At 43.5% G+C, this 136,442-nt stretch overlaps 6 protein-coding genes, 2 long non-coding RNA genes and 1 pseudogene across 19 annotated transcripts; 4 read left to right on the forward strand and 5 right to left on the reverse strand.

Moving 5' to 3' along the window:
• Positions 1–236: 236 nt before the first annotated feature.
• LOC128415216 (uncharacterized) lies at positions 237–2,720 on the reverse strand. The gene is made up of 2 exons (XR_008330893.1): positions 2,087–2,720; positions 237–1,064 (listed from the first exon to the last, which is right to left on the reverse strand). It is a non-coding gene; the product is annotated as an uncharacterized LOC128415216 (long non-coding RNA).
• Positions 2,721–14,454: 11,734 nt separating this feature from the next.
• MYOC (myocilin) lies at positions 14,455–25,205 on the reverse strand. The gene is made up of 3 exons (XM_053391158.1): positions 23,592–25,205; positions 21,451–21,579; positions 14,455–16,408 (listed from the first exon to the last, which is right to left on the reverse strand). The coding sequence occupies exons 1-3, from the start codon at positions 24,151–24,153 to the stop codon at positions 15,624–15,626; spliced, it is 1,476 nt and encodes a 491-aa protein (XP_053247133.1). The 5' UTR covers positions 24,154–25,205; the 3' UTR covers positions 14,455–15,623.
• A 5,552-nt stretch (positions 25,206–30,757) lies between these two features.
• On the reverse strand, positions 30,758–56,813 carry VAMP4 (vesicle associated membrane protein 4). 3 transcript variants are annotated; one of them, XM_053391161.1, is made up of 8 exons: positions 56,632–56,808; positions 53,697–53,903; positions 48,629–48,675; positions 47,988–48,038; positions 39,212–39,312; positions 36,737–36,816; positions 35,529–35,580; positions 32,334–32,472 (listed from the first exon to the last, which is right to left on the reverse strand). In XM_053391161.1, the coding sequence occupies exons 2-8, from the start codon at positions 53,760–53,762 to the stop codon at positions 32,444–32,446; spliced, it is 426 nt and encodes a 141-aa protein (XP_053247136.1). In that variant the 5' UTR covers positions 53,763–53,903; positions 56,632–56,808; the 3' UTR covers positions 32,334–32,443. The 3 variants fall into 3 exon arrangements, with proteins under 3 accessions (XP_053247135.1, XP_053247134.1, XP_053247136.1); XM_053391160.1 differs by lacking the exon at positions 36,737–36,816 and having other exon boundaries at positions 30,758–32,472; positions 53,697–53,823; positions 56,632–56,813; XM_053391159.1 differs by lacking the exon at positions 36,737–36,816 and having other exon boundaries at positions 30,758–32,472; positions 56,632–56,813.
• Positions 42,242–42,671, forward strand: LOC128415215 (NADH dehydrogenase [ubiquinone] iron-sulfur protein 6, mitochondrial-like). The gene has a single exon (XM_053391162.1). The coding sequence runs from the start codon at positions 42,266–42,268 to the stop codon at positions 42,665–42,667; it is 402 nt and encodes a 133-aa protein (XP_053247137.1). The 5' UTR covers positions 42,242–42,265; the 3' UTR covers positions 42,668–42,671.
• Positions 56,814–69,867: 13,054 nt separating the features above from the next.
• On the reverse strand, positions 69,868–83,445 carry ITPA (inosine triphosphatase). Its single transcript, XM_053391172.1, has 8 exons — positions 83,204–83,445; positions 79,058–79,115; positions 78,912–78,976; positions 76,099–76,172; positions 74,846–74,877; positions 73,407–73,522; positions 71,159–71,235; positions 69,868–70,106 (listed from the first exon to the last, which is right to left on the reverse strand). The coding sequence occupies exons 1-8, from the start codon at positions 83,420–83,422 to the stop codon at positions 69,983–69,985; spliced, it is 765 nt and encodes a 254-aa protein (XP_053247147.1). The 5' UTR covers positions 83,423–83,445; the 3' UTR covers positions 69,868–69,982.
• A 27-nt stretch (positions 83,446–83,472) lies between these two features.
• Positions 83,473–91,965, forward strand: METTL13 (methyltransferase 13, eEF1A lysine and N-terminal methyltransferase). Of its 9 annotated transcripts, none has more exons than XM_053391163.1 (8): positions 83,473–83,660; positions 84,460–85,213; positions 85,830–86,029; positions 86,599–86,860; positions 87,961–88,137; positions 88,917–89,153; positions 90,419–90,550; positions 91,297–91,965. In XM_053391163.1, the coding sequence occupies exons 1-8, from the start codon at positions 83,499–83,501 to the stop codon at positions 91,569–91,571; spliced, it is 2,199 nt and encodes a 732-aa protein (XP_053247138.1). In that variant the 5' UTR covers positions 83,473–83,498; the 3' UTR covers positions 91,572–91,965. The 9 variants fall into 9 exon arrangements, with proteins under 9 accessions (XP_053247138.1, XP_053247139.1, XP_053247140.1 ...); XM_053391164.1 differs by having other exon boundaries at positions 88,941–89,153; XM_053391165.1 differs by having other exon boundaries at positions 86,599–86,794.
• Positions 91,966–101,350: 9,385 nt separating this feature from the next.
• On the reverse strand, positions 101,351–101,471 carry LOC128416773 (uncharacterized; annotated as a pseudogene).
• A 1,825-nt stretch (positions 101,472–103,296) lies between these two features.
• On the forward strand, positions 103,297–120,327 carry UAP1 (UDP-N-acetylglucosamine pyrophosphorylase 1). 2 transcript variants are annotated; one of them, XM_053391173.1, is made up of 11 exons: positions 103,297–103,374; positions 105,105–105,399; positions 107,497–107,701; positions 108,528–108,703; positions 110,122–110,294; positions 110,782–110,975; positions 112,518–112,661; positions 113,411–113,599; positions 115,568–115,615; positions 118,035–118,101; positions 119,771–120,327. In XM_053391173.1, the coding sequence occupies exons 2-11, from the start codon at positions 105,108–105,110 to the stop codon at positions 119,846–119,848; spliced, it is 1,566 nt and encodes a 521-aa protein (XP_053247148.1). In that variant the 5' UTR covers positions 103,297–103,374; positions 105,105–105,107; the 3' UTR covers positions 119,849–120,327. The 2 variants fall into 2 exon arrangements, with proteins under 2 accessions (XP_053247148.1, XP_053247149.1); XM_053391174.1 differs by lacking the exon at positions 115,568–115,615.
• Positions 120,328–130,417: 10,090 nt separating this feature from the next.
• On the forward strand, positions 130,418–130,869 carry LOC128415074 (uncharacterized). Its single transcript, XR_008330847.1, has 2 exons — positions 130,418–130,522; positions 130,558–130,869. It is a non-coding gene; the product is annotated as an uncharacterized LOC128415074 (long non-coding RNA).
• Positions 130,870–136,442: the final 5,573 nt, after the last annotated feature.

Here is a 136,442-nt window from a genome sequence, read left to right on the forward strand (position 1 = left end):
CACTAAATTGATTTGCAGTTACTCGAGAGTACTGTAGAATAGCTAGATCAGCAAATTTATCCATGATAAATGCTGTAAGAAATTTCTATTGCAAGTCAAGCTCACCCACCTATATTGTAAGAGGAGGTGCATTCTGCAGTGATGTTGCTCAGACATACAAAGCAAAAGAGAGGCATGACAAAAGCCAAGGTCACAGGAAGAGAGAGGAAGGAAATATGAAAAGACCAAGAAAGAGATCTAATGCAATGACCATTAATTTATGATGCCCTGGAAAGGCCAGCCCTGTTCAAACTTGGCACACATTCCTATTACCCAGAAAAGGCAAGGTAGCTGTCTGGAATAGCAGGTGTGGGAGTCCGGTCAATTTGGGCTAGCTGTTCCACATGAGGTGGGGAACCTTGTTCCCTTGGATACACAGCAACAAGAACTGGTGGCACATTATTAGAGAATCGGTGACCACCTTCATTTTGCAAATAGCTCGAGGAAACAGGTGATGAGTAAATGATATAATGCATTGGAAGAGAAGGAGCACAGCATCCATGTTGGCATGTGGGGTTCAGACTTCTTGTATCAAGGGAGTAGACAGCGCAGCTTCCAGGTGTCGGTTGATGCTCTGCTAGATCAGTTGCTTTGCACACAGGGTCTTTGGAGTGCGCAGCCCAGCTGCCTACAAGAGGTGGTGTGCCACTCCCATCTATCCGGCATGAAAGCCACAATGGGGGAGAACAGAGACATCTTTCAGGACAGGTGATGTTTCGACTTCTTCGTGCACAGGCTGGAGAGCTTGGGTTAATGAGGCTCTGGTCATTGGTGGAAAATACCCAGTTGTCTGAGAGCTGCTGCATGCAGCCCTGTCTGAGACAGCATGGAAGACTTTGGCGAAACGTTGCAGAGTGGCATTGGCATCTGCAGGGTTGTTCCCCTGGCTCAGGAGGGGATGAGTTGTGGACATTTCTGGGGGAAGCAGGAGAGGCATCTGAAAAGCAGGGACTTAATGGAGCCATGCAAAAACATCTCACATCCATCCCTCTGTGCTGCTGGGTGATAGTCAATTGATGCCTGACCTGTGGAGTGGGAAACGAGTCATTCAAGCGGCTGGAACTTGAGCTTAGCTGCTTTGCCAAAACACAAGTGTTGCTTGAGTTAGGCCAGTGCCAAGGCACCCTGCCCAGTTTGGCGTACTGAACAGTCACATGCTAGTTTTTATAGCAATTTCTATAGATTTTGTGTGTATATAGTAATTATCTTATTGGAAGATAATTTACAAATACTCTATAATACAAATACAAATACTCTAGTCAATTCACTTTACAGGCTGGGTACTAACTAAAATTTGGCCAAGCTAGCCCGGGATTTGAACCCCTGTTTCATCAGTGCAAGAGCCTGTCCTCTGCTGTGCCACACTGTCTCTCCTAAGTCTACCTAAGTAAACCTGCACTGCGTGGCCCCTGCTTCTAGAGACCTGCCATGGCTTTGACTCTCAGGGTGATTTTGACCATTTCAGGGCATCCCACATCTGCAGCCTCCTCTCACAGTATAGGCATATCTGCCTGTTAAATGAAGTTTAGAACCTAAAATGGATTATTATGATTACTGTAAATAAAAACATGCTTAACTACTGTAAGTAGAAAACACCTGCTCCAAAGACAGCAAATCAGAGTAGGATACAGTTCTCACATCTGCCTTTCTGCTTAGGATGTCTGTCATTCCAGGCACAGTACAAACACATCCTTGTATTCAGAACCCTCCCTGGATTTGTCCCTTGCCCCTTTCTCGACACCCTCTCATCCAAAACAATTTATCCAGCGCCATCCTGAGACATCTGCAAGGATCTTTTGTCTCTTGTGCCTAGAAGTCCCCTTGTTCGCTTCCTTCAAATCCCTCTTCAAAACTTGTTTCCATGGGGCCTTTGGTCAAGCACATTGCACACACAGAGAGAGAGAAACTAAACAGAAGGCTGCGTGACTGAACCAGCTTTGCAACACCCCCCCCAAAAAAAGGCCAACGACTTTAGTGTTCGGATTTTCACTTTTTGAAATATGGCACCTCTAAAACAAATGCACTTGCAAATTGACCCCCAACTCACTGCAGTGTCAAAATTCTGTCACAGGTGGACTGTTGTTGGGTGCCCTTTAAATCCACCATCACATCACGTCGCTGTAGTTCAGATGTTAAATTCTATTAACCTCAGCAGAGATGCTTCAGAGCAGGCCTGGTGGCCATCCTGATCCATTATGTGTGGATTTGTCATCAGCCTTTCAATCTGATTGGATAAGTAGGAGTCCTTGATGATGTCACGCTTGTGTAATAAGCCCTCTTAGTTTTTATGAAGGCGTTGCCAGGTTAATTCCATCAGAACAAAGCATATTAATGCTCTCTTGCTATAGGTATTCAAGAAAGGAGTGTCAGATATCCTAGGGCAGTGAGATGCTGAGATTCAGAAGAGCCTAGGAGCAAATAGGTGCTGCCAGGCAGATCAGGGATTGGAGGCGAGTGGTAAACACATGGTGTGGGCAGATGAGTGGAAGGACAAATGGCAAAAACTCTCATCACCCCTAGTAGCAAGGAGCTGCTTCTTTCAAAACCTGTGATGTGGCACAAAGAAGACAACATTCCTGTCCTCATAGGGACACTTAGTTAAGTCAAATGCAGGACAGCAGCACAGTAACTGCCAGAGTATCAAGAGAGTGGCAAGAGCAGGCTTTAGAGTGCACACTGTTGACATAGAATCATAGAATCATAGAGTTGGAAGAGACCACAAGGGCCATCGAGTCCAACCCCCTGCCAAGCAGGAAACACCATCAGAGCACTCCTGACATATGGTTGTCAAGCCTCTGCTTAAAGACCTCCAAAGAAGGAGACTCCACCACACTCCTTGGCAGCAAATTCCACTGTCAAACAGCTCTTACTGTCAGGAAGTTCTTCCTAATGTTTAGGTGGAATCTTCTTTCTTGTAGTTTGGATCCATTGCTCCGTGTCCGCTTCTCTGGAGCAGCAGAAAACAACCTTTCTCCCTCCTCTATGTGACATCCTTTTATATATTTGAACATGGCTATCATATCACCCCTTAACCTCCTCTTCTCCAGGCTAAACATGCCCAGCTCCCTTAGCCGTTCCTCATAAGGCATCGTTTCCAGGCCTTTGACCATTTTGGTTGCCCTCCTCTGGACACGTTCCAGTTTGTCAGTGTCCTTCTTGAACTGTGGTGCCCAGAACTGGACACAGTACTCCAGGTGAGGTCTGACCAGAGCAGAATACAGTGGCACTATTACTTCCCTTGATCTAGATGCTATACTCCTATTGATGCAGCCCAGAATTGCATTGGCTTTTTTAGCTGCCGCGTCACACTGTTGGCTCATGTCAAGTTTGTGGTCAACCAAGACTCCTAGATCCTTTTCACATGTACTGCTCTCAAGCCAGGTGTCACCCATCTTGTATTTGTGCCTCTCATTTTTTTTTGCCCAAGTGCAATACTTTACATTTCTCCCTGTTAAAATTCATCTTCTTTGTTTTGGCCCAGTTCTCTAATCTGTCAAGGTCGTTTTGAAGTGTGATCCTGTCCTCTGGGGTGTTAGCCACCCCTCCCAGTTTGGTGTCATCTGCAAATTTGATCAGGATGCCCTTGAGTCCATCATCCAAGTCGTTGATAAAGATGTTGAATAAGACCGGGCCCAAGACAGAACCCTGTGGCACCCCACTAGTCACTCTTCTCCAGGATGAAGAGGAACCATTGATGAGCACCCTTTGGGTTCGGTCAGTCAGCCAGTTACAAATCCACTGAGTGGTAGCATAGTCATGACCGCATTTTACCAGCTTCTTTACAAGAATATCATGGGGCACCTTGTCAAATGCCTTGCTGAAATCAAGGTAGGCTACATCCACTGCGTTCCCTTCATCTACCAGGCTTGCAATTCTGTCAAAAAACGAGATCAGGTTAGTCTGACATGACTTATTTTTCAGAAATCCATGCTGACTATTGGTGATCACAGCATTCCTTTCTAGGTGCTCACAGACTGTTTGCTTAATGATCTGCTCCAGAATCTTCCCTGGTATTGATGTCAGACTGACTGGGCGGTAATTATTTGGGTCCTCTCTTTTCCCCTTTTTGAAAATAGGGACAACATTTGCCCTCCTCCAGTCTGCCGGGACTTCGCCTGTTCTCCAGGAATTCTCAAAGATGACTGCCAGTGGTTCTGAGATCACATCTGCCAGTTCTTTTAATACTCTTGGATGCAGTTCAATACATCTAGACTTGAATACATCTAGACTAGCCAAGTATTCTTGTACTATCTCCTTAGTTATTTTGGGCTGTGTTTCCTCTGCTGAATCATTTGCTCCAAATTCTTCAGGTCGGACATTGTTTTCTTTATCGGAGAAGACTGAGGCAAAGAAGGCATTGAGGAGTTCAGCCCTTTCTGTGTCCCCTGTTTGCATTTCACCATCTTCTCCTCTGAGTGACCCCACTGTTTCTTTGTTCTTTTGCTACGAACATACCCATAAAAGCCTTTTTTGTTGCTTTTAACCTCTCTAGCAAGCCTGAGTTCATTCTGTGCTTTAGCTTTTCTGACTTTGTGTCTACACGTGCTGGCTATTTGTTTGAATTCCTCTTTGGTGGTTTCCCCCCTTTTCCATTTTTTGTACACATCCTTTTTTAATCTTAACTCAGTTAAAAGTTCTTTAGATAGCCACCCTGGCTTCTTTAGGCACCTTCCATGTTTCCGTCTCATTGGTATTGCCTGAAGTTGTGCTTTTACTATCTCCCTCTTAACAAACTCCCAGCCATCATGAACTCCCTTTCCTTTTAGTATTACTGTCCATGGGATCTCACCCAGCACTTCCCTAAGTTTTATGAAGTCGGCTTTCTTAAAGTCGAGAAACTGAGTCCTAGTATGCTTGGCTGCTCCTTTCCGCTGTATAGTAAACTTCAGAAGAGCATGATCACTCGCGCCTAATGATCCTTCCACTTCTACCCCACTAACCAGGTCATCAACATTGGTTAGGACCAGATCTAAAATGGCTGTTCCTCTTGTTGCTTCTCCCACTTTCTGGACAATGAAGTTGTCTGCAAGGCCAGTGAGGAATCTGTTTGACCTTATGCTCTTGGCTGAGTTTGACATCCAACAAATATCCAGGTAATTGAAGTCCCCCATTACTACGATCTCCCTTCCTTTTGCATGCTTGGCCATCTGTTCCAGCAAGGCATCATCTATGTCCTCCGTTTGGCTTGGGGATCTATAGTAAACTCCCACAATGAGGTCACTGTTATTCTTCTCTCCCTTAATTTTGACCCAAATGCTCTCACTTTGGCTTTGAGGTTCTAAATCTTGGATCTCTTCACAGGTATACACATCCCTGACATATAACGCCACTCCTCCTCCTTTCTTGTCTGGCCTGTTTCTCTGAAATAGATTGTATCCCTCCATTATTACATTCCAATCGTGGGACTTATCCCACCAGGTTTCAGTGATTCCTATTATGTCATATTTAGGCATGTGCCAAATGTGTGCAGCCCTCCAAGCGTGTAGGTTCATGGCAGTGCATCTTGTGCTGGAAGAAATACAGTCGGACTCCAACTTTTCACTCAGTTCCATCCTTTACTGACAGGTCCAAAGCATTAAGGCAGTTTCACTATATACATAAAGTACAGGCTTCCACCAGATTCCTAGCAGGCTTCAAATGCAAAGCATACATACAGCAGAGTTCAGTGATTTGTCTGTCCTTTTGCTTGGTCTCTATATGTTCAGATGCCTCTTAGGATATCATCACCAAATTTGACGCAATAGTTACCAAGGTGGGATGTCAGACTACGTCATTATTTGGGTGCTAGGCATGACTTTGAATGAAGATGGCAAACCAAAACATCACTTTGGCATGACTTGGCACATTTTTTGACATAGGTTCAACTGGCACTCTAGATATCATTGCCAAACTCAGCATGAGGGTTCCTGAGTTTGGGGTGGGGGTGTCTATGTTGATGTCTGGATGCCAAGAGCCATTTTGAATTAATATGGCAGGCTGAAATGTGAGTTTGGTGGGACTTCACCCAATTTTTGTTGTGATGGGTCTCAAACCACAAATTGCACTATCCATTTAAAAATAACCTTTTTTTTGTTGTTTCTAAAAAGTCCCAGGCAGTGCCAGGCACACCCCATTAGTTTTTTGGGGAAAGGGCTGTATAGCAAAATAGAGTGCCTCAAGAAACATTGCAGAAAAGAAATGACTGCACTGATAAGACTGGTTGGAGGGTTAATTGTTTATTGACTTCCATACAGGAGTCTCCTGCTGCTGCTGCAACCAGCTCCCTTCACCCCTGGTATCCGAGAACACACAGAGAAATGAAACAGGCAGAGGAGAGGTGCCGTGGTACTTCCGGGTTGGCGCCAGTGGTTCATGGCAGCGTCCCTCTGTTCTGAGGGACGTGCTCCGTGAGTTCGGGTCCTGTCTGCTACAGTGAAAGCGGGGACCGTCTTAAAACACAGGCGGGAGAAGCCTGTGACGTGGAGACTTGGCAGGCACCTTTTGCGCCCCCTCCTTCTGTGAAGAAACCCTTTTTGGGAGGTTTCGGAGCGGTGAGGAGAGAGCGGCGTGGTGCTACGAGGTGATCACTACCTCGCGGAGTGAAGCTGCATTGCCGGGATCGGAGAGCGCCAACTTCTTTCCTGAAACTAATTTGGATTATACAACTACCCGTGAGTAGAACAATTTGGAAGACTATTAAGAACATATTAAAGACTGTTTAAATCTTGGGAAGATATATAAATTTTAACCTTAATTCGGAGCTACAGCGGGAAGGCTTAAACAGGAAGTCTGCCTTCCGTTTTTGTAAATAAAACAAAGCAAAGAGGCTGCAAGCAAAGTTTTTGGAAAGTTATTTATAAACGTCAAAACCCAGTTCTTTGAAGGACTCTCCCCCCCTCTTTTGGCAGAAGAAAGAGGGGGTGCTTCTCTTTTATGGACACTTTGAATACCTGCAGGGGTTTAGTTTTTTAAACAGGAAGAAATCCACCATCTTAAACCTGGACTTGGTCTGCTGAGGGTTTGCTATATTTTGTTACTGTGTTACTTGGAATGAACTCTCTCTGGGTGAGAAAGTAAGGACTTTGTTTCCAGTGGTTCATAAACTTACAAAAAAGGCACAAAAGCAACAAATTTGGACTATAATTGAAACTTTAAACTTTTTTTTTAAAGCATCAAAAACTTTGGGAAGTATCAAAACTTTGAGAATAAATTGCAACTATCTTCCCCAAGAGGTTGGTTTTTGAAATTGTTACAAGGACTGGCATTAGGAAATTTCCATTGCCATAAGAGATCTGTGAGGCTGGGGATTTTCCACTGGTAAAACAGACTGTGAGACTGTGAGACCGTGAGACTCTGGTGTGACCTTGAAATTCCTTTTATTGTTATGGCAAAAGAGCTCCATGAGGGAACTTTGAGATCTGGGAAACAGTGGCAACATACTCGAAGGCAGTCAATAGCAGGTCTTTCGTCATCCTCTAATATACCTCCAGCCCCAACACAATCTAAGGTAATGATTTCAGAAGAGACTTTCGTTAAAGCTTTTGAAAAAATAAATGCATCATTGGAGCAATTAAATAAGGATATGAACAGAAATACACAATCTATTCAGGAATTAATTGAGGAAAATAAAGTAATAAAGCAAGCAGCGGAGGAAGCTAAACAAACAGCTGAGACTGCAATTAGTACGGCATCTGCCACTGAATCGAAAGTACAAAAGTTGGAAGTAGAAGAAATTCCAGACCTACGAAAACAATTGGACGACCATAAACTGAAATTGTCTATGTTTGAGCTGAAAGATAAAGAAGCTAATTTAAGGGTTAGAGAAATTCCAGAATTGGAACCTGGCAGTTTGGCAGATTTCATTACCAAAGAATTTCAGGACTATTGGAATTTGGAAAAGGAGGAATTTGGAATTGTGACAGCATTTAGATTGGGAAGAGGAGGAAAGAAAGAAAAGAACAGAATAAGAGATTGCCTGATTACATTACGATCCAAAGAGGAGAGAGACAAAATTCTGAGTTGCCACTACGAAAAATCCTTAGAAGTCGCACAGTCAAGAGTGGAAATCTTCAAGGATATACCGAAATTTCTTTTGGAGTTAAGAGGGGACTACTATGATCTAGTAGGCCTCTTGAGGAAGAACAAAATTAACTTTAGGTGGGAATTTCCCCAGGGCCTATCTTTTACATACAAAGGAAGGAAAATTAAAATCAAATCGGTGGAGGACAAAATTAGATTTTTGGAGAAACACGAGGAAGATCTACACAAAGAGACAGGACAACAGCCGGGTGTATCTGCATTGGATGTACTGAACCGATCTTTTGGATTGAACAACAGAGTGAAACCAACAGAGGAAGAACAACTTCAAGGCGCAGTTGGAGGAAAAGCAGAATAAGTACACCATGTCGCTACAAATATTAAGTTGGAATATTAATGGCTGTAACGTCCCCGAAAGGAGAAGGAAAATTTTTCATATATTACAAAAAGAACAACTGGATGTGATCTGCTTACAAGAAACACATGTGACTAGAATACACAGGAAACTCCTCATTAATAAAAAACTAGGACAGGAATTTATCTCATCGGACAAAGTAAAAAAAAGAGGAGTTGTGATTTATGCAAAGGAAAATCTATCACCAAAATTAAAATTTAAAGATGAACATGGAAGAATTTTGGCAATTGAAATTCAGCCGCAAGGAGAGAGATTCTTAATTGTAGGGATTTATGCACCAAATGAAGGAAAATCGGAATTCTTTAAAAAGCTACATGAGATTTTGCTGGACTATTTGGACTATAATTTGATTCTGATGGGAGATATGAATGGAGTGGTTTCAACTAATATGGACAAAGCACAGAAACAGGTAATTACCAATGATGGTAGATTACCAAAAACCTTCTTTGAAATGACAGATATCTTGGATTTAATTGATACTTGGAGATTTAAGAACCCTCTAGAAAAAGAGGGAACTTTTTTCTCTGAGGCAAAAATGACATGGACAAGGATTGATCAAATATGGGCAACCAGAGGACTGGCTCCGAAAATTACGAAAGTGGAAATTTGTCCTAAAACTTGCTCCGACCATAATGCAGTTAAGATGGATTTGAAATTAATGCCAACTGGATCCTTTAGATGGAGAATGAATGACTCTTTACTCAGAAATGAAGATATGATTAAAAAGGCCCAAAAAACCCTGAGAGACTATTTTGAGATAAATTTGAGTACAACGGTCGAGAAAAGAGTAATATGGGATACAAGTAAAGCTGTTATGAGAGGATTTTTGATACAGCAGAACGCAATCAGGAAAAGACTACAAAATGAGAAAAAAGATAAAATATTGGAAAAAATAAAAGAAGGTGAAAAGAAACTGAGATTGAATCCAAAATCACAGGAGATTTTGAAAGAGATAAAGTTATACCAAGTACAGTATACGAAATTGATGAATCAAGAAATAGAGTGGAAAATTAAACAAATGAGACAAAAAACCTTCGAGTCGGCAAATAAATGCGGGAAACTGTTGGCTTGGCAATTGAAAAAAAAGACAAAAATTGAATACCATAACAAACTTGGAAGTGGAAGGAAAGAAGATACAGAACCCAGGAGAGATAAGAAAGTGCTTCCAGAGGTATTTTAAACAGCTATATACACAGGAGCCGCAGAAAGAAATAGACATTGATTGCTTTTTGAAACTAAATGGTCTACCAACAATTTCACAAGAAAATAAATTAATGCTGAACTATAAAATAACGGATCAGGAAGTAGAATCGGCCATTCAGAATATGCAATTGGGCAAGTCACCAGGTCCGGACGGTTTGTCCGCGAAGTACTACAAATCACTGAAGGATTGGATAATACAACCATTAAAGGATGTTTGCAATGAGATACTGGACGGGAAAAGGGCACCCGAGTCGTGGAAGGAAGCTTATATTACACTTATACCAAAAACAGAATCTGAAAAGACACAGCTTAAAAACTACCGCCCCATATCTCTACTTAATGTGGATTACAAAATATTTGCAGACATTTTGGCTAAAAGATTGAAAAAAGTATTAGCTGAAGGAATTCATAAAGATCAAGCGGGCTTTCTCCCGGGCAGACATTTGTCTGACAATACAAGGAACATCATAAACATTTTGGAGAAACTACAAGAGGACATTAATATTAAAGCTGTTCTTATATTTGTGGACACGGAGAAAGCCTTTGACAACATTTCTTGGAGTTTTATGAAGAAAAATCTACAAGGGATGGGGGTTGGTCAGGGGTTTGAGAATGGTATAGGTGCAATCTACTCAGAGCAAAAGGCCAAGCTAATTGTTAATAATGTAGTAACAGAAGAATTTAAAATTGAGAAAGGTACACGACAAGGATGCCCAATCTCCCCATTGATTTTTATATCTGTTTTGGAGGTCCTGTTAAATATAATAAGAAGGGATCAATTGGTTAAAGGTATTCAGGTGGGAGCAAAACAGTATAAATTGAAATCATATGTAGATGATTTGGTATTGACACTGCAGGAACCAGAGTCCAGTACAAAAAGAGTACTGGAATTAATTCAAGAGTTTGGAATAGTAGCTGGTTTTAAACTAAATAAAATGAAAACTAAGGTGTTAGAGAAAAATTTAACAGACAGTGAGAAAGAGAAATTCCAGAGGACTTCCGGGTTAGCGCCATCGGCTAATGGCGGATTCCCTCCGAGCTCCGGAGGGAATTGGCTCCGTAGGAGTTGGGTCTTGCCGCGGCGGCAATGTGGGGATCCTTAGAAATCACAGGCGGTGAAGCTTGTGAACTTGGTGACTCGGCAGGCACCATTAGCACCCCCCGACCCGCGAAGGAGCCTTTTTAAAGGCTACGGAACAGGGGACGGGGTGAGTGGCACGGTGCTGAGAGTCGACTGCTTCTCCTGCGGAGTGAAGCCGCGCTGCCATGGCCGGAGAGCGCTGACTTCTTCTTGTGAATTGGACCTCAAAACAACAACCCGTGAGTAGTACGGAATTTGGATTTGCAAAGAAAATCTTCTTTTAATTAGGCACGATCGGGGAAGGCGTAAACAGGAAGTCCGTCTCCCCGTCCTGTAAACAACCTAAAACAAGGACCTGCTAACTAAGGTCGTGAGAATTCTTTCTCTTTATTGGGCAAAAGACACTAATTTCACGATTTGGCACTACAAGTAATTGTACTGGAGGATAAGAGCTAATTTTGGGAGCTGAGGTACCACCCCCCCTCAGACCCAGGAGTGATCCGCGAGAGAGCCTGTTGGAAAGGTATTGAAGAATTTTACAGCTGTCAAACTAGCTGTCAAGACGGAAAAAGGGAACTTTGTTTCTACTGCTTCTGCTGGCTATATCTGTGACAATTTGATTATACTTTGTCGAAAATAAGGAAGAACTGATACAAACTAATTTGATTTTTGGATTTGAACTGGAAGGAATACTAAGTAACCAAAATCCCTCTAGAGGGGGTTTTGGGACATTACAAGAATGGCTGGGGAAATTCAAGCTAAGTTGGACAAAGTCTTTGTTCTCTTGGGAAAGCTACAAGGTCAAGTTGATGTTTTGGCTACAAATGTTGCAACTCTGGACTTAACAGTAAACAAATTCATTGAATTTGATAAGGATTTGACTCAGGAAGCTTATGCAGCTGGCCAAGAAGAGAAACTTGAGAGATTTGAGAGTGAGGGGAAAGAGGTATATGTTGTTCCTGAGGAAAAGGAAGGAGGAGTTGCAATGTTGTCAAAGATAAAGGAAGGCCAGAGGCCTGACATGATGGCTACAAAGGAAAATAAGAACTTGATGATGAAAATCTGGTTTGAATTGGAAACTGAAAAATGGAGGGATCTCCTTATGTGGAGATCTGAAGACCTAAGGATTACAAATTTGATTAAGGTGGAAGGTGGAGCTTTGGGGACATTTGGACTTGAAAGGATTAAGAAACAAGATTCAGGCTCCACTTTTAAATATGGAGGTCTGGCTGGAAGAAACATGGACCTTATTGGGCTAGAGCTTCTCCAAGATTTGGTGTTTAATACCAAGGACTACAAAAAAAACCGGCAGAGAGGAATTGAGAGAGAATTAAGAGCCTCGGACGTGAGATCTCCAGGCTGATAGTAGATGGACTGATGGACGTTTGTTGGGGATTGAAACCGGGAAGGGGGGGTGGAGTCTGGGAATCCAAAGGGTGTATAATTCAACCTGTTCTGTTTTTATTTTGTTTGGATATTTGTATGAAAATTGGGGAAATCGTGGAAGGGAATTTAGGCCGACTTTAGAAAAAGGTTTAAAGAATAAGCAATGATGTATAAATATGAAGTCTATAAGGCAAAATTGGCTTTTTTAAAAGAACTAAATATAAAAAGGTTTAAAAATAGGGACAAGAACTTGTTGAACCAACAATCTGAACTGGAATACAAGAGGGAGAGGTGTGGGGAAGTCAGGGAAATATGTTATAGAAAATAAGGATTGTGAACTTTATGTGTTTTTAAACTTTTTTTTTCTCTTTTTTGATTTTTTATTGTATTATGGTGGAAAATCTTAATAAATATCTTTAAAAAAAAGAAAAGAAAGAGAAATTCCAGAGAGAGACAGGATTAACTTTGGTTAAGAAAGTGAAATATCTAGGGGTGAATTCGACAGCAAAGAATGTTAACCTATACAAAGACAATTATGAAAAATGTTGGTCGGAGGTGAAAAGAGATTTAGAGGTGTGGTCGAACTTGAAATTGTAATTGCTGGGCCGAATTGCTGTTATAAAGATGAATGTATTGCCTAGAATGCTATTTCTGTTTCAAGCATTGCAGATTATAGATAAGATGGAGTGTTTCAAGAAGTGGCAGAAAGATATTTCAAGATTTGTCTGGCAGGGCAAGAAACCCCGAATAAAATTTAAGATATTAACTGATGCTAAAGAAAGGGGTGGGTTTGCCCTGCCGGACTTTAAATTGTACTATGAATCAGCTGCGTTTTGCTGGCTGAGGGAATGGCTACTTCTTGAAAATACGGATGTTTTGGATTTGGAAGGTTTTAATAATGCATTCGGATGGCATGCATATCTGTGGTATGATAAGGTCAAAGTACACAGAGCATTCAAGAATCATATTGTTAGAAAATCCCTCTTCAATGTCTGGATAAGATATAAGGACTTGCTGGAAAACAAAACCCCAAGGTGGCTGTCTCCAATGGAAGCAAAAGCTTTGAAAAAACTCAATATGGAGGCCAATTGGCCGAAGTATTGGGAAATTTTAGAACAGGAAGGAGATAAGTTGAAATTACAGAGTTTTGAAAAGTTAAAGAGTAAGGTGCGTGATTGGCTCCATTATTATCAAATAATGGAGGTTTATAATTTGGATAAAAAAATTGGTTTTCAGATGGAAAAATCAAAATTGGAAACACAGCTATTAGATTCCAAAAGTAAAAATTTGTCAAAAATGTATAACTTGCTGTTGAAATGGAATACTCAAGATGAGACGGTGAAATCAGCTATGATTAAGTGGGCTCAGGATGTTGGACATAATATTATGGCGGCTGACTGGGAACAGTTATGGACCACAGGTATTAAATTTACGGCATGCAATGCCTTAAGAGAGAACATTATGAAAATGGTTTACAGATGGTACATGACACCAGTCAAGCTAGCAAAAATCTACCACTTGTCTGATAATAAATGTTGGAAATGTAAAGAGGCTGAAGGTACATTCTTTCACCTTTGGTGGACATGCCCAAAGATCAAGGCCTTTTGGGAAATGATCTATAATGAAATTAAAAGGGTATTTAAGTATACCTTTCTGAAAAAAACAGAGGCCTTTCTCTTGGGCATGGTCGGCCAATTGGTGCCAAAGAAGGATAGAACTTTCTTTATGTATGCTACGACAGCAGCAAGAATACTTATTGCAAAACATTGGAAGACACAAGATTTACCCACCCGGGAAGATTGGCAGATGAAGATGATCGACTACATGGAAATGGCAGAAATGACCAGCAGAATTCGAGACCAGGGAGAAGAGAAGGTAGAAGAAGAATGGAAGAAATTTAAAGACTATTTACAGAAATACGGCAAAATTAAAGAAGTTTAGAAAGAGACTGGTATTAAACAATTTGACTTTTGCAAAAGTTGTTTTTAAGATTGTGTGTAATATATTATTATGAAAAAGCAGGTAATGTTAAATCAGAAGGATTTGCTAAAATAACAAATTAAAATAGAATGCAAAAAGGGAGGCGAGAGGAAGTCAAAGGAACAAGTTAATGAAAGGACATTTTGGAAAGTTTAATTTTATGTGTTGCTTTTTTTTCTTGTACGTGTTTGATTGTTCATCTTTCTTTCTCGTTTCGTATTTTTTCTTTTTTCTATCTGTGTAGTGTGTAGTGGTTTTTGTTGTTATTGTTATTGTTATTGTTGAGTTTATTGTTAAAACCTCAATAAATATAAATTAAAAAAAAAAAAGAGGAGAGGTGCCGTGGTGCGCAGATGCAGCCTGACATTGTGTGGGAAAGACCCTGGAGATGAGAAGTCCTAGTGGGCACTGGGAAGGCAGGGGCCTTCAGTCCTCGCAACTGACCTCCTAGAAAGAGTTGCCGGGGCCACTGGGCAAGAGCTGTGGTTTGTTTCCTTCACTGGCCTCAGATGATTTATTGTTTTGTTGCTGACCATCAGGGATGGTAGGAGCTGCATGTCCAAAAACATCTAGAGGGTCACAGGTTCCCCAGCCTCAATAGACCTTGCAAAGCCTAAATGGAATTTAGACTGCAAGCCTGCAGGCAGGGACTGTTCTGAATTTTTATTCACTTACTGCACTTCTTAGATTTATAATTCTGACAAATTCTACTCCTCTGAAATGTCTCTCAATTGCTTTTACTACACCAGTACACTGGACCCCTGTTTGTTTCTAACACACACAGAAAACTTCAACCTGGAACTTTGACCTGCCAGGAGGAAGCAGTTTAAGACAAGCTTCAGGCAAAAAGAAGTGGGCGAGAAAGGGTTAAGCAGCCCCTTCCCCACCACAAAGTGGTGCTAAGTTCTCTGCAGTGAAGAGGCAGCCACCAGGCTGTTATAGGCAAGCTGGGCTTTACAATGAAGCCAAATATAATAACGGCAACTTTACACTTATGTAATGAATGCACCATTGTCAGGTCCACAGAGGAGAGCGAAAGAGATTACTTCAGTCCTGCTTGTTGACCAACAGTGCTGAATCCTATGGCCAGGCTAAGCAGAGAGCTCCAGAGGCAAAGGGGCTGTGTCATTTTGAAGGCTGCATGCATTTGTGTTCCAGGTCTAATTAGGAAAGACTACACTGTGCAGAGACATTTGGAGCAAATGGCAGTGCCTGCCCATTTAGGGCAGTGAACTGGGGTACAATCAATGGGAGGTTCTCCTTCCTAAACTCCACTGAAATGAATAGCAGCTGCACAAGAGCACAGCCACTAAGCACAGGGGTGAGCTTGCACAAAGCTCCTGCTCCCTCAGTAGAGCTTGGCCAGGAGAACTTTGGCATGATTTGTGTGCCCCATATTGTAACTAGTCAAAGTAATGGTGGTTATGTGGACTTCCTGCTCCAAGCTTCCCTTGGAAATGAGCCTCGCTGGCAGGTGGCATCTTCCCACTCTCTCCAAGCAGATCACATCTTGGAAAGCTTGATATCATAGGCAACCATATTGAAGTTATCCCAAGCCAAGAGTTTTCTTTCTGTGGGATTATAATCTACCATGCTGCTGTATCTGTAGCGGTTCTCAAAGCGGATGTTCAGTGGTGCACTCGTTCCTGTCTTAGTGGAGTAGATGAAATTCACAGTGGCCTCAGGGGATGAGTAGCTGCTGATGGTGTACAAGGAGCCACAAATCATGAAGGCGTTTGCCACTGACTGCTTGCGGATGTTGGTTTCCCATGTTTGTTCAATCTCTATGGTCTCTGGGTCCAGTTTAGAAAGCACAATGGCCCCCTTTACCTTTTCAGTGCTGTAAATTACCCACAGCCCCATCTCATCAGCTGCAAAGTCAATGTCTGTATATCCACCCCATGAGTAGGGAAACTGTCCGTGGTAGCCGGCATTGGGTAGCTCCTTTTGGACCGTAATAACTTCTGTCTTCAGGTCATATTTTGCCATTATTCTAGACTTGCGCATCTGAAAGTAGAGGGAACCCCGATAAACAACAGCTCCAGTGCTCTCCATGGATCGGGGCAGCACATGTACTTTGGAAGGGTGGCCTTTGGTGAACTGATCCACATTGTTGTACTCAAAGACTTGGCGGACATCTGAACCAACGGTATCAACTCTCCAAGTTGTCTCTCGGCTGTAGGGAGAGATGGGTTCTGGGTCCCTCATCCACACGCCATACTTGCCAGCAATGGTCTCTGCCCTGCGGAAGGTCACTGGTTCACCAACCGATATGAGCACTCCACAGCCTGTTCCAGAAAATAAGTAAGCCAGTTACTTCACCCCACGGCAAAATTTGAACTTGAGATTGAGAGGGAGGGAGGGGGAAGGGCTACTCTTCAAATATGCTATTTTACAGTGTGCCCCAAACCAAAGGCATTTTATGATTTGTTTGCTTGCTTCATAAAATCTATACATCACTTGATTGTGGGGGGAAAATAAAAAATCAAGGAAGCTTACAACCCTACTTTAAATCATACAAAAGTTAAAACACTAAATCAGATTAAAATTACCTCAACTTTCTAAGCATCTGAGCAGGCTTCTCTAACAGGAATGTTGTAGGAAGGGGGTCCCAAAGTGCAGGTGCTGCCACACTCAAGAATCACATTCTTACCAATGGGGAAGAGGTGGGGAAGTTAATCTCGTAGGTAAACTGCTCCCTTAGCATTCAAGGGCTTTATATGCTAATAATACCTTGAACTTGGCCCAGCAGGAAATCGGTAACCAGTGCAGAGCTCTGAGCCAGCTGGGTGTGATGCTGACCAGGCCTCACTCCTCTTGGTAATTGGGCTGAAGAATTCTGCCCCAACTGTAGCTTGGGGGCCAGACCCACAAAGAGAGCATTTTGCCAACCTCTGGCTGTGCCTCTCTACCAGACGGCATCCACAGGTGATCACTCTAACTTGGAAGGCAGTCATCTTTTTACCAGTGGAGAGCATGAATGGATGTCTATAGTTGCCTTAGACCAACCTGGGTGGGTTATCTATTAAATGGCTTAATATTTCAAGAATCTCCACTGGAGAAACAGTTCACGTTTTATTCGGAACCAAATCAGTCAATGTCAAGAATCGATCAAATTTGGGTCTCAAATGAACTAACTCCAAGAATCCGACAAATTGAAATTTAACCAAGAACAATCTCAGACCACAATCCAATAAAAATGGAAGTCAAAGGATACGAAGAAAGATCATTTAGATGGAGACTCAACGATTATCTCTTGGATGACCAAAAAGTCATTCAAGAGGCAAAGAAAAAGTTGACGGAATATTTTTTGGATAATATGAATAAAGGTACAAAAATGAGTATAGTCTGGGATGCAAGTAAAGCGGTAATGAGAGGGTTCTTCATCCAACAAAATGCGATCAAAAACAAGAACAGAGAGAAAGGAAGGAAGGAAATTTTAAGACAAATAATGGACAATGAACAAAAGCTAATTAACAAACCGAATAATTTGAAAATAAAGCAGAACATCAAAGCCCTGCAGACGAAATTTGCAATGATTATAAACAAAGAGGTGGAATGGAACATTAAAAGGCTGAGACAAAGAAATTTTGAGTTTGCTAATAAGTCAGGCAGATGGCTTGCATGGCAAATCAAGAAAAGAAAGGAACAAAGTACAATTAACAAAATTATTGTGGATGGAGAAGAAGTGGAAAATCCAAAAGGCATTAGGAAAGGATTCTTGGACTTTTATAATCATTTATATAACAACAGAGAAAAAAATAATATGAAGAAAATCGAGAGATTTTTAAGAGAGAAAAAGGTGCAAAAGATCCCGACAGAAAAGAAAGACAGACTGAACGCTCCGATTGAAAACGAGGAAATAACTGAGATTATAAAAGAGCTGAAAAAAGGGAAGGCACCAGGACCGGATGGTTTTACATCTAGTTACTATAAAGAATTGAGGCACACCTTGACGGTACCATTGAAGGAAGTGATGAATAATATTTTGAAACAACAAGATATTCCTGAAACATGGAAAGAAGCCTTTATTACACTCATTCCCAAGCAAGATTCGGACTTGACACAAGTGAAGAACTATAGGCCGATTTCTCTGCTGAATACAGATTATAAGATATTCTCTGGAATAGTAGCAAAAAGACTAAAAAAGATCCTGCAGGAAGTTATCCATGCAGATCAAGCAGGTTTCCTTCCAGGCAGACAGATGAAAGACAATGTTAGGAATATAATAAATATATTGGAATACCTGTCTGCCAGGAATGAGAAACAAGCTATATTAATGTTTGTGGATGCAGAGAAGGCTTTTGACAACATATCGTGGGAATTTATGTTAAAAAATTTGGAAATGATGGAAGTTGGAAATGACTTTTACAACGGAATAAGGGCAATTTACTCAGAACAAAGAGCTAGATTGATTGTAAATAATATATTGACAGAAGAAGTTAAGATACGAAAAGGTACCAGACAGGGATGTCCTCTATCACCACTGTTATTTATAATGGTCCTGGAGGTCCTTTTGTGTTCAATCAGGAATAATGAAATAATAAAAGGAGTGACAGTCGGCCAAAATGAATATAAAGTTAAAGCCTTTGCCGATGATCTAGTAATAACGATTGAAGACCCAAAAAATAGTTTAAATGAGGTATTAAATGAGATTGACCAATTTGGCAGACTGGCTGGATTTATGTTAAATAAGAGAAAAACCAAAATAATGGCTAAGAATATGGATCAGAGGCTGATAGAAGAAATGCAAAGAGACTCAGGGATTGAAGTGGCCAAAAAGATAAAATATTTGGGAATTTGGTTGACCCCCCAAAATATTGATTTATATCAGAACAACTATATACCGGTGTGGAACGGAATTAAGAAAGATTTAGAAACGTGGAGCAGATTGAAACTTTCTTTTTGGGGCAGAATATCAACGATCAAAATGTGTGTGCTACCAAAGATGTTATTTTTGTTTCAAATGATCCCTATAATCAGGGGAACAAGCGTGTTCAAAGAGTGGCAAAGAATGATTTCAAGATATATCTGGCAGGGCAAAAAGCCAAGAATACAATTTAAGCTATTAACAGATGCTAAGGAAAGAGGCGGTTTTGCCCTGCCAGACCTGAAACTATATTATGAAGCGTCTTGTCTCTGTTGGTTAAGGGAGTGGATAAAATTAAAAAATAACAAATTATTAGATCTAGAAGGTTTTGATAATAGATTTGGTTGGCACGCCTATTTATGGTTGGAGAAGAAGTCACAAAGGTTTTGATAATCATATCTTTAGGAGCTCCATAATGGAAATATGGGAGAGGTATAAAAATATATTAGAACCCAAAGTTCCGCATTGGTTGTCACCACTAGAGGTAATGAGTGTAAAGAAAATTAATATGAGAGAGAACTGGATAACTTATGGAGAGCTAGTAACTAAAGAAGGGGGGAAATGGAAAATGAAGCCATATGAACAAGTTAAAGAGCATGTTTACGATTGGTTACACTATCTTCAAGTAAACGAAAGGTTCAAAAAGGACCTTAAAGAGAGGGGATATACAGAGAAAGAATCGAAATTTCAAACAGAAATAATTGACAATGATGTTAAGACAATGTCAAAAATGTATAAAATACTTTTGGAATGGCAAACAAAGGATGAGGAGATAAAGTCGGTTATGATACACTGGGCCAGAGATTTTGGTTATAATATACAATTGGAGGACTGGGAAAAGGTATGGAATGAAAATATGAAATTTACTGCATCTACGACGTTAAAGGAGAATGTTATGAAAATGGTAGATAGATGGTACATTACACCTGTAAAGTTAGCAAAAATGTATAAGACATGTAATAAGTGTTGGAAATGTAAAGAAAAAGAAGGCTCATTTTTTCATATGTGGTGGGAATGTAAGAAGGTAAAGGGTTTCTGGGAAATGATTTACAATGAATTGAAAAAGATGTTTAAATATACATTTGTTAAAAAACCAGAAGCCTTTCTGCTAGGAATAACAGGAAGAGAGATAAATAGAAGCGATTATAAACTTTTTCAGTATGCAGTAACAGCGGCAAGAATACTGATGGCCCAAAAATGGAAACAAGAGGAACTACCGACATTGAATGAGTAGAGAATGAAACTTATGGACTATGCAGAACTGGATAAAATGACTGGGAAAATTAGATACCAGAAAGATCACAAATTCATCGAGGACTGGGGAAAGTTTACGGATTATCTGAAAACCATATGTGACGAACAGATAACGCTAGTGGGTTTTAAGGAGGCTTTGTGAGAATACAAGGTATATTGTAAAAAAGAAATAGATATGGAAGGTTAATACTAAATTGGCAATATTATACAGAAAATGCGGGAAGATAAGGAAAATGGATGATTGAGGGAGGTGCCGATGGAAGTTCAAAAAACAGTAAATATGTAATTATGGTTGCACGAATTATTTCTAAAAGAAAAGCTTAATAAAAATTTATATATATAAAAAAAAATATTTCAAGAATCTCCATGTTTAAACATCACTAAAACAAATACTGGGGTTTTTTTTTAAATTCTACTTTCACTGCCAGCCGCTTTCCAAGGCCTCTTTCTCATTCCTGCTACTTAGAAATGTATGCAAAAGCCTGGATATAAATTCCCCAAAAATACAAAAAATAATAATTAGAGAGTTGGGAAAGGCTGAATCTGGGAATTTCTGCCTCTTGCCGCTGATTATTCTACTTAGCAATGGGATAGAGAATGAGGAATAAGAGATAAGTCCCCGTAGGTTTTGAAACTGCATGAGAAAGCTGTGTCTCAAAATCAAAACCTTTTTATTTTAAAAGTTCTGAATAAATTTGTAGTGGTGTCAGTTGGAGGTGGCTGCCTCTAATTTAGTGAATATCCTTCAATTTTGCTTCCACTTCCCCCACAAAAAATGGTTTGGGACTTTGTATATCAGCTTTCTTGTTCTTAAATGGGTGTAACATTTCAACATTTCGTTCTGATGAAGAATAGCCATAATTATTTTCTGGCTCTGTGTTCTCCAACTTTCTAAGGAGACTCAAAATAGATGCTCACTCTGATTTTGGGTTCCATGTAGTGTTCCACACACAGGCCAGGTTTGTTTATAAAGGAAGGAAACAGGTAATATATGGGGGTCTGGCAGTCAGAGGTGGTTTTTCAGGACTAGCTGGCACTTCTGAAGGGGCAAACTGATAAGGGAGAGTTTCACTCTGGAATGGTGGAAAGCTGTCCCAAACAAGGTGTTTTGGGCGAGATTCTTTCACTTGTGTGCTACAGAGAAGGGCAGGAGCCAGCATTGAGCAAAGACAGGGAAATTAGCAGCTGTCCAAGAGATCTCTGTACCTGATTCTTCTCCCTCCGCGCTGGGGAGGCCAGGCGAGGGGCTTCCCTGAAAGAGGCGGGATGCAGGAACCTCCACCAGCTCCGATTTGAGCTCTTGGTAGTCCAGAGTGTCTGTGTTCCCCTTCGACTCTGCAGAGGAAAGCAGGGAAGGAGAGAGCAAGAAGAAAAATTAACACCCTGAAGGCCAAGGGGACAGAAAGGAGGAGTCTGCCATGAAGGAGCTTTGAAACAAAGGCTTTCCTGATGATAACATTGTGTGTAGGAAACGAAGAGAACATTTAGGGGAGCAGCCCCCCTTAGCCCCACTCCAGCTATAGGCCTAGAGGGCTGGGGGAGGAGAGGAGAGAGAAGGGAAGAGAAGTTCTCGGAGCAGTCAAAAGTCCTTGTGGGTCACTGAAGTTATTCAAGGGGAGATTAAATTATGTCAGCTATTTACTGAACATTGCTTCTGATTTGTGAGGCACTGAATCAAACAAGTGGTGTCCTACCACTTTCCTTGGCCAGATTCATTTAAAGCAGTCTTTCTCCACTTTAAAGGGACTAGCAGTGGGTTCAAGCAACCAATTTATTACTTACTGCCAAGATAAGAAAAAGAAGAGGTGAAGCCTTGCTGCTTCCCAAAATGTGGAAGCTCAGAAAGGCCACTTGGTGTTGATGAAATTTTAATCTTGTGTCCAACATAGCATTAATTTTTTTGTTAGTGCATAAATCCTTGCGCTCATATAGTGAGGGCTGGATACCAGCCACGCTCCAAATGCACTCAGATGTACTTCATCCATCTCTCTCTCTCTCTCTCTCATATGTCTTTGTGCCCCCATGCATTTTTTTCTGCGATTAGTAAATCCCTTATTAGAGATTTCATTCATTTTTTACTTAAATAACAAAATCAGCATCGGTTGAAGTTCCAGTGGTTTCATTGTCATTTCAGTTATCCTCCCGACCCCGAATAATAAAAAAATAGAAGTGTAGAGTTGGAAGGGATCACGAGGGTCATCTAGTCTAACCCCCTGCAATGCGGGCTCAAACCCACAACCCTGAAATTAAGAGTCTCACTGAGCTATCTGCTCTTCTGGAAACTACCCCCAGAACCAAACCAAAAGGCTAGCTGGGCCTCTCTTTTCTTTCTGTAGTCATTGGCATGTCTCCTAATCTCAGGTATCCTTCTTCCAAGGAGACATAAGCTTTTTGGCCTGACCCCCCACTACCTTGATGGAAACTGTTGCTCATGAGTAGCATAATTATTTTCCAGCTTGCTGACTGATATGTCCTGAAATGCTAATGATGCTCTACTTTTGCTCCGGAGGCATCCCACTCTAAAAATATTCCCTGACAGACACCAGATCCCAGCTTCTATATTCATTCCACCCCTACTCCCCTATTTCTGCCACCCTGTGATAGGGGCAACGGTGCAAAGGCCTGTAAAAAGCCCAGCCTTGTGCTAAGCAGGTCTGTGCTAAGCAAACCTGGAAAGAGGCCCATGAGAACCATTTAGCCTCATTCAGATACCTTCTTGAGGTCACCCATGGATTAGTCTACCACTGGGGGAACATGACTCAATGGGACAGGCCTTTCTGCAAACCACAGGGCATTTAGCAGCACCAACAGGGTGACACACTGCTGGCAGGTAGCCTTTAATGCCTGGGGCTGCTGCTATTCCATTCGTGAGATGGGAATGTTCATTGATGCTCCCTGGCATTTCGTCTGTTGAAAGAAGAGGAGACAAGTGGGAAGGGCATGGCTCTGTGCCAGGGACAGGCGAGAAGCACCTCGGCCCCATGATTTCTCATCTCTAAGTAACTCACATTTTGTATAGATGTCTGTCATTGCATGTAAACATACTCCATCCAGGACTAGACCAGGAGGTCTGACTGCAGAGGCTCGGGAAGAGTTGAGAAACAGATTGAACCCAAAACAACATGCCATAAAAACCTCAGATGAAATGCGATTGAGGCTAGGCAGTCCTGGTTACCTCCCCTCCCCTCCAGCTCACAAAATGGCATCCCACTGCAGTTGGGAAAGGTCAATTAAAATTACGAAGGGTTTGAAACTTCCTTCCTATGAGGAAAGGCTAAAAGACATGCATTTTGATTTAGGAAAAAAGGGTGACTGAGCGGGGGGGGCAGCTTTAATTTCTACAGTACCTTGAAGGGAGTCCCTGCTGGGTGCCTCTCCAGCCTGGGGACAGTGGCTGGCTCTCAGCCGCTCCACCTCCTGCATGGTGTTCTCCAACCTCCTTCCCAGCTCAGTCCTCTCTTCCTCCAGCCACTTCTTATCTTCTTGCAAGTCAGACTTGTCTTGGAGCAGGTTGCTGATGGTGTATTCCAACCTGCTGACCTGTGTGTCCCTCTGGGCTTGTTCTCTCTTCAGACTCTCTACCTCTTTTTGAAGCAAACTCACCACAGAGAAGGAGGAACTCCTTGCTGCTTGGTTTCCATGCAGCTGGCTGACCAGGGTCTCCAGGAGACTGAGCCTTGCTTTGGAGGACTCCAGTTCCAGGTGCTGGCTGTTGCTTTCCCTCTGGAGATCCCTGATAATGGCCATCACTTCCCCAGGGTCAGTGCAGCTGGCTTCATTTGCACTGGGGACTGTGAAGGAATAGATGCATCTGCCATCCTGGTTGTTTGCTTTGTGGAGGCGTGCAGTGCTCCCGACCGCTTCCCATACCATCCAAGCTGAGAGCAACCAAGTCAACAGCTCCTTCATGGCTTCACTGCTGCCTCTAAGCCCACACAGCCTTCCTGAGAAGCACAGTGTGCAAGTAGCATTCACCAGCTCTCACTCACTTGTTCTGAAACTGAGCTCCTAGTGACCTCAATTTTATACAGCTGAGAACCAGGGAGGTGCAGGAGAGGGTCGCTTTGCCAGAAGCTACGGCGGCAGCAGCAGCACAGACTTAATGGGAATCAACTCTCTTAAAGGGATCGTGTTTCATTTACGATTCCATGGGAATATGAACCCAGTGCCCATTCTTGGGATCCTTATTCTCAACACATACAAAATGCGTAGAGGCAGATCTGCCGCCCGTGTGTGTCTGCGGAGGGCATGGCTTTACGAGTCTGTGCATCCGGCAGTGGGGCAAGTTCAGGGTCAGGGAAGCAATTGCTCTGGAGCAGTGAAGTTTTAAAAGATTGCCTGCCAAAGATAGTTGGGATTCTACACCATAAATATGTAACCATTAAACCATTTAGAAATGTGTTATTATGGAAATAAGTACTACAAAATATTATGTTAAGGGTTATGCCCACTCATGATTTAGTCTGGAATGTGAGGCACGGATGTTTTGTTCACTCACTCCTTACAGAGCCTAAGGGTATACACACATTATTGCCTACTCCACATCCAGTGTGCTCCCTCTTCTAGTTTTTGAAGCTGCATACGTATGATGTTAGCCACAATACATATCCATCCTGTAGTTTCTTGAGGAAAATCTGCCTTTAGATGCATTTTTTCCTCAACCCAGCTACAATCCAACTAAAATTTTTTAGCTGCATTCACTTTGTACCTGAACCAGGTTTGAGACAGTCAGAGCAGATGACCGCTTCCTGACTAGGGGTGGGTTGCAGGGGAAAGGAAACCCAAAAGGTCTTATGAAGAAGCCCTCACACCCCTCTCTGATGAGGACAGCACTGCAAAGTGCAGTGGGCAGGTTGGGGGGGGGGCAAAGGCTTTGCTGTATTTCAAGCTGCTGTTTGCATACCCTAAATTTCATTGTTTTCCAGGGTGCTTACACATCTTCCCATAAGTTAACTGTTCATCCCACATTTTTCAATGTACTTCCCTGCCACTTTGCAAACTGCAAAAAATTGTGGCTCCCCATCCCTGGTCATCGCATGGATTTATTGCACTAGGGTGACAGGCACTTAACTTACTTTAAATGTTCAAGTCTAAAGTTCCAACACGCACTTGAATCCCTCCTGCAAAATAGTGACAGCCTGAAGGCACTCTAAATATTCTATTCAGTGAAAGGAAGAATGTTCCTAAATTCTGTTCCTAAAGCCCATTGAGACTTAGGCTGTTGGCACCTTTTCCCCTCCGCAGAGACGGGGGACCTATTAGGAAGGTCCTCCCTTGGAGGCTGGTGGATCCAGTGGGATTACAAATGGCTCTAGGACCTCTGGAACATCTGAATATTTGCCCCTGAGCACTCTCACCAACTTTGTGGAGCCCGACTGGCCCCCTGGTATCCTCCAGTGCTTAGGGCGAGGAAACAAGCTGGGAGACAACTTGAATGCAAGTGGAGGAAAGATCCAAATGAATGCAACCAAACACTGGTAAGAGCTCATTATGGAGCCTCCCTAGTGGCAGTGAAGACAGCAAAATAGCCTCCATTGCATCCTCATCATGTCGTCCGGCAGAACTTTTTCAGACTGGACGGGACCTTTTACAGGCTGGCCCAGAGGAGGTGGCGGGACCAACAGTAGCTGATGTGAATTGTTTGCAAAACATTTTGAGGATAAAATTGCTTGCATCCACCGAGACCTTGACTCTGCTGTTATAGGAGATGAATCCCATGGGGTGTCCAGAACAGTCTAGTCCTGTTGTGGTGGATGAATTTCAGTTGGTAAGGCTCGAGAATGTGGACAAGGTGCTGGGATCAGTCAGAGCGACCACTTGCGCTCTGGAGCCTTGCCTCTCTTGGCTGAGAAAAGCCAGCAGGGAAGGAACAGCTGGCTGGGCCAGGGAGGTGATCAATGCCTCTTTACGAGAGGGGTGGTCCCTGCCTGTTTGAAGGAGGCAGTGGTAAAACCACTCCTTAAGAACCCTTCCCTGGACTCAGAAAATCCAACTAACTACTGGCCAGTTGCTAATCTCCTTTTCCTGGGCAAGGTTCTGGAGTGAGTAGTCGCAGACCAGATCCAGGTGCTTTTGGAAGAAACTGATTTTCTGGATCTATTTCAGTTGGGGTTTAGGCCTGGTTCGGGCACAGAAACTGCTTTGGTCACCCTGTATGATGACCTCTGTCGAGACAGAGACAGGGGAAATGTGTCCCTGTTAATTCTCTTCAACCTCTCAGCGGCTTTTGATATCACCGACCATGGTATCCTTCTGGAACAGCTGTCTGAGTTAGAGATGGGTGGGACCGCTTTGCAGTGGTTCTGGGCCTACTTGAGTGGTCGTTCCCTGAGGGTCAGTCCTGTGGAATCTTCAATGTGGAGTTCCTCAGGGCTCAATCCTATCCCCTATACTGTTCAACATCTACAGGAAACCACTGGGTGGGGTTATCCAGAGATTTGGAGTACGTTGTCAGCGGTATGCTGATGACACTCAGCTCTACTTCTCCTTTACATCTGCAGGTGAGGTAGTGGAAATGCTGGACTTGATAATGGACAGGATGAGAGCCAACAAACTTAAACTCAATCCAGATCAGACTGAGGCACGGTTAGTGGGTGGTTCCCTAGACCGGATGGGCTGGAAGGCTGCCTGCTCTTGATGGGGTTACACTTCCGCTGAAGGGGCAGGTTCGTAGCTTGGGGGTACACCTGGATCCTTTGCTGTCGCTCAAGGCTCAGGTGGCCTCAGTGGCCCGGAGTGCCTTCCATCAGCTTTGGCTGGTGGCCCAGCTATGCCCCTATCTGGACAGGGATAGCATAACTACTGTTCTCTATGCTCTGGTAACCTCAGGGTTAGACTAATGCAATGTGTTATACGTAGGGCTGCCTCTGAATATTGTTCAAAAACTTCTGCTAGCGCAGAATTCAGCGGCCAGGTTGCTCATCGGAGCAAGATGGTTTGAGCATATTTCACTGTTCCTGGTCAGACTGCACTGATTACCAATTAGTTTCCAGGCCCAATTCAAAGTGCTGGCTATAAAGCCTTAAACAGCTCAGGACCGCAATACCTCAAGGACTACTTCTTTCCATATGAACCTACCCGGACCCTGAGATCATCTTCTGAGGCCCTTCTTTGTGTGCCTCCTCCTTGAGAGGTCCGGAGGGTGGCAACACAAGAACAGGCCTTCTCTGTAGTGGCTCCCCGTCTGTGGAATGCTCTCCCCAGGGAGCTTTGCCTGGCAGCTTCATTATATACCTTTAGGCACCAGACAAAAACGTTCCTTTTTAACCTGGCCTTTGGTTGATTTGATTGACATCCTATGCCCTTTTAAAGTATCTCCCGGGGGTGTGTGTGTTATTGGGTTGTTTTTATTTTTATTATATCTTTTGTGGTTTTATATTTTGATTTTGTTCTGTGAACTGCCCTGAGACCTCCAGGTACAGGGCAATATATAAATTCAACTATTATTATTATTATTAGTTCCCAATTCAAAATCTAGTTCCTGCTAACATAAGGGCCCTGGACCCTGCGGGCCATGCAGTCGGGGGCCCAGTGTAACTACTGTACCTGCCAAGCCTCAAAGCTCTGGGGCCTGAGCTGCATCCTCAACTGAATGGAAGCTAGTCAGGGATGTTGAATGCAAGGCCTGACATGCTTTATTTTGAGCCACTTGGAATTCCAGATATTTCCCTAGAAATCCCATCCATCCCAAAGGCTGCAGCCTGCTAGTCTACCACACTGACCTAAAATGCTGCTTTTGCCTTCTCCTATAACCTCCACACAGCTCCCTAACCAGACACTGCTTGCTACACACCATGTAAATAATCACCTACACAACACACTCTATACGTGATGCACCAATGTTTTCAAGATTATCCACAAAAAATGAAAGTTCTTGCCACACTCATGTCACATCAGTAAATGGTATCACAGAAAGTTTATTGTTAATTTATAGCCAAACCTGCAAGTCCCCATTTGCTGAAATCAGTAGCAGAAATCAGACACTTCCAGGAATGACATCTAATAAATGAAAAGCTTCTCATTCTCTTTCACTCACTCACTCACTCACTCACTCACTCACTCTCACAAACATAATCTGCCATATATATATGATTGTATCTTTAGCAGCGTTTCACTGTTATCTTTTTGCTACTCAGTATTCTGATCACAAGAATACCAAATTATACACATTACAGCAGGGCACAGAATAATCGTTTATTATTTCTCTCTTTCCCTTTCAGAAATGGACAGGACTTGGCTGTTTTCACACCAGTCTTTTACTGGGGATATAATCTGCCACACAGCACTTGTCCAAGGCAAGACAGTGGCCGTGGCTCAGTGGCCAAGTTCATGCCTGGAGCAGGGAGGAAGATCCGGGCTCAATCCCTGGTGGCCCAGGTAGGAAAGACCCCTGCCTGGAGACCTTGGAGAGCTTCTGCCAGCCAGAGTGAACAATACTGGACACTATTCAGACTGATATGCTCCCATGGAGGGAGCGTCAACAGGCCACGGATTGGATTGCAATACTATTATGCCACTCTTTCCCAAAGAGGAAAAAGTAAAGAACCAAGGGCTTTTACATTTAGAGGGAACAAACTATGAGGGGTTTAGAGAAGCAGTGGGGAACTTTCAGTCCTGGGCCACATTTAGCCAGGCCCACAAGGCTGTTTCCCCCAAACTACACCCACCTGCCCTACACCTGCCCTAACAGGTGGCATCAAGTGTGGGGACAGTGGAGAAGCGGCTGATTGGGCCGTGCAACCAACTTCCCCATGGAGAACTTGACCACACAGCCAATCCCTGCAGAAAGCAGGGCTGAAGTCACCCCACACCAGCTGATAAAATTATATTATCATGCGGTGTGGAGAGTGTGAACAGCTTCACATTTTTAAAGCAACTTTGTTACATCAGTTCTTAGTATAACTGAAAGTACAGCTCATTGACAGAAGACAAATTCAGAATGTAAAACCAGCTCCAAAAATAAATAATTACATAAACAATGTTTTGCATTATTATTATTCGCAGGCGTGTTAATCTCTCTATGCTTATTGCCTGCAAAATACAGGGGCAATATTTCTTTTCTAGGATTTAGTACAGAGAACAAATTTCAGCTATAGAAACCCACAAAGAGGATCGATGTGACGTCTCTTCTTTTTCTAACTTCTGTTCATCTGTACTGTACTTGGGAAAACAGACTGTTGCCTGATTCCCTAGGCAGAATATGCACAATAATATACACAATATTCATATGCACAATAGGAAGGATTTGAAACACTCCACTACTAATCACTGCTTCCTCTTCATAGTAAAATTATTTGCACATTTGGCTTCAGAATTTCAATTTTAAAAAGCAGAAAGGTGACAAAGTCTCAAGTTACAGTTGTGCTTGGAAGTTAATTCCACTTAAACCAGATTTTTTTTCTCAGTAGAAAGCCAGAATTGGGTCATGCTGTGCTACCTGGAGACTGTACTACTCACGCCAAAATGGGTGGCTTTATTTCTTCTTCTTTTAAGACTGCAAGTACAAATTACCACTCAACAACAAGTGCTTCAAAGGCCAGTGGAAACAATGCCCCACCTTTTGTACAACTGTCCCAGCTTGAGTTGGCAGCTTTCCTGAAGCTCAGCCCCACGTGCAGGTGCCTTGGTGTGGGGCCTGGTGAATGGCATCAGAGGGCGGACCAAACGGCTAATGCTCTTAAGTCAAGCAGAAAATAGGCTGCCACCCAGGTCCTGAGATTTGTACTCCTTCCCCTTAAACAGTTTGCAATACTAACCTCTCTGCCAGGAAAGGCAAGAAGGTGGTCACATGGGAACAGGTCTTTTCAGTGGTGACTCCCCATTTCGAGAATGCTCTCTCCAGGGAAACATGCCTGGGAACATCGCTGTTTTTAATGTCAGGCAAAAACCAGGCTTTGGGGCTTTATTTTTCTGCTAATTTTTTGTGGAGTGGGCTGAGCTGGATCTGCTCTTTTGTACATATTATCATTGCTTTCACTCTTGTTTCTACACTTCTTCCTAATGCTTGTTTCTAAAGTTGCTTGAAGTTCATCTTTGTGGAAAAGCAACTAATAAATATAACAATAGCTCTCCCAGAGAATTCTCACAAAACTGCAAATCTCTAGGTAGTGTAGAAGCCCCTGTGACAGCTCATTTTTGCAGAGCAGCCCGCAAGATACAAAAATCAAAAGGTAAAACGATTCATTATCCTAATTTCTTTTGGCGAAAAACTGTAAAAAATATAAAAATATTTTAACACCAATTGTTTTTAAAACTGAAGTTCCATGCACGCTTACTTGGAAAAAGGCGTTACCGAACTTAGTTGTGCTTAGTTCTGTGCTTAGGCTGCATAGGCACGCACAGACTCAACTTGTAGCAAACATTTGTTTAACAAAGGCTCTTCTTCAGCCAGCTAAAATGCAATCTGTAGCTTTTGCCTAGAAATGCAAATAATATTGAAAAGAAGTGTCACCACATAAAGAACCAGTCTCAAGTAGTTCCTCAAAGAGAAGGCATGGTTCTTTTCTTCACCCTGCTTTATTTCACGGGTATTCAGTCCCCTGGAATTCAAGCTAGTAATTTAAAATGTTGTAAGTGCATTGTTGCAAAAAGGCTGCAGGCTGAACAAAACGCTCAATCTCCATACCTCACCTGTCTTAAAGCCAGAAGCCCTGCTTAGTCTGACCTTAGTTAAACCTAAGCTGCACTGTCCTAGGCAATGGTATCCCTCCCTTTTTGCTCCTGCACGAACTGATGACTCTGACTAACACTGGCAATGTATCATCACCTGCTGCCCTGATCTTGCATCTGGTGGGCTGAAGCCTGACCCAAGGGGGGCCACAACAGGAGCCCCCCCCATGCAAATACATGGCAAGAAGAAATTAAGAAATGGGTCCTCAAATGCATGTTCGGGTTAAAAGTGGATTCTGGGTCTGGAAACATTGAACATACCAGGGCACCTGAGGGCAGCAGGCTAGTCTGTGGTGTGACACACGCAGCGCCATCGCCACACCTTGCTGCTGCTCCCTACTGCCTTCCACCTGCATCATTGGCAGGGAGGTCCGAATACTACCAGGTAGGATGGGTGTGGGAGCATTCTATAATTACGTAGTGTGCGCGTGTATGTGCATCTATATTATCTATATCTGTATCTGTATCTATTCAAATAAATAAATACCCAGAGGAGTAGATGTGAACAGACACTTTTTATGTTATAGTAACATAATTTATAACCTGTCTTTATGTAGTCATTTTGGTGCAGTTGTCCTGTGCCTAAAACGAAAAGAAAAACCTGAAGTCCCTGGAAGTCTCAAAGCTGCTCCTCACGTTTTGGTAAAAAGTCAGACCAGATGTCGGGTGAATGAAGTTTAAATGTGAACCTACTCACATATTCTTAACCTGAACTTACTTGCATCTGACTAGCCAAGTATACTAAGGTATAGGTAGGAGACTATTTTTTTTTCTAAAAATGGTTGAAACGTAAACAGTCTGACCCCTTTTTTTAAAAGGAGGCATGTAAACTTGCTTACTCTTAATTATTTGGCAGCAAAACACATGCATGGTTTGGGTTGCACTTGCACAGACCAAAAGGTGTCTCCTTTTCTTCTGTGTGTCTTCATTCAAGTAAACAGTGTTTCCTTTTCTTCAATAATTTACTAGGAGCTACATAGTTACAGTTAAAAATAGTTTTTTTACTGGAATGCTTTTATGTCACATCCATAAGCAACAGCGAGAACATGGAGCTTCTGGGTCCCTTAACAAGTACAGAAAGTCTCCTTGCAAAATCGTGGTTTTTTTAAATATGAGAAAGTGGCATCTTCACAGTTATTCATCTAAGTATGTCTCTAAACAATGATATAGAGTTTATACACTGCATCCCTCCCTTATTCTTCCTCCATTGTCCTCTGTCAGAAGTAATAAGAAATTCTGTAAATTATAAATAACATCATTACCAGTTAGCAATAAGTATCTGGCTCCAAACTGAGCTTCCTTCCAGGGAGAACAATGGGGGGTTTGGATTAGATATTGACACTAGAATGAGTTCTTGGCTGAACAGGATGATTTGCTGGATCCTCTGAATGCTCTTTCTGGAGCTAGTCTGGTGCCTCCAAGGGAGAAGGGGGGACACACTTCAAAGCTATATACATATTATGTTCCACAGAAGTCACACAGCTGCCTCCTATGCTGTCATCCTGAAGCCACCACAATATCCACCAGCAAGTCAAGTGTGGTATTTGAGGATGAGGGGAACTGTAAAAGACAGAAAAGAGGCGTCTTTAAAAACACACACAAAATGAATTGTCAACCAACCAGCTTGGGCTCTACATATTTAAGACTCTTGTCTCAGCAGTGACCCAGCACTAATCTCAATCCACAACACCCTTCTAAGAATGCCATTTGTGCAAGAAATGTATCACTGACGCCTGGGTGGGTGAGAAAGGGGCTTTGGTCTCACCCAGCAGGGGGTACTCAGTACAGCATCAGGGTGGGGATGGGGAGTTGTGTCCTTGCTAATTCTCCCTGACCTCTCAGTGACCTTGGAGCGGAGGTCCAAGTTATGGGTGGGTGGCACCACTTTACGGTGTTTCCGGTCCTACTTGTAGGGACATGTCCAGAGGGTGATGTTTGGGCCCTGTGGGGCCTTCAGTGTGGGGTTCCTCAGGGCTTGGTTTTATCCCCCATGCTGTCTAACATCTACATGAAACCGCTGAGTGGGGTCATCCAGAGTTTTGGAGTACATTGCCAACAATATGTTGATGACACTCAGCTCTACTCCTTTACACCTGCAGATGTAGCAGTGGATGTGCTAGACTGTGGTCTTACCTCAGTAATGGACTGGATGAGGGCCAATGAACTGAAGCTCAGAGTGCCTTGCGTCAGCTTCAGCTGGTGGTCCAGCTGCACCCCTATCTGGACAGGAATAGCCTAACTTCTGTTGTCCATGCTCTGGTAACCTCTAGGCTGGATTACTGCAATGCTTTGTACATATGGCTGATTCTGCCCTAGACCCAGCCCTTCTTCAGGAGCCTCCATGGGAGAGCCTTTTCTGCAGTGGCTCCCCATTTGTGAAATGCTCTCCCCAAGGCTGCTTATGTGGTGCCTTTGTTACATATCTCTAGGCACCAGGAAAAAACATTCCTCTTATCCCAGCCTTTGATTTTTTAATTGTTTCTTGTTTCTTAATATGTTTTGTATTTTTATGTTTTTTATATTGTAAATCCCCCTGTGATCCTCAGCTGAAGGGTAGTACAGACATGTAATAAATAAAGATAAAAATAAAGCGACTGACTGAATAAATAAATAAAATAGCTAACTAGGTTAACACAATCCCTGGTATTCCTCAGCATTCAAAGCCCAGCCCCTAAGTTTTGGCACAACATATGCATTTCCCAAATAGTGATCCAACTGGGACAGGACAACTAAGTGGACAGGACAACTATTTTTGCAGTAATATAAAGTTTTCATAATAGGCTCGGTTTTTAAGTACATTATCTATTCCCTTGAAAGGAAAAATACTTACCATCTCAGCTGGAGTCTGGAAGGGGGAAAGTTTATTTCCCGTCAAAATTGCTTTACTGAACATCCTGTTTCCATCTCTTTCCAATCCTCAAGTCAAAGCAGATGGGATTTTCCACGAATATCATCTCTCAGTTATCCCACTTTTAAGAAGAGCAGGCATGTCTTCCAGCTCACACCCTTCAAGTACATGTGAGCAGGAAGCAAGAAACTCCCTTGACAGTGTGTGGCTGATCTTTTGGGAAAGCTATGTTTACTGCGTGCACAGACACCAAATGTATCTGGCTTCTGGAATGTCATGAATGGGACAACTCCTGGCCCTACTCTCGTCATGCACCTCAGTAGCAAACCTGGCTCAAAGTCAGGCTGCAGGGTTAAGCTGCAATTCCCTTCATCCTTTCCCTTGATCCTTCTTCAAAATGGTTACACTGGCCACCTTCCAGTCCTTGGATACAAAGACACATGCATATTTTTAGAAGATTGAGCAATTTCTGAGTTTGATACCAGCCAGTGTTAATTTTTAATTTGCTGATAATTTGCTAATCAGCATAATTTGTCTCAGTTCTTCAGAATATGCATATGCAATATGCTTCCTGCAATATGCTCCTCAAATTAGTTTTTTGCATTGCTTCTTGTTAGGTTGCATTTTCTTTGCAAAGTTTGTTTCTTTTTGCTATCATTTGGGAAAGACTTCCATTTTCTTATGGAGGTTTTCTTGTATCCAAAAGCACCGCCAACTTCCAGAATCTGGTGATTGTTTTTTCACATTGTGCTGAGATGGAAAATAATGTCCTATCTTCAGGACTTGAACTTGGCTCCCATTCTTGAGATGATAAAATCAACTCATCCCTAATTGGAAAATGCATAGAGTCCCATGTCGAATTTTGTTTCGAGTCTTCCTAACCTCACAACTCAATAGTACATCATCCATTAGCCCAAGCAAGAAGTCCTGAAGTAGTGTATGTGTCAGAGACCAGGCTGAGGAGTACTGCTCTGATGAGGAATGGTGTGAGCCTCTCCCTCCCCCTGCTCCTAAAGCTGCCCAGAAGCAGTGGAGCAGTATAGATTTGGAACAGTGGTTTGCAGAGGGGCATAGTTCTGAAGACAAAAGTTGGGGCGAACTGGGGGGTGAAGAAGAACTGGAAGAGAGAGAGCTAACAGACTCTCTCTCGCTGGAAACCGTCCAGCCTATCAGTCCAAGGTCACGTAGAGCAGAAAAGTTGGCTACACAAAAAGCACCGTGGTGTGGAAATGACTAGGGGGGAAGTGGGTGGAAACCTTAATTGGGAACACCTTCATTCCGAGAATGGCTGCTCTGTTCTTTTGCTGTGGTGATTAAAGACTCTTTAAATCAGGGGTCAGCAAACTTTTTCAGCAGGGGGCCGGTCCACTGTCCCTCAGACTTTGTGGGGGGCCGGACTATATTTTTTTGGGGGGGGGATGAACAAATTCCTATGCCCTACAAATAACCCAGAGATGCATTTTAAATAAAAGGACACCTTCTACTCATGTAAAAACATGCTGATTCATGGACCGTCCACGGGCTGGATTGAGAAGGAGATTGGGCCAGATCTGGCCCCCAGGCCTTAGTTTGCCTACCCATGCTTTAAATGGTAAGCGACTCTTTTTGCTTTGTGCTGCTTATCCTAGGCTGAGGAGGAGGAGGAAGCAGTGTCCTCGAAGCCTGACAGTATGATTTTTCTTAAGGCTGCAATTCAAGGATGTCTCTTTGTTCTACATCGTGCCACTTCACAGAATTTTTACAACAAAGAACTTCAGAAAGCACTTACCAATAATCACTAGCAGGACACCAACAGCAACCAAAGCCACAATTACCTTCATCTGCAGAAGGAAACACAAGCCAAGACATTACTTCCTTATTGCCTACAGAGACTTTTTTAAACCAAGGTAGTATGACTCCTTTCTTCACAATAATGGTGAAAGCTTGCAGAATCAGCTGAACAACTCAAAATGCCTCCAGTCATGTCTTCCATCCACATTTTCAAAATAAGGGCATAAAGTGGACACTGTAGCAGAGTGGGTAAAGAATCTGGAGGTCTCCGCATTCAGCCATGAAGCTCATCAAACTTTTTTACTGGAGTAAAAACACCAGTCTTCAGAGTGTGCACCCACACCCACACATGTCCCCATAGATACCAACCTACATTGATCTGATCCAGGCACGTCCAACTCCCAAGAAACTGTGATCTACTCCCAGTATAAAAAAACTGGCAATGATCTACCCGTTGTCATTGGAGGGACGAGGATCTTGCGTGGTGTGGTGTGTGGAAGGTGGAGGCAAAGGGAGCCACGCAGATCCCAATAATGCCTGCCTTCCCTCCTTCCCCCCCTGCCGCCACGAAGACCTGGTGGGCGACATTCTTTGCGCTTGCTGCCTGTTCTGACCTTCCCGGCGGCAGGACTCAGCGCGGCAGGGGCGGGCAGCGACATTCCTTGTGTTTGCTGCCTGGCCTCTTCCCAGCGGTGTCGGAGGAACCCAGCATCGGGACCTCCACTGCAGCAGTGAAGGCCGGGCTGAGCGGCAAGCGCAAGAAATGTCACCCAACCCTGCCTTCCCAGTGGCTGCGGAGGGATACAGCAGCGGGGCCACCGTTGCAGCAGTGAAGGCTGGGCCAGACGACATTCCTTGCGCTTGCCGCCCAGCCCAGCCTTCACTGCGGTGACATTCCTTGCCCACTTTATTTAATTCTGCAATCGACCAGGATCACTCTGGTGATCTACTGGTTGATCATGGTCGACCAGTTGAACATGTCTGATCTAATCTGATTACTTTGGAAAAAGGGTGGAAGAAAGAATCTGGCCTCCTGTGGCAAACACAGCCCATTCTTAACTGCAGTGGGGGGGGGGGGAGTGTTAGCACTCAATTCCCAATATTGTGTATACACTTCATGTTCACACACGTTAACTCTGCCCTTGTGACCTTAATAGGTCTGCTTTTTGAAAAAGTCAACAAATTAATTCCTCTCTGGGACCTCACCTTGCAGCCTCGCCACCACATTTGCCGTCGGAGCTGTTTGGATCGGCTGCTAAAAGCTGTTGCATTGTCAGATAAGCTCTCTGTGCCAGAAAGAGAACATTTATTTTTTATTATTCATCACATTTATATCCCGCCTTTTCCTCCAAGAAGCTCAACGATGTCCCCCTCCTCACCTAATCCCTTTGACAACCCTGTGAGGCAGGTTAGGCTGAGAGGCAGTGAGTGGCCCAAGGTTACCCAGTGAGCTTAATGGCCAAGTGGAGATTTGATCCCTTCTGTCTCCCAGATCCTAGTCCAACACTCTAACCACAACGCGACACTGGCTCCCTCATGAACTGAACCTGCTGCAATACAAGTGAGAAAGCTTTCCATCCTAGCATGCATGTCTGTATTTATACATGCAAGCATATGCAAAGAGGTAATGATCAGGTATTCTTGCAGAGGTACAGTGAATTCCATGTGATTTGTTTCTAAAAGAAGAACATTAGGAATGCAGCCAACATTGTGGTTCATACAAATTGATTTAAGACTCCCCTTCCACCCACATAATTACTTAAGTTTTCTAACTGTGTTTGGAAATTGTAATACAATCTGTTCATTAAGAAATGAGCCCGTGCTGTGCAGGAAGAAGCAAACATAAAAGTGGCAGAAGTACAAATGATACAAGTTATCTCGCCTACTGCACTCTGCTACGAAGGGACAGGAAATGGTCCTCTGATGTAAATCCAAGCCAGGATATGCAAGCCTATCTCTCTGCATAACTAGGCAGATTCTGATCACACAAGAGGGCCTGTGTACAGGACCTGCCTCTTTATCTTCTCCATGCATGCAATGGCAAAGACTCAGTTAACAAGAGTAAGCAATGGGATGAAAAAAGGCTGGGAACATCATTCAAGTGACATAATGTACATCCTCATGGGCGGGGGGGCTCTGCCTATAGACCACATCTACCACATCATTAAGACAGTAACATTTTGAGGTAAAAATGACAGCAGCGCTTGGGAACTTTCAAAACATTCGTAAAGGGCAGTCAAGTAGTTTGCTATTAAGATTTAAACCACACACTGGGTGAGTTAAGATGCAATGGTAAACTAGTTTGGCTTACAAGGCTATTTTTCCCAAACTACTTCCACATGCCTCCTACCTAATGTAATATGAAATATCAGGTGTGGGACAAGTTAGGACTGCAGAGGTCAAAATGAGAGAGCAATTGTTCATTTGCAAGCAGGGCTCACCAGCAGCAAGAACCGTTAAAGGTGCACTATCATCACCTATCAACTGTTTGGTGTTAAAAGTGCACCTTCAAAGGCACTAGCATTCAGTGAAAAGCCATTTGATAAGCACTGACAGCAGGCCCCTTTGAACTTATCACCCAATGGCAAAATGGCCCATGGGTGGGAGCGAAAGGCTGGGATTTAGTTTGCCAGCTGGAAAAGTTTCCTCACCCATCACTTAATGCCATGTGAATGTGCTTTGGGCTCATGTACTCCCCAGTGGAGCCATGAGGAGAGCCAAAACCTTTTAAAACTAACCAGGGTTCTGTGTTTTATCTGAACGGGGAAACTGGTTAGATTAAAATTATAGTCAGTGAACAAGCCAGGATAATAAACTATAGTTCAATCCTGGCTTGTCTGGACTAAGCTTTCCTGAGTTTGTTAGTAACAAGGAACTCTGGTTATTATAAAAGCAGAAGCTTTTGATTTCCATCTCATGGCTGTGCCAGAGAACAGTGGTCTGGGAATGAACAAGATTGAAACTTATTTATGTTACATCTAAAAAGGACTATTGCATTAGTAAGTAAATATATATATTGTGACTGTATGTACATACAAAAGAGACTAAATTCAATATTAGGAATACAATTATAAAGACTAAGGAAAAGGGATGTACCTATTTTGTACAATTAATTATTCTAAGATTGAATGGTTTAGAAATATTTTTGGTAAGGATGGATTCTGTATGCAGGACAGCAAGAACTTTTTAAATCTCTAGTTGCCAGAACATTTTAGGAGTCTGTTTCAGGTTTGTGTTCTAGGCAGGGGATGCCAATGTGGTGCCCACAGGCACAATGAGACCCTTGATATCCTTCCCTGGCACCAACAAAGCACCTGAGTCACACACAAACCGTCATGAAGTGGCTGCTACCTTCTCCCTTGCAGAGCAGATAGCAGGTCTCTCCCCCTTCTTTTCAAGGGTCAGATTAATTCTACTCGATCCAACGTTTTCTCAGATCCCTGGAAAAAGTGCAGCATGTATGCATACTCTTTCTCTCTTCTCTTAAGAGGAATTGGCACCCACAGCACTCCCTCAAAAATCCAAAATGTTAGGCAACTCCTGGCATAGGGAGGAAAGCAAACACTCATATGTTTGGGATATTCTCAGACTATGCACAGAGCTCACAACACACTGGATTTAGTACTCTTGAGGACTCTCTTCTGAGGCTGCAAGGGGGAAAAGAGGCCCAACTATTCCTACCTGACTTATCCTGCAAGTCATCTAGTCGTTCTCCCCTTTCTATCACCTTGGTGATGTTTTCTTGCATGACATCAATAACTTCATCAACCTGGTTTTGGACACTGGAAAACAGAGCAGGGTGTGGAGGAAGAATCATATTACCCAATGATTTGTCACGAGTGGCAGCAAATGCAGTTGATTATTAGATTCAAATGCAAAGAAGCATATGTAAAGATTTTGAATGGGCTTTAAAAATTATGATTTTCATAAGAATGAAGTGTTCATGTATGGTTTTCCAAATATTTTTTTCAAGAACTGGGTTGCCCAAGGCTACCCAGGAAGTAATGGCTAAGGCAAGACTTGAATTGACAGTAGCAGTCTTATGCATGCAAACTTTACATCTCAATTAATTGACTGTGAAACTTCTAAGTAAACATGAATAGAGCATACATCAAAATATTGGTCTCAAAACCCAAAGTACACTAATTGGCTGTCATTTTTATACCACATTTATATCCTCACAGACTTTATAACATGGCTTTGGGTCATACTGCATTCTGAATTTAAGAGTTACTGGAAGCTCTACCACACTGAAGAATTCCAGAAAAATTGCAACACAATTTTAAATGAAAACTTGAGAAAGTTGTGGCGTCAAAGTCATTGAGAACACACACACACTCCACCCCACCCCACCCCCCGCTTTGCATTCATACCCACCTAGTACATGAAGAACAGGCAGCTTTCAAACAAAATGAGACACAGAATTGAGGGAAATGGATGTATTCCTACCAGTCACACTCTGTGTGTGTGTCTAAAACATTTTTAAAAATACCAATTAAAAAATGAAACTAGCAAACAAGTTATTAAAACATTTAAAATTTAAAATGAAAGCAATAATGTTAAAAATGCTTTACTTGCTAAAATTACATGCCTGGGTAGGCTGTGCTGGAACAAAAACATTTTAGCAGGTGTCCAAAACAAGTCAAGGAGAAAGGAGAGTGACCAGGAGGAAAAGTCTTTTGAAGGAAAGAGAAACAGGTAAAGGGAGGAAAGTGACCAGGGAGAGAAGGGCAGAATGTGTATCTTGCACTTCCTAATTTCCTTCTTCGTTTGAGATAAGGGGGGGGGAGGTCTTTCTTTTGTTTCCCACTCTCTCAGAAAGCTTGGGGCCCTGACTTCCAATCTAAACTTCAGTTCATGCCTTATTCTAATCCTGGAAACCCCACACACTACCAGATTTTTCTCCAATACAAACAGCTCTTTAATAAGAGTAGCCTTTTAAAGAGAAGCCAAAGCAATCTCAGTTTTTCAGCTAATTACATACCAAAGGTTTAGCTAGAAAAGGGAAGGGAAGGGAAATTTCTATGATTTTTTTTGGGAGTGGGTGTTGTTTTTGTTATCTGCCCTAAGCTAGGGACTGGCTGTGCAGTCTAAATAACATGAAGTAACAGTAATGAGGCAATGACAGCCTTGACTTGCATATAGCTCTCAAAAGGTGTTCCGTCAAACATTTAGCCATCATGAGTAAGTAGAGGAAATAAAGGGAATGATAATACCGACCTAATTTACAGGGGTGTTGGAAAGATTATATGCTTTGAACCTACTTGCATCTTGGGGAGTTAAGAAGGTCCACTCCCCTTGCTCTTTCTTACTTCTTCCCTCCCCACTCCTTTTTTCCTTCTGTAAAGGTGCTCATCTCACTTTATTGGCCGAGGGAGCTGGCGTACAGCTTCCAGGTCATGTGGCCAGCATGACTAAGCCGCTTCTGGCGAACCAAAGCAGCGCACGGAAACGCCGTTTACCTTCCCGATGGAGTGGTACCTATTTATCTCCTTGCACTTGACGTGCTTTTGAACTGTTAGGTTGGCAGGAGCAGGGACCGAGCAACGGGAGCTCACCCCGTCGCAGGGATCTGAACCACCTACCTCCTGATCGGCAAGTCCTAGGCTCTGTGGTTTAACCCACAGCGCCACCCTTGTGTACCATGTCTCAAGTTGTAACCCACTCATTATTATGAAGTCTACAGCTTCTGCAGTGCTTAGGCAGAAGGCAGCATCAGGGATGTGGAACTTGTGGCCCTTCCAGATGTTGTTGGACTCAAATTCCCATCAGCCCCAGCCAGTGTGGCTGGAGGTCAGGGACAAGGGGTCCTGCGGACCAACAGCACCTAGAGGACCACAGGTTCCCAATTCCTGCAATACAGAAATGCTAGTTGTATTCTTATATGCCCTATTAAATGATGACCTAGTTTTCCTCATGGAGATGGTCAACCTATAGATCATCTAGTTGTATTCTTATATGCCCTATTAAATGATGACCTAGTTTTCCTCATGGAGATGGTCAACCTATAGATCATCCAGATTCACTTCAGACTGCAGGTAGAAGCTCACATGATAGAATGTTCCTCCTTTAAAAAAAACCCCAACAACCTGGGCATGCCTAGCTTAGCCTTAATATGTTAAGTTTACTATGAGCAGGGGTTTTGAAAAACATTTTTTAAGGAAGTGGTTTGGCATAGTTTATCACTCTTGTGGCAACTAGGCCAAAATGTGCCACTGTTTAGGGTTGCAGCATTCCAAGTGACTTCATTTCAGTGGAAGCCAAATTGCAAAGCCATTTATCCTCTCACCCCCAGCAGTGATTAGACCAAACAAAGGAAATGGATGTACACCCTGTTAATTAAGATTACAATTAATCTCCAGTGCCCCAATTACACTAAAGTTGTTATGACAGGCTGTCAAGCCTTAAGTTGGAAGATTGGGGAAAGAGCCTGGGAGGTTGCAGGGCAGTGGGAGGAGAAATACAGGTCTGGGGCAGTCGTCCGCTTTGATCCTTGTCCTTCAACAGCTATGTACATGGAGCACATGTCAAGAAGTCATTTCCTTTGCCTTGTCTGAGGACTACTGTGGGCATGGGGCTAAGATGGAAACAAAGAAGTTATTGTGGTTTTGCAGTCTTGATGTGATGGACAATCCTCACTTCCTGCTCTTGTTACACTTGTAGCCACTCTTCCTCTAAAGTCGCGTTTCCGAACCTTTTTCTGACCTTGTTTCCTCCTTCACCACTGTCACCGAAATGGCGGGTCTGTTTGTGTTCTTGGGAGGAGCGTCCCGGGCAGGCTTGGCTTTGGCGTGGGGCGCCGCAGCTCTCCCCTTCCTGCGACCCGCCTTTGGGAGAAGCTACGGCACGGGGACATCCCCGACCAGCGAGAAAGTGACGCACACGGGACAGGTTTTTGAGGAAACTAACTACAGGCGGGCTCGGTTTTCTGGTCGACAGAAAGAGGTGAATGAAAGCTTTGCAATCGATTTGATCGCTCAGCAGCCTGTGAGTGAAGTTGAAACCAGAGTGATATCCTGCGATGGTGGCAGCGGAGCTCTGGGACACCCTAAAGTGTATATAAACTTGGACAAAGATACAAAAACGGGAACATGTGGCTACTGTGGACTCCAGTTTAAGCAGCAGCACCATCACTGAAAATTGTCTTCAGTTCCATCCTAAGCACAAACAAACTAATTAGAGAGTCTCACAAAGACTCTCCAAAACACTGCAAGGAAAAGATGTAGACAATACAGTGGTACCTTGGTTTACAACCATAATCTATTCTGGAGGACCGTTTGTAAACTGAAACAGGTTGTAACCCAAGGCACGCTTTCGCCAATGGGGCCTCCCAAATTTTTTTTGTTCATAATAAAAATTAAAAAAAGAGGGTTGTAATCCAAAAGAAAGTTTGCAAACCGGGACATACACTTCCAGGTTTGACATGTTTGTAATCCAAAACGTATGCAAACCAGGCTGTTTGTAAACCAAGGTACCACTGTACAAAAAAAACCCCTCCTTTGGGACACAAGGAAAGCAGTCACCAGAGGAGCTTGCATAAAAGAGAAAGCATCCCTTAAAAAATAAACCTCCTCAAAAATTAGCAAACATCACAGCACTCTCATCACACTACAAACAAACAGGAACTGAAAAACTCCTTAAACTTATAGAACAAACAAGGAAGGAACTAGACTCACTAGAAATCAACAAAACAATGATCAACATTCTATACTCAAAACAATGCTTCTACAAGTACAGGAAAAAATCAGTCAAAACAAGAATAAACTGCATCACCGAAAAAGACGGCAACATAATCTTCTCCAAAGAAATAACCTCAGAATTTGTTGAATTTTACACTGACCTATACACCTCCTGCAACCCACCTGAACAGGAAATCAGAAAATTCCTAGGTGGACTGACCTTTCCAACCTTAACTGATGAGGAACAGGAATTCCTGGACAGTCCTATCACCCTGGAGGAAATAGATACGCTCCTCAAAAACCTGAAACCACTAAAAGCCCAGACAGCTTTGCAGCAGAATTCTATAAGAAATTCAAGGAATCCCTAATGACGCCTATTCAACAACATCATAAAAACAGGCCCCATTCCTAAAACCTGGATCTCCTCCAAGATAGTCTCTACAGTGGTAACTTGGTTTAAGAACAGTCCTGTTTAAGAACGATTCAGTTTACGAACTCCGCAAAACCGGAAATAGTGTCCCAGTTTGAGAACCTTACCTCAGTCTAAGAACGGAATCTGAATGGCGGAAGGGCACCAGCGGCAGGAAGCCTCGTTAGCGCCTCGGTTTAAGAATGGTTTCGGTTTAAGAACAGACTTCCGGAATGGATTAAGTTCGTAAACCAAGGTACCCAAACCGCTCAAAGAAAGCAAGTGGCCCTGGCTGCCTAAATAAAACACTATAGTCCCACAAACCCTTACCTGGGAGTAAGGCCCACTGAACTCAGTGCGGCTTTTTTCTGAGTGGACAGTTATTTACTAGATGCAAGTCAGCAGCACCAGATGACTCTGCCCGGCCCAGCAGTGGTGGCAGCAACAAGCAGCTCTGGCTTGCCCAGCCCTACCCATTGCCACCGCACTTACCTGACCTGGGGGTTCCGGATAGCAGGCTCTACTGGTCAAAGCAGGAGCCTCAACAAACCCTCTCCCATCGGAAACAAACCAGGACTGCTCCAAGTAAATGCCAGTGGCAAAAAGGAGTGATTGGCCAAGCGGATAGCCAGCCAATCAGGATTTTTTTTAATGATTTTTTTTCTTCACTTCTCACTTCCCTCTCATTTACGCATTTTGGAATATGCGGGGTGGGGGCCAGGGGGCATGTGGCCCCTGGTTGGGGAACATTGCTCTAAAGCAGGCATAGGCAAACTCAGCCCTCCAGATGTTTTTGGACTACAACTCCCATCATCCCTGACTACTGGTCCTGTTAGCTAGGGATGATGGGAGTTGGAGTCCTAAAACATCTGGAGGGCCGAGTTTGCTTATGCCTACTCTAAAGGACACAGATGGGATAGTGTTTGGTTCCTGGATGGTCTCCACAACTATATTTGCACTCACACTTTTGTCAGTACTGTCTGAACACAGCTTTAGATCACATCATTTAAAAAAATCATTAAAATTACTTTGCTCTCCTAACAGAAGTGTGTTTAGGGGTAGTCATAACTGGTTTCTGTTCCATTTTACTCATGGCTCTGTTGTTTGCCAGTTTTCTAAGTTAATTTCACACAGGAATGCAAGTAAAACAAAACAAGAGAATCTTATGACTGTTCACCTCGCTCTGACCACCTCCCCTTGACAGCCTTGTCTCCAAAGTGTTGGTTTTAGTAAAAACAAGTCTCAGACAAGCAATACCAACAAGCAAGGTCACTGGCCCCTTAATCAAATTAATAATGGTTTTTGTACTGGAGGTGCTGCCCTTCTGATGATACACCAAGATTTCCTCCCCTTGACAGGAACACTCAGGAAAAATATTCCTACCAGGCTGACTACAGTGTATCCAATGTAAAGGACAGCTACCTTAAGCAAGCCACCCAGATCCATGCAACCTGCACCCCATTTGCTACAGCATAAGTGTGCAGGAGAGGTTATTACTTCATATGGCAAAATCACTTAATCCATCTCACTCCAACCGTCTACCCTGGAATACTCAGCTCTGGACTGCACTGCTGCATCCTTGCTCTCCTAGAGCGCATTGACATCAGCATATGGCAGAGAGAAGTGTGTGAAAAGGTCTCTCTCTACCACTTGCTATGAGTACAAAGGGCTACTTTCTTAATGTCTGGCCAGTGTTCAAAACTCCCCATTGTTCTAGGTGCATTTTGCGACAGGGAGTTTGATTAGCACGAGCAGTTTGAGCTCTGGGTGCAGTACAGTGCCTAAGATTTCAGATTAAAACTGCAAAGTGGAAGGAAAGGAGGACTTTTTTCTGCTTCTCCACTTCCAGCTACTCTCTGTAGAAAAGACTCTCTTAAGAATATTGGGGGGGGGGGACAGGGGAAGGACTAGACCATGTGAAAAATGAAACATAATATTTAGCTGCAGTTCATTCATTTTCAGCTTTGTACTCTTGTTATAAAAAAGGACGTCTAGACATTCCGTTGTTGCGTCCATAACCTAGGTTTAAGGTGCCCTTTAGCTCCTAGCTTTCATATATCAGATTCTAACAGTGTCTGACATGAACTTCTCAAGAGCCAAAGCTTGCACTTAAAGAAAAAACAAAGGTGCCCAGTCTGCTTTCAACTACCACTGATCACAAGAACAATCAACAAGTTAGAAAAAAACCTGAAAAATGTTCTACAGTTCATAACTAACTAAATTCGCTACCACAATGTGTGTTGAAGGCCACTAGCACAGATGTGCTTAGAAAGTGATTAGGCAAATTCATGGAGAATAATCTATCAACTGGTATTCGCCACAATAACTAGATAGCAACTCTGTCAAGAGGCTATATATTTCTGTACCAAATGTTGGGACCTAAAAATGGGGATGGCTTTTTCTTTGCAAGTTTCCATAAGCACTTAGATGGCTGTTAGAAACAGAATGGTCAACAAAATGCCCTCAGTTTGAAGAACGTAAGAACTACACTTCTCAAGGAACAGTAGTCAGGGTCTCAGTTGCAGCAAACTTTCAACATATCATAGCCGTTTCCTGCGTAAGAAGGTGGATGACCATGAACTTCACATCCCAACAGATTTCAAGCCTAGAATTTGCAGACATAAAAGCTGCTTGCCTCTGTGCCCCAGAGAAGAGGAGCACGATGACATGGTTATCAGGTAGCTGCAAGACCCCAGACCTAAATACAGAGCTAACAGAGCCTCAGGAAGTGAGCAATTTCCTCACTGGCTGCCCTGACTTAGCAGACAATTCCAAGAAAGAATTTAAAGGCATACCAAAAGTCAAGCTGGAAAGAAATGCTGTCCTCAACTTTAAGCTCTCCAAACATTCCAATTACAGACTTTCAAAAACTGTTCTACAGTTTCTTTCCAACTTTCTATCATCTGCCATTTTATATTGGTATTTCAATCCAGGGTGGATCACTTTACTGTGTCTGCAAGGAATAAACTCATACACAGCTTCCCCCAGTAAATAGTCAGCCTCTATTAATCAGTTCTAGAGACTACAATAATAATCTCTATCCCTCCCCATAAATGAGCACTAATTTTGAGTTCTTTTAAAGGCTTTTTGTAGTTCAAGACATGAGCGCCTATTATTCGTTCCTCTCCAAATGAATGTTTCAACTGATAGAAAATCATATAGTCCCAGTATTCAAACTGCAACCATTGCTGGGAAAATGACATTCTTTCTAAACCTTACTATTACTATTTGCACAGCTGCCTGCAGTAGTTCTGGGAGAGTATAGCTGTTGGGGTTTTTTTTTGGTGCACTTCTGCACTACCCCAGTCCCCCTTTGCAGACTGAGCAGGTGCCTCACCTCTTGCCTATAACAGCACACAACTTTTAACAGAGAGAACAGAGCAGGACAGCTGCTCCCTTATTTCAACTGCAGCAAGGATTCCTACCTACAATCCTACCCAGTTTGCACGTGATATGCCTTTGAATGGAACCCTATTCCACAAATGCTTCTGGGGTAGACACACTCTTTGAATTGAACCTCCAAGCAGAATGCTTTTGAACAACAGAAGATGAACTTTAGAGCTTCAGAACATATTCAGATACATCAAGACACACACATCGCTTTTCTTTTGGTGATATATGTAATAAATGATGAAAGAAAAGAATTACACATGGTGCAGTAAAATTTCAGAGAGAGGGACACAAAACAGACAAGTGCACAGGTTTGACCATCCTAATAAAATCCTAGGATACAAGTTTCCAACCCACAGTCAATTGCTATGATGAGCTGCCTCCAAAGTTCTTGTCCTGAAAGCCAACACTAATAAACTGAGGGGATCTATTTCTTTAGGATTAATGCTTCTGTACTGGAATGTGGGGTATATGCAGGATCACCATGGGTTTTAAGCAAGTTAACTGAACTGGTATCTGAGTGAAGAAGGGGGTTGCCTCCTCCTCCTCCAGGGAACCATTGGATAAGGATGTCAAAGCTAGAGCTTAAGCCTCTTAGTACAAATTGCTCCTGGAAGGTGTCCAAGGTTTGTCTTCTTTCCTATTGTTTTGGTACAGTTGGTGATTACTAGCCAAGTTTTAATTGCTTCCAATTTGCTCAGTGGCTTTGAACCTATTTCTGCTCTCCAGGAGGTCTTACAAATCTCTAGGCTGTCAACATGGTGGAAGATGGATCATTTCGCCCACAGTACAGAAAAATCAAAACACAGCAATGATGTTTACTGGTCTATAGCAAAAGGTCTTAGTGCCTTGGAAACAACTACAGTGCTAGATTCAACACAAATGCTGCAAAAACCTTAACTAAGACTGCGGCAATTTTATATGAAAAAGAAACACAAGCCAAGGAAAGACCCATTTTCAAATGCCACAAAATACTTACTGCCTGATCTTGTCATTCTTGGGTCCAAACCTTGGACCTGATGGCCCTCTCCTGGAAAGACATAACACAAGCTTATTAACAGATCAAACCTGAGGACACAGTTGCTATTCATCTACTTGAGTGAATGAGCGGCATCACATGGCAGATGAACAGGGAGATATTTGGAGGCTGAAAGTATTACACCAGGCATAGGCAAACTTGGCCCTCCAGATGTTCTGGGACTACAACTCCCATCATCCCTAGCTAATAGGACCAGTGGTCAGGGATGATAGGAGTTGTAGTCCCAAAACATCTGGAGGGCCAAGTTTGCCTATGCCTGTTACACAATACATTGATGGCAAAAATACTTCAAGAAGACTAGTACAGCCCCCAAGGCTGAAGGAAGGGGCTGGCAAGGCGAGTCCTCAATCTTACACTGCAAAGTTCACAGGAGGTGCTGTTGGCAAGGGTTCCAGTGAATCTTGCAATACTTCACCTTGCTTTGAAGATGAACACCTGATATTGTATCACGTTACATTGGCAAGGCCAGTGCTATACACAACAGAGGTGGGGCCCCATACCGGAGAAGGGAAGAGCAAGCATTAAGAGATCCTCCCCAAAGGTTGTTCAGGTATCTCTGCTTCAGTCTTAGAGATACTTACAAGAAAAAGTCCTCCTCTTCATCTGAATCTTCCTCTAGGAGGTTCCTCTGCAAACATAAAAGATAGATAAGCTCAACAAGAAATACATGTCTTTCTTGTCCACCGCTAGAAGGCGGCTAGGTCTTTCTTGAGATGCATCTTGTTAGCTGCAATCAGCATACCAGTTCTGCTTTAAGTTCTCTGGAGTCCAAATTAAAAGAAAATTTAACAACAAATCCATGATTCATAAAGGAAACAAGCACTTCTGAAAAATGGAAGATTGCTCATCATACACACATCTCAATGAAGTACCTCACAGACACCCACGTTCTCTTATTCAGTGCAAGGAGGGATCAACATTCTTATGTCCTCACCCCCCAAAAAGACAAAATTGTGCTCAAGATAGCCACCAAGTCAACCTCCTAAAACTGAGCCTTCTTCACAGTGTTCTATCTCATACTTGGGAATATAGTCCTGGAACATCCATTACCTAATTATGTATAAGAATATTTATAGGCTTGGGGACATCAGTTTCATCTTAATATGATCTTGACTCAAAAACATGGGAAAGGAGGACACAAACAGGCACAGAGACCCTTCTCAGGGCTAGTTCAAGAATTTCCTTATCCACTTCTCTGTATCATGCTAAATATAGAGCCACGTGTAAAATGCTTGCCTTAAACTTTCCAGAGGTTGGCAGCAGAAACCTACCCTGGGAATCATGAAAACAAGAGAGAATCAATTTGATCTGGAAAACCAAGAGAGTATATCTAAAAGGGGCACTGCCACAAAAAGTCCTATCACACATACAACTTTCCATAGGCTTGAAACCACAGAGAAGTGAGACTCTGGCCCTCACGCCTCACTCTGCAAAAACCTAACATGCCCACCAGTGTGGCTACTTCTTATTTTTAACAAAACTACTACAGGTAACTTACATCTTACGCTTATTATACTAATAATATTATATTATACTTATATATTATACTTATGCAATTGCAACTTTACATGACAGGTGGCAATAAACAAGCAAACAAAGAGCCAGAAAAACCTGCCATGGACAATCTGAGGGTCCTGCTCCTGCCTCACTCCGTCGGGCCTAGGGCATGGCAAGAAAGGCTACAAAAGGACTGCCCAGCAGAGAACACTGTTTTAAAGCTGCTGTTAATTGTTTTAATAATTTTAAATTGTTTTTGTTTTTAATTGGTTTTGTAAGGGTGCTTTGGGAGATGTGCCTAGGGGGAGAAGAGTGGGGGAGCACAAGGGGGAGCCCAATAACAGTGGTTCAGGGTAGCAGGAGGTATGGCATAGGAGACGGGGCAGGCCAGGTAAGGGGCACATGGTACAGGCCAAGCAACAAAGGATTGGCTCAAGAAGAAGCACATTAAGGTCCTGGAGTGGCCTAGCCAGTCTCCAGACCTTAATCCCATCAAAAATTTGTGGAGGGAGCTGAAGTTTCAAGTAGCTACACATCAGCCTCGAAATCTTACTGACTTGGAGAGGATCTGCAAAGAGGAGGAGGAGAAAATACCTCCTGATATGTATGCAAACCTGGTGGCCACCAAAAGAAACATCTGACCTCTTTCATTGCCAACAAGGGTTTTGCCACCAAGTAGTAAGTCATATTTTGCAGAGGGATCAAGTACTTATTTCACTCATTATAACGCATATCAATCGCTGACTTTTGTCTTCTGGGTTTCTGGGGGTTTTCTTGTTGTTGTTCTGTCTGTCACAGCCACAATAAACCTACCATTAAAATTATGGACTGGTCATTTCTTCGTCAGAGGGCAAACGGGCAAATTTAGCAGGGGATCAAATACTTTTCCCCCTCACTGTATCTCTATCTCCAGGCTCTGTCCAGTGAGAGGGGAATCAAGAGTGTGTGCTCCTAGTTTACCACCTGCCTCACTGCCCAGCAGTGTCCCTGTCTGAGCTGACAGAGCTGCTGGGGGACTTTAACATCCATGCCGAGGCAACTGGCTCTGGGGCAGCTCAGGACATCATGGCCACCGTGACACCCATGGGGCTGTCCCAACATGTTACTGATGTCAGGGACTAGCTGGACGAGGAAGAATGGCGGCAGCCAGTAGTCAAGGAGGCACCTGAGGGGGAAGGGGACTTTGAATCAAGTTCAGACTGGTGGGACAGGGAGGAATCGTCCGCAGAGGGTGAGGATGAAGGGGAGAGGCTTGAGGTAGCCACAGACGCTGAGAGAGAAGGAGCAGGGGCTGTGTCTCCTGCTCTGCAATGCAGCCCTGATTCCGCTCCTTCCTCTCCCCCACTCTCAGTGCAGGAAAGAAGGGTTGAGAAAAGGCTAGAACAATTAAGAAACACTGAATCACAGCAAATAAAATGCACGGAGGGAGGTATAAATAAGGGGGAGGGGACAGAACTTTAGCTTCTGCAACTGATGTGCCAGGTACTGACGTCCTGATTACTGAGCAATGAAGTTTGCAAGCACTGTGCTGGATTCTGTTTACGTGTTGGACAACAGATGGAGGGGCTTTTCTGGCAGCCTGACACTCAACACACATGGCAGGCTATATTCTGGACCTTCCTTTCTCAACTAGGCAGGAAGAGGGTGATTTGAAAGTGGGGGACAGTGACATTAGTCCCTTGTCATGGTCAAATCACTTTCTGTTGAGGCTAATCTTCCTTCCCTAGGCAAGACTCTAGGGTGGGTGGTCAGAGACCAGATCCAGGCGCTTTTGGAAGAAACTGATTTTCTAGATCTATTTCAATTGGGGTTTAGGCCCGGTTTTGGCTCAGAAACTGCTTTGGTCACCCTGTATGATGACTTCTGTCGAGACAGAGACAGGGGAAATGTGTCCCTGTTAATTCTCTTCAACCTCTCAGCAGCTTTTGATATCACCGACCATGGTATCCTTCTGGAACAGCTGTCTGAGTTAGAGATGGGTGGGACCGCTTTGCAGTGGTTCTGGGCCTACTTGAGTGGTCATTTCCTGAGGGTCAGTCCTGTGGAATCTTCAATGTGGAGTTCCTCAGGGCTCAATCCTATCCCCTATACTGTTCAACATCTACAGGAAACCACTGGGTGGGGTTATCCAGAGATTTGGAGTGCGTTGTCAGCAGAATGCTGATGACACTCAGCCCTACTTCTCCTTTACATCTGCAGGTGAGGTAGTAGAAATGCTGGACTTGATAATGGACTGGATGAGAGCCAACAAACTCAATCCAGATCAGATTGAGGACTGTTAGTGGGTGGTTCCCTAGACCGGATGGGCTGGAAGGCTGCCTGCTCTTGATGGGGTTACACTTCCTCTGAAGGAGCAGGTTCGTAGCTTGGGGGTACACCTGGATCCTTTGCTGTCGCTCAAGGCTGAGGTGGCCTCAGTGGCCTGGAGTGCCTTCCAACAGCTTTGGCTGGTCATCCAGCTACGCCCTTATCTGGATACTGCTGCCTATGCTCTGGTAACCTTTAGGTTAGATTATGTGGGGATGCCTCTGAAGATGGTTTGTAAACTTCAGTTAGCGCAGAATTCAGTGGCCAGGTTGCTTACCAGGGCAAGACGGTTTGAGCATATTACACCAATCCTGGTCCAACTGTACTGGCTACTAATTAGTTTCTGGACCCAATTCAAAGTGCTGGTTCTGACCTATAAAGCCTTAGATGGCTCAGGACCACAATACCTCAAGGACCACCTCCTTCCATATGATCCTACCCAGACCCTGAGATCATCTTCTGAGGCCCTTCTTTGTGTGCCTCCTCCATGGAAGGTCGGAAGGTGGCAACATGGGCATGGGCTTTTTCTGCAGTAGCTCCCCATTTGTGGAATGCTCTCCACAAGGAGGTTTGCCTGGCGCCTTCATTATACACCTCTAGGTACTATGCAAAAACATTCTTCTTTAACCAGGCCTTTGGTTGACTGACATTCAATGCCCTTTTGAAATGGGGGGTGGGGCATTATTGGGTTGTTCTTATTTTCTGAATATACCAGAGCAGAGGGCTCGAAAAGATCTTTCCACAGGGGATTTTCCCTGCTCTCCATTTGTATTTTCCTGCTACCTGCAGTAAAAGATGTCACAGGAAACTATTCCTGGACAAAGTCTGATAGTATTGACTATACTGGTGAAATGACCAGTTAAGTATTGGCAGCTGAACACCTTCACATCAACTGCAATAGAAATAGTTCATGAAGCTGATGATGGTTGAAGAACAGGCCTACTCCCTGATGAACACAGCTGCTAATTGTTATGCTATTGAAACTGTGTGCTACCAGTCCATTCCCTCCTCAAACTCCAGTTATACCCACAAGCTTTCTTTCTCTTCAAGATTACTACCCCGAGAGGTAAGAGAACTTATTATTTAAAGTAGTTACAAGTTTCTTTTAAGTTGGTTGCTTACAGCAAACGTAAAATATAAAACAATTTAAAACCCGGGAAATGCAAAATGTAAGCAACTTATCAGCATTAAGAAAAAAAACATTCAGTTCAGTAAGCATGCGTTGGTCTCATACATCATTTACAGGAATAGGAGCTACTGTTAGGTTACACCCCCTGCTCCTTGGAAGACACATCACACCAAAAGAAAAGTCAGGTCAGACCAAACAGGCCAGAGAAGTATTAGCAGTAAGGAGCCTTTGTCTACTCCAAGTAAAAGTTAGCTGAAGAAAACCTGTTCTATAATATGGAGAGAAAACTCCATATTGTAAAGATATTGGCAAATAATCGTCTAAGTATATATCCTTAAATGTACATTAATCAATGATATATTCTGGAATGTTTATTAGACCAGTCCAAACTCCATTGGCAGTTGCACAATGAAACCATCACCACAATCTTGGTGACTTGCAAGAAAAAGTTGTCAAGTCCATCAGGCATGTTTACCATCTTATCTTTTTATACTATAGCCTGTTCTTCTCTGGGAAAACTAAGAGTAATTTACATGGGACTATCATGCAGCTTCCCATCCTAACTAACAAGAGCTAGACCATGACATAATAGCACCATATAACTTCATCCTCAGTGACTTAAAAGCAATTATTCTACAGATGGATTTGACTTGTGGGGCCATTCTAACCCGCACATTTAAAACATGCAAAGAAAGCCATTGCCCTCAAGCACTTACCCTCTCACTTTTCACTGACCCAGTAACATCATCATCATTGAGGTGGCGCTTGAATTTTGGAGGCATATTTTCATAAACGTGTTGCTTTTACTTGCCCAATACAAGGAGATGAGGGGAGCCCCACTTCCTAGGAAGAGAGATGGGGTGGAAAAAAATCAATTTCGTTGGGGTTCCATTCTCAGTCACAAAGACTGGCCACAGTGATGCCTGTATGGAAAATAATACAAATCATTAGAATTGTCCAATGCCTTTTATAACACTATGTTATAATCTCTACTCTGCATGCATTATTTTGTATTTGAGCCCATTGCACAAAAATGCCCAAGACAGGCTTTTAAAATGCATCCTTCTTTCAACCACATTATCAAAAGGGGTGTGCTTGGGCTTTTGAAATTCTCCCAGTTCCTTAAAGCCAACCTTAAAAGGCAAGGTTTTTTAAGGTGGCAAAGAGGATTTAGGATTTTTACTATTATCAGAATTGGTCATAAGACTGGCAAAGGAACAGGTAAAGGTATTTAAATACTATAACTACAGTCATACCTCGGGTTACAGACGCTTCAGGTTGTGTTTTTTCAGGTTACAAATGCACCGAAACCCAGAAGTACCGGAAGGGATTACTTCCGGGTTTTGGCGGTCGCACATGCGCAGAAGCGGTAAATCGTGCTTTGCACATGCACAGAAGGGCCGAATCGCAACCCGTGTGTGCACAGATGCGCTGCTGCAGGTTGAGAGCATGCATCCCGCACGGATCACGTTCGCAACCCGAGCGTCCACTGTATTATCCCATAAAGAAGGTAATGAGCAGCAATTCCTTTTTAATCATTGACATTTCTAGAAAGGTGGCTAAAAAGAATGGCCACAATCCCACAATTTCAAAAACCTAAAACAGCAAGATCTATTTGAGTAGAACCCTTGGGGTTGTATCCAATGGTGTAACTAAACTAATGGGTCCCCCAACCCTCCAGAGCACGTCTGAGGATGGGAAGAGCATGGGGCTGCGGGTGGGAAGAAGAACTGATAGATTCCTTCCTATCAGCTGGGCAACAGTGTTGGACAGAACCCACTGTTACTTCTGTACCCACAAATATTTGAAGCTTCCAAGAACAAGAGCAGTGCTTTTTGACCATGGATTCCTCTGCCCTCCATTTCCAGCATACTTCCAGGAAGACCCCAAGCAAGGCGTGAAAGTCACAACCCTCCTGCCCAATTACTGGTGTGCCCTCAGCAATAAATATTCAGAAGATTATTCCTTTGAACCTAGTACAGTCAAACCTTGGTTTTCGAACATCTCGGCTGCCGAATGTTTCATAAGTTGAACGCAAAAACCTCGGAAGTGAATGCTTCTGTTTTCGAAGGCGCCTCAGAAGTTGAATGGCTTCCAAGGTGCATTTCTTCATTTTTTCAGAGGATTTTGCTGCCAGCCCTTTGATCCTTGGTTTTCAAACATTTTGGAAATTGAACAGACTTCTGGAACGGATTACGTTCGAAAACTGAGGTTTCCCTGTAATGAAACTCCCAGGTCCTCCTTTCAGGCTTCCCAGAGGCATCTGGTTGGTCACTGTAAGAACAGGATGCTGAACTGAATGGGCCTTCAGCCTGATTCAGCAGGCTCTTCTTACATTCTTAAATGTATTCCAACACATTAACCACATATGTTAGGGGCGGAGAACATTTGCTTTGCCTTCTGGATAACCTTCTGGGAGTTGCATGCCACTTATGGGCATGGCCAGAGGAAAAAAAGGGGTGGAACAATGGATGTGACTCTTAGTAGTTTAAGTAGGTGAACTACATACCACAACCTTCCTCAACCTACACTCTTCAGAGGACTTCTAAACCATTCCTCTTCTACACACACACCTTTCTCGTCCTATATCACCCACTTCATCTCCCTTTTATGCAATCTCAAAGAATCCCATTTCCCTATTTAAATAGGAGGACTTCCCTCCTTTGACTGATTCAAGGGTCTCACAGCACCCCTTCTTTCAACAGCTTGTTTATTTGCTGCATTTCTATTCCACCTGTCCTTCAAGGAGCTCAAGGAGGCTCTATCCTCGCAACAGCCCTGAGAGGTAGGTTAGGCTAAGAGGCAGTGAATGGCCAAGGTTGCCCACTGAGCTTCATGGGAGGCCAAGCGGGGAGATTTGAAGCCAGGTCTCTCCCAGGTCCTAGTACAAGACTAACCACTGCACCAAACCCACCTCCCATTCCCAAGTCACCTACAGCCTTGCTTTTAACTCTTTTCCCATTTCCCTAATCTTTGATTTTTTTTAAAAAAGGGTCCCTGTTGTAAAACTTCAAATAGGGCAGCTGCAGCAGAATTGGCACTACTACAGGTGCCCCTTCCCCATTTGTAAGAACTTGATCTCATTTAGTGTGGCACTGCCTGCACTCTGGAACTCCCTGCCAATTGAAAAATCATCCCTGTTTATACAAGAACTACCCAGATGCTTAGAAAGTCGAAGTAATTCTAATCTGTTTCAGCATTTTAAACTCTTGTCTGCTTTTAAAGTAGGGCTGCGGATTTTACTGTAAACCAATTTTTTGTGAAGCGCTGAGGCTTTCCCCCCTTTCCAGTCAAGTGGTGTGTATATTTCGCAAAACAAACCAATACAGAAGACGTGGGGTTTTTTGTTATTGTCGTTTTCAGTTGCGACTGTCGGGTGACGGACGGTGTACAAATGCAATAAACAATAAAGCAGCGTTCCCCCCCCCCCGCTGTGGATGGCCGATCGCTTCTCCCCCGGCGCCCCCTCCTCTCCCGTCCTCCGGCAGGCCCCTCATCCCGCCCGGCTCCGCCAACGGCCCTCGGCCTCGCCGCCGCCTCTTCGGAGGGTTTACCTCAGCGCCCCTTCCCATCCTTCCTTCCTTCCCTGCACTCGCCCTCAGAGGCCCCGCAGGCCCCCCCAGCCCCACGACGCCCCTTCCCGCTTCTCACCTGCTTCCTTTCCAGGGCCGGCGCGGAAATGACCGCGAGGAGGAGGAGGAGGAGGAGGAGGAGGAGGAAGCGCCGTCAGCTGCTGTCCCATCGAGCAACTCGGCGCTCCTGACAGGGGCGGGGAGCCGAGCGCCGAGCACGTCGTTGGAAAACAACTGCCGCAGCGGGGCGTTTGGACCCTGCCGGCTGCCGTACCCGCCAATCCCCGCCCCCAGCACCTCGGGTTCCCAGGGCGGGGGCGGAGCCAGTGCCCAGGGGGCGGAGCCCTTGAAAAAGGCTTGCTCGTTGCTGCTTCAGGTATTAGTCCGATTTTTCTTTTTTTTCCTTTTTTCCTTTTTTTGAATAAATTTTTATTAAATTTTCCACTGTAATAACACAAACTACAAAGCAAAATGATACACAAAAACAGAATTTTTTCTATTGTAATCTTTCTGTGTCGTTGCAAATGTGTTGTGGGTTACTAGTTTGTCTTCTTCTTGCTCTTGTTTTTTATTATGCATTTTATGTTTTCCTTTTGTATCTTTTTGCTGTGAACCGCCCTGTGATTCTCCAGTGAAGCCATCCTCGCTTAGCTAAATAAAACAGATAAGTAGATAAGCAAACGCTGGGCTTCCCCGTTGTTTTAGTGTTTTGCTCTCACGCCTAAGGGGCGCAAATTGCCTCCTGGTCTTCTCTTTCTCCCCTTTCTGGCTCCTCGCTCTGAAACCATCCTCTCCCGAAGACCAAGGTTGGTTTCTGATTCCCAGCTCCCTTCTGGAAAAGCCAGGCATCCCTCCAACCATTGGAGATGCTGGCCAAACACCTGCAAACGTCTCTGCCTTCCCTTGGGAGGAATGGTGCCTGGGTTGGCACCATCTGTGAGTTTCAGAGCCAGTTCTTTTCTTTTGGCTGAGATGGATTCAAAGGGAGGTTTAGACCACATTCTAGTCCATGGGGTGAAGCTAATCTTATAGCCATAGCTGTCAATCGTCCCTTATTTGGCGGGAAAGTCCCTTATCCCAGTGCCGTGACCTGCTGCTGTCCCTTACTGATATCCCTTAAATTTCCCGGGTTTCAAAGGAAGCAGCTCCTCTCCCTCCCTCCCTCCCTGCCGGCCAGGGAGGAGGGAGGCTCCAGCTGTGTTTTTTTGGCTGCGTTGCTCACCCAATAAGGAGTCTAAGAACGACTGGGGGGTGGAGCTTGCATACTTTGTGCCGATCAAATCGGCCGCGTTGCCTGGGGACTCACCTTTGCTCAGCGCTTCCCAGCGGAGAGGGGACGGTGGTTTTCCTTGCTGCATCCCCTTTGCCAGGTTGCTGCGCTGTGAGAACCACTGCTTGAGGCTTCGTTTGGCTGCTGGTTGACTAAAACCCCTTATTTTGGCTGCTGATCCCTTATTTTCGAGGCTGCTGGTCCCTTATTTTCAAATCTGTAAGTTGACAGCTATGCTCATAGCCTTTGTCGTCCTCCCATTGTTTTTTGATTGCGCCAAGGGGTTTTATGGGGTTTTGGAATAGTATTTTGTATATTGATGTGAATATCTTGTAGTCTTGGTTTATCAATGAGATTGGGCGGTATGATTCTTCTTTGAGATGGAGACTATTTTGGAAGAGCAGGGTGAAGAGGGAAGGCCTCTCCGCCTCCCTTCCCAAGTTAAAAAAAAAAAGGTTTGTTCAGGACACAGCCACACAGGGCTCAGACGCTGCTTCACGGCCCAACGCTCACCCTGCCCACTTGCGGGAGGCACTCACCCAGTTGCTCGCTGGTGCCAGAGCAGCCCTCCAATGGTGCGCTCCTAGTCAGCTGGGCTTCACTAGGATGCTGCTCCGCTTTCGCGGGTCCTGGCCTCTGCCACATAGCTATCCGGCTCCGGCGGCCTCTGTGGTCCCTCCTGGCTTTCTCCTAGCAGCAGCAGTGGCAGGGGTGTCACCACATTGCCGCACAGGAAATTCCAGAATTCTCCTTTTATCATACCATATTTGTTTTTCCTTTTACCAAGTAAAAGCTTGCACATGCCCCAAACATGGGCATTACACACTATTGCTTCTCAGTTTTGTGACAGTGCTGCTTCTGCCTGGGCTGGTGAAATAATTATGGAAGAGTTGGCAGAATGAGTAACAGACACATGGAATAGTTGTATACAAGTTGTTAAGCCTTCTTTTGTTTACTTGATAATAGTGGGGTGATTATTCCCTGAATGCTTTCATACTTAAAACAGTAGGTGGGATTCAGTGTTTACTCTGACCCATTGAAATAATCAACCAAAGTTTGTCAAAACCATTAATTTCAATGGGTCTACTCTGAGTAAAATCTAGTTGAATCTAACCCAGTATCTGAAAAGGGGAGCCTACACTCCTTTAATATGTTGCACTGAGCATGCAGGTATTAGGTGCTTGATCTCAGGATAGGCGTCAGCTTGGGTGTTTAGCCTACACGTTGGTGACTTTGTGAACAGGACTAGTGTGTTGTGTGTGCCCGTGTTGTAGAAAAGAAAGCTATTGGCAGTTTGACTGTAGGGAGGAGGGTGACAGAATTGGGAGTAAGGTGGGCATTAAGCAAGGGCTAGCTAAACTAGAAGCAACTGTGTAGGGTTCTGAGAGGTGTGCGCTGCTCTTTATGGTTCAACTTTCCCTGCTTGCAGGCCAATTACATAGAAAAAGGGATACTCCTGAGTAAGATTACCTCTACTGTCAGACTAAAGGTCATTGTGATTCCCTGTCCCCACTATGCACTCTGGAAGTATCTACCTACTTGCTGTGTACTTTATTAATTTTCTTTGCATTAATTATATTTTTGCATGAGTTAATTAATTATTAATTTACCACAGCAGATTTATTATTATTAACAACTTAAGGAAGCTGAGTCTACTTCTGTTCATTATAGAGTAGTTGCAGGCTATTCATTCATTGCTAGGTGGTTACCAGAGGTGGCGAGTGCAGGGTCATATTGTCTCTTTGTGTGTGCATTTACACACAAGATAGAACAAGCTGTGATATTTATCTTCTGGAGATCTGGGCAGAAGGCTGAAGCATAAGGAATTCTAGTGCACGTGTGTCTAGTGCATTTTAAACCTCTCCCCTGAGGGAGGCAGGGTAGAAGGTCTTCCTCATGGGCAAAACATGGACAGGAGCCAGAAGAGAAGTACAGAAGCCAGGGCAATTGAAGCATATGAAAGTTTCTGTGTTTACCTAGTTGTGATGAAGCAGATATTAGAAAACCTCTGTGAACCTCTCACTTTCATTTCACGAAAACAAGATTTTATAGAGGGGCTACCTCTGGAATTTTCTAAATTGGGGGAAAATTGCTGAGTATATTTTTGTAATGGCATTATAGAAAATGATATCAACTGATTAAGTTATTGCTTTTAACATATGGTTGGTAACTGGGTTCTCCACAGGACTGCCTGCTTCATAATCTTCCCATTTTGTTTTCTTATAACATTGACAAAATAATTCTGTTCTTGGAAAGAAAACATAGCTATGGAGGGAAGGATTAATGTAGGATTAGGGACTCTGTGAACCTCTTAAGTGAGCTATGCAAAAATCCAAGTGGAGATTTGCAGCCTGGGTAGGATTCAGTGTGTTCTCTGTTCCCAACAAAACAACCTGGAGCAGCAGGAGTTCATTATTACCCATTATTACCCATTAGCTGACATTTATGGCATGAGGTTGCAACATTGTTTTGACTTGGGTCACTAGCAGCTTTCTACAAGGATGTATGAAAATATATTGAATTTCCCCTCTTCTAGTTTTTCTCTACAAGTAAACACCATAGTCTGTGCTTCATGAAGTTAGGAAGAGTTTTGTAGAGTGTCTGGGGAAATCTCATTTTGGATCTAGGAGTCCTGCTTTGAAGACTGTAGACTCAGAGGTTCCCAACCCCCTTTTGTAGCAGATTTATTGTGAGTCTGTGGGCAAGTTACTACAGGTCATTTTTGCTTTTCTTGCTCTTCATGGGAATAATTTAGTGACCCTCCTCACAGAGTGGTTATGAGAGCAAATGTAATCATGCTTAAACTATTGGTAGCTGTTTACAGATAGGTAGCCATCTTGGTCTGCCGTAGTCGAAACAAAATTTAAAAAATCCTCCCAGTGGCACCTTAGGGACCAACTAAGTTTGTTAACTAAGTCGTGTGCATGCACACTTCTTCTTCTTCTTCTGGTATCTGAAGAAGTGTGCATGCACACGAAAGCTCATACCAATAACAAACTTAGTTGGTCTCTAAGGTGCTACTGGAAGGATTTTTTTTATTGATAGCTGTGTTGCTTCAGAAGAGCAAAAAGAGAGAGAAAAATGGATTAATATGTACTTTAAATCAGAAGTGCTCAGGTACAGAGCAAGGGCTTCAACAGACCAGCACTGACAACAGTAACTTCTTCTTTTTTCAATTTTTTTAATTGATTTTCCAAAATTTAAAACAAACAAACAAACAAACATACATCCTGTTTAAATCTTGGTAACATTATTAAGTGACTTCCTCAAATCCCCTTGGTTGAATTTCATTATATATCATTTTAACCGTTTTCCAAAATGACAACAGTAACTTCTGGTTCAGTGATGGGGAACCTGTGACCTTCTGGATGTTGAAGCAGAACTTCCCATCTATCCCTGACCAGTCACTGGGCCATGCGTCCCAGCAGGCCTAAATGCTCCTGCCTCCCATCCACCCCCCACCTGACTGCCTCACAGTAGCATCCTGTTGGTAGGCAAGGAAAAATATAGGTATAAAAGGAAAATTCGCTGGATGCCTAGATCTAGGTTTGGGGCAAGTTTGGTGAGACAACCCCAGCACAGCTTTAAAATATGCAGAATTAAAAAAAAAATAGAAATATTACCAAGAACAATTTCAGATCATAATCCAGTAATACTGCAACTACGAGAGGGAAATGACTCCACTCGTAGATGGAGATTGAATAAGGAGTTGTTAGATGATCATAAACTTTTAGAAAAAGCAGAGAAAATATTAGGAGTTTATTTTGAATTAAATTTAAATAGAGAAAAACTATAAAGCAAACTATTAAGTTATTACAAATTCAATGATCAATAAATTCAATGATCAATAAATAAATAAATTCAATAAAGAAAAAAAATGAAACAGAAGTACTTCGAACATGCAAAAAAATCAGGAAGGTTGCTGGTGTAGCAACTGAAGAAAAAGGAAACTCAAAATATTATATCTAAAATCAAAGATAAAGGAAAATTGATAAACAACGCAAAGGACATCAGGAAAGCACCCGACAGCTGGAGGAGAGAGCTGACCGCTTGATGGTGGCTGCAAGGCTCCCAGGTGCGGTGGAAGATCCAACCGATGTTGCCTTCTTGCCTCCAGCAGAAACACATGGTGTGGGGGCAAACTTCCTCCCCGATGAGAGGAGCGGACTAGACGGAAGCCTGCATCAGTAAGGTCTGCTCCTCCTAGCTCCGCCCCCCGGACCGCCACAGATTGGCTGATTCAAACAGCTGGGTTCCGGCAGGAACTCGGAGGTGGTGACACCAGGAGGCAGAGCAACGGCCACGGGAGCAGTGTGGCTCCGAGATGGTGGTGCAATGCGCCAGGCTGCAAATGTCGCCCACCGCTGGGACATGATGAGCGGTCATGAATGTTTCCTTGTCCTCCTGGGGAAAACTGACAAGTTGGGTGACAAGTGACAAGCAAACAAAATGAATTTCAATAGGGAATCATGTCAGGTTCTGCACTTAGGCAGCAAGAACCAGATTCACTAAGATGGGATGGGGGACACCTGGCTTTCTAGCAGTACAGGTGGAAAAGATCTAAGGGTCTTGGTGGACCAGAAGCTTAACAGGAGTCAACAGAGTGATGCAGCAGCAAAAGAAAGCTAACACCATTCTAGGCTGCCTCAGTAGAAGTCTAGTGTCCAGATCAAGGGAGGTAATAGTACCACTCGATTCTGCCTTGGTCAGAACACACTTGGAATACTGTGTCCAGTTCTGGGCACCACAGTTTCAGAAGGCTGCTGACAAGCTGGACCATGTGCAGAGGAGGGTGACCAAGATGATCGAGGGTCTGGAAACGAAGCCTTACGATGAATGCTTGAAGGAGCTGGGTATGTTTAGCCTGGAAAAGAGGAGACTGAGAGGAGATCTTCAGCTATCTTAGAGGCTGTCACATGGAAGAGGGAGGATGCTTCTTTTATCCTGCTCTGGACAGGAGGACTCAGACAGATGGCTTCAAGTTCAAAGAAAGGAGATTCCGACTAAACATTCTTGAAAACCTTTCAGAGCAATAAGAGCTGTTTGGCAGCCGAACAGACTCCCTTGGAAGGTGGTGGACTCTCCTTCCTTGGAGGTTTCTAACCAGAGGCTGGATGGCCATCTGTCATGGATGCTGTCACTGAAATTCCTGCATTGCAGGGGTTGGACTAGATGACCCTTGGCTCCCTTCCAACTCTAAGATTCCATGATTCTATGAAATGGATCTGAACTCATGACAGCCACCCACCAGTTTCATATTCAAAACTGCTTCCCACCCCAACCCCTTCTTGATTACTATATATAAATAAGACATTAAAGTAGACAAATAATAACTTACAAAAAGGATCAATAAATGTCTCACCCTTTGTCTATAAACCTTGATCAGAATCCCATGTCAGGTTTTCTTTTGTGAATTAAATAAAATGGTTTCAACCAGTTTTTAATAGCCAAGAATCCAATGTAGAGCTTGGGGTACATTGAAACCTAATACTGGACAGATTTCTACAGGGTGTGGAGAGGGGTTATTTTGAACTATGAAGTGAGAAACAGCAGCCGCAGTCGAGGCCAGAAGTGCTTTCCCTTGGTGACCCCACCGTGTTGAAAGGGGGGGGGTGTTTGCAAGGGGTTTCTGTCCTGTCCAGAAATGCACCGTGCTGGATGAAGCCAGCTCGAGATCTTTTCTAAATAAATGGAATAAAACCGCTTAACCCACTGAAAGATAGATTTGAAAAGTGACTGTGAAGGGGAACAATGCCCGTTATGAAGCAAGATAGCTAAAGTAACAGGGTCATGTCCTCCATTGTGACACGTCCCCCTGCTGAGTGACTTGGCTGAGCACTTTGGGAAGAGCAACCATTTGAGGATAGCTAGTGAGGGAGATCAGAGATGTGGCTGGAGAGATTGCAGAGACTCTCTTCGTCTCAAGTGTAAGTAGGATTTCTCCTTCTTGGTGCCCCAAATCCAGCACAGAGATTTCTAGAACCCATTTCCTCACTGTTTCCTCTTCTTCCCTAGGTTCCAAAGTCTGAGGAGGCTCCGCGGGCTGCTGGTCTCCTGCTGCTGGTTGCCCAAGATACATCTCCTGGTCTGCCAGGAGGAGGAAGGAGATGAGTGGAAGGAGGAGGTAAATGTCACGAAAGACGGAAAGGAGGAGGTGGTGAAGATAAGATCGATTTTTGTGAGACCATGCGACCAGGGGATGGAGTCCACCGATAACAACGTGGATGGTGAGTGTTGATCTTTCTTCCTCAGGAACAGGGAGGCCAGAGAAAATGTGGCAGTGGGGCGGAGGGAGCAGAAAGATGGGTTATCGGCATAATAATCAATTAAAATATTAAGAATCCTTTCTCTTCTTTTCTCTTCCAGGCAACGGCAGCAGTGAGACCAGCAGCTCGAGCGGAGCTCTTACCCCCCCTCCCACGCCCAGTTCCCCCCTCCCCACAATTCCAAGTATCTAAATAAAGAAATATAGAAATCATTTTTGTATGGATTCAAATAAAGTTTGAAATACAAATATGCTAGTCTTTGATCATGCTTTTATCCCCGGGGGTTCTTTTTCCCAACAGTTGTGAGGATGGGCAAGAAAGTTACTTGCCCAAAAATGGAAAGAAGAATATGTCCCAGCGAAAGAAGAATGGATACAAAAACTTATGGAATATGCAGAAATGGCGAAACTTACTGGAAAAATTAGCAAGATAACCAACTATATATAAAAGAATGGAAATGGTTTATTGGATATTTACAAATAAACTGTTAACGGATAAGAATATTGTAATAACCTGCAGTTTTATAAAAGTAAAGTGACCCCAGACCATTAGATCCAGTCGTGACCGACTCTGGGGTTGTGGTGCTCATCTCACTTTATTGGCCAGGGGAGCCGGAGTACAGCTCCCTGGTCATGTGGCCAGCATGATTAAGCCACTTCTGGCGAACCAGAGCAGCACACGGAAACGCTGTTTACCTTCCTGCTGTAGCGGTACCTATTTATCTACTTGCACTTTGAGTGCTTTCGAACTGCTAGGTTGGCAGGAGCAGGGACTGAGCAACAGGAGCTCACCCTGTCGCGGAGATTCGAACTGCTGACCTTCTGACCGGCAAGTCCTAGGCTCTGTGGTTTAACCCACAGTGCCACCCGCGTCCCCCATTTATAAGAGTTCCCCCATTTATAAGAGTATATATATTTAATGTAGATGAATAGGTGAGCAAATTCATTCATTTAGATATGCAGAAAACATAAAAATAAATAAATTTAATGAACAGCAGAAAGAGGGGGAAGTCAAGTTTTGAAATGTTAAAATGATTGTAAAATTCTTGGAATGTATAAAACTGAAAATCATAAACTATAAAGAAGAGAAGGGCAGGGCAGTGAGAGATCACCAGCCTTCCTGTCCGCATTCACCTGCACACCCACCTTTCCAGCGGAAGCCTCCCAAGTGGGAGGGGAATTCTCTCAAGGGGCACCCCGTACCCAGGCCTGGCAAGCGGAGTCAAGGGCAGCACCTCAAGATCCCATGCTGGCGCAGCACAGATGAGATGACTGTGAAACTGTTCAGATATGAATTGTGCAGGGCGAACTGTAGAGTTGGAAGGGACCCCCAGGATCATCCAGTCCAACCAGCTGAGCTGACCAGGCACTGAAGAAGAGAATTCATAAATGGATGCTCCCACAGAAAGAGTACCATAGATCATGTGTGAACTAGCCATGCATTGTCACCCCGCATGTGCACGCATGCTTATGACCGCATGACTAATTAATAACTAAGGAACAGGATCCTCCTCTCGTGTTACTGAAAACAGGCTTAGAAGGGGCCCTGGGTCATCTAGCCCAGCCCCCCATATACTGATGCAAAGTAGATTAGCCCAGAGGCCTCTGACCTCCTTTAAATCTGAGGAGCGGACCAGAGGGAAGCCTGCATCGGTAAGATCCGCTCCTCCTAGTTCCACCCCCCGGACCGCTGCAGATTGGCCGATTCAAACGGCTGGGTTCCGGTGGGAACTCGGAGGCGGTGACCCCGGGAGGCAGAGCAATGGCCACAGGAGCAGTGTGGCTCTTCCTTGCCCCTCTTCCTCCCAGTAAGCAGCATTGATGCTGCTGCCATGTAAATAGCAGCTAAGGCACCTCTTCTATCAAGCTCTTCTCTTCATTTTATTACATTTTTTGGCCCACCTTTCTCTCCAAGGAGTTCAGGGTGGCATACATGGTTCTCCTCATTTAATCCCCACAACAACCCTTTGAAGTAGGTGAGGCTAGACTCATTAAACTCACCCCTCCCTGCCTGCCTCCCTCCCCTGGTGTGGTCTTCCAGAAGGCTGCTCCTGCCAGTGCCAAGTCTCCCGATGCCTGTTTTGGGGTGCCTCACTCTGGCACAACCAGCACAGGGGAGCAAAATCAGGGCAGTCGATTCTGGGAACAGAGGCCGATTCGTGATGCCCCTATTAAAGCGGGGCATTTAAGGGGTTTGAAAGTGTGGCCCAAGGAAAAAGGCTTGAGAACCACTGTGCTCATTGTTGATCCTCAAGTTCTGTGCCTCTGCTAATAGTTCTTTATCTTTCAGTTGGGCTTGAGCTGGACAGTCCTTAAAATAGAGAACCGCTTCAGCTAGAAGGCTGTCTTTCTGAAGGTAGCATTGGGCTAGCTGTGCTCTGCAAGCATCTGAATCAGGGAGTTGTGCAAATGTAAGCAGGACTTTGCAGCTTTACATTTCCCTGTAGATTAGAACATGTTGCTACGGTAATAGGTGGATGCAGTGAAATACTGTGTAGAACAATATGATGAAGTATGTTGAAAAAGGAGAAATCTGGGAACTCTCTAAAGGGAGAGTTGTTGAGAGATGTTGAAAAGTGTGTGCGTTTGGCTTCCGGTTTCCAGTTGCCTTAATGGCACAGCTCCCACGATAGCAGAGACCTTTAGCGAAGACAAACAAGGATGATTTGAGGGTAATTATCCTTGAAAGCTCCCCCCAGGGCCCGGGGGGGGGGGAGATCGTTTCGATACCTGCCTTTTGTTCTGACATGGAGGTGAGAGGTAGGGAGATGCTGAGTGCAAAAGCACTTCACTTCTTGGTAACCCTCCAATGCTGCCATTAAGAGCAGCAGTTCTTCTGTTCATTAAGAGATTAATTAGGATTAATACACAGACGTGTGACGCTAATGATGGGACAAGATTAAGGACTGCCAAATCGAAACAGCTACAAGGTTGTACAGATTTAAACTGGAAGATGACTTCATTCGAGCAACAAATGGTATGTTTGGGAGGGGGGAGCCAATCACTTCATTATAATTCCTTTGTTACATAAATGACTCGGCAACCCCCCCCCCGAGAATGCCAAAGAAAATAAAGCAAGTTAAGAGGGAGATGGGAGTACAGATATGGATTATAATGAAAAACGGGACTGTGTGAGGAAAATATTAATATTTGGAATAATTATAAAAAGGGCTTGGAGCCTCTGCAGAGTTAATTTTTTTACTTGCCCCCTCATTGAGGGGAGAAGGGACTGGACTCTGAAGACTTGCCGGAGCTCTGGCAGGGCACCAGATCACTCTTCTATGAATAATTATAATTAATTGCTTCAACAGGACGTGGAGGGGAGAACCTGGAGGCCCACCAGGGCTTTGGCAGGACATTGGGTGACTCCCTGCTTGAAATCGAAAGTGGAATTTCCAGCTGCATCAGAAGAGTTGAGAACAAAGAGAGAGACCTCTCCAGAATAACTTCCGAGTCAACACAGCCGTAAGGCACAAAGGAGATTAGGAATAATTAATATAGACATAATATTTGATAAAGAATTAAAAGAAACAATTGATGGAAATTAAAACCTCACACAGGAAGAAGAAAGGAGTAGTTCACTTGCGAAATTACAAATTATTATATGTGTTAATGCAAACTGAAGTTAATTATTGTAGTTGTGGTATAAGGGTTTTTATCAAGAATCGATTGTATTTGCTTTGAGCAATAATCTGGAGGTAGAATTAAAGGGACTCTGACCCTGAAGTACAGCACGTGGGAAGCCGGATCAGATTTATAATTGGCTATGTAATTGATTTGTACTTGAATTGATATTGCTGTTTAGTATTAATATAATAAGATGAATATTGGATTTTTGTAATTGAAAATTAATAAAAAATATTTAACAAAAATAAGAAAATACAACTTCCTAGTAAGCCCAAAGAGGCAGGCCCTGGTTAATAACAAATCCCATCATAGTTTTCCAATTCTGATTTTAAAAAGAAATAAATACTATTGAGCACTTTGCATTTTCAATTCACTTAAATCATTGTGGTATCCAGACTACAGGACTCAAATGCAGACTAGAGGACTCAACTGCTCTACTCTTCAGCACCTTTACTTAGGAATAAACACCATAAAAATAAATATGAAATGGATAATATAATAAAATGAGCACCACTTGCCATTGTGGATTGGCAAATCTGTTGGTTTCAGTTTCTTGTTTTTCAATCTTACATTCTGTTCTCAACAATTTCACATCAGTTTGCATTTAAAAAAAGATCCCCATAAAAATGTGTCAGCATTTTAGTGTGAATTTGTCCTAATGTACATATCTTTGTATGAAACATTGTCCAATATGCACAGCACTCTCTCATCATATAATGGGAATATCTCATTCTCATTGACAGATGCATTTCTTATGCACACTTAACCTGGTAATATACGTCTGAACATATTACATGACTGCAGAACTGCATTGCAAAATTAAGAGAATGTTGATTACTTACGGATGACTGTGTTCTTGCACTGTTTAGAAAACTGTGGCTTAAAAGCAGGGTCGCCTTTAAATGTGAACTGAATCAAATTTCTTCCCCCTCCTTACTAATGCATATGCCTGGCCAACAACCGCTGACGATAAAACATTTAAAAGGAAAAGGAAAAATAATACTCCAGCAACCAGCTGTCACCATAGTGGGCTCCACCATGTCCATGTCAGCCCAGGTGTATATGTGGGGCTATTTGATCAGTAGCAGTCACCAGGAGGAGGGCAGGACTTTCCTACCAACTTGTCAAGTACACGAGTTCCCCTCTCTCTTTGGGTAGCTCACCAATAAGAATTAACAAGCATTTGGTAGATTTATAGTCTTTTTTTCACAGTATCATGTTGCGAGCAGACAGGCAACTCTCTGCAAGGATAGCAGATGCTCACTCTAATCCCTCCTCACTTCTGCAGCAAGATATCCCTCCTACTCTGCGTCTCCTGTGTTCTCTGACACGCTTGGACCTCCGAATTCAGGGGGAGGGAGGGGTTCCCCCCACTCTCGATGGATGTATCGCCCAGCTGCTCCCTCCCTTCTGGTTGCCTAGCTCCTCTCTCAAAGCTGGGTAGCTCCTCTCTGAACTGTGCAGCTTCTGTCTCTGCTGGGAATGGGGGGGGGGTATTTCCCCTCCTCTTCTGTTAGGAGCTGATCTCCCTGTGATTGCATTCTCCAATCTTCCAATCCAGATCAGACCCTGACACAACAGTAACTATCACTGCAACTTACCAGCAGGGAGAAACAATGAGGTCAGCGTGGTGCATATGCACTGGCAGAGCCCATCTATCACCCCTGCTAGTGCATTTTCACCACGCTAAACTCTTTGCTGTCTCCCCCCGCCCTGAGAAGTCACAGTGACACCACTGAGTGGAGGTTAGGCAAGCCCCCATCATTTTCTGCTATCTGTATGGTCATTTTGGGGGGCCCTGGGTTTTGGGGCCCCACTTGAGCTGCACCACTGGCTCTAGTCACTTTAGCTTTTGCTTGGAAGAAGGTGCTTTAAGACATTTCTTGTCTCTTTTCAAAATCTGCTCCTGATCCATTGTTGGTTTGCCTTGGAAATTCAAGGGCCTGTCTTGATAACAAAGCACATCAATCCAGTGTTTATTTTCCTGGTACTTGAACAGTTAATGCTTATTCTTGCATCTTCATTCCTGTATGCTAGTGTATCTTGAATTCTTCTGGTGCTTGTAGTGAAAATCTAAATCCTTCAACACATATTTGACATGCTGCCTTTTGGGAATAATTATTTCACAAGCAAGAAAGCTAGAAACGCAGGTCTTTAAAGAAAATTAAAATTATTGGACATGATCTGTGCAGGCAAGTAAACGTCGATCTCCAACTTCAAATACAATTTTCTGTACAAAAGCCACGGGATCTCATAGACCCAGGCAGGCTAACTGGGACAAGATGTGGCCTCTGTCAAGTTGTGCTCTTGAGAGAAATAGGTAGACAGTTCTTTCAGGGCTTTGTAACGATGAGAGATTGAGTTCTTCACTGACTTGGGTAATTCTGCATAGCTAAGGACAGAAAATGCAACATTATAAAGATAAACTGTAATAGTCCACCAATTCTGTAGCAGTTTTTTATTTTTACTTTAAATTTGCACACCTCCCAGCCTAAAACACACACTCCTGAATTAGGAAGAATTATATTAGGCATGCAGCACTTCCCTTACCCAAGGCAGTCAGATCACATGAGCACTAACCAGAATAGCCAATGGTTAAGAGATTATGGGAACTGCAGTTCATGCCATCTGGAGGACACCATGTTGGCTCTCATTGGAGATCTTGGAATTTCACTGCTGTCAAACTACTGTAATTTCCACTAGACTCCCCGACAGTAACTATACAGTAAGCCTATAACTTACACACATTTAACTTGGGCACATTCAGATTTATTTGTTTGGCTAAATAAATAAATAAATAAATGGTGGGCATCTGGGAAAAGAGACTTGGGCAATCCCATCCATCATTGCACCCAATGTGTTTTGACTATACATGATTTTCATTTTAGACACAATCCTCACTACATAAGTTAACAGGCTTACTGTGTCCACAAAGGTTTTAGGGCAGAATTACGATTTCCTTGGGAAATAAACTGCATCTTCTGTAGAACTACAATGTACAAACTAACCAGAGTACAGTGGTACCTTGGGTTACATACGCTTCAGGTTACAGACTCTGCTAACCCAGAAATATTACCTCGGGTTAAGAACTTTGTTTCAGGATGAGAACAGAAATCGTGCTCCAGCGGTGCAGCAGCAGGAGGAGGCTCCATTAGTTAAAGTGGTGCTTCAGGTTAAGAAGAGTTTCAGGTTAAGAACAGACCTCCAAAATTAATTAAGTACTTAACCCAAGGTACCACTGTATTATTAAAATGTGTATACCTCCCTTCATCTGAAGATCGCAGGACAGTTTACAACAGAAAAGTTCAAAATGAGAATACAAAATACATAATAAAAGAAAAACAAACAAATAATTCCCTTCCCACATATACATTTTAAAAGCTATAGAGCTCTATGAACCCATTTTGGATATTTTACATAACAAAGAGACAAGTAGCAACTTACGTCTTATCATAACCTTCTGGCTGGAAGCATGGATCCCATCCGAAGTCTCTAGGTCCCCTTGGGTCAACTATATGTCCCTATAAGTAAGAGGGTTTTTAAAGAACTCGATTCCCATTCAGTGCCCAGCATAAAAATTAGTGATGTATAAGCCAGGCTCCAACTGTTGAGAATCCTGAAGGTGCTTCAGAAACATGGAGGAAGAGGTGGAAGGCATCAAAGGAAAGGTACTTTTTCTTTCTTTTAGTAGCTAGTTTCCCCTGTTCATGGATTTATACAAACATTTTACAACTGGCGGCTTTATTTTTGATCCCTTTCTGAATAACCCCCAACATGAAATTTGTCTTTTTCACAGGTTTCATACACTGGGTCAATGTTTTCATCTAGTTATCTACTATGATCCCAAGATCCCTTTCCTACTCCATCGTTGCCAGCTCATATTCCATCAATGCAAAGCTTGCTCAGGACCATTTGGGTGAAGGAATTTGTTAAAGGTTCTTTGAAAGTCCAAGTAAATAATGTTTTATCAAATCATCCCATCCACATGCTTGTCAATACTCTCAAAAAATCCTAAAGCAGAAGCCTACCACATTTACTCAAGTCTAATGCACCATCGAATCTAATGCGCACTTCAATTTTCAGAACCTTGAAACCAAAAAAAGTATTTGCTGGCAAATGTTAACGTGCAAAAAGTGCACTCTTTATATCAATGAGTTTCAGCCAGCCAAGCAAGGGAGAGGCTCCACCCAGACCACACACCCCTCTCCTTCCCGACCGCCTGCTGCCTGCGCTGTCTTTGGCTTCTCCTCCTCCTCCTCCTCCTCCTCCCCCCGCCCCTCTCGGAGCTGCTGCAAGAAGAGGGAGCTGGTTTTTTAAAAAACACACCACAGAAGCACACACACATTTTTCTCCGCTCCCTGTTGGTCCACCCTCTGCATCAACATTCCAAAACGGAACAGTGCCGGAGCTGTCTTGGGCCCTGATTTGTCAGGCTAGCACTGCCAGTTGCAAACCAGGAGGCGGCAGCGTTGTAATCCAGGTCACCACCGCTACCTCTTTGGGGGGGGGGGGCGAGAGGAAGCAGCTCGTTCTGATCTAATTCCTAACCCATTAACTGCAATCTACAACACAATGCCGAGGGATGCCTTTCCACTGCCACCCTTGGATGAGGATGCAAGTTTAGAGAGAGGGAGATAAAGGGAAGTAAGTGAAACCTTCTCTGCCTTATGGGGGAGGGGATAGAAGAGAATTTTCTATAGAAAGGGGGGGCACAGAGGGAAGAGATCCACAACAGCCTCTTACCCAGGGGATGGGACCCAAGGATGGGAAAGTAGCCAAGGAGTGGAAAAATTCGAAGTGTGTGAGAGTGAAAGGAGGAACAAAAAGAGTGTGAGAGGGAGAGAGGTGCCTTGGCATCCAGCCTCCCCGCTCACTTCTTCCCCCACACATGATGGGTAATTGTGAGGAGAAAGAAGAGGGGGAGGCAGGAGTGGGTATGGGAAAGGGCATTTCACAGCCCCACCCTGTGTGCGCTTTCCCCTCCTTGCTTCCTTGGGCAGCTTTGCAGGTGGTTTGAGGGCACCGAGGAGGGTGTGAGCTGCCCCCCAAACGCAAATCCTAAAAATCACACACACAGAGATTATACCCCTGGAAATCCAGACATATGGCAAGCCTAACTAAACAGTCTTCCAGCCCTTGCTAGAACAGAGCTTGGACGCCCTCCTCCCTCAGCCCTCGTTGCTGATGGGAGACGGTGCTTGGATAATCTTGCTTGGCAGGCGTGCGCTGAGCGGTCACCACCCTCCTTTCCCCCCTTCTCAACCCAGCCCTTGAGGGCTTGGAGGATGCTGTTTACTGCCTTCCAGTCCTCGCTGGGACAGAGCTTGGATGCCACCCCCCCCCAGCCCTCTGATAGGGGACGGGGCTAGAGCTGGATAGGCCCATACTGAGTGGTACTGCCGCCCAGGGATGGGGCTTGGAGGAGTGTGTTCATGTGCGCTGAGCCTGTTTACTCAAATGTAATGCACCTTTGAATTAGGGTGCCTAATTTGGCCAAAAAGGTGCATATTAGATTCGAGCAAATATGGTACTTTACCAAATCTCTGAAATAATTATATGTGATGCACTTGAACAGGCCATGGAAAGTATTACTACTGTTATACTGGCAAAACCTAGTTTGCTCAGAGCTTGGGTCCACCCTGCTCCATCATTAATCCAAAACCATCACTGTAGCAAAACCTCTTATACACACCTGAGTCTGGCCTTTGAACAGCTTCACTGGGTCATCTGGATTTCCAGTGCTATAGGCAAAGGTGCAGAGAGCATAAGCAGATTTATCTTCAAATCCTGCTAACAGTTTGTACAGCCCTAGGCCAAAGAAAAAGAAAAAGGAATGTCAGATAATTTCTTCTGGGGAAAGTGTTGCCCAACAAGCAGATACTTACGTAGAAACCAAGAAAACATACACATTTGGAGCATGAACAAGTGTCCCACGCACATCCCATGAATCCTATCATTACTATGAGAACTGTGCACTTCCCTACTGTTGGAAGGCAGGCTGCTCTTTGTGATTCAATCAGTTCTGCACCCATCTCAGCACATATTGCTGCCTTGGTGGCCAAAGGTATTGTTTTCAGTGTTATTATTCTGTAAGACTGAAACGGTCTTTTACACATACTATACCAACACTAAGGTTGCTGGAAGCTGTAGCCCTGTAAGGACTAAACAAGAGTTTCCAGGATTCTTTTCTTGGGGGGGAGTGGGGGGGGAGCCCTGTGCTTTAAATGTACAGTGTGTGTGCAGCCAGAAAGAGCAGACAAGGAAAGGGTTAAACACCTGTTGCCACTTCTCTAATCCTTGCTGCCCCCTCTTTAAGCAGCTTTTCCTGTTTTTTAGAAAGGGGGTACCTTCATCAGCATTTAAGGTCCTGTTAACCACGGTCAATTGTTTACCATTAACAGGCTTAGCTGAATTATTTGTCTCCTACCCACTTGTTCCAGGAAGAAACACATTACAATCCCTGGCTTGGTGCAACTTCCAAGGAAACAAACTATGAACTGACCTAGCATTACAAACCTTGGCTTCAGCTCGTGGCTCGCCGGGAGCGAAACAAACCACCATGCAAACCACAGATGCAGTGCTAAGCACCAAGGATCATGGCTTGGGAGGAGCAAGGCGAGCAAGATTTGCTCATGCATGATTGGCCTTTGTTTCTTGCTTACTGTTACATTCAATTGTGGCTGATGTATTGTTAGATAGGAATGGCTAAATCAGGACTAAAATACATATTCAAGCAGAAAACCAGGGCCATTCCTGCCAGACTAATACCTCGGCAGTGAAGCAGATTCATACCCAAAAGTATCATTCAAGGCAGAAATGGAGGGAAAGAGAAGCACCTCAGGCACTATCTGTTAAGGCAGACTGACTGGCAATGGAGGGAAGGCTAGAAACATTTAGAATGCTGGAACTGTATGCCAAAGTAAATTCTACAGGAAAAGAAAAGCATGACTGCTTAAGAATGGAAAGCCAGGTATGGGACTGAAGGCAGGGCCAGACTGCTATGGGAAGTGAGCTAGGTTGCTAGCAATAAGTCTGGTCACTACAAAGCATCACTATACACTGCAGAAAAAACAGAAAATTTCAGGAGAGGTGCCTCATCACAAAAGGAAGTAGGATGAAATACCAAATTACCTTCTGGTTTCAGCTTCTCTAGGAACCATTTTCTGAAATGAAAATTCAGGTTCAAATAATCTTCATTATTTCAAATAAATAAAAGAAACAGTGAAATAGTATTTGATAAGCATGGAAACCTAAATGCTTTATTTTCAATAAATATTTCAATTATTTATTTAAACCAAAGCGACTGTTGGCCCTCCAGACTAAAAGTCCCATTGTCCTCAACTACTTTGCTGTCTGGGGCTGATGGGAGTTGAAGTCCAATGACACCTGGATGCCACAAATTTCTCACCCCAATGTGATACCGAGAAGCAAAGACAAAAAAGGCAGAAGGTGGCCTCTGAGAAAAAGGGTAAGTGGTTTATGTTGTCCCACAGGTTAGCCAACTCTGATTTGATAACTGTATAGGCTCAGTACAAGATTCCCAGAGTGACATACAGTTTAAAATAATTTATTTTGTAACAACTGAAGTTTCTAGAAGTCTTCAACATCAGTCCCATGCACAACACATTGCAGCAGCCCATTAAAGAGGTTACCAGGGCATAGATTACTGTAATTTCCATTGCTTCTATTCATTTCAATTCTTTGTGAATTGTGCTAAATGGACTTGTGATCTACAGTATAAGTAAAAACTAGTACAGCCAAAGAGGTTAAAGGCACTGCTTACCCCTCTTATTATCAGTTTGTTCTTGTTTGGGGTGCTTTTTGGCCCCCCCAACCAGGAAGAAAAAGAAAACCAATCAGGCTATAAATTTGCCATCCGAGTTCTTACTGAAATACAAGGGATGCTCCGGATTCATGGACTTTGAAGCAGCACAAACTCAGGGCGAAAGGGAGAAACGAGCTAAGAGGAAGGCATGTTTGGCAAACCCTCATCATGATCAACTCTTGCCCAGAAACCTATGTCCCCACTGTGCAAGGATGTGCGGATGCACAATAGCAGCACTCTACTTACGGACTTTTCGGGGTGCGAACAGGACCTCGAAACGGATCGCATTCATAAGTAGAGGTACCACTGTATTTGCTATGCCAGATCAAGTCAATGAAGACTGTTACACAGGAGTAGCCAACATGGTGCTTTCCAGATGTTGTTTGATTACAACTCCCATCACTCCTGACCATTGCCCATGCTTCCTGGGGCTGATAGGAGTTATTTGGGTGACCAATCTAATCCATGTGTCAATGGATTCAAAGAATATTGTTAAACACTTTTTGAAATTTTCCATTTATCAACTATACTCTGAATAAAAGCCTTAATTCTTACTTACATATACGGCCCTGGGAGTCCTCCAAGGGCTTTGAAACACAAACAAGTATCTTCGACAATAACTGGTCCCTGGATCTGTTGGTGGGAATACAGTGACAATTTAATTAGACAGCAGAGTTCCCCCCCAATATTGTAAAGGGGCTTTGTATCCAAAAGTAAAGATAAATCATCTTCCCAAAGAACTTATAAATATCTAATAAATAATAATAATAATATGCAAATTTATTGCAAAAGACACAGCTCTGCAGCTGCTACATGGAAATAAGCAACATCCCCACTGTGTTAGGGACTCGGAGAGACTCACCTTCTTCAGGGGATAAGGTTGAGGACTCTGAAGTAGAAAGGAAGGGCATATGAGGGCAGGTGCAGAAGTGTTTCCACCAAGCAAGCCGGGAGGGGGGGCAGTGCTTCCTGGCCTGATAATGTGGCACTGCCATCCTTGGACTCTGAAGGCTCCATTGCAGAAGCCCCTGTGAGACCACAGGCTCCCCTGCTCGGTTGCAGTAAGAGGCTCCTGTAATGTGCTGGACCCCATTAATTGAAGATTACCCTTCCAGAGCAGTTGGGACTAATAGCCAAGATGTAGTTGCTGCTATGATATAGAGCTCGGTATCGGTTTATTGCTGACATCTGCTTTCCTTGTCTCCTTCCAGAGTAGGACATTTATGCAATTCAGAAATCCTTGGGAAAAGGCTTCAATACAAATGTGACCGAAGAACAAGTAAGTTGACTTTCATAATTAATCATTCCTGCATTGCGGGGGACCCCTTGGGGTCCCTTTCAACTCAGATTATTAAGAAGTAATCTGAACTGGAAATTCTGTGTGTGAATATGATCTTTGCATTCTCTTCCGCTGCCTCTATCCAGTATGAAGAACTCCAAGAGAATCTCTCCAAAATGACTTACTGAAACTTGCCCAAATTTAATAAGGTTCAAATAACATGTTCCGTAAATCTTACGATGTATGCAAACTGTCAAGAAAGGAAGGACATACTGGGGCAACAAGAGAAAGTTCTCTGAATATATCAGTTTAATGAGTCCAATCCAGAGAGCCAAGCCTTCAGCGCATGCAACAAGAGCTTTTTGACTGACTTTCTAAATCTACAGTGGAAGAGAGTATTTCAGTTTTGTGTGGAAGAGCTACAGATATGGAAATTCAGTCAAAATCACTTATTTCAGTCCAGATGTGTGCACAAAATTTGAGATCAGGCTGCATGCTACAACCAACAAAACACTAATAATATTTTTAGAAAAAGAATAGAAAACAGGAAGCATATAAGGGCATTTTGAAATTTAAAAATGTAGAATTCATTAACACAGGATGTTGCAATGTTAATCAGCACAAACTGGTTTTAGATCCTAACTGAGAACAGGTCTGTTGGTGACTACTAACCACAACAGCCAAAATGAAATCCTCTATATTACAAGACATTACATATTCCTTTATTTCTGGATGCTGAAGAAAAGCACCAAAGGACTGAGGAAACCCAGAAACCAGCCTTTAAAGTTCCCATTCAAGGTATCTAGTTGGACACTTTCAGCAGACAGGCTTAGAACTAGACCACATTGATTTGATAACAAAATAATTATTATATTCCTAGCCATACATTGTTTTGTGTATCCATTATTCAGTTAGTGAATTATATAATACAACTGATATACATAGCATTTTATAAACTCTAAGCGATTAGGTCTTTCCTCTCTGAGCAGCATACAATCAGAATTCAGCACAAAGAACATGAAAGTAAAGGTAAAGGGACCCCTGACCATTAGGTCTAGTCGTGACCGACTCTGGGGTTGCGGCGCTCATCTCGCTTTATTGGCCGAGGGAGCTGGCGTATAGCCAGCATGACTAAGCCGCTTCTGGCAAACCAGAGCAGCACACGGAAACACCGTTTACCTTCCCGCCAGAGCGGTACCTATTTATCTACTTGCACTTTGACGTGCTTTCGAACTGCTAGGTTGGCAGGAGCAGGGTCCGAGCAACGGGAGCTCACCCCGTCGCAGGGATTCGAACCGCCAACCTTCTGATTGGCAAGTCCTAGGCTCTGTGGTTTAACCCACAGCGCCACCCGCATCCCGAAGATGAGCATAATATGCATTTATTTCAGAAAGAGTTGTGTGTGGCAAATTTAGAGATGGTACATTTTGAACACACACTTAAAAATGTCTGGCTACTGAAACTAGATGCATTGGATGCAAACAAGCATTCTCTAACGACTCATAATGGCTTACAGAACTCCACTGAATATACTTCTCATGACAAACCCAGGTTGGCCACTGTACAATCAGTGAAATGGCACTGAATAATGTTAATGGGAACAGAATACTCTCTGAAAGGCACGAAGCTTGTAATAATTTTAATTTTTTCCTGACCTTAAAAAGGTAAAGGTACCCCTGCCCGTACGGGCCAGTCTTGACAGACTCTAGGGTTGTGCGCCCATCTCACTCAAGAGGCCGGGGGCCAGCGCTGTCCGGAGACACTTCCGGGTCACGTGGCCAGCATGACATCGCTGCTCTGGCGAGCCAGAGCCGCACACGGAAACGCCGTTTACCTTCCCGCTAGTAAGTGGTCCCTATTTATCTACTTGCACCCGGGAGTGCTTTTGAACTGCTAGGTTGGCAGACGCTGGGACCGAACAACGGGAGTGCACCCCGCCGCGGGGATTCAAACCACCGACCTTTCGATCGGCAAGCCCTAGGCGCTGAGGCTTTTACCCACAGCGCCACCCGCGTCCCTTTCTGACCTTAGGTTTGTGCAATATTGCCCAAAAAGCTTTCAGAAGTAGAGATCTAGAAGGGGGGGGGAAGGACCTGCTTAGCTGCTTCCTGGCACTTCTGGATAGAAATGTCATCAGGTTCCCCTTGGTACTCAGGCACTGCAAAATGAAAAGGTTGCAGTTAGCATATTGCAGGAACACTCAAAAAGTGCACAAAGATGTAGTGAGGCATGAACTTACAGTCTATTTTCTTTGCAACCAGCCTGTATGGAAAGGAGTCACCTAGGATCTGAATCACCTGCAAAGATGAAGAGCACAGTAATCAGACTCCAATACAATACTGATGTAAGGCTGCTTCCACAATGGACATTTGCTGTTAAACAGCTGTGCTTTGTTTACTCACTTTTTACATGGCAGCTGCTCAACTCCATAAACAATACACCCCCTCTCATTCCCCCCCTCGTTCAGCTCTCCCCCAATTCGAAAACCCAATTCACTCAGTGTCACAGTTACAGTTATGATTTTTTGTTTTCCTTCGATTGATTTGTGGCATCTTGTTGATTTTTTTGAAACTGTATTCTAAAAAATAAGTTGATAAACATTTTAAAAAAATAAAAACCCACAACTTCTTTTTTTAACTCAATGGAATAGTTGTGCTATTTCCCCAGATAGAGCCAGTCTGGCCAGTAATAGCATTCATAAACACCTGAAGTCCATTCTTTTATTTTCTATGGTCTGTACCTCCTCTTTGGGGATTTATTTTATTTATTAGTTTCATAATATGTAAAAAAAAACCTCAAAGTGGTTTAAAACAGTAAAATCAAGGGGGGGAATGCAACTGTACTTTTAAACATACAAAAGTTAAATTACTAAAACTGATTAAAACCACCTCAACTTTCTAAGCATCTTGGCAGGCTTCTCTAAACAGGAATGTTTTCAGCAAGCACTGAAAAGAGTACAGTGAAAGCACTTACTTTCAAAGAAGGCCAGATTTGATGAAGTGAACATGCGTAAGGGTCGACCAAAGACACTGAGCTTTTTTTACAATTTTACCCCAAAGCTTTTTTTTAGGATTTTACCCCAGAACATATACTGCCACGGGGGCCAGATTAAATCAACCGGTGGGCTGGATTGGGCCTCCAAAACGGACTTTGGACATGCCTGACCTACTTGATCTCAACAGGCAAGGAGCTCCAAAGTGTAGGCACTGCCACATTGAACGAATGAGTTCTTATCAATGCAGAAAAGGTCTTACGTGGCACCTGTAGCAGTGCCAATTCCGCCTTTTGAAGTGGTTGAGTGGGCACAGGTGAGGTATGGCAATCTCATAGGTAAACTCAGGTAAATTAGTCCCAATTTGTTAAGGGCTTTATATGCTTGAACGTCAGATAAGCAACCAGTGCAGAACTCTGACCAAGGTGTTACATGCTGACAATGCCTCACTCCAGACAGCAATTGTGTTGCAGGAAATTTACCTTTTGTCATCTTATATTTCCAAATAGTATTTTTTTTAATAGAATATTTATTAAAGTTTCCAATAATAATACAATAAAAATCAAAAAGAAAAAATAACAAAAATACAAAAAAATAAAAATGGTTAAAAACACATAAAATATCATTACTTATTTTTCATTTATTTATTTCCCAGTCCTCCTCATACCTCCCTTTTTTGTATTCCAATTCAAATTGTTAGTTCAGCAAATCCTTATCAATAAATTTAAACCTATTTCTAAACCTTTTTTTCCATATTCTCTTAAGGCATTACAGCTGGAGACCACTTAGTTTCTATCCGACATCATTCTAACATTCATTAATTTTGCAATATTTCTGTAAATAGTCTTTAAATTTCTTCCAATCTTCTTCCGCCGACCCTTCTCCCTGGTCTCGGATTCTGCCAGTCATTTCTGCCAATCCCATATAGTCCATCACCTTCATCTGCCATTCTTCCAGAGTGGGTAGATCCTGTGTCTTCCAGTATTTTGTGATGAGTATTCTTGCTGCTGTTGTAGCATACATAAAGAACGTTCTATCCTTCTTTGACACCAATTGGCCGACCATGCCCAGTAGAAAGGCCTCTGGTTTCTTCAAGAAGGTATATTTAAATACCTTTTTCATTTCATTATAAATCATTTCCCAGAAAGCCTTAATCCTAGGGCACGTCCACCAAAGATGAAAGAATGTACCTTCATTTTCTTTACATTTCCAGCATTTATTATCGGGCAAATGGTAAATTTTTGCAAGCTTGACTGGGGTCATGTACCACCTGTAAATCATTTTCATAATATTCTCTCTTAAGGCATTACATACCATAAACTTCATACCTGTGGTCCATAACTGTTCCCAGTCAGCAAACATAATGTCATGTCCAACATCTTGTGCCCATTTAATCATAGCAGATTTCACCGTTTCATCCTGAGTGTTCCATTTCAACAGCAAGTTATACATCTTTGACAAAATCTTAGTTTTAGGTTCTAACAGCTCTGTTTCTAATTTTGATTTTTCCACCTGGAATCCAATTTTTTTGTCCAAATTATATGCCTCCATTATCTGGTAATAATGAAGCCAATCTCGCACTTTGTTTTTTAGTTTCTCAAAACTCTGCAATTTCAATCTATCTCCTTCTTGTTCCAAAATTTCCCAATATTTCGGCCATTTGGCCTCCATATTGAGCTTTTTCTGAGCTTTTGCTTCCATTGGTGACAACCACCTTGGTTTTATTTTCCAATAAATCCTTGTATCTTATCCAAACATTAAACAATGCTTTCCTGACAATATGGTTTTTGAATGCTTTGTGTGCTTTAACCTTGTCGTACCACAAGTATGCATGCCATCCAAAAACATTGTTAAAACCTTCTAAATCCAATATGTCTGTGTTCTCAAGTAGCAGCCAATCTTTCAACCAGCAGAATGCTGCTGATTCATAGTAAAGTTTAAAGTCTGGCAGGGCAAATCCACCCCTTTCCTTTACATCAGTTAATATTTTAAATTTAATTCTGGGCTTCTTGCCCTGCCAGACAAATCTAGAAATATCTTTGTGCCACTTCTTGAAACAATCCATCTTGTCCACAATTTGTAACGTTTGAAACAAAAACAACATTCTAGGCAATACATTCATTTTTATAACTGCAATTCAACCCAACAAGGAAAGCTTTAAATTTGACCAAGTTTCTAAATCTTTTTTCACTTCCATCCAGCATTTTTCATAGTTATCTTTAAATAAATTCCCATTTTTAGCTGTCATATTTATCCCCAGATATTTCACTTTCTTAACCACGGTCAATCCCGTCTCATTCTGAAACCTCTCTTTTTCAATTGATGTTAGATTTTTCTCTAAAACCTTAGTTTTTAACTTGTTCAGTTTAAATCCTGCCACTTGACCAAATTCATGAATTAGTTCCAAAACCCTTTTAGTACTAGATTCTGGCTCCTGTAACGTCAATACTAAGTCATCTGCAAATGCTCTTAATTTATACTGTTTAGCTCCGACCTGTATACCTTTAACCAGTCGGTCCCTTCTAATCATGTTCAGCAGGACCTCCAGGACCGAATTATATTTCCAAATAGTATTGCCTATATATCAAATTCCCCCTCCTCCCCAATTGGAGAGGGCTCAGGTATACACCGGGAGTGCTGTAAGGAAAAATGGCCTCCCCCCCCCATACACAATGTCCTAATGAATACATTCATCTCACACACCACAATGCGTGCCTCAATATCTCTGCCTTTCTCCTCCCTTTCTCTCTCAAACACACACACAGGAGTTAATCTCAGATTAAGCCCCACATTGGATGAAAGACTCCCGCATTTCAGGGGTTCGCCTAGATCAGAGGGTTTCCACTGTTTAGAGTCCATGGCCCCCTTATAAAGTGTTCCCTCAGCCTCCTCTCCTCCTCCTCCTCTGGCCCGCAGCTGCCACAGGCCTGGTCTCTGAGCCCCCGACCCCCCTCCAAAGAGAGGGGCTTCCTCACCCCGCCTCCTGGGGGCTGGAAAGAGGAGGCCCTGGCAGTGGGGGAGCGACCCCCTCCGGGGTCTGGGGCGGAGCTCTTCTTTAGGAATGGAGAACATCGCCCACACTTGCCAAGCGGCCTTTCTGAGGGCTGCCTCAGCGCCTGGCACCCAGCCCCCCCCCGGAGGCCCCTTCGCCCGCGGAGGCAGAGACGTGAGGGGGCATCCGAGGAGGGACAGAGGCACAGAGCTGCCCGCGGCACCCCGACACCCTTCAAGGCACCCCAGGGCGCCTCGGCACACTGGCTGGAACCCCTGCACTCGAGAGCCCTCTCTCTCTCTCTCTCTCTGTCAGGCCGGAGAGCAATGGCGGCGGCGGCGGCGCCTAAACCACCTGCGCCCGGAAGCGTTTCCAGAATCCCCTCCCGCCGCTTCTCCCACCTCTTCCAGCTTCTTGGCATTGCCCGTGACGAAGACCACGCTCCTCGTCGCCATCGCGGCGCCGCCTCGGCTCGCCCGCCCAATCCCCCAGTTAGGGCTCAACTGCCTCCTCCGCCCGCTCGAATTGGGCCAATGAGAGAGACGGTTATACGGCCGGTGACTAACGGCCGGTTTCTCGCTTGGTTGGTGGGGAGCAGTGACAGGCAACTCGGCCAGCATCCAATGAGCTTAGAGAACGGAGGGGGAGGAGCCGTGTGAGGAAGGCGCAGGCGCAGTTTGTCGTCCCCGTCTGGCCATGGCGGCGCTGCGGCTGCTCCCCGGGCGCGCGCGGGATTTCGCCTCGTCCGACTACTGGGAGCGCTTCTTTCGGGAGCGAGGCGGGCGCGCCTTCGAGTGGTACGGCGAGTGGCAGGACCTCCGGGCCTCCCTGGGACGGTACCTGCGGCCGCGGGACTCGGTGAGGCGGGGAGCCGAGAGGGGGAGGGCGAGGAGCGGGGCCCGAGGAACTCACTGCCTCTTGATGCGTGCCAGCAGGCGCCTTCGCCGCGCTCTTTGCGTCCCCTGCTGAAAACATCAATACTATGATGTATTGCACCTTCATCCGAAGATCTCAGGGTGGTTTTAATGAATTGCAATTCCCCTACCCCTGATTTTATGGTTTTTACCTTTCTGTAAATCACTTTGAAGTTTTATTGTTGTAATCAAGTAGTGTATTAATTTTATTAAATAAGTAAATAAAGGCGTGGAGGGACGGTTAAAATAAGTGTTTTAGAGGATATTGTAGGGTTGTAGGGTTGTGAAAGGTTCAGTGTTTATAGCATGAAAGAAACACTTGCAGCTCTCTCCCCACCCCATTTCCTCCAGTTAAGGAACATCCTATATATGCTGCTGAATGAGAATAGTTGTCATGTTTTAATGCTTTCAAAGGGTATTTAAAACTCATTGCCAGAACAAAATGAGCAAATTGGCAGGAAAACTCAGCCCTCTGCCTCCTGTCTTTTTCATTTCAGTGGCCTTTGTGTAGTGGAACTTGTTGGTGATTATCTTTTTTATTTGTTTTATTTTCTTCTGACTTCTACACAACCAATTGTTTTATTTTGGGGTATTTTGTGGTACATAGCAACTGTAGTTCTGGTTGATAATCCTTCACACGTTCTTGTCTCTGAATTAATGAGATTTCTTGGAATGTCTGTTTTAAGAAACCATTTTGGTTTGCCCACAAGGCATGTGACATTCCTTATGTGTTTTCCCACTAGATTCTTGTGGCTGGCTGTGGGAACTCAGAACTGAGTGAGCAGCTCTACGATGAAGGGTATCAAGATATCACCAATGTGGACATCAGTGAAGTGGTTATCAAGCAGATGCAGGAGCGCAGTGCTCACCTGAGGCCTAAGATGACTTACATGGTCATGGATGTGTTGCAAATGGATTTTCCTGATGAGCGCTTCCAAGTGGTACTGGACAAAGGCACACTTGATGCCCTCCTGACTGATGGGGAAGAGACCACGTTGAGTAGGGCAGAAAGGATGTTTGCTGAAATTAGCCGTGTTCTGCAGTTTGGGGGCCGCTACCTCTGCGTAACCTTGGCCCAAGCACATGTATCGAAGATGGCCATAGAATATTTCTCCCGGGAAGGCTGGATGGTGCGAATACACCAAGTCTCTGGCGACAAAGCAGGAACTTCAGAGGGAGAATTTGCCCTGCCCATTTTTGTCTATGTAATGACAAAGATTAGGCGTGTCCCAGGCTCAGCTTTATGCATCCTGGAGCTGTGTGCTGAAGCGCAGGACAAGCCTATCCGGTTCAAGAGCACTGAGCATCTGATTGAGGCAGTGAAAGAGATGCAACACTACTCTCTGCTACGGAGCCAGATCAATAAGAACCCCAGTTCAGGCACAGTCTCACTGGACCTTTGCAGCAAGGACACTGGCCAAGCCCGTTACACTTTGCATGTGGTGCACAGCCTGACTGTGAAAGCGTCTTTTGACAATAAATTTGCTATCTTCATTGGTAAGCTTTTATCTCCTTAGCTGGCCAAGGGTGGAAAGTTCAAGTTAAATCTAAAGAATCCAAGAGTCTCAACTGAGTCTCCCTCCCACACTGCCAGTAATGTTTAAGAAGTGGATATGTTTTATTATTATTAAAGCAGCAGCACCAAATATACTGAAAAGCAATGTCTTAAGAACAGCAAATTGTCTGTTTACAGCATTATTTTTGCTCTTAGTGAATTTACAAACATTGGTTTAAAATCCCATGTATTTTTTTTGTGTCCCCATAGTGTAGTTTCTCATCTTACTTCCAAAGGAAAACAGCAGCAAGCCTGAATAGATTAAAAAAGGGGGGTGGCTTTTACAACTGATTCTAGACATGTCTGCTTTTCCTGTTAAAGTGAAGTAAACAGCATCTGCTGCCAATTCATAGGAGTACAACCCAAGCCCGTAAAAGAATTGTCTTGAGGATATAGTCATGATGTCTGTACTATTAACATTCTATATTGGAGATGGAGTAGCAGTCTTTGACTTGCTTCAGCAAAGCCCACATAAGATGTTGGAACGCTCTGACTTTGTTCACGTACTTGGACAAGTGTTTCTTCATTGTCTATATTTTCCATTTTGCCTCTCCCCAGTACCACAGGGCAGAGAAACTGAGTGGCTCTTTGGGACGGATGAGGGACGGAAGCAGCTGGCTACATGTGCGGGATTCTGGCGTCTAGTAACTGTGGCTTTGCACAGAGATCAACACTATGAAGGTATGGAAGCAATCCAGGCAGAACTGTCGGAAAAGGTGATGGAGCTGGCCCCACCTGGTCTCCCAGCCGGGCAGCAGGTAAACGTTGAGGAGCTTCTAGAATTAGAAATGATTTTTTCAAGGGCTGCAGAGAATGAAACTATGTGACATTTGCTGATTGCACAAGGCTTTTGCTTAATGTTCTCTTGATGCAGGAGATGATAGTATAGGAACTCCATTGGCCACTCCTGTAGGGAGGTGCTAGATGCCTTTGAACAGCAGCAGTCAAAGACTGCACACGTCAGCCATTCCCCCCCCCCTTTTTTTGCTGGAAATGAGTGTGTGGAGCTCTCCTAGCTACTGCTGCCAGATGCAGGAGCATTAGAAACATATCAACCACAATTTTGATTTGTATGTATGGGCCTATTCAAGCAAGATAAACTAAATATGTTTTGCAAGATCAGGTGGATCTAGAATTCTTAGAATAAAATTAACGTTTTGCCTAAAATCCAAGAGAGCAAATCACAGACAAAACCGAGGCAGACAGGCCAGTGGCCCAACCCACTTTAAGGTAATTTCACATGTGATCTGTTTATTTGTCTGTTTCCATGCTTTTTGATAATGCCTTCTGTAAGGTGGTGGCAACCTCTGACCGTCTTCTCCTGCAGGTGCCTTTTCTGTCAGTGGGAGGTGACATTGGGATCCGCACCATCCAGCATCGTGGAACGAGCCCCCTCAGTGGGGAATATGTTATTGAGGATGTGAAAGGTGATGGTGGCCACTGCTTCCGCCGCCTTATCTTCCTCAGCAACAGGAATGTGGTGCAGTCAGAGGCGAGACTTTCATTCAGAAGTTCCCACAAAGGTGAACTGAGGTGTGGTGAAGATGAAATGGGGGTGACCTTACTACAAGGAAATGAGGCTTTGCCAAGTAGTAACTGCCAACTATTGACCTGTAAAATGAGGTTTCTGGGAGGTGTGGGAAGCAGAATCATAGGGACTGGGCAAGTGTGGAAATAGCAAGCTGTGGCAAAAACATGCACAATCTGGAGTGAGTATGTTTCAGTTGCAACAGAGGAGGCTTCCATTCCTCTGATTTTTGGAGAGAACTAAACTATGAGTTGTGTGTGTGCATGAAAGCTTGTAAAATAAGAGGGGGTCATGTGGCACTTCCTCTCTGCGTTGAGTATGTGCAGGCATCCACAGTTCCACTCACCTGTTCACTAGTTATGAGTGCCGCTTGAAAGGGATTCTGAGGAGTTTTCCCATATCTGAGCTTTGGGCATGTGAGGGCTGCTTTTCCCTCCAGACTGCCCATCTGTTCTTGTTAAATGGCTTGAGGAATTTGTAGTAAGAATTAAATATTATAAACCTCTGTGAATAAATATGGATCCCTGCTGCTGCTGTCCTGTGCCCCATTGTGTGTCAAGATTGCATGAATTCAGTTTTGGTGCATGAAGTCCTTTTATCTGACCCCTTAGCAGTATTAAGGGAGCCTCCTTTATGTGTGTACTGAGGGCATAAATAACAGTGGGGAGAATAAATCTTCTGGGTTAATGATTCTAAATAAGCACAGCTCTTATTTACAGAACAGGAGCTAGACTGCATGGGTGTGTTTCCTGTCTACAATCTACCTTTAGAAACCAAGTTACTCAACTCTAAATGATTCTTATGTATTAGGCCAAAAGGAGCTCTCTTGCTTGTACAAGGAAAAAATGCTTTCCACATTCTTTGAAGGTAGAGAAGAGAATTGTAGAATTAACAAAGCCATCAGAAGAGGCTGTACTAAAAAAGAAGAAGAGGCTACTATATGAAAGAAAAAAAATTATTGAGAGGGCTTAGGTCTAGCAGAGCATTGATTCTTACTTCGTGCTCAGCTTGAATCTAGTGGGGGGGCAGGAACATGCCAGGAGCTATTTGGAGTTGCTGTCTCCTGCCCCAAATGTTTTCAGTGATCACACCTCCTTCCATACTATTTCTGCATGGCAGGAATAGGTTTGCCCGTTTAAGTTGTTGTTGTTTTGCTTTCAGGGAATAAGAAGCACAAAAAAAAGAAAAAAACAGCCTCCATTAACTCTGCTGAGCCTGCTGCTGAGCCTGCTGCTGTACCAGCCGGTCAGTCCATCGACAAAACCTATCTGTGTTGTGCTCACCATAGAGCCATGATTGCAGGATTGTGCCTGCTGAAAAATCCTGAGCACCTCCCAGGTAATTAGTAAGATCAACCTAATTTCCATTTTCACTTGTCATTTGGGTGAGAAGTTGTGTTTGTTCGAGAAATTTGCTAGCTGTTTCACAGCTAAAATGTAGCCTGCACAAAAAGCTTGAGGGAATCCTGCTGCTTCTCTACAGCCAGGCATTTTCAGATTGCTAGCAGTAATTTCACTGATCCATCATCAATGTAGATTGTGAATAAGAAAACAAGAGTCTGGCACCCTAACCATTCCTGAAATCTTCCATAAATTTTCATTGGCTAGAGCCCACTTTGTTAGACTGGAATGAAAAGGAGAGTGGGGACTGTTAGCAGGTATACATATATGAGTAAAGGGGGGGGGTGGAATTAAATTGATGGCGCCAAAAGGCAATAAAATGCACTGGGTAATGGCGTCACATTTCTCTGGGTACACAAGAGGTACAAATGAATGTTTGCTAGTACAAATGAATACCACCACATCTGAGAGACTGTTCAAAATGACTCCATGCAGATGCTGGCTTTACGTTTTAGCTTCCCATGAGATAAGATTGTTACTGCCAGTGTCTAAATCATCCTCAAGGCCACAGTTCAAATCTGTTAAAGTCCATAATATGCCCTTCAAAATGTGCCAGTAGGAGCACAACTTCCATTAAGTTCGCAGTTGTAGTAGAGCCATAGGGCGTTTACATATGTATTGGGGTTTGGTTAGCACTGAGTTGGGTGATATGGAAGCCTCATATATCACACCTCGTAACTGGCAGATGCGTCCTATCAGTTATGCCTGTTGATTCATGCCTGCTTTGTGTGCTGATTGCAGAGGCCCTGATCCGTGTGCTGGTTATTGGCCTGGGTGGCGGCAGCCTGCCCCTCTTCATCCATGACTACTTCTTGCAGTGCTCTATTGATGTGGTGGAAATTGACCCAGCTATGTTGGAAGTGGCTACACGCTGGTTTGGCTTTTCACCTGAAGACAGGCTCAAAGTTCACATTGCAGATGGCTTAGTTTATGTTGACAGCCTTGCAGCAGAAGGTAACCATTTCCCATATAAGCCTGTGTAATCTGTTTGCCTTCCAGAGGCCAAGTGTTTCATGATTCTCCAAAGAATCTCTGTTGTACTCCTGCTTTTTTGTGTTGCCTGCATGTCAGAGTTGACCCAAGGGGTTGGGGAGAGGGGTCTGCCCTGTTATATATCTCTTTTTCTTTACTTCTGTCTCCCCTTCTGCTTGAGAGGTTGGTGGGATGGGGGCTTTTGGGGGCCCTTCTGTGTCACAATATGGCGAAATGTGCATCAAGTTTAGATTTTTTGTTGTTATTCAATATTTTCTCAGATTATTTGTACTCATTATGACTCAACACTGTATTTTGGATTGTCCTGGATCTGAATACAACCATTGGGAAAAGATGCTACACACACTCAGAGGAGAGAAAGGAAATAAGAATAGCTATGATTCTACTTTCAGCTGCCTCCAACTCCCAGTTCCCTTGTTCCATTTGGCAGTGGTTATGGTAGTGAGGGGTCAAAGAAAAGTAAATGCAAAAAAAATCCTAAGGTAGAGTAGTTTCTTTTGACGGTACCCCAATGTCTAAGGCAGCCTTTTTCAGATGATGTTGTACTACAACTCCCCTCATTCCTGACTGATTGCACTTCTCACAAGGGATGATGGGAGTTGTTGTCCAGCAAAACCTGAGACCCTGTGTTGAAAAAGGCTGGTTTAGGGCATTGCACTTCACTGCACAATTTCTGTGGCATTAATGCATGTCAGTACAGTGGTACCTCTGGTTGTGAACGCCTCTGGTTGCGCTTGCTGCGGATTACGAGCTCTGGTAACCTGGAAGTAGCCGCTCCCGGTTGCAAACTTTGCCCCGGGATGCGAGCGGAAATCGCATGCCAGAGGGAGACACACTTTCGCTAATGGCACCTCAGGTTACAAGCCGTTTCCGGTTATGAACGGACCTCCGGAACGGATTCTGTTCATGACCAGAGGTACCACTGCAGTAAGTGCATTCTTATGGGAACAAATGGGCTTCCTTAGACCATCCTTTGCCAATAGTTGTGTTCACTGTGTTCAAAATATCTGGAGGACACTAGGTTTTGGAAGGCTGTACTAGACACCCTTGAGATGGATGGAAATTGTTTCCAAATACCTTGTTGCTAGATAACGGCTGTTTACATAGAGTCCTGTTGGTAAAAGACAGGTTGGTGTGGTCACACTGTTGGCTATTTTAGTTTGACACCAGGGCACTTACATATCCAAACACTTGTTCTGCTTCACCCTATTTCTGTTTTTCTTCAGCTTCATCCTCTTATGATGCCATCATGTTTGATGTGGACAGCAAGGACTCTGCCTTGGGTATGAGCTGCCCACCCCCAGACTTTGTGGAGAAGTCCTTCCTTCAGAAAGTGAGGACCCTTCTGAAGAAGGAAGGTGAGGGTCAATTGGCCTTAAGTGCCCTGGGGCAGATACCTGCATTTTCATTGTTTCTGACTAAAAGCCATTACAGATTCATTCACAGATCCAGCAAGTCCATTAAGACCTCTTAAAAGAAATCCAGAGATATACATCCTTTTACAATAAGTCAAATTAATGAATTGCGTGCACAGTCTACAGCATTGTCTTTTATATAGCTAGCACGAATACGTTTAGCAGCTTTAGCAAATAGGGCTGTTTTGTACGTGACAAGCAGATCACAGTCGGATAACAGCAAACATATTTTCACTTCAGGATTCTGTCTCTGTAGCGGTGCCTTCTTTATCTTGGTAGCTCAAATGCAATATGGTATTAAGATTTGGGGGATGATAACCTGAAATAATAACATGAAAGACCTGGAAGTGTGCCAGAATAAGTTCCTAAGGTATCTACTCACACAAAACGTGCCTAGAACAATGGGAATTTTGAACACTCTACCTTACACACACACACACACACACACACACACACCCCTACCTTGCTACACCTGTCTTGGCCCCTTTTCTCACACCCAGAAGATAAAAACTTTTAAAAACAATCCTCCTTGTCTGCCAGCATTCAAACACCACCCTAGGCTATGGATCAACTACTCAAACTACCCCCACAAATCAATAAACCCCCTCCTACAAACAAATCTAAATGGGTGCTCTGTGATCTCTGACCTCTGCTTTGTAATAATCAAAGTGTCTTATTCCTCTCTGCAGGCCTCTTCATTCTAAATTTGGTGTGTCGAGACACCCAGCTTCACGATACTGTTCTGGCTACCCTAAGAGAGACTTTCCCTTTGCTCTATGTCCGGAGGATTGAGGGGGAGGTAAATGAAATCCTGTTCTGCCAGCAGCAGGCTAAGCACAAGCTACCTCCTGCAGAGCTCCGAGACACAGCTCAGATTCTGGAGAAGGCCCTGCGACAACCTGGTCAAGCGTGGGACGCTACTTATGTCCTGGCAGATGTACTGGAAGCAGTAAAACTGCTGTGAAGAAGGATAATTCAGTCCCATATAGTACTTTCTGGAGAGAAGCAGCAGCCTACTGAGGTTTGAGAATAATGCTGCCCATCCGTTGCACTCCCACACTTGTACTGTGGAACGACTGTCCATGTATTCAAAGCGTTGTAGGGATAAGATGTTCCTAGACTGCCCCTGAAGGCTGCACAGGTAGCCCTTCTTCATGGAAACGGAGATGTTTAGGATATGTCCTATAAAAGGTGCCATGAGCACTTCTCAGGAGTAACTGCTTATTCTGGACGTTCCTGAAAATTGGGGTAATGAAAATTGCCTTTCTCATTCTGTATAGTTTTTTAAAAATCTAACATTAGGTGCAGATAAATCAGTGCCCTTTGCTTAAAATAAAATATCTTTCTATTGTGCAGTAGCTGTTGTAGTGTGAAGCAATAATTAATGATTTCTCCCAACGTTTAGAAATAGGCAAGGTGGACCGTGGTATGTACTTAAAAAATGGAATCATTGATGGGTGGGATAGAAACAGTAGCCTTCCTTATAGAAAAGTGTGGTGCATGAGGGAGTCCCTTCAACACTGTGTAAAGGGTTTTGTGACTACAGGGAGGCAAACAGCCTCTTTAGCAACATTGTGAGCACATGACTGACACTCTCTTAGCCCTTCTGTGAAAGTGGGAAAAATTCAAGTCTGCATATTTCAGTTCTACCTCAGTGTGAGTCACCACCAATTAGACAGAAGCTTCCCGGTCTACTGTGGCATGACCTTTTTGTAATGTCTAAAGCTAGTTGCGAAATACCCAAGAGGAGGAAATGAAACTCCCCAGGATTGCCAAAAAATACAACAGAAAGCTCAATGTGGGGCAGGCTGCCAGTGGTCTTCACAATGGAGAGGAAAAACAAGACTGAAAGAACTTAGCAAGTTGTTTTTTAAATGTGTACCATTTGAATTATAAAGCTAGTGTTCTTCCTGGGTGTCAGGTGAGGCAGGAGTTTATTCAGGAATCGTTCTTCCTCTTGGCCACGGGTATGGTCAGAGTGCTGGGATGTTGGGGTGCATGTAGCTTCCCCCAAAAAGCCAAGAGGCAAGGTGGCTTCCTCCTTCTCCCCCCCCCCCCCAATTGCCTTGCAAGGAATGAGCGAGTCACAGACAGAATGACTGGCTTTTCCTTCCCTGTCCTGAACAGGAAATAACCTTTCTGAGAGGGTATTTAGGCCTTCCTTCTATTTCTCCTCAGCGGCCACAGAATGGTATCCAACTGCAATATTTAGCAAACTTGTCACCCTTCATAGAGAAAACATCCAAATATGCAGTCTAATCTCTGACTTCAAAACGAGAACTTCCAACACCCTGTACCAAAGTAATTTCAGCCAACGTAAGATTAGTGGTTACAGAACACCAGCTCCATTTGCTGCATTGATCTATGGACAGTCTTGTTACATTTCTAAGAATGAGGTTCTCTAAACATTGATCTGATACCTGCTGGACACAACATGTCCCAGTGGCACTCAGTGGTCAATGAAGTGGGACCCCCAAAATGCTGACATACAAGACATAAATCTTGTGACTGAGGTACAGCATGAGAAATCATTGGCTGCAGAATTTTCGATCCTGGCGGGACAGTAGCAGAAGAAATCTGAATCTCTGTGGCATAAAAAGATCTTTCAGTAACTCGTTGCCATATCTTTGAACCCTAGGTTTGATGACACACATTCACCTTAAATATGCAACTTGCTTTACTAAGACAAAAAATCCTTTAGGTTTTGTATAGTGAAAGGGAAGGGGATCAGGATACATCTTGCTAGCCTTGATATCACTACCTCATTTTGAACCTGGTTAAGAGCCCACTTCTCCCCTGCAGACATTTGAGATACTGAACTGACAGAACTGTATTAATGACCAATTGGTAATTAAAGAAGGAGGAAAATGGAAACTAAAACCATATGAACAAGTTAAAGATCATGTATATGATTGGTTGCATCATTTCCAGGTAAACGAAATGTTTAAAAAAGATTTAAAGTGGTTATGTGTAGAACTTCCGGGTTAGCGCCATCGGCTAATGGCGGATTCCCTCCGAGCTCCGGAGGGAATCGGCTCCGCAGGATTTGGGTCTTGGCGACGCGGGGACCCTCAGAAATCACAGGCGCTGAAGCCTGTGAACCTGGTGACTCGGGCACCATTTGCGCCCCCCGACCCGCGAAGGAGCCTTTTTAAAGGCTTCAGAATGGGGGACAGGGCGAGCGGCGCGGTGCTGAGAGTCGACTGCTTCTCCTGCGGAGTGAAGCCGCATGCCATGGTCGGAGAGCGCTGACTTCTTCTTGTGAACAATTGGACTTTAAAAGCAACAACCCGTGAGTAGTACGGAAATTGGATTTGCAAAGAAAAATATTTTTTTTTAATTAGGCACGATCGGGGAAGGCGCAAACAGGAAGTCCGTCTCCCCGTCTTGTAAATAATTTAAAGCAAGGACTAGTTAACTAAGGTCGAGAGAACTTCTTCTTCTTTATTGGGTAAAAGACATTAATTTCACGATTTGGCAGTATAAGTAATTTTACTGGAGGATAAGAGCTAATTTTGAGAGCTGAAGTGCCACCCCCCCGGACCCGGGAGTGATCCGCGAGAGAGCCTGTTGAGGAGATATAGAAGAGTTTGACAGCTGTCAAATTAGCTGTCAAGAAGGAAAAAGAGAACTTTGTTTCTGCTGTCTCTGCTGGATATATTTGTTACAATTTGGTTATATTTTGTTGAAAACAAGGAAGAACTGATACAAACTAACTTGATTTTTGGATTTGAACTGGAAGGAAGATTAAGTAACCAAAATCCCTCTAGAGGGGGTTTTGGGACATTACAAGAATGGCTGAAGGAGGAAAAATTCAAGTTAAATTGGACAGAGTTTTTCTTCTCTTGGGAAAGTTACAAGGCCAAATTGATGTTTTGGCTACCAATGTTGCAACTCTGGACTTAACAGTAAACAAATTCATTGAATTTGATAAGGATTTGACTCAGGAAGTTCATGCAGCTGGACAAGAAGAGAAACTTGAGAGATTTGGGAGTGTGGAGAAAGAGATATATGTTGTTTCTGAGGAAAAGGAAGGAGGAGATGTAATGTTGCAGATGACAAAGGAGATCCAGAGGCCTGACATAATGGTTACAAAGGAAAATAAGTACTGGATGATGAAAATCTGGTCTGAATTGGAGATTGAAGAATGGAGAGATCTCCTTATGTGGAGATCTGAAGACCTATGGATTACAAATTTGATTAAGTTGGAAGTTGGAGCTTTCGGGACATTTGGACTTAAAAGGAGTAAGAAACAAGATTCGGGCCCCACTTTTAAGTATGGAGGTCTGGCTGGAAGAAACATGGACCCTATTGGGACAGAGCTTCTCCGAGATCTGGTGTTTAATACTAAGGACTACCAAAAAAACCGGCAGAGAGGAATTGAGAGAGAATTAAGAGCCTCGGACGTGAGGTCTCCAGGCTGATAGTAGACTAAGACTGATGGACATTTGTTGGGGATCGAAACCGGGAAAGGGGTGGGGTGGGGTTTGGGAATCCAAAGGGTGCACAATTATAATCTGTTTTTTTATTTTGTTTTGTTATTAGTATGAAAATTGGGGAATTCGTGGAAGGGAATTTGGGTCGACTTTAGAAAAAGGTTTTAAGAATGAGCACTGATGTACAAATATTGATGTTTATAAGTTAAAATTGGTTTTTCTAAAATGAATTAAATATAAAAAGGTCAAAAATTGGGGATAAGAACTTGTTGAACTAACAATTTGAATTGGAATATAAGAAGGGGAGGTGTGGGGAAGTCAGGGAAATATGTTATTGAAAATACGGATTGTAAACTTTATGTGTTTTTAACTTTTTTGTTTTTTGTTTTTTGATTTTTTAATGTATTAAGGTGGAAAATCTCAATAAATATCTTTTTTTAAAAAAAGAAAGTGGTTATGTAGAAAAAGATTCTAAATTCCGAACAGATATAATAATGAATATAAAACTTTGACAAAAATGTATAAGATATTGTTGGAATGGCATACGAAAGATGAAGAGGTTAAATCGGTAATGATACAATGGGCCAAAGATTTTGGATATAACATGCAACTTGATGATTGGGAAAAACTGTGGAAAGAGAATGTAAAATTTACTGCATGTATGGCGTTGAAAGAAAATGTTATGAAAATGTTTTATAGATGGTACATTACACCAGTAAAACTAGCAAAGATGTATAAGACGTGTAACAAATGTTGGAAATGTAAAGGAAAAGAAGGAACATTCTTCCATATGGGGTGGGAATGTAAGAAAGTGAAAAGTTTTTGGGAAATGATTTATAATGAAATGAAAAAGATGTTAAGATATACTTTTGTAAAAAAAACCAGAGGCTTTTCTTTTAGGGATCACAGGAAAGGAAATAAGAAGAAAAGATTGTAAACTCTTTCAATATGCAGTTACGGCAGCTAGAATCTTGTTGGCCCAGAAATGGAAACGAGGAAATACCGACGATAGAAGAATGGAGAATGAAACTGACAGACTATGCGGAATTGGACAAACTGACTGGGAAAATTAGATACATCAGAGACCAAAAGTTCATCGAAGACTGGGGAAAGTTTGTAGATTATCTGAAAAATGTGTGTGATGTGAAAACAATGCTAGTGGGATTTCAGGAGGCACTGTAAAAACAAAGAAGTATTGTTAATATGAAATAAAAGGAGAATGGAAGTTTAATGGCAATACGAATGAAGGGAATGCGTATTAAGGATATAAATATGGATGATTGTCAGAGACGCTGAAGGAAGTTCAAAAAGAGATGATTTGTTAAAATTTGGTTAAAAATGTATAATTGTATGGAAAACTAATAAAAATTTATTGGCAAAGAACTGTATGAATGACAACATCCAAGATTAGGACTCTAAGCAAAACATTGTGCAGAGATGGTGCTTATGGTGCCCTGAGAACCATTAGGCGTTACGGTTTTGTTACAAGTCTTGATTGGTCTGGATTGTATATGTCTGTTCTCAGAGGCTCTTTCTGCCTTCCGGCTTGTACGGCAGAGCAAACATGCCTGCAGAGTGCTCAGATATATTCCTCATTAGGAGAGACAACCTCTTAAACCCCTCATGCTCTGAAACTAGAAGAAACTTGTTTCAGGATTTGATTTCACTTCTTCAACCCTATTTGACCCAAAAAAAGGCAATGCAATGGCCATTATACTCCAACAAATCTAAACCCTGGTTTGATCAGGAATGCTTCGCTGTGAAGCAGTCTTTGTTGGGAAAATACAGGAACTATAGGCCTGCCAATCTACCCTCACTCACTGCAGAGTGGTTTGAAGCTAAACAAAATTATAAAACTTTGATCAAAAAGAAAAAGCTTCAGGCCCAAAGGGGAGAGTGGCAATGTTTAATGTAGACCTCTTGAAGGAGAGACTCAGCCACCTTTTGGAAAATAGTCGCAAAAGGATGGCAAGATTCCCCCTCCGAAGTGGAATATACCATCTCTGTTGGGATTTGGGAGTCATACTTCCAATCCTTATACACAACCAACCAACATCTGTCCCTACCTCTAAGTGATTCTGGTGCTGAGTGGCCCCCGGTGTCAACTGAAGAAGCTTGCAGGCTCATTCAGTCTCTTAAACCTGGCGAAGCTCCTGGTGCAGACAATATTTCACCCGAGCTTCTTAAGGCCAATGTTGATTTGTGGGCCCCAGTGCTTGCTGCCTTGTTCACCAGCATAGATCAATCAGCTACCATTCCAGAGGATTGGGGATTGGGAGTGAGGTCATGGGGAAATATCTAGATATCACTACATTGGTGTCTGTTGCCAACTATCCTTGGCAAAGAAATATCAGTAAAAAAGCCAAAAGAGACCTTATGCCAACTTTTTAAGCTAAAGAACCCATCTTCAGGCATGATCTTCAAACAGTCAATGAAAGCACTAAAGGCAACCAAATGGATGCTCTAGCCTTCCAGAAACATAGCAAGGGACTAACAGTTCACAGTTCATTTATTTGGACAGCATGTCTGCAAAGGTTTATGTCAAATCAGAGATTTTTCATTCTCCAACAGGAGGGCCAACAAGGCTATAGTCAAGATAGAGGTCTATCCAACCACATTTTCAAATAATTTTCATAGTAGAAATTATATTACCACAGCAGATACCCCATGTATTCAAACAGGCAGCATTAAACTTAGTTAATAATAATTATTATTTGCTATTTTCAAAGTAATCTGATTGATTCAAGAATAAATAAAGAGGTGTAAACGATGCATTTTGCATAATGTATATAGTTTGTCCTCGAAGGAAGGCCACTGTGCAGTAGCTCCTCTTCAAAAGCATGGACGAAAGCAGAAGCTGAAAAAAAGGAATGAGAATTAGCGGAAATATAAATACTCAAAATGGCTTATTTATGTATGTTCTCTATTCCTAATCCTTTTGGCATATTTGATATTGGTATATATTTTAAATGTAACTGAATACAACAAAATATTTCATAACTGGACAAATTCTGGAAATACAAATACTGACACAAAGAAATTAGACATTTCTGTGCTGAAAACTCACTTGGCCAGCATCCTTCCTATTTCATTATTGGTAAACTCCCAAGTTCTTTCTCCAGGGAATGGGCGTTGTGCTGCCCCACCAAGGCTGTAATGATCACTCATTTAGGTCATTCTGAGACAACTGTCACTGTGCCTCGCCCACACATGTGATGGGACATTAAGTGAGGCGTGCTGTGTTGTTTTCAGTGTTGCAGTGTTAGTGATGGGTGGGAGCATAAAGTTCAGACGGGCACTGAAGTTTAAAGATTGCTGCCTGATGCGAAGATGTTCTTTAGATCTGAAATGCCTTCTGGTATCTCATTATAAATCTACATTTTGGGGGGGTCCATTGATGTGTACAGCAGTGAAGGTACATTCGAGACCGAAGAATGCCAAGCACAAAGGTTCAAGGAGAAATTGGGAATAAATAGGTGTGGGGGTTTGAGGCAAGACAAAGCTACAATGTGAGCGGAGAGGCATGTGCAATAAGAATATAGTGGCTGGATTAATACCAGAAGTGGCTGTGGAGGGAAGTTTGATATTGCAGAAACTGAATTGGGCATCTGTAGTGTGGAACACAGTGCATGTCAGTGGTGAATATGGCATGGAGATCTTAAGAACTGCAGCCCTCTGAATTTTTGTTTGCTTGAATGGTCCAAATAAAATACACTAGAAACAAGCCTGCCTGGATATTTCACATGCTGTTTAAGCACTGCCTCCTCCAAAGCATTTTGGAGACTGGTAGTTATTAAGAAGGAGGTAAAGGTAAAGGACCCCTGATAGTTAAGTCCAGTCACGAACGACTCTGGGGTTGCGGCGCTCATCTCGCTTTACTGGCGAAACTAGAGCAGCGCACGGAAATGCTGTTTACCTTCCCACCGGAGCGGTACCTATTTACTTGCACTTTGACATGCTTTTGAACTGCTAGGCGGGCAGGAGCTGAGACTGAATAACGGGAGCTCACCCTATCGCGGGGATTCGAACTGCTGACCTTCCGATCGGCAGGCCCAAGAGGCTCAGTGGTTTAGACCACAGCGCCACCCGTGTCCCGCTAAGAAGGAGGTAGTGTGCTCATATTCAGTTCATGCTCTTTTACTATGATAATTGTTTAACATATTCCAGGGCTGAATTTTTTTAAGGAAAAAAATTATTTGTATAATGTGTGCAGTACGTATAAAAAGGGCATCAGGACAAAAAAGTGCACCCTGAGGAAAACCATACAAAACAGAAAGCATTCAAGGAGCAAAACTACTATAAGAGTTTGAAGGTTTGGCCTCTGTCTGTCTCAGGACTTCACCGTTTGTGAAGTCAAACTGTTGGACCATAGTAGCGCCTGCTGTGGCAGTGGAGACCCATGCAGGAAGGACATGTTTTGTTGGAACTGGGGCAGATGAAGGCCTCCAGTTGTTCTGCTGCTGATGCACCATGATGTTTCTGCTCCGCACTCCTCCCAGTGGGTATTTCTCCTCTGGCCACTGCTGTTGTTGTTTAGTCGTTTAGTCATGTCTGACTCTTCGTGACCCTGCTATGGATACACAACTTGATTGCTTGTCTCCAGGCGTTGTGGTTGTCTAGGGGTTCCCACAAGGCAGGGTTGTTGATGCTGCCAGCCTTCATGTCACGGTGGCAAGACATCTTTGTAACACAGAGTTGGACTACCAATGAGCCTGGTGCTGTAAGTCAGCTTCCCATAAGAGCATGTCCTGGAGTGCCAGCAACTGATACTAGTGGAACAGCAAAGAAAAGGGGTGGGGAGAATTCAATGGGCATGAGAAGACAAAAGGCCAAATAAGTTCAAACATTCTTCCAAGTAAAATCGTACTTCCCATAAGTCAAAAGAGGCTTCCATATGGCCACAAGGCTGAATCTTAACACCCACAATTTTGTGGAAAAATATCAAGCCAACCAGGAAAGTTTCCAAAATCTTATGGCGCAATCCCTCTGTGTAACAGATATTCAATCCAAGCCGTGAAGGAGTGTGTGCTTTAGCTTAGCAGCAAATTGTACATTGTGTTTTGGTAACCACAACAAAAAATAAAAGGCCTGTTACTTGACAAATAACAGCTCAATTCATGATATTTTGATTTCTCCCTTAAAAATGAATCATTGATCAAAACTTTATGCTGCCGATTCTTCCTGATAAATTTATGAACCAGTGGCCCACAAATATATTGGTGTAGGGAGAGTTCACATGTTTCATTTTTGCAAGGGCCCACTTGTTGACTTAGACGTATCATTTTTTAAATTAAAAAAATCATTGTTACACAAAGCAATTTCAAGGCATTATGAAATAAATGCAATAATTCTATACAAAATGATTCCTCTGTCTGCTGCAGTCAGTTGGCGTTCCTCTATTAGCAAACCAGTGGGTCAGTTTATACCTAAAACTGTAAGAGCAGTGTCAAAGAACTCTAAAGAATGATTTATGTTCTTGTTAGCAGCTAGCAGCTCTGCAGGGAAATGAGAGGGGTGGCTCCTCAAGGATAGAAGATTGGAAGTACACCTGTACTGGGGAATTGCTGTCACAAACACAATGGTGTATACAAGAAAGGCATATTGAATTGAAATTGAATTGAAATACTTTATTGTCACTTGTACAACTTGTATACAGTGAGATTACACGAGCACCCCCTACTCAGCTCTCTTAGTCTTAATTCCCCTCGTTTACTGATGCACACCCACCAAACCCGAAAGTCAGTTGCCCTGTTGTCATCTTTTCATTCAGCAGCCTAACAGCCCACGGATAGAAACCGTTCTTTACCCTGTTGGTGCAACTAATCCTGCTTCTATATCTTCTGCCCGAGGGCAGGAGATCAAGAAAGTGCCGGCCAGGGTGTGAATCATCCCTGACAATTTTCCTCACTCTTCTGAGGCAATGTTCTTCCGCTATTTCATCCAGCGGATTCACGGGACAGCCCATAATATCTTGTTTTTTTTATTTTAAAGTAATATTTATTGAAGTTTCAAAAAATTGCAAAAATAAGAAAAAATAATAAAACAAAAAATACAAAATACTGAAAAATAGAAACAATTAAAAACAAATCAATTTTTCCATATCTTATCTTTCATTTACTTGTTTCCTTGACCTCCTCACACCTCCCTTTTTTGTATTCTAGTTCAATTAGTTAATTCAGCAAATCCTTTCCACTTTGATTTTATCTTAATCATTTATCTTAATATGTTATAACTTTACATTCTCACCTGTTAATAGCCCATTTTTACATACTCCTTTATAACATTACTGCTAAAACCACATAACTTCATTCCAGCATCCTTCTAACATTCCTTAATTTTACAATGTTTTTGTAGATAGTCTTTACAATTAGCAATAATCGCGCCTCGGATTAACCTCATTGGCTACGATACTGCCACTGCGCAAAGCTCAGCCCATAATATCTTGTGCTGTATTCACCACCCTCTGTAGGCACTTCCTATCAGTTGATGTCAAACTAGCATACCACACCGTGATGCAGTAGGAAAGGACACTTTCTATTGTTGACCGGTAGAAGGAGATCACCAAATGTTGATTGACATCATTCTTCCGCAATACTCTGAGGAGATGCCACACCTCCCTCTACTTGAATATATTCCCTACAATAGTTGAAGGTGTAAAGGGGGACAGACAAAAAAACATAACCCAGTCCCCCCCCCCATCCAAGTGTGGGAAAGCAGAAGACGCAGTCACCAAGAAATGACTCTCTACCCAGAGATTATGAAGTGCATATGCTGGCTCTTAGACAGGATTAACTGCATAAATCTAATAGAAATACAAAGGAAGGTTCTCCTACCCCAAACCTGGCTGTAGAAATTCAGCAAAAAAAGTGAATGCTGTTTTAGTCTGCAACAACAGAAGTCTAGCGTCCAGATCAAGGGAAGTAATAGTACCACTTGATTCTGCCTTAGTCAGACCACACCAGTAACCAGTTCTGGGCACCACAATTTACGGTAAGAAGGATGCTGACAAGCTGAACATGTGCAGAGGAGGGTGACCAAGATGATCGAGGGTCTGGAAACCAAGCCTTATGAGGAATGGTTGAAGGAGTTGGGGATATGTAGCCTGGAAAAGAGGAGCCATCTTCAAACATCTGAAGGAGTGTCAAATAGAAGAGGGAGCATACTTGTTTTCTCCTGCTCTTGAGGGCAGGACTCGAGGCAATGGCTTCAAGTTGCAAGAAAGGAGATTCCGACTAAACATTCAGAAAAGTTTGCTGATAGTAAGAGGAGTTCAGCAGTGGAACAGACTCCCAGGAGAGGTGGTGGACTCACCTTCCTTGGAGGCTTTTAAGCAGAGGTGGGGTGGCGCTTTGTCCTGGATGCTTCAGTTGCGATTCCTGCATTGCAGATGGTTAGATGAGATGACCCTCAAGGTCTCTTCCAACTCTACAATCCTCCCTTCACGATTATATGATCCTATGATCTCATTCATCTTTACAACTGCCCCAAAGAGCAATAGAATGATCCCCAAGTCCTCACCCCAGTCAGCCATCATGCTGCAGCATTCTGCACCAGCTAATTATGCTGCCTTACTTGTGCATTTGATATTTGACATCCTTCAGTTGTTTTCTTTTGAAAAGTCCCCCTTCCCTCCTGTTGAACGCAGTTGACCACCTTTGTAAACTTTAGTTTTGAAATCTTTAACACAGTATTTCCGCTCTCTCTTAATTATGCTGCTTTGAGTGTATATGGTACTTTCTTTCTTCGGTAATGTTTTATCCTGGACTGTTTTATCTGATGTTTTAAGGTGGGTTGTAAACCGTTTTGAGATTTAAATCTTAAAAACGTAAAGCAGTTTCGAAATGAAGTGACTAATAACAATGAAGATTTTAAGAGAAGTGAAGACTCAGCAGACCAGCTTAGGAAGGAAGTCCTGGCCTTAGGGACCACTCCCTAAATAATCTTACGATACTTATTTGGGTGTCATACATTTTATTTGCATATATGCGTGTTGTAACCCTATGACTCATGGAAGAAGAGAGGAACCAGGCCTCGCTCATGGCGGGACCATGACGCCAAAGGGGCCCGTTGCCATAGCAACGACAGGCCGCCCCGCGCAAGGCGCCCTTCCCCAGGCGAGCCCCGCCCCGCCCCGCGCGCCCTGGAGCCCAGCCAATGCCGTCGCGCGGCTCCTCCGGGACCTGGCATGACGTGGCAGAGGCGCCTCCCCGCCCCGCGGAGCTTGCCATTGGTGGAGGTGGGTGAGGAGGGGCGGGGCTTGAGGAGAGGGCTCCGGCTGGGCTGCTGGTGGGAAGGAAGAAGCGGAGTCGGCGCTGGGAGTCGCCGCGGGAGGTGAGCCCTGGAGGGGCGCGGCGGGGGGGGGGAGTTAAATCGCATAGACTCTCTCTTCTTCTTCAAGCTGAGCCAGAGCAATGAGTCGCGTTTTCGTTTTTTAGAAAGAAAATAATGATTGTGCCAAATTTGAGCAGCCCTAGCAGTGCATTTATTTGGCTTCTGTCGCGGTTAATGCAGTTTGACGGTGCTTTGCAGAGTGGCATAAAAGGCAGGCGGCATAAAAGGAGCGCATACTGTACATGTGTGTGTATGTACAGTATCTATATATAGAGAGAGATAATGTTATTTTTATAGGCACAGCATAATGATGTTTTCTGTGTCATATCTGGCATCCCCTTGGTATAAGGAAGTTACCATGGTCAGTGGCAGAAGTATGATGTGGCTCGATGACACGAGTGAGGCGTTTGTGTGCATGTGCACGAGTCTAGCAAGCTGGTCTGTTTGTTGTAGTAACTCTGGGGTGCTTCAAAAGGGCACATATATATATGCAGAGAATATATATGTTCTGTAGAGGACATGGGGATAAAAAAAGAAATGGGTGTTGTTATTGGTGTTTATAGTAATATTGGGGGTATGCACTTGTTACTGTTTGTAAAGGGGTGTGTGTGTATGTAATACTGCTTTTAACTGTTGCGTGATTTCATGCCACCTTGAATTCCGTTTTTGGAAAATAAGATGGGATGTAAGCACTAAAATAAACACAATTTAAAAAAGAACAACCCTGTTTCAGTATTTGCCTTTACAGATGTGAATTAGGCTATCTTTGCCGCCTTGTGCCAGAAATCTTTCCCCCTGCAGAACTGTTCACTTAGGTATCACTGGAATTGGTGCTTTCCCCTTCTTAATGGTGGCCTTCTTGGATCAAGATTCAGGCCAGCATCCTGCACATCCTTTTCAAAATGCCTTATGTTCTATATTACAGTTTTGTAAATCATTCCACAAAAAATAGTGGGCTTCAAATATTTTGATGAGGTTATTAAGAGGCAAGTGGCCTGTAATTCCATGCTAGCCATAGACGAAGATTAGTCACATCCACTGCAGCCAGTATGAAAATGCAAGCTAGTAAGGAAAAGGGAAAGTGCCTTCTAACTATGCCTTTTCTTCTTCTTTTTATTATGTATTTTGTGTTTTTTATCTTGTATTTTTATGTTCTGAACTGCCTTGAGATCTATGGATAAAGAACAGTATCAAAATTTAATAAATAAACAAGGAAGAGGCTTTCTTTCTTTTCACTAGCATGGAAACCAAGTAGTTTGGTAAATGTGGGGAGGAGTGACTCACCCATCTCCCAGTCTACTCAATTGCCGTATTTTTTGCACCATAACACTCACTTTTTTCCTCCTAGAAAGTAAGGGGAAATGTCTGTGCGTGTTATGGAGGGAATGCCTACGGGTGGCATGCCTGCGGATTTTCCTCCTCTAAAAACTACGTGCGTGTTATGGTCGGGTGCGTGTTATAGAGCGAAAAATACGGCACTTTCTTGAATCTCACCTATGTGACTACCTGCTTGGCTATGGCTACCTGGTGAATTGTTAAATTCAAGGCTGCTGTAGTTGTACTGTTTTTAATATTCAGTTGGAAGCTGCCCAGAGTGGCTGGGGAAAGCCAGCCAGATGGGCGGGGTATAAATAATAAATTATTATTATTATTATTAGCTGGGGGAAGTGGAAAGTGTTTTTGGGCTAAGAGTTTCTCAGTGAGTCTTACTGTTCTCTTCTCCTCCATAGGCCATGGACGGGGATAATGAGATCCATGAGCTCCAGCGCTGCTTGGCTGATGCAGGACAGAGCCATCTGCTTCGGTTCTGGGAAGAACTGGATGTGTCAGAGCAGCAAGAGCTGTATAGAGACTTGAAGGACATGAATCTGGGAGAGCTGGGCCAAGCTTTCCAGAAAGCCATGAAGGAAAGCAGCCATTTGCCAGGACAGGAGAACGTGGATGCCAAAATGGAACCTGTGCCGCGTGAAGTGCTAGGGAGCGCAACGCGGGACCAAGCCCAGCTGTCCGCCTGGGAGCAGGAAGGTAACAAGAGGAACCCCACTTGCCACATAGTCAGACCTGGTCCCTGAAGTGATACAGACTATGTAAAGAACAACACAGATCATAGGCTTGCTTCTCTACACTTCTTATATAATATCCACAGTTTGTGAAATATGAAAGCACTCTCTGTTAGAAGGTGTAGGCTGATGTTACGGCAAGCTCAGTTGGGACCCCTTGTAGCAAGGTTTTAGCATGTGCTTTGAGGGAAGTGGGAAGTCTCACAACTTCATAAAGTTTTCTTACAGACCATTGTGTAACTATAATAATACAATGGCAAATCTATGTATTTTGAGACTAACATTTTAAAAAATGGTTGTGTATGTCTCTAGACTCTTATGGAAGGTGATTGTTGAATGCCAAATTATGAATAATTTTAAAGTGGGGAGAACATACCAGTTCCTTGGTTTTCATTCTATTAGTAACAATGCTGAATAGCACTCTTTAGATTAATTTTCTCTGTCTTGTTGTGTTCCTCCGCTTGGTTGTCTTGACTGTATGGAGCCTTGGTGACCTACGTGGGAGTCTGCTATTCCTTTTAATATGTAGCCAAAGGGATTTAGGCCTGAGTGCCATTTCTTAATATGATCTCTTCCACTAGAAACTGCAGGAAAAAGTAGAAACAGTGGACCCTTGAGCAAGCTGTTTGTGTCAGTTCTCCGGACCACTGAAGTGCATGTTGGTCCATAAGGACTCTCCTTGTTATCCCAAAGAGCTATGACCTTTCCCAGTGCTTTCCCCTCAGAGTCAGCTGGAGACTGACTCTATCATACCATAGTCGTAAGATCTGTGGGCTTGGAGTATGGTCTGGATTGAAGCAGTGACAGAGAGAGAGAAGAAAGAATTAAAGAATTAAAGAAAAAGTAATATCCAGGCTCAAGTCTGATTGCTCTGGACTAGAAAAATATTAAAACTTGCAAAAGCAGCAGCAGCAGCTGCTGTGTTGCTGTTAAGAAGAGAATAAGCAAGATTTTGCTTTTACTATCTCAGTAACTGTTTAAAATGTCATAAAGCAGGCTTTTGCGTAATACAGCATTCTTCTCCAGGCCAAGAAAACTTGGTACTACTGAATATTTTTTGAAGTTAGCTTTGTTCTGCCTTGCTGCTTAGGTTGCTCTTTGCCTGTGTTCCTCATTCACCTATACTGTGTGCCCTTTTTTAAAAAAAACAAATGCTTAAATAGTTTCAGGCATGTTTCCAAGCAGGAAGTAATCCAGGAAGCATTTTATCATGGGGAGGCCAAATAAACATTTAGCACATAATGTATCTTTAGAAACACCCATATTTGAACTCACGTGATAATAAAATGATTGATGAGAACCCCAGATTTACATGCAACATTCTTTCTTGCCATTTCCCCAACCTCATGTCTAGCCAACTTGCCTGGCTTAAGGCAAACCATCAATTTGCCACTTCATCCAAACCAACAGTCTCTGCTTTTCAAACTTGGAAATTAGGCAAGGAATTAGCAAGTGAGCCTGAGATTCATTCCAGAATTGTACATGTAACGTCAAACACAGGTTGGCATAACCACTGATTCCCCACCTTCCAAGGTCTATTCTGAAAAATGAATGATGTAACTTTTAATGTGCTTGTTCACACATTTTTGATTTTTTGATGTTGAGAAGCAATCAAACCTGAGAGTAGTATTGTAGGATGGGAAAGGCAGTCATACAGAGTACAGATGCTCTACCCCCTTTCCCCCTTAAAAGCAGCAACAAAAATATACTTTAAACAATGCATATATATCTCCAGAACTGTAATTACTTTTCTTGTTCTTAAGTGAAGCTTTTGGTTCAAGATGCAAATTCTAGCGGTGTAGAAGGATGTTAGGGAATTTCTCATTACTCTTGGTTCCAAGTAGCGCATAAAACAGCCTTAGATTAGTAGTAGAGAGGACTGGAGTCTCCAAGGGCACTTTGAGCAGGATACAGAGATTCCAGCTTCATTATGTGACGCACGGCTGTTTGGATCAGTTAGATTCTTTGAGTAATGCCTTGCATGCTTGAAAAAGAGTTGTGTGCAAATCAAATGCTTGCTGTCAATCACTGGAGTAACATTTATTTTTCTTGCTCTTTTCAGGTCTCCGACAGATTTCCCAAAACAAAGTTGCTGTTCTTCTTCTAGCTGGTGGGCAAGGAACAAGGCTGGGTGTCTCGTACCCCAAGGGGATGTATGATGTAGGCCTGCCATCCCACAAAACTCTCTTCCAGATCCAAGCAGAGCGCATCCTGAAACTGCAGCAGCTGGCTGAAAGACAACATGGCCTGAAATGTGTTATTCCATGGTAAGCAACTTGGACACTTCAGTCATTTTATCAGTGTTCTTCAGGAGCAAGTGGAAACAGATGATCCCTGCTAGTGGTCTTTGTTTTGTTGGTTCAGAAGCTTTTGCTGCCTTGCTGTCAGGGCTGTATGGCTACTCAGGGTTGTATCCAGCAGTGGTGTGAGCAGAAGACAGCTTGCCTGTAGAAGACATTCTTTTCCCTTCCTCTACATCATCAACCCCTACACACACTCCACCCCCAAGAGTACTTTGGGGCCCTTCAGCAGTGAGGGGTGTCTCTTATAAAGTTGCAGTGCAAGGGTAAAATAGCTATAAGTTGGCATAAGATCTCTTGCCCCAGTTTTGAATTATTTCCTCTGAAGTTTTCTGGCACGTATGGTTTCAGAGGCCATAAGAAAGCTGTGAAATAACACTGGTGAATGCATGGCTTCTTTTGGCCCTTTGGGGTGGAAGGTTCCTACGTATGTCTAGTAGCAAGGAAAGACCACAAGCTTTGTATCCCATAATAGGTGAACACTTTCATTTTCCAACAGGCTTTGGGAAAGTGACTGCTTTTAGTTAAAAGACTGGTGCCATGCTGATTTTATTATAATTATGTGTATGCTTTAAACAGATTTTATAGATTTATTTAGTTTTAATTCTATTGTTTTTCAATGATAGATTTTTCTATGTTCGTAGCAGTTCTTGTTTTATTTGTAAGCCTCTTTGAGTTCTGATGTGGGGAATGCAGGATATAAATATATAATATATGATGGTGATGATGCTGTTGATGATATGATATGCTCCCTGTTTTAATTATCTATGATTCTCTTATTTGTGCCATTCAGGTATATCATGACAAGTGGTAGGACAATGGAATTGACTAAAGAATTTTTCCTGAAGCACAAATACTTTGGCTTAAAGAAAGAGAACGTGATCTTCTTCCAGCAAGGGATGCTGCCTGCTATGGACTTTGATGGGAAAATTCTCTTGGAAGAGAAAGGCAAAGTTTCTATGGCACCAGGTGCAACATCTATAGGAAACCTTTCCAAACCCATATTGGCAATTGCCCCTCTTTGCTCTAGCATTCATCAGCTTCTGCTATGTCCGTAATTTGCTTCCTGTGACTTGATGAGAAAAGGGGCAGCTGGGGCTTCTGCTTAATACCTGAGGCTACCAGCTAGCCTCTTTCCTACTCTCATGTTTTGCTTCCCAGTTGTGTCCCTGAGCAGTCTATGCAAATCCACAGTCTGACATGGCCTCAGTTAAAAATGTCATTTTTCCCTCATTCTTCTTCACCCCCCCATTATGTCTTTCAAAAGCAACTCCTCCCTTTTTATCATTCAAAAAATAGAACAGATTGTGATTATAAAGAAAACAATGTAGAAAATAGGAATATCATACAAAAACCAACAAGACGTAGACTCCCAAACTTCATAGAGAATCGTGAGAACCAGCAGCTAAGCTTGAATAACACCAGTAACTATAATAAGTGAGACACTAAAAATTTGCCATCTAACTTGTATTTTTGTGGCATTGCGTAACAGGGCTGCAAATTTGATTGTTTCAGTAGTGACTAAGTTAACAATAATTGTTCTTTTCCAAACTTTGAGCAACCGTTCTTTTTTTATTTTTATGATTGTTCCAAATAAGACCCTTCAGTATCTTCCAAATTCAGAAATTTAACACATAGAAGTTGCTCATGCTTATTCATCTGGTTATTTTTTATTATGTAAGGTAATATGTGAAAATTCGTGAACCATATAACCAGGCCCCAACATCACTTTGCCCTTACACAGTGCCATCTAGGTCATTTTCTCAAAGCGAACATTTTCAGCTTACAGGTACTTCAAGCATGGAAACGCTGAATCTTGAAGACATTTTCTTTCTGATTGAACGCTTGCATTTAGTGTGAACCTTTATTAAAAAGGAACTGCCCATCTGGCAGTTAGCTCATCCATAGAGCTGAAATGCTTCTCTATGTGGAGCTCAGTTAATGGTTTTGCTTCTTACTTTTAAATGCCCTAAAGGGTGTGCTACCTCCTTTGTGGACCTCACTGGCCCCTCAGAGTTTTGGACAAGGTCCTGCTGCACCCAGGGTAACATTGGAGGCCATGAAGAAGACAGCCTGCCTCAGCTGAAACACCATCACTTGCGGAGCTCTCTCTCGAGACGGGGGATGGTTTTCTCTCTCTTTTGTGTGTGGGCAGGACTTAAAAAAGAAATCGAAAGGCATTTGGAATATAAGGTTTTCAGTGATGCTGCTGATATTTTCTGTGTTACCAGTAATGCTGAATTTTTAGGATTATTACTGACAAACCTTAAGTATGTTAACTTGTCTTTGTGGTGGGTCATGTCAAAAAAAGGTGCACAAAACCCGATGTGAGAAAAATAGCTTTTCTGACCTACTGAACTGCTTCTTTTTCTTCTCCCTTCCTAAAGATGGTAATGGTGGTCTCTACCGAGCCCTGGGAGCCCATCATATTGTGGAGGACATGGAGAAGCGAGGCATTGGCAGCATCCATGTCTATTGTGTTGACAATATTTTAGTCAAAGTGGCTGACCCTCGCTTCATTGGCTTCTGTGTACAGAAGGGAGCAGACTGTGGAGCAAAGGTAACCAATATTGATGCAGGCTGTAGAGAGGGAGTGGCCCCCCCACCCCCTGTTAGGTTTGGGACTCTGTAGGACCTTGTGGGGGTGGGGTAGTGTTAGGTGTAACTGCACTCTTTTATCTTGTGAATGGCTGCTTCATTGAACTGTCAGACTTTAGTTTTTATTGCCTTCTGATTCCACTGTTTCCCTCCTCTCTACTCATGCATGAATACCAGTAGCTGAAAGCCACAGGGGGGAGAGTGGCTCTTGCGCTCGGGTCCTGCCTGCTGGTTTCCTGCCGGCGCCTGCTTGGCCACTGTGAGAACAGGATGCTGGACTCCGTGGGCCTGATCCAGCTGGCTCTTCTTATGTTCATATTATACTGTGGTACCTAAGAATAGCATCCATGTATGTTCATGCATATGATGAAGCCCACCAAGGTGCGTGCTGTAATCAGTTTGTTAGCCTTCTAAGTACAACAAAACTGTTGTTGTTCTTCTATATTTAGGTTGTTGAAAAGACCAATCCCACGGAGCCCGTCGGTGTGGTGTGCCGAGTCGGTGGCGTTTACCAAGTGGTGGAGTACAGTGAGATCTCTCTGGCCACAGCGCAGAAAAGGGGTCCTGATGGCCGGCTGCTATTTAATGCTGGGAACATAGCCAACCACTACTTCACCCTGGAGTTTCTGAAAGACATTGTCAAGTACGGGCATCCTTTAGTCCTGAGATGCACTCCTACAGGAGTGGAATAGCTCTTATATATTATTTCCTTCTATCTATCCTCATATATCTGCCGTTGCTACCTTCCTTTTGTGTCACAAATTTTTAGCAAACAATGCCAGTTTATACATGTAGCGGATTCAAGGGGTAAATCTTTTCCTGAACTATACTACCGTATTTTTCCGTGTGTAAGACTAGGGTTTTTATTTTTTTAAAAAAAGGTTTAAAATTGGGGCTCGTCTTATACACAGGTATTGCTAAGGGGTGTTTTCTTATTTTGGAGTCCCCCCAAATGGGGGGCGCATCTTAAACATGAGGGCGTCTTATACACAGAAAAATATGGCACTTCAGGTAGCTGGAGACAGGGAGCTGCATGTTTGAATGCACCCGGGGGGAGGGAGAACAGCGAATTCTCGCTTTTTAACAGCAGAATTCAGCTAGATCTGCCTCCTTCAGAACATGATTCTGCAGGAATTAGGAACTTGTGGCCCTGTTCTTAGACTGAAACTCACATAGACCCCAGTCAGTATGGCCAGTGGTCAGGGGTGATAGAAGTTGTGATCCAGTAACAGCTAAAGCGCCACAGGTTGCATCCCAGCACTATTGTTTTGGGTCCACAGAGATCCCCCCCCAAACCCCTTAATCTGGCGATCATTCTAGCTAGAAAAAGCTTTACCACTTGATTCTGCTATGTTTATGTCCCTGTGCAGAGTATGTCCCCCTGTTTCAGTTTAAAGGTGGAAATGAATGAGAACTGGGGCACTGGTTAACTGTTCTGAGGTTTTTTTTTTGGAAGTTCAGTGGCACTTGCTTATGGAAATGGCAAGGTTTTTTAATGGAAGCATTCTGCTAGGCCCACCACAAAGCTCTAACTTCCAGTTTCAATGTTATTTTGTCTCAGTCAGAACAGTAAATGTAGAAAAAAATAATATGCTGATTGTGTCCAAGTCTTAAAGAGAATTGATGAAAGAAAATGGTCCCTAATACGTAGGGACAGAGGTGTTTAGAGCTCCATGTCAATAGCAGAGAACCTGAATTGTGCATTAAAACCATGAAGTTAGTAGTGGAGATTTTGGCATGCTGATGCAGTCTGATTGCACTGAGATTTGTACTAGTTGCTGCTGGTGGGGTATGTAAAAAGTGGTAGTGAGTCCTAACTGCAGATCATCTGTAGAAAATGGCACCTTCTACCTTTGCAGCCAAAAGGTAAAGCAAAGGTGTGGATCAAATATCCTACACTTGGGATAGGTGGATATCAAGCGTCTTCTGCTAGATATCAAGCGCCTTCTGCTGGAAATACATTAATATTCAATGAAAACCTAAGAACTGCCTTGTTATATCAAGGTCCATCTCATTCAGTATTGGTTTTCAGCTGCTGTGCAAATGGTTCATAAGCCTGGCATGAAGGTGATGTCTTTCCCCATTCTCTGTCCCCAACATCTGGTACCTGGAGGCTTCATTTAGCTAATGACCCTTGATTTCCTGTGTGCTTCAGACTCTGCTGACTCTTCCCTTGATGTTTCAGCCTTTACGAGCCTCAGCTACAGCACCACGTAGCCCAAAAGAAGATCCCGTGTATAGATGTAGCCACTGGAAAGCCTCTGAAGCCAGACAAACCAAATGGGATTAAGATGGAGAAATTCGTATTTGACATCTTCCAGTTTGCCAAGTATGTCCTTTTGTTCTGCTCCTCTGCCTAGTCCTGAGGGTGTTTTGTGTTACCTGTTGCAACTTCATTTTGGTATGCTAGCTTTACTTTCAAAACAAGAAACCCAATTTTGGATCTTCACAGTTGTAGAAGGTACAAACTATATGAGGCATGTCCGCTGGGAAGCTGAGCTGCCGAGAAACTAGCTGAGATTAGCAAAGAGAGGAACTAAGTTAATCTTGCAGTTTGAAGAACAGAAAGATGTACGTTGCATGAGGAGTTGAGAATAGATTTTTACTTATGGTTGAGGAGCATTCTTGCATCCTGAGGCTGTTGTGGCAACTGATAGCACAGAGGCAGTCATAGTAGGAAGCCAGCAAGAGGGCAGGGCGCCTTCTTGGAGAGGAGCACGTGGCCTGTATACTAAACCTCTGCTATGGTGCCAAGGTGAACTCCCAGGAAGGTCCCTCTTTGCCACAGTGCCTTCAGTTGTCCCTTTGTGTGTAAGACTGGGACTGCCCTCGCAGCCTAGAAAGAGGGAAACTGAAAATCTGCAGTCCATTTCTGAAGACTGGGGAAAGATTCTCTTTGCTTCTTACAAGTCCTTGGCCTTGGAAACTGATGTCCATGCTTGCGTGCTTGCGAGGCTGGCCTGTCACAGTAAAATTTGAGGTATTTGGGAACCTTCTTGAACTTTGGCTGGTTTCCTTCTAATTTGATGGATTAAAAAAAAACTTACCAGAGCTGTCTCTGCTTTCTTGCTCTTCTAGAAAATTTGTGGTTTACGAAGTGCTGAGAGAAGACGAGTTTTCTCCTCTGAAGAACGCAGACAGCCAGAATGGGAAAGACAGCCCCACCACTGCACGCCACTCGCTGATGTCACTGCATCACTGTTGGGTTCTCAATGCTGGAGGGCACTTTGTGGATGAAAATGGAAGGCGCCTTTCTGCAATTCCCCGGTAAGAATGTTTGGGCATAGCTTTAGCTTTTGCCTTCCGTCCCTGAGTATAGCCTGTGGAAGTGGGTGTAGTGGCTGTACATCTGGGAGAGTGCGCAAGGATGCTGGAGGTTCCAGTTGATCGGGTTTCTAGTAATATTCTGCAACAGGCTCCCATGTCCATAATATCTCCCTTTGATTGTAATTAGCATGGCTGAAATAACTACACAGTGTGAGGCAACAATCTTGATTGATGTACTTGATCATCACAGTTGCATCTGTGTCATTGGGGACAAGTGAATGGAACCCCAGCATTTAGGAAACTACTCCAGCCTTTCATAATTCAAACTGGAGCCAGGATATCCAAGCCTTTTTAGAGAATAGCTGCTTTAGGCTCCCTCTTCTTCAGATGTGGGAAGGTACCAGTGCCTTCACCCTTTTAGAATAATAGCAGCAAGCAGAAGACAACAATTTGTCTATACCTTGAAGTGTGTTTATAAAGTATTTTTACCCCTCTCTTTAACTGAAAAGGCTCACACAGTGGCTAACAAGTCAATAGAAAAATCCCAGACTTAAAATCTAAAAGGCACAACACACCAGAAACAAAAGATGGAGAGGAAGGGAGAAGGTGAACACAAGCACCCGTAGGTTAAAAAGGTAAAGGTAGCCCTGACCGTTAGGTCCAGTCGCATCTTGCTCTGTAGGCCAAGGAAGCTGGACGTTTGTCCGCAGACAGCTTCTGGGTCATGTGGCCAGCATAACTAAGCCACTTCTGGTGAAACTAGAGCAGCACACGGAAATGCCATTTACCTTCCCGCCAGAGCTGTACCTATTTATCTACTTGTACTTTGATGTGCTTTCGAACTGCTAGGTGGGCAGGAGCTGGGACCGAACAACAGGAGCTCATCCCGTCGATGGGGTTCGAACCGCCGACCTTCTGATCGGCAAGCCCTAGGCTCTGGTTTAGACCACAGCGCCACCCATGTCCCAGTAGGTTACAGTGTTCTTATAATGACCATCTGGAATGGGAAGACTTCAAAAGAAGAGGAGATAATATTAACTGGTTTATCAGCAGAGCTGATGAATTTACCAAGGCCTAGTATCTAATGCAGTCTTTGTCAGTCTTGGGTCCCTAGAGGTTGTTGGGCTGCAACTCCCTAGCTAGTGAGGCCTGTGGTCAGGAATGGTGGGAGTTGTCGTTCAAGAACATTGGGGACCCAAGGTTGAGAGAGGCTGCTCTAATGTATGGTTTGGGAAACAGCTGGGATAACAGCTTTATAATGGTTGAATAGAAGCTGCTTGGCAGATGAGCCTTGCTTGTACATACTTGAGTGCCTCAACACATTTGCTCATAGGACTAGAGTGATCATCTCCTCAACTGCATCCATGCTTGGAGCTGGTGGAATTAAAAGTTTTCTGGCTGGGGGAGTTATGAGGGGTCTTGGAATCATACTGAATTTACATGATCAAGATTAAGTTTGTGGGAGACTGCGTCTCTTGCATAGAAACATCTATGTTGTTCTGAAGAGAGTGGAATTGAGTGAAGTGGTCTACCACATTCATGGCACATGCAAAACAATTTGTTTAGTTAGAAGTAGAATCCTAAATAACGTGCCACTGTCATTCAGTTCAGCCAGCAGTGGCCTCCAAGGCCCTTAGGAGTCATATCAATGGAATGAGCCCCACCAACCATTGTACAGTGGTACCTTGGTTGTTGAACCAAACAAAAACCAAGGTGCGGCTTCCGATTGGATGCAGGAGCTTCCTGCACTCAATCGGAAATCGTTTCGGATGTTCGGTTTCCAAAAAAACATTCGCAAACCGGAACACTCACTTCCAGGTTTGCGGCATTCGGGAGCCGATCTGCTTGGGAGCCAAGCCATTTGACAACCAAGGTACCAAGAGACTCAGGAAAGCCTGCTGTTTTGATTTGGCATATTCCCTCGTTTCATTTCCCTTCTCATTAATCCTTTTTCTTCCCATGTGACAGTTGCACTAATGGAAGGTCTGATGCGATCCAGGCGGATGTCAGTCACAAGTAAATATACTATCCTGGACGGGTGGAGGTGCATGATGATGGCGCTGCGCTTGGCACTGACTAACAATCCTTTCTGCAGCATGCAGGGTCTCGGTGCTCAGCCTGTTTTCTTTCATTTTTTAAGGGAGTGGGTTGTTGTTTGTTGCTGTGATAAATCTGTCTCTTGGGAAGGGTCTGGCAGCTGAGGTGAATGCTGGGGAAAGGTGCATGTCTTGACTGTGTAGATTCCAGGAGGTGATGACGAGTGAAACTGAAGAGTAACCTGGCCACATTCCTTTGAGAAATCTGTGAATCTGAAAGGCTTAACTGGGAGCTGATGGCATGTGACCCTGTGACTGCTTTTATGGTGTACCAAGACAAGAGGTTTCATGAAAATGAGCTGGTAGGGCTCTCAGTTTTGCATGCAGTGTAGTATGCACTGCGTTTTTGCCAGGCTTAGAGTCTGTTTTTAAGTTTGCCAGAAGGCTTGCTTATGTTTTGGAAGGCAGAGTGACACAGTTTAGGTATTGCTTTTACCATGTTTGATCTCTGCTATAGTTCTGTAATTACTGTAAGCTACTGTGCCCATCGGTCATCCTGTTTTCTCACGTAGACTTCATTTCCAGATCCCAATGAGATTCTATTATTATTGCTATTATTGTTCTGTGCCTAAGGGCTCAGTATTTTAAAATGGAGAAGACTGTTCACAGGAAGAAATTTCCACACAAAACTTGTGAAAGCCATTTTAAAACAAACTGGCAAGAGGAGAGTCAACTGAGAATCTGGTGCTTCTGCATAGTTACGAACAGCTCTTCTGACAGATTCAGCTCTATAGTTCATGTGAATTTAAAAAACATATACACAGCACCTCTGAGAACTGCAGTGCTCGCGTGCGGCTGCACTGTATTAACAGAATTTTCTAGAGCTGCTGTGCAACAAACTTCCTGCAGCCAATAGGAAGCCGTGGCCCCATGCAGAGCAACCGGCGCGGCAGTTTAGCTCCACGCGGAGACTGACCGAGCGGGCGGCAGGGGGTGGGAGCCGGTTTAACGACCCACTCGGGCCATATACGGCCCACGGACCGTGGTTTGCCGACCTCTGGTCTTGGTAGTGCTGCAATTTGGAAAGTGCTGGTTTCTCTTGCTGTTTCTTCCCTTTTCCAAAGGGCATCACAAGTGAGAGAGAAATCCTTCTCTGCCAAAGGAGGTGGGCAAGAACATTATTGCAAGCAAGGCTGCTAAGCCAGCCCAAGGTGTGTACACTTTGCTGTCTCCCTTGGCTTTGGTGGAGTAAGCAGTGCTGAGCTAGCTAGATGGACCAATAGTCAGGTTTCCTTTTGGGTATCATCATACATTCTACTCCACTAATTTTACTGTTAGGACCACAAAATCTAGCAGAATGGATCACTTGCTGGAATTTCTTGTGACTTTTGACCTGGAACAAAGTGCTTATGAATTCCTTGATTGTGAGCTGAAACCTTTATGGGCCACTTAAGATAGCTTTTGTCTAATTTCCAACATGGAAAGCACATATGCATAGGAGTTCGCAATTGTGCAAGCAGACTTTCATGCCTTGTTTTTGTTCTGAAACCCAAAGGGCTGTCAAACAACTGCCTCTTGTATTCAGTTAAATTGAAATAATTTGCAGTACCAACATTTTCATAAACAGCTACCAGTCATAGTAATAAGGAAAGATCACATTCTTTTAAAAAATGCACTCCATATTACACTAACACCAGAACTAAAGCTTTATAGTCGGTTGAGCTACAATTTTTAAATCCAGAACCCTCATAAATTGTCTGAAGATGGAAGGCACAAAGCTTGAAATGATGTACAGTGGTACCTCAGGTTACAAACACCTCAGATTACAAACACTTCAGGTTACAGACTCCGCTAACCCAGAAGTAGTACCTCGGGTTAAGAACTTTACCTCAGGACAAGAACAGAAATTGCTGCAGCAGCGGGAGGCCCCATTAGCTAAAGTGGTACCTCAGGTTAAGAACGGATTCAGGTTAAGAACGGACCTCCGGAATGAATTAAGTTTGTAACCAGAGGTACCACTGTATTAGAGTGGTTTTTTTAAGCAAATGGTCTGCTCAGTTTAATATTGATGCTCATTAATAAGAAGATATGTATGTGAAAGGAGCAGTGAAGTTTTAATTTTTTTACTCCCACTTCTCAATTGCCACTGGTGCGTTGTGTGTGTGTGTGTGTGTGTGTGTGTGTGTCTCAGGGCACAAGCTTAACTAACCCCTGTGGATTCAGGTGCTGGAGCTGCTGCTTGGGCTGCCATCTTAGTTTCCTTATTGCTGCTGAACCGTTTCCTTGGCAGGAGCTGAGGAAGATGCTAATCCTTAACAAAGAGCGACTCCCTTCCTAATTGAAAGACGTGTATCTTGTCTGATTTGTTTATGTTTTTCTCCCTCACTTTTTTCCTTTAGTCTGAAGGATGCCAATGATTTCCCAATTCAGTGTGAGATTTCTCCTCTTGTTTCCTACGGGGGTGAAGTAAGTGGATATGGTGTTCTCTGTTTCTCTCCCCACCCCCATCCAGTTTGAATTTGTAATTCCCCTGTCTTAACGCTCAAGGCAGATAGCAAGGCTTGAAGTAAACCACAGGAAGGTATGCTGTGCACGCCTTATAAAAATGAGCTGGTGGCTGTCCGTCCTTGGCGAAGAAGGGGTAAGAGGAGCCTAGAGAGCTGGCACAAGGAAGTCATCCTGTCTTGTAGATGCAGGCGTGAGTTTATCTGGCCATTCAAACAGTGGTGTAAGTCATGGGAAGGCAAACTAAGGTCCGCAGGCCCAATTGCCTTCTGGATCCGGCCCGCAAATGGTCTGGGAATCTCTGTGTGGCTTGCCAGTGCGCGTGTTCTTTCCCTCCCACTCCCTCCCACAGCAGTGGCACCAGCGCCTCCTCCCTCCTGGCTTCTCCCCGCCCTGCCTAGAGGAGGAAGGGGGCTGGGCTTTGTTGGTGCCAGCAGCACCAGTGCTCGAGTGGGTGCCATTTTAAGCAGCCCCTCTTCGGAGCCCTTTTGTGCGCCGCTCATCACCCCTCCACTGCCAGCCCCTGCCGCTCGCAAGACACAGGTAAGCAGCTACCAGGGCTTGTGGTGCTCTTGCACCATTCCCCCCCCAAAAAAATATATAGTCCGGCCCCCCACAAGGTCTGTCACGAGTCTTGTACTCCCAGCAGGGTCACCCAAGGCGGTAAGGTCAAAGGGGAGGAGCTAGACCTGTGGTTCCCAACGTGGGGCTCACCACACGCCCCACAGGGGGTAATTTGGTTTTTAATGGGGGCAATTTGAGAATGAATTAGACCAAGTTAATGGCCTTTTAGGTTTCCTCCATGTGAATAGGAGTTCACTTTTTGAATAGTAAGAATTATATGTGACCAGGGGGAGGAGCACTAGGATTTTAGAGATGCTTAAGTGGGGCATGGCCAAAAAAAGTTTGGGAAGCACTGAGCTAGACATAGAATAATCCTAGAAGTCCTCAACGGCAGAACATGCGGAAGATAAAAAGCAGTATGTTACAACGACTGTGAAGGCGAATGAAGGCTGCAGCAGATAAGACTCTACCGGTCGTTGTGATACTCATGCCATCGGAATAGAGCCTTACTGTGAAGACTGTGCGTTGGTCAGTGTGTACTGATCTACACACATAAAACAAATTTTTGGAAAGTTGGATAATTATGATAACTAGTGGTCTCAGGGGCAGGGGGCACGTTTTTATTTGTATTATTATTACTTTGTTTAAAAAAGAAAAGAAAAAGAAAAGCAATACATCTGCTTCAACTGTACAAGAGGAATGTCAGACCTTGATTTGGCTTTTCTAGCCACTTGCTCTGTGTTGGACATGGAAGGTGTAAATGATTAATCCGGAGCTTGAAACTCCGATATGGCTGCCAATTTGGATGTATAAAGTGTTATATGCCAGGTGTTTCTGGCATCTTGTTATCTCATTTATTGCCATAACTCCTATGTGGAGATCATAATGTTTACAGGTGGGGATGTAAAGTTGAATGGTTCTTGGCTGAACAGAAATTTGAACCTGTTGTTCCCAAGTTCAGAGCTGCACTTTGGTTTGCACTGAAGTTTTGACTCCCTAGCCTTTAGTACTACTAAATCTGCTGTGCCCAGTTTCTGAATATCTGTTGCTGCTTTTATTCTCCTAGGGCCTGGAGGAATACGTGAAGGACAAAGAATTCCATGCCCCTTTGATTATCCATGAGTTGGTGAAGAATGGATTGTGAGATCCCCCTGTTCATCTTTCTGGTGGACCTCGGTAGTCAGACTGTGAATATTCGAATTAAAGTTTCAGTATCACCCTGTGGGTTTTTCACTTAAATTGAATTCCCTCAAAATCCAGGACTTGGCTGCAGTAAGAATGGATGTAGTCCTTTTCACGCTTTTTATCTTGAGGATAGCTATTTATATAACTTTTAATTTAAGGGTAGTAACACTTAAAATAGCAAGGATGCTACATTTCATTCTACAGTACTTCAAGGCATTTTGTATCAAATCCAATGGTAGACCTTCAAAAAGGCTTTATGGTACGGGGTTTGAGTTGGAGAAATTTTATTTTTCTCAAATATATGTGACTTTTAAAAAAGTGATGGGATTTTATGGCTGCCCATATTGTGCTTTTATTAACAGTTGTATCTTGCAAAGGTTGCACAGTTGAAAGAATGCTGAAGGAGTGAAACTGGATTAAATTGTCTCTCCCCCCCAATGCTGTGTTTCCTCAAACTTCTTGAAGCTGCTTCTGAATTTCCACTCTTGTGTGCGGTGGGGGCTGACCCTGCACCTCCACATGTTTCACATGAGATTGTATAAATGATCCTTGCATGCAGTTTTGTGCATAGAGCACACTGCTTCTGGTGAAGACATGTGTACTGGGGTATTAATGCCAAATACCATCATTTAGAGGAGGGATAGAACAGGATTCCTTGATGGGGTAATGTGGGCGTAATAGGGGATTATGAGGACACTGTCAAGGAGCATTCGGTCCACCCAGAGCTTTGGGGAAGGAGCCAAACAAAGGCTTTGTGTGCCTCTCCAGGTGCCTGCTTTCCCAGTTTGACAACCAAAATGAATGTCTCATTCTTCTCCCCCCCAAATTATTTTTATTAATACAGTTTCTTAAAATCAGGTTTCCTGTTCCAAACATATGATCATCATTTCCTCACACTGCCACATCATTTTGTAGTTAGAGTCCAATTAACACCATTCACTTGCTGTTAAACCATTCTTCCAGCTGGCCACCTTTTTCACCTTACAAACAGAACCTCCGTTACATCTTATAAATAAATACTCTATTTCACGTGTTGTTCCAGACCTGGTGTGCTGGGAGAGTTAATTACTATCTTCCTTTGTTCAGTCTTTGGAGTGTGTATCTGGTCACATTCCATTCCTTTCACCGTTTACCGACTCACATACCAGCTGTCACCATAAATAACTCACAGAGTGTGTATCCAAACTGTGCCATTAAAATTCCACTCTGGACTTCTTCCTCTGCGCACAATTGAAAGCAAGATCTTCTCTCAAATTCTCTCAGCCTCTTTACCACATCTGTTCGGCAGCAGTTCATTCCCAACTGCATTACTCCATCAGCACTCCTAGTTCAGTCCAGGAATAATTTTAAGTCCATTCAGCCTTGGTTGGGGGGGGGGGGAATCTTAGTAAAACCTTGTTAAATTCTTTGTTGAGCATAAATCAAAATCCTTCCCCCCTCTTTTCTGAAGTAACAAACAGAATAGCACAGCAGCGGCTACACATGTCTCTTTCCTTTTGCAGGGGAGGACAAGAAGAAAGGAGACCATTTGAAAACCACAAGAAAGCACAAAGCACCTTGTCCTCCCCCTTCCTTTCCTGGCTGTTCTGAAGCTTCAAAGAAAACATTCAGATACCTTCAAAGAACCAAGCCCAGTCCTTTAGGCAGCTGACTGATTGCAGCATTAGCATTAGCCTATGTCGCTCCAGGAGCGCCTCTTGATTAATGTCAATTGTCTGAATTATGGAGGAACCAACCACAAATTATGCCGGAGATGGAGGCTCCTCCATGGCAGGGACACACTCCCAGGTCGTACCCGCTGTGCATTTCAAGTTGGCAGACACGGGCTTGCGCAGCACAGCGGGATGCAGTGAGCTCCTCAGAACCCACTGGGGAACACTACCAGGATTTTTGCCTCATAAATTCTGGCTTTCCCCTACCTGAACCTCCTTCGCTGCCTCCAGAGGGCAGCGAGGAGCAGCCACCACTGAATTTGTGATGTAGCTGGAAACCGGAATGTCTCTCATTTTTTATGTCTCAACACTGGAAGCATCGCCAGTGTTGTTGTTTGTTGGAGTTTAATCTTTAGGGGTAGCAGTATGTGGCATCAAATAAATCCGAACTGTGTGCCAAGGAAACTTGTCATCTGTATGAGAAAAAAGTCTTGTTCTCCTAAAAGATTTGTGCAAATTTGTCATGAAAGTATTTAATTTGTGTCAGTTGCAACACTGAAGTTTTACATAAGTGAATTCATTTGGCAAGGGCTGAAGTCACGTGCAAAGGATTTTGGGTCGTGGAGGGTGAACAGGAGGTTGTGCAGATCAAGCTGTCTCAACTCTGGTCAATCCCTCTGTCTTGCTTGTGAGCTGCCTCCAAGAGAAATTGTTTTCAGCTGGAAAGAAATAACAGGATGGTTTTCTTAATCTTCATAATATGTTGAACGACTGTCTGAATTCTGATACCCACAATTACGGTAAAATATTGACTTACGTTCTGGCTCTCCTGACAATTTAGTAACTGAAAGCAGAATTTTGCCTGAGATGTTGCAATACAGTGTTAGAAATCCTTTATTTGGATATACATTTTGATCTACCAAAAAAGGATATGTTCCGAGTACGGTATTGGTAAAGTTTTGCTTTGGCATTAAGTTTCCTTGGAGCCATGAGAGTCAGAATTCCCATTTTAATGCAAAACAAGAATTCATAAGGAGCCAAAATATCTACCTCATTTAACGTAAATTTATCAATATACATGGCCATATTACTTTGACATCACAAAATATGCATGTTTTCATGTTAAGAAATTCAAGATCTAAATTGTGATACACTTGAAAGGCAGAGCAATGAATGAGCAGGAGCAGATGCAGTTACAAGCGCAGTGCATTTTATGTCAGGAGGGAGATTAGAGTGTCTTGGCACATGGAAAAGAAAATGAGCGTCGAACTGCTAGGTTGGCAGGAGCAGGGACCGAGCAACGGGAGTTCACTCCATTGTGGGGATTTGAACCGCCGACCTTCTGATAGGCAAGTCCTAGGCTCTGTGGTTTAACCCACAGCGCCACCCGCATCCCTATTATTTATTTATTTAGATACTTGGGTTTTGGGCGAAGTGAGAACTGGGTCTTGGAGCGGGGTAGAGCTGTACTGGAGCTGCTGGCCTCACTGCTATCGCTGCCTGGAAGAGAAATGAAGAGAAAAAAATTCTTAATTTTTTCATTGATTATTACATTGATGACCCATCTTTCCTGCAAGGATCTCCAGGTGGCTTGCGTTATTCTCCCTTCCTCCCTTCCTCATCCCATCCCTGAACTCTTCTTGAATCAGGGAGCTGCCTCCCCCATCCCAGTGATCCAGATTCTCTCTGGCCTCCCTGTTCCTCAAGAACAAAGATCACCATCTCTCACCATCTATATTGGCATCGGTGGCATCCATCCCCTGGTCGCTTGGTCTTACATTAGTTGTTTCCACCTTCACTAAAGATTCCTTCTGATCTTCACAACCATCACTTCATCCTCCCATTTCTCTTCCAATATCTCTTCCTCCTCCTCCTCCTCGCAGACCAGGGGATGGATCTTTGGCACGTGACAGCAGGAGACCAGCAGCTCACGCAGCCAATCTTTATAAACTAATCTAACCATGACTTGGTTCCCTACGTTTCTGAATCTTGAGGGATAGTAAAAGAAACAGAATGCAGAAGGAATTAGGAATCCTACTTATACTTTATATGAAGAAAGTCTCTTCATTACACCAGAAAACGTATTTCCTTTCTCACAAACTACCTCCTCAAACTAAATATGCTCATCTTTAATTTTATAGTCCCTCTCTTCTTTTGTCCAGTTCTGCCCCTCCTTTCGCCGCTTTTCTTTTCTTGATTCTCCAATTAGTCCAGCCGTTTCTCCTAGACCACGCTACGCCATCTTTGCCATCTTTATAGGTTAGTGTTTAATATAAGTTCAATATTAAAAGTGTTGCCTTCTCTTTTACCTTTGTTTTCCAGTAACTTCCACTCTTTTACCACAAACAGCGCTGACAATCCAAGTCTTTTAACTCAGTCTCTTTCGCTGGGCGCTCACGCCACTTCAAAGTAAAAAACAAGTTAAGTCCTTGAATTCCGCTTCTTTTAAAGGGCTAGTACTGCTGCTGCAGAGTGAAATTTGAATCTGTCTTCCTTTTCTTACTGGTACTTGTTAGAGCAATCTTCGCTTATGGTTAAGTATAATGAGAAAGATTTCCAATCTCTTTAAGATAAAATCTGCCGTTCTTTACTCTTTATGTGCTAGTCTTTTGGGTCTGTTTCTGAGCAGTTCACTTTGTATAAAGAAGTCTCACAGACCCTCTTCTCCTCAAGCTCTCCTTGTTAGCTTAGTCCAGTAATTAAGGGGATTGAGAAAGTGAGAGATTTTGCTGCCGTCCTTACCGTTTGGGACTTTGAGGCTTGTTGCTGAGGATTGCTCGTGTCCTTGCGTCTAGGTACTCTCTGTCGACTCACCTCCTGGTTAGGACGTGGGCTTTTTTGATGCTGCCGGACAATGTCAGCCCAGAGCCTTTTTGGGGGTCGTGTAGCCTCCGCGTTGCCCCCCAAAGTTCCCTCTAACAGCTGCTAGGCGTGGAGAACCCACGAAGCACATCCACAACGGAGGGCGGAAAACCGGAAGCCCTTACATACCAGGTTTGGGAGGGGGATTTGGTCTGCGATAGGCTTTTTCCGTAGGGACACGGGTGGCCACAGAGCCTAGGGCTTGCTGATCAGAAGGTCGGCAGTTCGAATCCCCGCAACGGGGTGAGCTCCCACTGCTCGGTCCCAGCTCCTGCCAACCTAGCAGTTCGAAAGCACAAAGTGGAAGTAGATAAATACCGTATTTTTTGCTCTATAGGACGCACTTTTTCCCCTCCAAAAATTAAGGGGAAATGATCAAAGCAGCAGAAATAAGAGATGATTGGATCCCTTTCTGAGCTCGAAGCATGGGTACCCCCAACAAAAATTTAAAATTTGGTTTTGTAATTTGGAACTAATGTGATTTGATTGGTTTGCTAAAAAAAATTATTTTATAAAAAAACAACAACAAAAATTAAGGGGAAATGTGTGTGCGCCCTATGGAGTGAATGTAGGCTGCGCAGCTAAGCCCAAAGCCAGAACAGAGAGAAGGAGCGCTGCGCAGCGCTCCGTCTCGCTGTTCTACCTTGGGGTTAGCTACGCAAAGCCTCCGCAGGGCAGCGGGGTGAAGGCACCCTGCTGCCCTGCGGAGGTTTCAGAGGCCGTCCCCGAAGCCAGAACAGCGAGGCGGAGCACTGCCCTGCGGAGGCTTCAAAGGCTGCACTCCATTGGCTTCAGGCAGCTATCTGCAAGCTTTTGGAGTGCAGCAGGAGTTCCCGCTGCACTCTGAAGGCTTGCGGATAGCCACCTGAAGCCTGGAGAGTGAGTGGGATCAGTGCACACAGACCCCTCTTGCTCTCCAGGCTACGCTTCGCTGGAGAGGCGCTGCACAGTTTTCCCTCTCTGCGCAGCGCCCTTTCAGCGAAGCGGGAGGAGAAATGGAAGGGGCTCCGTTTCTCCTGCCGCTTCGCTGAAGGGATGCTGAGCAGAGAGGGGGAGAATTCCCCCCCCCCCCTGTTCTCCCCCTCCTATGGTCCGGTGCGTCTTATGGTCCGGTGTGTCCTATAGAGCGAAAAATACGGTAGGTGCCGTTCTGGCAGGAAGGTAAACGGTGTTTCCGTGCACTGCTCTGCTTTTGCCAGAAGTGGCTTAATCATCCTGGCCACATGACCCGGAAGCTGTACGCCGGCTCCCTCAGCCTATAGAGCGAGATGAGCGCGCAACCCTAGAGTCGTCCACGACTGGACCTAACGGTCAGGGGTACCTGTACCTTTACAGATCTAGAGCTGGCTTCATCCAGCACGGTGCATTTCTGGACAGGACAGGAAACACCTTGCAAACACACACTTTTCAACATGGCGGTGTCACCAAGGAAAAACTCTCCTGGCCTAGACTATGGCTGCTGTTTCTCAATTAATAGTAAAAAATGACCCTTCTCAACATCCTGTAATAATCTGTCCAGTATTAGGATGGACAGGAGCAGGACTTCACCCTTAGATCCCCTCATCCCCCTGTTTCCTTCTGTTTCTGCCCAGTGTCTTCTGCCAATCAACAGCTTTCCTTAGCTTGCAAGGAAGTGAAATGTTATGAGTTTCTGGGTGCCAGGCTCCCCTTTGCCACGAGTTTCTGGGTGCCAGGCACTGAACCCCTGGACACTGAACATCTGGGGAATTGATCTAAGCCGTGTTTAAATGTCCCCCAAGCTCTACATTTGATTGTTGGTTATTAAAAACTGATTGAAACCATTTTATTTCATTCACAAAAGAAATTTTGACGTGATTATGATAACAGTTTATATAATAAAGGTGACACGTTTATTGATCCTTTTTGTAAGTTATTATTTGTCTACTTCAATGTATTTTGTATATATATTAATCAGTAAGGGGGTGGGGTGGGAAGCAGTTTTGCATATGAAACTGGTGGATGGCTGTCATTAATCCAGTTCAGTTTCATAGAATCATAGAAACTTATAGCTGGAAGGGACACCAAGGGTCATCTAGTCCAACCCCCTGTGATGCAGGAATCCCAGCCAAAGCATCCCTGACAGATGGCCATCCAGCCTCTGGTTAGTAACCTCCAAGGAAGGAGAGTCCACCACCTCTCGTGAGAATCTGCTCCAACGCCAAACAGCCCTTACTGTCAGAAAGTTTTTATGAATGTTTAGTTGGAGTCTCCTTATAACTTGAATCCATGGGTTCGAGTCCTACCGTCTAGAGCAGGAGAAAACAAGCTTGTTCCCTCTTCCATGTGACAGCCCTCAAGATATTTGAAGATGGCTATCAGATCTCCTTGTGGAAGACAGGAGTGCCTGGTGTGCTCTGGTCCATGGGGTCACGAAGAGTCGGACACGACTAAACGACTAAACAACAACAACAACAACAACATCAGATCTCCTCTCAGTTTTCTCTTTTCCAGGCCAAACCTACCCAGCTCCTTCAAGTGTTTCTCTTCAATCTTAGTTTCCAGACCCTTGATTGTCTTGGTTGCCCTCCTCTGCACACATTCCAGCTTGTCAACACCCTTCTTAAATGATGGTGCCCAGAAGTGGACACAGGACTCCAGGTGTGGCCTGACCAAGGTAGGAGAGAGTAGGACTTTGACTTCATTTCATCAGGACCCTGGACTTCCATAGATGCAACCTAGAACAGCGTGACCATTTTCTGCTGCTGCACATTCCTTGTGGCTGAGGCTCAGGGTAACGCCCCCGGGACCTTTCAGTTCATGGTGTCCATGGAGGCGCAGGTCAATTCTGTGTCCAGGCCAGCTGTTGACCAGCTTCATCTAGTACGCAGGCTGAGACCCTACCTGCCCACGGACTGTCTCACCGGAGTGGTGCATGCTCTAGTTATCTCCTGCTTGGACTACTGCAATGCGCTCTAGGTGGGGCTACCTTTGAAGGTGACCCAGAAACTACAACTAATCCAGAATGCGGCAGCTAGACTGGTGACTGGGAGTGGCCCCCGAGACCTACACTGGCTCCCAGTATGTTTCCGGGCACAATTCAAAGTGTTGGTGCTGACCTTTAAAGCCCTAAACGGCCTCGGCCCAGTATACCTGAAGGAGCGCCTCCACCCCCATCGTTCTGCCTGGACACTGAGGTCCAGCGCTGAGGGCCTTTTGGTGGTTCCCTCCCTGCGAGAAGCCAAGTTACAGGGTAGTGGTGCCTGCCCTGTGGAACCCCCTCCCACCAGATGTCAAAGAGATAAACAGCTACCTGACATTTAGAAGACATCTGAAGGCAGCCCTGTTCTGGGAAGCTTTTAATGTTTGACAGACTATTTTATTTTAATATTTTGTTGGAAGCCGCCCAGAGTGGCTGGGTATAAATAATAAATTATTATTATTATATGATGATGATGACTGTGAGGTGTTACAAGTCATTAACTTCAAGCCACACTGCCATGCCTTTGAAGACACAAACCATGCCAGCTTTTCAGAGCTGGCTATCATGGCTTCTTTAATCTTTGTTTATTGCTCCACCATGTGGCTGAATCATATAAAGCACTGACTTTTACATATCTCTTGACCTCTAATTGCAAGAAGATCTCGTTAACTTGGATTATAATCTTTATAAATTGGAGTTGTGGAGCAGGTCCTCGAGGGGGGGCGGGGGCGGGGCTCCCACCATTCCTCCTTTTGATGAAAGGGAAACTTCTGACTTTGGAACAAAATTGATTGTATTTGCCTATATGGCAGACACAACTCTCCCCATGTTTTGCAGTCTTTGCTGTCTGATTATCATTACCTATAGGCTTAGCCAGCTACCTGTGGTGTGGCTTCATTCTGTCTTGGAGAAAGCAAGAATTTGCTCTTAAGCAGGTGGAGACATAGTAAAATCATGGCTGGCCTGTTTGACACCTCTGTCATGGAACTGGAAGAGAAGCTTATTCTTTGAGGCAAGAGCAGATGAATCTGAATGATTCTTGAGTTCAGGATGTGACTCTCTGAGGATCTATCAGAGTTAGCATTTTTTCCAAGCTTGCTCCTCCTACTTTAACAAATCTTTTAATTTTCTGAAGCTCTTCAGTGTTGTTGTTTTTTAAAAAATGCAATAATCAGACATAGCTCCCTCTGGTCCTCATGATGACTAGCAAGCCTGCATTAAAAACAAGCCATTTTCAATTATCCAAATAAACATTATAAAAACACAGTAGTAGTCACAGAACAAAACAGAAAATGCTGTCTGACAAATGCAAGATAAAAACACCGAAGCAAATACCGGGTATTCATAACTGGAATGACTTTTTCTACCACCCTACCCCAAATCCATTAAAACAAATAGAGCTTTAATAATATTTCTTTTTATTTATTTAATCAAAGACTATACTTTATTAACAAAATAAAATAAAGAGGAAACAATATAATTGCATGGAAACTAAGATTGCACACGCCAAAGGATATAATTTTTGGTTGTTGCATTAACAATCCCTGGGGGAAATAATCATTATTGATATTGTGGGTGGGTTGAAAATAGAAGAAGGAAAAAATGCATTGTTTATAAACATCAATATGTTGTCCTCAAGGTCCTATTATATTCTCACTTGAAGTTGAAAAATTACTAAGGATTCCAAATAGCATATTTCACAGGAAGCATTTGAACATCATTTATCTATAAAATAAATTTTGTTATGTAGTTGAAGATTAATCTTTTGTTGTTTCTCCTTTAGTATATCTTAATTTTGAGTTATTTGCTATGCCATAAATCCATAGCCAAAGAGCTCTCCAGTGTTCTAACAGCCGGATGGGCTTGGTGTTCCCTTTGGGTAGGGAATTTCAAAGTGATGGACTATAAAACAGGCCCTGCTTTTGATAATGGGACTGAATAAGATGGAACTCTCAGGTGCATTCAGTTTAGGAGGTGCAGAGATTCTGAGTGTGGTGTAAGTTATTTGAATATTCATTCTCAGTCCTGGGGGGAAATTCACTGGAGCGCAGCAGGTGTGGTCTGTAAACCAATGGCTAAGGCCCTGTGACTTGTTTGCTGTGGCTCCACTGTTACAGCAGGTGATTCTCATGAGGCATTCTGAGCATTTTCGAGTCCTGTTATGTTGCATTAAGTTCAGTACAGTTTGAAGATGCAGACGAGGTGCTTGGATAATTTCAGGTGTCCATTTCTGCTCTTCATCCTTGCCTTCATGGCTGGTAAAACCTAGCAAAGAGGAAATAGATGAATGAGGTGGTTCATGTCTCCGTGCCTAATAAACCCTCCCTGAAACTAGACTATCAGAGCAATCATGTGCCAGTTGCTAATGTCCCTTTCTTGGGCATGGTGCTCAAGCGCATGGTTGCAGGCCAGAGCCAGGCTCCCTTAGATGCAACAGATTTTCTAATCCCATTTCTGGGGTAAATTCAAAGTGCTGGTTTTTACCTACCGGTATAAAGCCTTTTGCATTTTAGGACCCTGATCAGAAACCAAATGGCACCTAAAACCTAGGTTACAGGCACCCCAACTGAATGTTTGGTGCCTTTTTTAAAAAGGAATTTATTATTATTATTTATTTCATTTCTATACTGCTTTATATTTTAAAGGAAAAAAATATCAGAGTGGTTTACAAACACATTAAAACATCAAATAAACAATTTAGAATAAAACAATTTCAAGCTTCGAGGAAAATATTTCAGAAAAATATGAAATATAAATGCAGTAAATAAGCTCGTCTGCTTACCTGTTTAAAAAAGCTGGAGGGCCCAGCCAGGTAAAGACCTGGCACCCACAGATCTCCACATGGTTGCAACTGGACCCACATCAGTTGCACAATGCGCCTGGCGAATTTCTAACACTGATGCTGATATCTGAAGGACCACCAGACCTCAGATGAACCAACTCTGACACTGAGGCTGCTCTCCATATGCCTCCTCCAAGGGGGGTGACAAGAGAACTGGCCTTTTCACTGCTGGCTCCCCACTTAGCAATGCTTTTCCCGGGGCAGCATGCCTGGTGCCATCATTTAGCATCAGGCAAAAACATTTTTTATTTACCCTTGGCAAATAAAAAACCCTTAAGGGTTGTGTTTGTGGCTTCTCTTTGTGCTGTTTGTGACCTCTTTTGTGCTTATTCTTTCGTAGGGTGGATTTTGTGGGGGATGAACATTCTCAGGTTTTATCTTGCTGTTTTTGACTTGGGTTTAATGTTCCTTGTTTCTTTTATCTATTTTGTAAGTTGCTTTGAGACACTTTGGTGTAAAAAATAACAACAACAACAAAAACAGCTGTTCCAACTTCATCGGCAGTAAATTGTCAGTGTAGTTTGAAAGGTGGCTCCTGATGACCCTTTGGCTCTCCAGATGTTGTATGACAACTCCCTTCATCCCTGACCACAGGCGACACTGGCTGGAGCTGATGGGAGCACCGGCGGAGCAAGCCAGGTGGGCACCTGGGGTGGTGCACGTGCCCTGCGCCCAGGGGTGGGGTGAGCCAGGGCAGGAAGCTCCGCAGGGCCTCCGGAGTCTGGCTGCCTCCTCCCACTCAGCCGCCCTACAGCTGGGGGGGAGGCAACGGGAGGACTGTTTGGGCAGCGCGGAGCCTGCGGGCACCCAAGCCACCGTGTCGCTCCCAGGAGAGACGTGTGACTCAGGCGCGCTGCAGGCCCCGCAGTGAGTGCCGCCCAGCATTTTGTCACCCCCCTCAGTGGTGACACCCAGGTCAGACCACCTCCACCGCACCCCCCTTCCTCTGCCCCTGGATGCGAGGAGGAGTTGGGCCTGATGTACTTATTTCCCACACTCTTGAATGGGCGCAGGCATCCCTTGTTTGAGAAAAAGCCCACTGTAGAATCTGACACATATGAATGTGGGGGAAACTGTTGCTCTTTTGGTTTGAGTTGAGTTGGGGTATGCATAATAAGTGGGAACTAACAAATTACCGTTTGGGAGTAGAAAAAGGAACCAGCAAAGATTTCCTGGAGGAGCAAGGAGAGAACACTGCTACTTTTTAGCAATATGCTCTGTTGCTTGACATAATCTAAAACAACCTATATTCAAGGCACACAACATTTAAAAATATATAAAGTCCCATTCCTGCAAGTTGTAGTGATGGGATCTAGCTTGGGTGACTTTTTAAAAGGGTTAGACTGACATTAGTCACAAATTTATTTATTTATTTATAAAAATGATAGCTAAAGAATTCAGAGAGGCAGCCATCTGTTGCAGGGGTTTGTGGCATCCTTGATATGTTTGCAAAGAAGAGTCTTCTTCCGATGCCTCGAGTTACCCTCAGTTGACAGGTATAAGCACATGGCAGGGGAGAGGTGACTTGAAAGTGAAATGCAAAAAGATACAAAATGCAGCACTTGCAGTTAAGCATATATATGCAAAATAAGCACAGTGACTACACAACAACATTTAACTATATTGCTAGGTTAATCAACACCTGTAAGTGGGATAAAAAAGCATTTTCACAATTCAGGCTAAAGGTGGCAGTATAGAACTGCTTGAGAAACAGGTCTAAGTTCTTGATGTGGTAAAATAGTAGTTTATTCTTCCTGCACTGGACTGTGCTGTGTGAGTTGATCAGTAAAGCTGACATGAGTTAAGGATGCTGCTTCTATAGCTAGGGATTTTATTCAGTAACACTTGCTACTTCCCTCCCCCCTCTATAGATATATATTCTGCTTCCCAAATTTAAGCTGGTATTGTTACCCAGCTGAGAATAGCAAGGGTGGAAAAATGGTTTTTTAAAAATTAGTTTCTATTGAAGATTTTATTGTGTTACAAAATAAATAAACAAGGAAAAGTGCATACAGCGTCTTCACTTTCAATTCATAGTCTTTTTCACAGTTTGTTAATGTTCAGTACGAGACACTGTATGTGGCAAAATGTAAAAGAAAAATCCCATAAGGTAAGATATTAAAGAAGCTTTGTGCATAGGATCCCCAGCTAGAATCATAGAATCATAGAGTTGGAAGAGACCACAAGGGCCATTGAGTCCAACCCCCTGCCAAGCAGGAAACACCATCAGAGCACTCCTGACATATGGTTGCCAAGCCTCTGCTTAAAGACCTCCAAAGAAGGAGACTCCACCACACTCCTTGGCAGCAAATTCCACTGTCAAACAGCTCTTACTGTCAGGAAGTTTTTCCTAATGTTTAGGTGGAATCTTCTTTCCTGCAGTTTGGATCCATTGCTCCGTGTCCGCTTCTCTGGAGCAGCAGAAAACAACCTTTCTCCCTCCTCTATGTGACATCCTTTTATATATTTGAACATGGCTATCATATCACCCCTTAACTTCCTCTTCTCCAGGCTAAACATGCCCAGCTCCCTTAGCCGTTCCTCATAAGGCATCGTTTCCAGGCCTTTGACCATTTTGGTTGCCCTCCTCTGGACACGTTCCAGTTTGTCAGTGTCCTTCTTGAACTGTGGTGCCCAGAACTGGACACAGTACTCCAGGTGAGGTCTGACCAGAGCAGAATACAGTGGCACTATTACTTCCCTTGATCTAGATGCTATACTCCTATTGATGCAGCCCAGAATTGCATTGGCTTTTTTAGCTGCCTCGTCACACTGTTGGCTCATGTCAAGTTTGTGGTCAACCAAGACTCCTAGATCCTTTTCACATGTACTGCTCTCAAGCCAGGTGTCACCCATCTTGTATTTGTGCCTCTCATTTTTTTTGCCCAAGTGCAATACTTTACATTTCTCCCTGTTAAAATTCATATTGTTTGTTTTTGCCCTGTTCTCTAATCTGTCAAGGTCGTTTTGAAGTGTGATCCTGTCCTCTGGGGTGTTAGCCACCCCTCCCAGTTTGGTGTCATCTGCAAATTTGATCAGGATGCCCTTGAGTCCATCATCCAAGTCGTTGATAAAGATGTTGAATAAGACCGGGCCCAAGACAGAACCCTGTGGTACCCCACTAGTCACTCTTCTCCAGGATGAAGAGGAACCATTGATGCGCACCCTTTGGGTTCGGTCAGTCAGCCAGTTACAAATCCACTGAGTGGTAGCATAGTCAAGACCGCATTTTACCAGCTTCTTTACAAGAATATCATGGGGCACCTTGTCAAATGCCTTGCTGAAATCAAGGTAGGCTACATCCACTGCGTTCCCTTCATCTACCAGGCTTGCAATTCTGTCAAAAAACGAGATCAGGTTAGTCTGACATGACTTATTTTTCAGAAATCCATGCTGACTATTGGTGATCACAGCATTCCTTTCTAGGTGCTCACAGACTGTTTGCTTAATGATCTGCTCCAGAATCTTCCCTGGTATTGATGTCAGACTGACTGGGCGGTAATTATTTGGGTCCTCTCTTTTCCCCTTTTTGAAAATAGGGACAACATTTGCCCTCCTCCAGTCTGCCGGGACTTCGCCTGTTCTCCAGGAATTCTCAAAGATGACTGCCAGTGGTTCTGAGATCACATCTGCCAGTTCTTTTAATACTCTTGGATGCAGTTCATCTGGCCCTGGAGACTTGAATACATCTAGACTAGCCAAGTATTCTTGTACTATCTCCTTAGTTATTCTGGGCTGTGTTTCCTCTGCTGAATCCTTTGCTCCAAATTCTTCAGGTCGGGCATTGTTTTCTTTATCGGAGAAGACTGAGGCAAAGAAGGCATTGAGGAGTTCAGCCCTTTCTGTGTCCCCTGTTTGCATTTCACCATCTTCTCCTCTGAGTGACTCCACTGTTTCTTTGTTCTTCCTTTTGCTACGAACATACCCATAAAAGCCTTTTTTGTTGCTTTTAACCTCTCTAGCAAGCCTGAGTTCATTCTGTGCTTTAGCTTTTCTGACTTTGTGTCTACACATGCTGGCTATTTGTTTGAATTCCTCTTTGGTGGTTTCCCCCCTTTTCCATTTTTTGAACACATCCTTTTTTAATCTTAACTCAGTTAAAAGTTCTTTAGATAGCCACCCTGGCTTCTTTAGGCACCTTCCATGTTTCCGTCTCATTGGTATTGCCTGAAGTTGTGCTTTTACTATCTCCCTCTTAACAAACTCCCAGCCATCATGAACTCCCTTTCCTTTTAGTATTACTGTCCATGGGATCTCACCCAGCACTTCCCTAAGTTTTATGAAGTCGGCTTTCTTAAAGTCGAGAAATTGAGTCCTAGTATGCTTGGCTGCTCCTTTCCGCTGTATAGTAAACTTCAGAAGAGCATGATCACTTGCGCCTAATGATCCTTCCACTTCTACCCCACTAACCAGGTCATCAACATTGGTTAGGACCAGATCTAAAATGGCTGTTCCTCTTGTTGCTTCTCCCACTTTCTGGACAATGAAGTTGTCTGCAAGGCCAGTGAGGAATCTGTTTGACCTTATGCTCTTGGCTGAGTTTGACATCCAACAAATATCCGGGTAATTGAAGTCCCCCATTACTACTATCTCCCTTCCTTTTGCATGCTTGGCCATCTGTTCCAGGAAGGCATCATCTATGTCCTCCGTTTGGCTTGGGGATCTATAGTAAACTCCCACAATGAGGTCACTGTTATTCTTCTCTCCCTTAATTTTGACCCAAATGCTCTCACTTTGGCTTTGAGGTTCTAAATCTTGGATCTCTTCACAGGTATACACATCCCTGACATATAATGCCACTCCTCCTCCTTTCTTGCCTGGTCTGTTTCTCTGAAATAGATTGTATCCCTTCCATATAGATTGTATTACATTCCAATCGTGGGACTTATCCCACCAGGTTTCAGTGATGCCTATTATGTCATATTTAGTTTGCTGTACCAAGAGCTCAAGCTCATCTTGTTTATTTCCCATGCTTTGCGCATTAGTGTACAGACATTGAAGTCCATTAATCATTCCCCCGTGTCTCTTATTTAAGGATTTTTTCCTCCCACCACTAGGTCTGCGTGCTGTTTGCTCCATTTGGTCTATGACATTTGGATGATCATCTTCATCAATTGATAGACTCCTACCTTCAGGAGCACTGTCTCCCTCCCCCACATTAGTCAGTTTAAAGCCCTCCTGATGAGGTTTCTGATATTTTTCTCAGAAGAGACTGAGAGACTGCCTTTGGAATGGCTCACTGGCTTCCATAAGGTAGTGAAGATAGAAATCAGTTATGTGAAACCTGGCTGCCTCTTGTAAATTTGTCTTATTCTTAATAAAGACATCAGGAAAGTGCACCTAATTTGATGTTAAGATTTGACAGTATCCAATATATGGCAGTCCCTGCAACTAAAAATCTTTCAGAGTTATGCTACCACAATTTTTGCCACTTTCTAAATATACATCAGTCTGAAAAATACCAGGCTTTCATCACTGGGCAGAAATATGTTATTTATTCATTCATAATATGTACATGTTTGGGGGAAATCAATAAAATAAAATAATTATTTTCAATGCTCATTTTTGTATGATTCCCTTCAGTGGTGTGTCCCCTGTGTCCCCAATCTTTCTGTAATCTGAACTGAAATATAATCCTGTACTGAAATAAAGACACTTAGATCCTAAAACCTTTGTTTTTATACAGTGGTACCTCAGGTTACATACGCTTCAGGTTACAGACTCCGCTAACCCAGAAATAGTGCTTCAGGTTAAGAACTTTGCTTCAGGATAAGAACAGAAATCGGGCTCCAGTGGTGCGGCAGCAGCAGGAGGCCCCATTCGCTAAAGTGGTGCTTCAGGTTAAGAACAGTTTCAGGTTAGCATGGACCTCCAGAACAAATCAAGTTCTTAACCCGAGGTACCACAGTAGTTGATTTATTATGCTGAATTTTTCAATAGAGAATGTTTATTAAAATACTATTTTTTAATAATATGAGTTATACTGGAGAAAATATAAGAGAAAAGCTTGATGCCCCGGCTCTTTGGGGAAGAACGGCAGAATATAAATTTAATTAATAATAATAATATTAATAAAAGCAATAACAAAACCTCTGGTAATTACCAGACTTTCCTCCTTTTTATAGATAAGTGGGGGCAGGCCGAAGGTTCTCTGACTGGAATTGGCTGGGCTGCTTTGCTCAACAAGAGCGGCAGCGATAGAGGTTTTCATTACCCATGTAATAAATAAGTAAAAATTATAACAACACAGAAGTAC

Source organism: Podarcis raffonei, chromosome 6 (genome assembly GCF_027172205.1).
Source record: "Podarcis raffonei isolate rPodRaf1 chromosome 6, rPodRaf1.pri, whole genome shotgun sequence".
NCBI lineage: Eukaryota > Metazoa > Chordata > Lepidosauria > Squamata > Lacertidae > Podarcis > Podarcis raffonei.

What these genes read in the sequence shown, in the direction of transcription:
- LOC128415215 (XM_053391162.1), top strand. Translation starts at nt 42,266, where the DNA reads ATGGCGGGTCTGTTTGTGTTCTTGGGAGGAGCGTCCCGGGCAGGCTTG.
- MYOC (XM_053391158.1), bottom strand. Translation starts at nt 24,153, where the DNA reads ATGAAGGAGCTGTTGACTTGGTTGCTCTCAGCTTGGATGGTATGGGAA. An exon ending in CAGCAGGGACTCCCTTCAAG is followed by an intron (nt 21,580 to 23,591) that starts GTACTGTAGAAA and finishes TTTCCTCTGCAG; the next exon opens with AGTCGAAGGGGAACACAGAC. An exon ending in CGCGGAGGGAGAAGAATCAG is followed by an intron (nt 16,409 to 21,450) that starts GTACAGAGATCT and finishes TTTCTGGAACAG; the next exon opens with GCTGTGGAGTGCTCATATCG.
- UAP1 (XM_053391173.1), top strand. Translation starts at nt 105,108, where the DNA reads ATGGACGGGGATAATGAGATCCATGAGCTCCAGCGCTGCTTGGCTGAT. An exon ending in GACATCTTCCAGTTTGCCAA is followed by an intron (nt 112,662 to 113,410) that starts GTATGTCCTTTT and finishes TTGCTCTTCTAG; the next exon opens with AAAATTTGTGGTTTACGAAG. An exon ending in TTGTTTCCTACGGGGGTGAA is followed by an intron (nt 118,102 to 119,770) that starts GTAAGTGGATAT and finishes TTATTCTCCTAG; the next exon opens with GGCCTGGAGGAATACGTGAA.
- VAMP4 (XM_053391160.1), bottom strand. Translation starts at nt 53,762, where the DNA reads ATGCCTCCAAAATTCAAGCGCCACCTCAATGATGATGATGTTACTGGG. An exon ending in TGACTTGCAGGATAAGTCAG is followed by an intron (nt 35,581 to 39,211) that starts GTAGGAATAGTT and finishes TTCCTTCTGCAG; the next exon opens with ATGAAGGTAATTGTGGCTTT. An exon ending in TGTCCTGCTAGTGATTATTG is followed by an intron (nt 32,473 to 35,528) that starts GTAAGTGCTTTC and finishes TGTCTTTTACAG; the next exon opens with TTCCCCTCATCCTCAAATAC.
- METTL13 (XM_053391163.1), top strand. Translation starts at nt 83,499, where the DNA reads ATGGCGGCGCTGCGGCTGCTCCCCGGGCGCGCGCGGGATTTCGCCTCG. An exon ending in TAAATTTGCTATCTTCATTG is followed by an intron (nt 85,214 to 85,829) that starts GTAAGCTTTTAT and finishes GCCTCTCCCCAG; the next exon opens with TACCACAGGGCAGAGAAACT. An exon ending in GACCCTTCTGAAGAAGGAAG is followed by an intron (nt 90,551 to 91,296) that starts GTGAGGGTCAAT and finishes TCCTCTCTGCAG; the next exon opens with GCCTCTTCATTCTAAATTTG.
- ITPA (XM_053391172.1), bottom strand. Translation starts at nt 83,422, where the DNA reads ATGCTGGCCGAGTTGCCTGTCACTGCTCCCCACCAACCAAGCGAGAAA. An exon ending in ATGCCAAGAAGCTGGAAGAG is followed by an intron (nt 79,116 to 83,203) that starts GTGGGAGAAGCG and finishes TCATCTTTGCAG; the next exon opens with GTGATTCAGATCCTAGGTGA. An exon ending in GGTTGCAAAGAAAATAGACT is followed by an intron (nt 78,977 to 79,057) that starts GTAAGTTCATGC and finishes TTCATTTTGCAG; the next exon opens with TGCCTGAGTACCAAGGGGAA.